This window comes from Telmatherina bonti (genome assembly GCF_933228915.1).
Source record: "Telmatherina bonti genome assembly, chromosome: 23".
NCBI classification, from domain to species: domain Eukaryota; kingdom Metazoa; phylum Chordata; class Actinopteri; order Atheriniformes; family Telmatherinidae; genus Telmatherina; species Telmatherina bonti.
In genome coordinates this window covers 16577773-16721951 of record NC_136632.1, presented here as the reverse complement: position 1 = coordinate 16721951, position 144179 = coordinate 16577773, and the positions used below count along the sequence as shown (strand labels likewise).

Sequence of the window (144179 nt, the reverse complement as noted above, 5' to 3'; positions counted from 1 at the left end):
ACAGAGATTGAAGTAAGCCGAGTTGCGTTTGTTGATGTAGATAAAAGTATCAGCCAGTTTGGTCTGTCTACTTATTTATTTGCTAATTTTTTTGTAAATGCAAGGAAGTTGACTATGGGGAGTGCTATGGCCTCGTAACAGGTGGTACAGTTTGCACATGATGACCAACAAAGCTGCTCTCCTTCTGTGTGTTGTTTATGGTTCACCACATTGTCACAAACACAAACCACCTCACATTTCCATAAAACCTCACAGAGTTAAAAACAAGCAAGTTTTAGATGTTTTGCGGCTCCAACACACCTGTATTAAATCTAATGGATCCAACAGCGTGTTGTTGAGTTTTACACAATGACCATTTTAATCAGTTTTATTGAAACAGAAACATGTAAAACCTGCAAGCCCCCAAAAGACTACAGTTGCTTATATATGGTATAGAGTAGGGGTATTCAGTTACAGTCCTCTTGGGCCACAGCCTGGCAGGTTTTCAATTTATTGCTGCTCCAACGCACCTGATTTGAAAGAATGAGTCATTTTGCAGAACTTCATTGGCTGTTAGTGCCATTACATATGAGTCAGGTGTGTTGGTGCAGGGATACATTGAAAACCTACAGGACTGCAGCTTTCAAGGACCAACTCTGAACACCCCTGGTATGGAGAGTTCAGAGCCCAGGCTACAAAACAAGGCCATCCCCTCCACCGCCGCGCTTGATTGTCGGTATGAATTGTTTGTTCTGACTTGCTCTGTTTGACAGCCAACAAACACGTCACTGAGCGTGGTGACCGAGCAATTCCCTTTTGTCTTCTCTGTACAAAGCACATTGTTCAAGAAGTTTTTGTTTGCCCAGATCACCTGCAACTTTGAAAACCTAGGCTAAATAATGTCACTGACCAAAGTCAGATTTTCCTCTTAGATTTTCAGATTATGTCAACATAACAACATAACCCTCTACAGCATGTTCACTGTGTTTGCTGCATCGTTATATCTGGTATTTAATGTCCGAACAATTTACAACTTAGTCAATATCTTCTCATACTTTCTCATATTTCTGTCAACTTTAAAAATGTTATATTGTTTTGTTTGTTCTTTGTTTGCTTGTTTTCTCTGAAATTTGTGGAATGTTGGCAACTGCACTGGTGACTAAATGAACAGTGACACTGGAGAATAATTGTTTATTATTTTTTTTATGGCTGCATATTTCAGAAGTGGGTTTTCTATCCCCTCCAAAGCATTATTAAAGATACCCATAGGTGCTCAGGTAGTTTCTGTATATCGACAGAAGAGAAACTTGACTATTCTCAATATCTATAGTTTTGTTTTTCGTTTGTTTACATCAGTTACAGCGAACTAAGTTTTCATGTGATATGCATAATAGTGCAGTTTGACGCACAGCAAATTAGGGAGTACCATTTCTCTGCCCTTAGGATACGGCAGTGAAGCAAAGACTACATCAAACCGGGTCAGAGGCCCAGTTTTTTAGTTAGAAAGTCCGTAGTTACTTTTCTTATTTGGAGGCAGCCACTACTGGTCAATTACATGACGAGGCTATTTTACCTGTCAAAACCGCAGATTTTATACTCAGAATAAACAGTTTAACTAAGTTGTAAAACTCTTATTTTTAAATTATACTGGTGATAATTAGTGGTTTATTATTTTTATTTTAAAATATAATATAAATAGTTTTTTTTGGTAAAGTCATTTTTACTTTTCTAAGGAGTTTTTTTTCACTCATATTTATCTTTCTGTCTGTCTTTTTGCAACTTGATGCAAAAGTTTATTTTCTTTTCTAAGAATGGGTTTTGGTTGAACTTATATTCCATAAAAATTTCGGAGTAATCTGGAAGGAATTGTGGATACAGGAAATTTTTAAGTATCCTTCTCAACTTGGGAGGAAATGAGCTCCTTGGCAGAGATTTTTGCTCTCTGACTGCTCTTCTAGTTTCTGGTTTAATTTGGTTCTTTTATTTTTTCTAGCATTTTTTAAAATGGTTCTGCTACCTTATCTAAGGAATTATAAGTGATGGCCCATGCCAGAGATGGAAAGAGAACATTTTGGCACTTGCATACACATTTCCTGATGGAGCAAACAGAATAGTACCTTTGGAAACCACAGGGACAGGTACAGCTGGTATGTGTCCCGTAAAAGGAAGAAAGAAGAAGTCACACTATATTTAAAGACTGTAAAGACAACCACCACCTACTGCACTGCCTGCTTTTACTTATCTTCTAAGAGTGTTCATTATCATGAGCTCCTCCACTCACGACCAGTTTGGTAGTGTCTGAAACGGACGTCCAAAATTGCAGGTGAACTCTGCAATCTGCCCTGCCGCCTGGCTGCCCTCCTTGAGCCCTCACGTTCTTGTTAAAAGGGAATTTTTTTCCTTTCCACTGCCGGCTCGTGCATGCTCGGGATGGGGATTGAATCGAAGTCATGATTCAATCCGTTGGTTTCTATTATAGGCTATATATGAATTAGCTTGAAATGATCTGTATGTAAAGTACCCTGTGACAACATTGTTGTAAAGTGGCGCTATACAAATAAAGCTGACTTGAAAATTGAATTGAATTAGTGAATGTTTGCTAACAGCAATGACAGAATAAGGGATGCATAAAAGTATGAGGTCATGACTGTTGAAATTAACATACCTTTCTACACACATAAAGGTAGCAGAAATGAGCATTGCGCTTCCTGTCATTTCTTGTCAGTCCATACCAATAAAGCAGGACATAGACAAGCATCATGTCTGAGGCATTAACCTAATATTGGTATGCACTTTCACTAAAACTAAGAGCCTCAAACGACCCCAGTTCTTGTTTGTGCAATTCCTTATGCAATACTAATTATACACATCTGACTAGCAACACGTGATTATGGGGAGAATTGGCATTGAATTTCCCCAATAAAGTCCTTTATTACGCAGACAGACAGGCTTTTCTTTGCTGTTTATTAGGTTTGTATGTTTCAGCTTGTGTCTTCTGGGGTGAACAGTTTGCAAAGAAGGAATAATAAGAGATGGTACTGTCACAGGAACCCATCTGATTTGGTGTTTGCTTGTACACAATGTAACACACACACCAGACACACACACAGAGGTGCAGACACACACGCCTGGGGACAGGGTAAGAAACTCGCCGTTTTTGTCTTCCACCCTGTGTAGTTTTAAGTGTGTTAGGCCATCAAAGCAGTGCCTTAGCCATTAATGGCTTTACAGCTTGTTAGTTAGTTTTGTGACTCAGGAGGAGGGTGTGTGTTTGTGCTTTTGTATGCTGAAGTATTGTTTGGAACATGAAGAATTACAAAAAAAATAATGTTTAGGAGTGTGGCACACAAACACTCAAAGACACACATGTGAAGATAGAGGACACATTGGCGTACACACATCTATAGAGGACAGTAATGCAATGTAATGTAATGTAATGAGTGTACACTGCCTCTTATCCACACATAAATAGTGAACTGGCATGTCGATAGTCATCTCCCTTTCTGTCTCTCTCTCTCTCTGGGAGTCCGGTGAGGCCTGGCCTAATTGAGCTGGCCTCAGGAAGCCCATCATTAGCCCTGCTGCTCTGGTCACACATGGCCACCAGATGTGAGTTTAGCCACTCTTTCACTCAGTCTTCCTCTTTCTGTCTCCATTTCTCTCAGTCTATCACTCTGTCACTCCTAAGGCTAATAAACTGGCTTTTGTCTTGGTACAGCCATTGTATGTTAAGCCTAACGCTGCATGTTATAAGAGAAGTCATTGGGGCCTGAATGTGCTTCTTTGTACTGACAATAGACAGAAATAGGAAGAAGAGGAGGGAGGGCGAGACGGATGGTGAGGGCTGAGGGGGTGCACTCTAGGGTGACTAGAGAGGTTCTCAATGAACTCTTTGGAATTTTTATGGCTTGTTTTTGCAGTTTCAGAATTCAGCATCATGGGGCTACCACGTCTTTGGAGAAATCTCCACATCTTTCACACATAAATTTGTAGACAATGCTCATGACTGTACAACTATATGAATGATGCAGTTTTTTTAAAAGAAAAAAAAACAAACTTATGGTTTGTTTAAATGAAGCTTTATTTAAAAAATGTTTATCTGAGATTTTCGGCCAAAAGCAAGAGCTAAACGATTAATAGTTATCAAATCAAAATCGCAATTTAAAGTCAAGAACATGGTTTCTTTTCATGTTACATGGTGCCTGAACTAGGTTTCAAACCTGCTGCATCCACCGCCTTCCGAATCCACTTGATTCAGCCATTTTTCATGTTGTCTCTCTATAAAATAAACACTTTAAGCAGAAAAAAAGTTTAGTTTTAAATGTGCTAAATCATTTAATTCAATAACGTACTGATATTTATGAAAACAACAAGGAATACTGGATCTTTTTTAAGCCATTATACGTGTCAGAAATCACAAATACAGTATATTTAACTTCTTTAGCTCTGTGTCTGTGATGGATGTAAAGTTCTCCACATAACACTAGTTTTTCAACTTTCTTTTTTTTTTTTCTACCATTTCTACCATTCTTGCAACACATGGCTTCACCTGGCTGAAGCAACATCATTTCTAACATGGAGTTTCTGCTGGTTGGAATGTCCTCCCCTGTGTGTGTGCATCAAGGCAGAACTTTGTCTTGTGCAGTACGATGCATGTAGAGAGAAACGAAGAATAAATGATAAATAACACGCCATCGTTTAGTTTGTCCTACAAGGACAAAGTTTAAACCTGTTCGAAAGGAAATGCAACCTACAGGCTTCAGTGTTTTGGCCACAGGTTGCATCTTGCAGTTGGGTAAATGAAACCTTTCATATCTCAACTGAGTTACAATATCTTGCAGTTTATATTTCAGTGTCATCCCATGAGGTAATTTTCTATCACGGGGAAAAGAATCTAATTCTGAATTAACTGAACAGTGAACAGAAGTTGGGAGAGAATCACAAACCAATCTGCAACTTCAGTCAGAATAGGAATTTGATTTTTTTCCCCCAAATCATTCAGGTCGAGTAAGAGTGTTAGATTCTAGACAGCTTCTACTTTACTTTCCCACTCCAAAGCCATGAACAAACTGTAATTGTGTGAATTACTACATTCACATTTAAAACAATCATGGATAGTATAACCTCGGCTCAATCTAAACCTGTCACATCATTGATTTTGGTGCTGAAGCTGCAGTTTTTAAATACAGTATTTTACAACCAACCTTTCTCAAAGGTTAAGTGGTTTTGGTGCCTAAATCTAGCCAGATTCAACAATTACACCTCCGAGATGATTTTTTTTTATTTATTTTTTTTTTTTATTGGACTTCATTGTACTTTGAGCTGGTTATATCACCCTCCAAAATCCTCCAACTTCCACATGTAGAGTAGCTGGATTTTTACAAAGCCCTTGTGCATGGTCCCAGAATCAACTGTAGAAAAATGGATACCTGGTTATCTGCTGTCTGACATGAAGATGACATCCATATTTAGTGGCAAAAGATAGCAGAAGGTGCTAACACTAATTAACATCAGACAAAAACAAACTCCCATGCAAAAAATATCAACTTCTCCTATGAAATAGTAAGTTTACAAATATATTTGATGACTGAATGCTAAGCTTCCCAAAACCTATCTCTTTGTATGCCTTCAAACCCAGATTGAGAGCACTAGAGGCCAACTCATTTACATGTAGTTGTTTTTTTTCTTTTTTTTTAAATAATTTTTTTTAGTCTGTTTTAATGTCTATGCCGGTAAGTTTTTACTGCCTCTTGGCCAGGAATCTCATTTCATTTCATTCATTCATTCATTCATTTTCCGAACCGCTTATTCCAATTCAGGGTCGCGGGGAAGCTGGAGCCTATCCCAGCTGGCTTTGGGCGACAGGCAGGGTACACCCTGGACAGCTCGCCAGTCCATCGCAGTTTTTAATCTCTTTTATTGAATTTAATAAAAGGACTTTCCTCGTTAAATAAAGGTTAAATAAATTTTTAAAAAAAACAACATAAATACAAAAGCTTTAGGTATTTGAGCAATAGCTCACGAACCGGCAAGATCTTGCTGTGGCTACATTCATTATCTATGTATACTGTGGTGCCAGCAATAGTGAACTACTTACACTTGTTTGTACATGTGTTTTTTTTTGTTTTTTTTTTAATGTAACATGGCTGTAGTTGTTATTGATCATTATACCCAGCATTTGGATTTCCACAGGACATATGAAGGTCTACCTCACCAACTTGGACAATCATTTGTAGAAACAAGTTTTTGTGCAGTAACAGGCTTCTCAAAGATGTTACTGCCAACCAGAAGCTCTCTGTTGTTTAAGATATCACAGCATGTTTACAATTGAAGCAGTAAAACCCACCTGCTTTTTTTTTTTTTTTTTTTTTAAAGAATTTACGGAGTTAGTGCCCCCCCCCCCCATCACTTTTTTTCCCATTTTGTAGACTTCTGAAAATGTTGTCATGTTTGTTTTTTTAATCGCTCATTCACTAGGAGGTGGTGTTTGTGTGTGTGCATGCAAGTGTGTGGGTTAAACAGTGGACGCATGGCAATACATGATACATTTTGACGGCTGCCCTCATTTGAGACAAATGTAATTATAACGCGTGGCTGAGTTTTTTCTTATTATTGAAAAGTTAAGTCACTAATCTGTGTAGTTGTTCCTCAGCTGAATTAATTCAATTATCTGGCAGCATGAGTAGATACCAAGGTTTGATGCTCATGTCTCTGTGCCTTTTCCTGGATGTGTTCAGTGGAATAATATGCATATGTGTGTGCATGTGTCTTTATATTAATGTGCAATAATGCTTGCATTCTTCTGACATACTACATAGTGCAAATATTTGTGTGTATTCCTGTGGGTGAAAATGTGTGAGAATAGGCGCCATGTTTTTCAACTCCCACCGGATCAAGGTCTCTTATAATCCACTGAGCCGACATAATTCCAAATCACTTACAATGGATTTGTCTCTGCTTTGTGTCGTCATTATTGTTCTCATTCGCATGATAAGCTGCTCCGTGATTCCATTAACATTCCCTCGTCGCCACCATGCTGTAGTCAACAACGGTTCAACTTTTATGCTGTGGAATGTTAACTTTTTAAGAAAATAATGTTGGTCTGACACTAGAAGAACAATTATAAAAGTGTCACTCCTCTCGTTCAGGGATCTCAAACTTAAGTCTTGAGGGCTGGTATCTGGAAGGTTTTTGTTGTTTCCCTGTTCCAACACACCTAATTCAAATGGAGCTTTTTGACAACTTATTCCTTGATTTTAGTCAGGTGTGTTTGAGCATAGAGTGGTCTTGTTGGAACACTTGTGCACATCATGCATTTGTACTTTAAATTTAGTAATGCATGATAATCAATCAAACAGAACAAAATAACAGTTGATATAGAGTAAAAGATGCTCTTGTTACAGTCATCTGAATTGTTCCTGCAGGCAAAGTTGGCACCCAGCATATGAACATATTCATATCTTGCAGTTGGAGACCAAAACAGGACTATTAAAGTGAAAATGAGGCACAGCTAAAAATTACCTTTAATGTTAACAGATGTGAAATTCTGTCCTATTAGATTAAAGTGGAACTATTATGTGCATTTCAGGCTAATTTATTTTTATTTCTGAGACCAGAAGGGCTGGGATTGATGGAGTTATTGTCACAAATCGCTTTATTTACTTCAGACCGACCCTCTCCGTAGGCTGTCAGATCAGCCTGTGGGCAAAACGAGTGGATTGAGACTCTTCCGCATTAAGCCCCGCCTCCCGCCACTGCTCTACATCGGGAGCGCGCACCGCACCTGCTTTTGCCGTCATTGTAACATCTCATAAACAGAAGGATTAGGCTAATATGAACTCAATAAAAAAACAAAATACAATGTCAACACATAGCATACAGCCCTACATGTTGGAACCTGAATCAGACCCTGAAAACAAAGTGGAAAACAGCAACCCACAGCAACGAATGCAGCAGGATGTCTCTCTTTGGTAAACTCACCAGCCATCGTTGGAAATAACTTTATCCCACGTTTTCCACCCGCCTGATGTATTTGTACATGCCCTTGTTAACCAGTAGAAAGTAACCAATCACCGAACCTTATCCCCCGGGACGTCACAAGGATTTCCAAGTAGACTTTCCAAGTAGAAAAAACTCTCAAAAACGACGCATTTTTCGTCGCCATGGAAACCGAACGGAGAGAGTGCTGGAACTCAAACTCAAACATGGGTTTAGGTGATAAAAAACAGTGCCGTTCACATGTCTGATGAGGATTCAACACTGTAACACTGTAGAAAGCTCAGAAAACTTGAAATACCATAATAGCACCCCTTTAACTTAACTCATTGGCTGCCAAAGATGTCTTCTAATATCTTTTTGCATGTTTTGTATATGCAAAGCCGGGTATGGCTGGGTATGCTCATCAAAACCATCAAGTTGTGTGTGTACTCCAACCCCCCCCCAACCCATCCACACCAAAATCCATTCTCTACATCTACAACATCCCACAGTCTGAAAGTCGAGCCAAAATGCTCAGAAACGCCGGCAGCACAGGGCTCCCTGGCAACTAATGAGTTAATAAAGTCAGAAAATAGTGTGATATTGGATTGCTATATTTTTTATCGTTTAGGTAGACACTTTATTCCACATTGTAATTTCAATGAACAACTGACTTTCATTACTGCCTACTAGTGGACAAGAGTGTTCTCTGTAAATGGATAAACTAAATACGTCTCATGTTCATCACATATTTAATTTAAATGCAATCTAATAAGAGATTGTTTTATAATTAATTTGGACACAGCCATATGCATATAATGGTTTGTTGCAGCAATAATACTCTGGTTTAGTCTAGACTGTCTTCATTAAAATATCCATCAAACAAATAACTAGATCCAGTCAGTAAATTTCCTAATATATCCTTCACTGGTGTACAGACAGCACTGAGCTGAGGTATCAGCTAGGCCAGGCATAGGTCATAAATAGTTATGTATCTTATATTTGCATTGTTTTAGGACCTGGTACCAATCAGATAATGTTATTTGTGTACATTTAGCTTTATGATGAGCCTTTTGTAAATTTTGCTTTGACACGTCAAATCTTGGAATGAAAAGAGCGAAAGCTGCTTCTTTTTATTATTGTACATGCAAATTATAAGTGAGGGTCATATCCAAATAATTAGCTTTTTTTTTTTCTAATTTAACTTTTGTTAATTTTGTCAAAATATTTTACCTCTAAAAAAAAAAAAAAAAGCCTGTCATCACTGCATTATTAGCAAATGCAGCAGAGTGAGCGGTGAAGTCTGCTAAACAACTCTCCTCCTTTATTGTGTACTGTTGTAAGTAAACGGTTAATTGTCACTCCGTCCCAGGATTTGTAGCTGCTCTCTGTTCATCTATAAGTCGGTATCTCTTTCTGTCAGGCATGCTAATGTGATTGATTCCCATTGGAAACAGGGCAGAAAACCCTCCACAGATAGGAAGACAATGCTTGCAGTGGCCCATAGATTTCTTCCTGGTGCTTTTAGAGGTGTGTTGCAGGCTGTATTGGAGTTCACAGGGTTCTCACAATCTGTTGTCTTGTATTGACAGTCTGCTCTTGGCTTGGCCGAGCAGTCTGTTTTTGTCAGAAGATGGCAAATTATACTGTTGGAGCTTATTGTTTGTGTGAGTGTGGCTCACTGAGCTTTTGGGCTTGTACATACAGATGGCATGGTTTGTACTGCTTACACTTTTACTTTTGGATTTTCTTGGTAAAAGGACAGACAAAATATAATTTGTCTTTTCTTTCTTTTTTCTATTTTCCTTTGTGTGTGTGTGTGTGTCTGAGTGGTGTCTATTTGTGTCAAAGGTTGTGTATTTATCTAATGTCAAGGTCTGAGACAATGCAACTCCAGTGTCAAGGTTGGCAGGGATGGTTGCTATGGTGACGTTGGCCAACAGATATGCGCTTTCTTTGACATCACTAGTGATGAGGAAAGGAGGCTTTTGGAGTCTGCAAAGCAAAGAAGCTTCTTTTTCTATTTTTTTCCCTTTTGCCTTGCAGTAGAGTGGTGGATATTGATTAAGAATCGAACCCATGTCACTCAGTAGTTACCTAATGCACTTTTCGACCCAAGCTAGAAAGAGATTAAAAAGCATGAAGATGGTGAAAAAAAGGATGACAGGCTAGTATATCACTGTTGAGAAAATTGAAGCAATGGAGTATGAGACAATAAGACAAAGACAAGTGGAGACTGAAAGAGGGAGCGCGTCTTTTCGGCTCAAAACATATAAGCCCACTGCTACCACATGCACAGACCTTCACCAACAAACAAACACAGATTCAGTATACACACATTAGTTGCTGTATACACAGTTAGTCGGTGTGAACTATACCTGCTCAGTCTGTCGTGCAGGAGGGAGAGTAGTTAAGTGAAACGTGTTGAGCCCTCTCAGGTAATTACATCTCCATGCTAATGTCTAATTAGCCAGCTCAGAGGGGACTCATCTGCACTGCAGTAATTAATGCACTCAATCCACAACTTACATGCACCCACACAATCAATGCAAATACACAACAGCGTTCATGTACGTCCCAGTCCTTCAACCCTCATTATTCAGCAGGTTGGCATGTATGTGTTTTGTGTGAAGGAAATCAATTAGGTCTTTACAGTAGTGGCTGTTCAGATTGTTTATGTGTGGTCTTTGCTATTAGGGTGGACTGAAAAAGAGACAAGTTCATACATATGTAATTACGCTGACAGACTATATTCCCTGCATTTAACAGTATGTGATTTGAATGAGAACTTACCTGGGACTAGAATACTTAGTTTGCCATTGCGGACTCAAATCATCATGTCAATACCCGGGAGTAAAGTGTGTATGAAGAGAAGCTGGTTGACATAAAATTAAATGAGGAAAGCCTCTAATTGTGGTTAATAAAACCTAATGGACAGTACTTCTGAACTCAGCCCCTCTGACTATACAAAGAAGTATGGATGTTTTAAGTTCCTGCAAACCACAAATACACTATCTGTTCATACAAAACTTTTTAAACATGAGACACAAAATTTCTTCATTAATCTGACAAAGAGACACCTGTTACTTATTCAGACATTGGTTAGTTTTTTTGTGAATGTTCCTCTACTTCATTCAGATGATCCTACAGTTTTGACACAGAGTTATTGAGCTCACAATTTCTCATTTATGAGGTGCTGTAGTAGTGATGGGAAAAAAAGTCATGCATATGACCCAGATGCTGAATGAATAGGTTGTAATTTTTGAATAATATGATCCTCCAAAAAGCAGATTACATGTTGTCTTAAGACTGTCTGATCATGAGTTAAAAATGTGACTGCAGGAATTCAGAACTGTGGATTGGTAAAAATTACATGTAAATGTTACTAAGTGCCACTTGATGCGGTTCCCATTGGTTTTTATTACAGAAGAGTCAGAGTGCTCAATAATGCATGACATCTTGTACAGTCATGGTCAGATTAACAGAAAGCAAATGGAAAGTTTGTGAAATCAAGTTGTAGAAGTCAGTTAATCTTTTCTTATCTGTAATCAAGTCTCTTAATGATCTTGACCAAAGCAAACAGTGGTGGAAAATTAAACTGAAATCGAAAACTGCATAAAGACAACATAAATCACCTTTGATTTTTAACAAACTGGACTTAAAATCAGACATCCATGACAAATATATGATCCTGTGACTTAGACATAAGACCTTGCGTCTGACTTATGGCTCTTTTCTACATTTATTAGAGTTTCAATTTTATCTTACGCCAGCAAATTATTTAATTTAAAATGCAAACATCATATAACTCAGTCATTAATGTATTATATTTACTCAGCATTTTCATGATTCATGTAGCATGTAGCTATGATTATGTGGTTGGTTTGGTTAGCGAGAAATATTGTTTTTTCCAGATGATTTTTTTTTTTTTAAACAACTGATCAGTAAAAGGTGATGTTGAGAGTTAATTGCTTGGGTTTTTTTTTAAAATATAAAATTCCACATAAACTTATTAGACATATATTAGAAATTTACTTATCGACCATTCCTTGAGGATTTTTTTTCTTTTAAAATAATTTTCTGAAATAAATTAGGAGAAAAAAAAGACACTTCTTTTTATTTTAACCAGAGAGTCCTTAATGAATTAGTGAGTTGGGGGGTGACACAAGCACCAGCTAATGTTTGAAAATTGAGCCAGTGCGAGGAGCTCCACAAAAACCATTTTAGCACCACGAGTCGCCAAGACTTACCCTGTGGTCTTATTAAGCCTTTTTGCACATGGCTGGGATAACTGGTTTGGCATAGCGATTAATGATGACCCTCATTTCACCCCATGTCACCCAGGAAACTGCTAAGATCGGCTGACGGGACCCTGCATTGTGTGTTTACACGTGTCTGTGCAGTACATGTGTGTATGGTAGTCTACTGACCTCAGGGTCTTACAGTAGTGATGAGAGGTAACTGCACTAATTCACTATCCTACTGTGAATGTCTGCAGTAATTAAGGCCAACTTATCAGACGGGTCATGCCTCTGTGTTTCCTCTTGTCCCCTCACTTATCACCTTTAAACATAAGCTTATAAAGAGACAGTGAGGGTGTTTGTACTTCCAAGCGTCCTTAATTGGATCTGAATACCTCTTTTATATGACCTTCCTTTCAGATACACATACTTACAAGGTCCCTAAAAAACTGCTAATTATTTCCTTAAAAACTAGTTTAATTAGCTGCTTTTTTCTGCCGTCTACTATATGTTCACTATAAGAATGTATTAATGTGTCGTATACTTGGCATGGCTGCAAATAAAAAAGCATGTAGGTGTGTGGACCTGTTGACGCACCCTACAGTGTGACTGAATCGTCTCTAGCTTCTTCCTCTGCAGTAGCATATCTCTATCAGACCACAACATGCAGAAATCTGCACGCTAATTATATCCATATAAATCAGCAGTCGTAATTATGCTAATTAGACTGCTAACTTCCTCTCAGAAGCCTACACAAACAAAGGCAGTGGTATCGGATGATGCAGCATGTTAACAAGCTTGTCAACTTATCTGACACAAGCTAATTACGCCAAGGGAGCCCTCTATGTTTTGGATATGGGGGAGGCAATGCATAGGAGTAACTGTTTTGAATGGTTGCAGCTTCTCCAGGCTGATACTAGCAGGTCTTTTAAGGGGATTATACTTTGGTTGTGTGGTGCATCTGCACCTGAAATGTTTAAATGAAAAAATACATAGGAGACGCAGGACATGATTTGAGTTGTGACATCGGCGCTTCATTTAACAAGTTCAAGTGCACTTTTTCTTGATGCCGGTCTGCTTGACTGTGGCTTCTAATTAAGTTTTAAAGAATTACATCTAAGCACGCAACACCATAAGTTAATCATACACACAGAAATATGAGAGATCTATTACACTGACATAAAATGTGCACCGTATGATTAAAAAAAAAAAAAAAAGGCCTCCTGGATTTTGAGATCAATTCAACCCCATTTGTGAAAACTTTTTACACAGCGTTTAAAAAAAGACGTGGTGGCCACTAGATTAATGTGATCCACATCATGGAGGACACATATTAGCAATGATCATAGATACGCGACTGCTGTTGCCTGCCAGGCTGGTACCTCTGGGTTTACCAGTCCACAGTGCAAATTATTCACCAGTGGAACAAATTTAGGACAGCTACCAGTCTTCCCAGGAATGGACATCCCAGTAAGTTTGCCTGAAAATCAGTCCATGCGATGATCAGCCATGCTGTAAAAGATCTACAGATCTCAGTCAGTGTGTTAAATGCTAAAGTTTATGACAGTACAATGAAAAAATAAAACTGAACAAGCACAGCATGACTTCCAGGAGAAAGCTGCTTCTCTTGAAAAATAAAATAGCAACATAAATTCACAGGATGTGAACAATGTCCTTTGGACATGGCTGCTGGACATAATGCAGAGCACCGCATGATCAACTTTGTATTAAACAATGATAATAATTATGCCTGTTATTTGAAAAGGCCTTTTTTAAGACCCCACCAATGACTCTTTAAATAATTTAAAGTATCACCATTATAAGTAAGGCTGTAGGGAATAGAACTAAATAGAAAAAACGCTACAAGAACAGTAAAGAACAATAACAGAACTGATGAATTGCATGTAAAATTTACAGTACGGTGGTTACAATGAATAGGCAGTGATGAACAGGTGAGTTTTGAGCCTGGAACATTGCACTGAACATCACATTCATTAAAATCTGTTTATGGATCCTGTCAGAATAAATGTGTGTTTAACTGCATTTGTCATCCTCAGCTGCACAATACAAGCTCCCATGATTGTTTGGTATTACAATACTAAACAGTCATGTTCCGATCAACTCGCAAAAACTCACAAATGCTCCCTCTCAGCCCTTCCTCCTGAATCTTAACCTTTGCCTCTCTGTCCGTCTGCCTGTCTGTCTGTCCTTCCATATGTATGTTGTCTCTCTGTCTTGTCGGCATGTTTGTCTGCCTATCTGCCTGTCAATATGTCAGTCTGGCTGTGTGTTTGTGTCTCAGACAGACTGTTTTAGAGCCACAAAACTGCTTGGATCACAGGCCAACAAAGAAGAGTGAGTCTAAAGACAGGTGAGATTTAAGCCAGAGGATACTTTAGATCTTGGCAAAGGTGACAGAATTTCAGGCACACATGTATACATTCATACAAATGTCTTTTTATCGTGACTTAGAAGAATATTACAGAAGGATGCTCGAGATCCACAAGACGGACAGACACAACTCAGGCAAACACATTTGACATATTATGTAAAACAGCAGATGGTGAACAAACACCATTCCTTCCATGTAGCTCCACAAAACATTCACAGCAAAGTCAATCTTAGTTATCAGTTGCTAAAAATGTTGCTCTGTGCATGACTACCACCTGCTGTCTACCTTAGTCTCCTCCCTCCACCACCCTCCCCTTTTCCCTGCCTCTGACTCCGACAGCCTCACGCAGTTCGCTTTACTTTTATGAAGTTATCTTTCTTCTGTTCATGCACCAAATATCTAATGTGATCCAACAGAACCAGATGGAGATAGCCGTATTCATGAAGACTTAAAAAAAAAAAAAAAAAGAGGGTGGGTGTGGGTGGGATAATGAAAGACTTTTCCAAGAGTTTTCAATGGTTCCCAGTCATGCTAGCAGACAGTATTGCCCTTCCTTAACTCGCTGGAGCTATTTCACCCAGTGTTTCATATTGCATGATTAGCTCCTGTCTTCTTTCCTCCTCTCCTCTCCCTCAATCTGTCTCTGTGTTCAGTATGCAGCGCTGAGAGGGCATCATTACTGAGCCCGTATTTGAGTCATTTTGATTTAAGCAGCCAGACAATGGCCTGTTGATTGAAGCAACCAGAAGGCAGACAATAGGGTTCTATGCCACATAATGCGCCACCATTTTTTCTGAGCTCCCCGCTTTCAGAAAAGGGCCCCGGCTCTCCATTGTGCCTCTCCCGGAGGGAAAAAAAATGGTGCTTGGGGAGGAGGAATATTTTCCCGTGGTATGTCATTATTTTGCAAATTTCTATTATCTCATCATGTTGTCTTCATTGTAATTGCAGCTAATTAGGAGGCTAGTTAGGAGCCTGGGCTTTGAGGCTGGCTCGGCTGCTGAAAGGAGCCCAACGATTATGGCCCCGACAAGAGAGGAAGCAGGAGAAAAGGGGAGATTAATGCTGTTACCCAGGAGACACTGGCTTCCATCTGCGGGGAACAATGCAGTTTTGTTTTCTCCGGGATCCTGCTCAGATCAACAGAATGGGCGAGCTCTGCTCTACTCTGCTTGGCGACAATGCCCAATTCTGTCAAACCCCCTCCCATCATCCTCTGGTCTCCTCACCTACCCCGCCCCCTCCACCCCTTCACCACCCTAGTCACTTTACCTTCCCTCCCTCCTCCTCTGTCCCTCCCAACCATCATCCTTGCCACCTTTCCTCCGTTCGGCAGGCCCTGACTAAAAAGCTTAGCGCCCTCAGCGAGCCAGCCAGCACCAGTGACTGAGAGCTCTCACACACCCCCAGTAACTGATGAAAGCAAAGTACTGTGTGGATAGAGTTCCCAGGTTGTGGGGGGTCGTGCCCTTGTCACATACAGAGCTGTAAGGTTTTACTCCCCAATCCCCACCGATCTCCAAAGTACTTAATGAAATAATATACTCTGTCCCTTTTGCTCTTTCTTCCTCCCTTCGTTCTCTCTCTCTCTCTCATCACACAGACCTGCCATCTCCCTCACCGAGCTGAGGCAGACCCCTTGTCTCAGAGCAGGGGCCCCACGGCCCCTAGACACTTTCTTTGCAAAGACAGGGAAGGAATACAATGGTGAGGGAGCCCAGTTTGGTACAGTACAAACACACAGAAGACAAGCTGGCTCGGAGAAATGAAAGGCCTTTGTCTGCCTTCGACGGGGGAAAAAGGACACAGAGAAAGAGGTAGAATGAGTACTTATAGAAGAAGGGGATGGAAAAAGGGAAGAAATAGCATCCTGGATCACATGACTGAGAGCATCGTGATTTTGAGCGAGAAAGGTTTGGAGCGGAGCATCTATCCATCTGGTCAATGTAAGAAAGCGGAGGAAACGGATAGAAAAAAACAGACCCGGAGAAGGAGAGATAGGGAGCGACACAGCAAGGGAGCAAACAGACAGAATGAGAGAAAGTATTGAGTAAGTGCCAGTGACATCTGCTCCCGTGGGCACAACAATAAAACTCTCTCTTGATCAGCCTCACACTATATATGCTCACACAATGCATCGGTCTAAAAGTCACAAATAAATGTGTGTGAGTGAAGAATGTTCCTATGTTCTTGAAGTGTGCCCACTGATCTGCTCAACATTCACCTACACAAAATCTAAATTAGCTCAGAACATAAAAATCCTTCTCATTTTCAGCTTCATGCTGAATCATTTTAAGTGTTTCTCAAGCTGAGGAAAGAAATACATTTGATTTAAGAAAACGGCATAATTCATGCATAAACAGAAAGTTTCAGTGTGTATTGTTCTTTGCAGAAGAACAGAACACATACAGTACAGATTTACTCTCTGATTAGTGCTTTAGATCCTTATTAACACCTTCAATACCATTCTACTTTGTAAACATGGAAGTAATTGTCTTCACTTTTGTTTTCATGCAAATTGCACTTTTTCTAATATGCGTAAACAGAGGAAAGTGTTGCGTGGTATTGAAAGAAACAGCCTACTTAAGCATCTTGTTTGTTACTAATTACTGTTGAAGTTGCCTTGTTGGTTTGACCCCATGTGAAATCCATAATGCCACAATAAATAGTAAATAGTAGTTGCATTTATACTCAAGAACAAGAAAACTGCTTGGCTCTGATATGTTGCCATGAAGATTGGCAAACATGCAAGATCTGAACATAGTAGCCACATATCCTGTGATTACAAGCCAATGAAATACCACTGGTACAATTAAACACTTTTGCTGTTGGATGTAAATTTTATATATATATATATATATATATATATATATATATATATATATATATATATATATATCTTCTCACATTTCTGAAAAGGTTTTGGCCCTTGCCTTTGCTTGGCCAAACGTTGACAGTTTATTCTTTTTCTCTTTTAACCGCTTTGGAAAAGTTGGACCTGAATAGCTGAAAAGTTAAATGCACCTGAATCTATCAAAAAGTGAGAGTAGGGGGCCCTTTAATCTGAGAACTAGAAATCCTAACTGATTCTGTAAGCGAGCAGACAAGGTAATCTGTGTTGTTTAGGGACCGCAACGCGCTCCTCCACCATTTATTTATGTGGGGGGGAAAGAAAAAAAAAAAAAAAGTCTCCCTGTTGCATTTAATGTGTAGTCAAAGTGGAGAGGGCAAAATGCTACTCTCTAATTTTGCATGTCATCTCTCTCCAAATCGCTTCAAACACAAGCCCATTGCCAAAGATTTTCTCCCTTATTCTCCATCCCTTGTTCCTTTTCCCTCCCCTTTTCTTTCGCGCTTTTGCCTGTTCCCCGTGTCGCCGTTGTCGCAGTCACTTCATGCCAGGAAATCACGGGCATCTAAACAGCAGCAAACAATGTCATAAAAAGGCTCTAGAGTTTTACTTTCAGATGTCTCTCCAATAGCAAACATCTGCTACGTGCCGAGCATCTGCGAGGCTCTCCCGTCTCAGAGAGCCGAGAGCGCTGATTGAACTGAAGACAGAAAACATCCTCATTATCGCGGGGAATGAGCGAGCCGGGCTCCCCGGCAGCCCCTTTAATGCATTCACTCACTTAACTGCAGCCCAGCGTCGTGGATACACGCATGCAGTTACATGCATGTACGCACACGTGTTGAGCACACACACACAAACATACACACATACTGCTTAAAGTGCCAAACACCACTGTGTCATAAACAATAGTATTAAACAGCCATTGTGTTGGTGCAGACTGAAAGTGTCTGCTCTACAGCCTGCCTGAACAGCACCCCACATCACTCATTCTTCTGCCTTAGAAGTGCCAAAAGTTTCCCACCTAAACATATTTTCACAGTTAACCTTTTCTCATATATAAAATGTTAATATCTAACAATAGCAAACAGCACATTGCAATTCTTTTTGCAATTTTCCTCCCTGTTTCTTTGTGTTTCTAATAAATTGCTGCCATTCAGTTTGCGCCGGACCCTCAAGTTGCCTATCGGATTCCAACTGTTCTTCATATACAGTCATTAAGCTGTCACATCATTAACAAAGAAAACTTTAAAAACAAGTGTTGAAGCGAATAAAAAAGATAGTTGTACGGTTTTATGCCCCCATCTGATCGAACAAAGGAACACCAAATTCAAAGACATGATAGTCATTTTTTTAATGCTCTCATAGAGGTCATGAGAACCAAAAGTTTTCTTCTTTTGATTTATGTGTTTTTTTTTCTTCTGATGAAGAGCTTTGATGGTAGGGCAGTGCACCATGTTAGGTAGTTCACGGCAATATTGTCCACATCTACTCTAAAGTACTGTGCAGCTGTCTTCATCCACCCTTCTTCTGTTTTTTTTTATTTTATTTTATTTTTTTTTAAAGAGTTTACTTTCAATGACTCAAACTTCATGGTAATATCTGAAGGTGGGCTCGATAGCTTTTGAAGCGTTCTGAGTGTCCTTCAGTCTTCTTCTGGGGACTATGCCAACTTTTGCACTTGTTTTCCATCCAGTCTTTGTTCCTATCCATGTTCAGGGGAAATTTACTTTTTAATTTTGCAAAGTAACTTAACTCCAAGTTGAGAATTATTCATTCAAATAAAAGGCACCAAACTAAAGGGCGAACCAGTGCTTTACATTAAGATTTCATCTATACGAAATAATTAGTCTTTTGGCATTTTGTTAATAGCAGCCTCCACATAGACAATTTTTTTTTCTTTTTGAATTAAAATAAAATAATAAATAAAATCAAGATAATACAATTCAATAGAAGTTTTGTTTCAGAAAGGTCATTCCATTAAGATATTAGCTAAAAACTTTGCAAATATCAGCATGCTGTGCAACATAGCTTAGCAAATTTGAAGAAAACTGCACAAGTGGAGGGTAAAATAGGTAGCAAACCTACAACTCTTACAGCTGAGCAGTCTCCAAAAGTAAAGTCCTGAAGGATTTTGAAAGAAAAAAATCCATAAAAGAAACTGTGCAAGAAGAGATGCATCTGGACCTTCAGGTGATGCATGTAGCGTATTGTTTATCAGAAATTATTTTTATGGAGGGGCAGTTGTAAAAGAGTCATTCTTAAGGATGGTGAACAGGGAAAATAGGCTGAAGTTTGACAAATAAGACGAGAACTAGGCTGAAAATTAGTGGCAAAAGCTCTTATGGAGTGATAGATATATGCTTCTGGCAGTATGGAGATCTCCACTATGTCTGTCATTTTGACAGACAAGTGTTACTGAGAGAGAGAAAGAGAGAGAGAGAGAGAGAGAGAGTACAGTAGACACAGCAATGACTTGCAGGATCATTAAAATAAAGTCAAAAACTGCCATGTCAAGGTTTTTAATGGCACAGAATTGTTGTTACCGTTATTAAATATATGATCTCGCTAATATTTATGTCTTAAAGTCCCAAATTAGGTCCCGTTTGAGTCATAAACTGAATTGTAACAAATAGACTAAATATGTATGTTTAAGGAAACATTAAATATGAGCCTCGTTGGTCGAGTCACATTTCATGTTGCTGTTGTTTCAATGAAAACACACTACTGTACTTCATCGTAAACAGAACATAAAACATATTTGTTTCTTTGAAGTAATGTCAGCATCTGAATATAACCCGAGCGATCAGTGGCAGCCAGGGAAATTTTGATTAGCATCAGGGGTGACCAGTCAAAAGTCCACTGAATGGCAAGCTTTGCAGTGAGCATTCTGGCTCTGCCTCAGGATTTTCTAAAACTCATCACCACATTTTATTGTCAGCCATCTGATCACCATTGGTCCATCACAGTGCAAAGCTTTACACCTGATCAGAGCCTTGGCTTTTCATCCACTGATGCAGTCACTGTTAGTCGTAACTGTGGCAACCATCACTTGTGTCAGACTTTTATGGCAACATTTCTTTGCCTGTCATTAGTATCAAGCACATATTTTTTTGTCCTTTGCTCAAAGCATTGTCTATTTGAACTCTGTGCTACTTTTCACCACAGACACTGTTCATCCACTTTTAACACGGGCGCATTTTTACATGCCTCACATTGAAATATTGTCTAATCAGGCTGTTATTCCTTCCACGGCTAAAATTTCAATGCTAAAACCGGATTTATGTTGTGCCACTTTAGATACAGACACCCCTTCCTGACCCACAGTAGGGTTAAACTTGTCAAAGAACTGGCAAGGAAGGATTTATAAAACAAGTCAGAGATGGGATTGGTTGACCTGGAGGTGTTTCAAACAGCCAGCTGAGTTAGACAGTGTGAAGCGATATCAGTTGGCTGGGGTCAGCAGGGGTGAGGCTGTTCACCAGGTTAATAGCTTCAGAATGAACTGAGGACACAGTAATAGAGTGATAACACCGCTGCAGTTGAGTAGAGAAGTGAAGGATGATAAAAAGAAAAGACTGAGGTGAGAAGAGGGCTGGATAAGGGGGAGGATTAAACGGGGAGAGAAAAGGCAAGGACAGCAGGGTGATGCTAGACTGGACGAAGATGCTGAGTGAGACCGTTGGTGGAGACAGTACTGTCAGAGATATGATGTACTGATAAGAAGGCTCGAAATGAACTGTTTCCATTACTGCCCAGTCTGGCTTGTAGAGTCTCAAAGAAACAAATCCAGATTGTAAGAGGAACTGAACACATTTAATTATATATCTTTCTGTCCTTTTCCTAAAAATGCTGAAGAACAATGTTTTATCATTTGCTCTTCTAGAAAGGAACAAAGTAACTTCACCAGTTACAAATCCATGGTTGTCTTTATGCACCAGATTTGTGAGTTTCCTACCACAGATCTCCCTTAATTTATGTTTGTTTTCATCTTCAAATGCTTTTTTTTTTTTTACAGTATCTCAATGAAAAACATCAGATACACTAAAGTACGAACACAGCCAATGCAAGGATAATTTGTCATGGAATAATGTTTACAGAAAACGAAGAAATTTGCTTTATTCATTATGATAGTTGGTCTGGCTCTTCTTAAAGGGGTGCTATTATGGTATTTCAAGTTTTCTGAGCTTTCTACAGTGTTACAGTGTTGAATCCTCATCAGACATGTGAACGGCACTGTTTTTTTTTATCACCTAAACGCATGTTTGAGTTTCAGTTTGAGTTCCAGCACTCTCTCCGTACGGTTTCAATGGCGACGAAAAACGTGTAGTTTTAGAGAGTTTTTTCTACTTGGAAATCCTTGTGACGTCCTGGCGGATAAGGTTCGGTGATTGCTTACCTTCTACTGGTTAACAAGGCCATGTACAAATACACCAGGCGGGTGGAAAACGTCGGATAAAGTTATTTCCAACGATGGCTGGTGAGTTTACCAAAGAGAGACATCCTGCTGCATTCGTTGCTGTGGGTTGCTGTTTTCCACTTTGTTTTCAGGGTCTGATTCAGGTTCCAACATGTAGGGCTGTATGCTATGTGTTGACATTGTATTTTGTTTTTTTATTGAGTTCATATTAGCCTAATCCTTCTGTTTATGAGATGTTACAATGACGGCGAAAGCAGGTGCGGTGCGCGCTCCCGATGTAGAGCAGTGGCGGGAGGCGGGGCTTAATGCGGAAGAGTCTCAATCCAAGCGATTTGTGACAATAACACCATCAATCCCAGCCCTTCTGGTCTCAGAAATAAAAATAAATTAGCCTGAAACGCACATAATAGTTCCACTTTAAGATTCATCTCTCTGAAAGAACTGACTCTCTGAGCTCCATAACAGTTCTTTGTTTGGTAGCACTCCAAACTTCCATTTGGTTTTACCTAATTTAGCTCTTTATGTTGCGCTTGTGTGTAGGTAAACATATTTTCTGGTTTCATAAAAACTTTCAGCATACTTGTTCCAATATCAGTAGTTTAACATTTTAAATAAACCTTTACATGAACAACTGCACATCAAACCACAGTTCAAAAATAATGACAGAAATCTGAAGTAATAATTATTGTACATCCATAAAGAATGTTATGTTTTTCTGAATATAGGTCAAACTCTGACTTAGATTTAATTGGGACTGATCTGGAAGGAACTGTAGACACAGGATTTTTAAAGGAGTCCAGACAGTATAGGTGGAAACGAGTTCTTTGGTGGAGGTCTGTGTTCTACGAGTGCTTTCCTAGTTTAATTTTTCACAGATATTCCTGGAATGAATTCAAATGTTGCTTTTTTAATTGTTCATATCAGCATTTTTTCGCACATGCTTGCATTTAAATCCAGCTGCCCAGTTCTGTTAAACTGGTAGATTTACGTAGCACAGAAGTCATAAGACATAGTATCTGCCCCCTCTTCTTTTACATAAAGACTGGCTGCATGGACTGCCCAACAAACTAAGGTCCCATCCAGTGTCTATTGAGCAGAAACAACCATGGAGACGGTTTTCAGTCAGCTCTTCTCGATAATTATAAAGGAGCTTTCCTAGTTCATCACTCACCAAAATGGCAACTATGTTTTCATTGATCCATGCCAGTTGTATGTTGTCATGTCCCAATGTCATTGAAATTGGGGTTTTAGGTTTGCATAATTGCATTTAAACTACCAAGATTTGTCGAACAGTGTCCTTTCAAAGACCAAAGTGAAGCAGAGATTACACTAAACAAGAAGTTATGACCTACTAGTGCTTGCTTTGAGATTAAAAACCATTGCATATGAACACAGAGGCTTCATGCTAACAATCAAACATGAACGTGAAAGGGTGATGTTATGCAGCCACACAACCTTTCAGCTATTGAATTTAAACTCATTTGTATATTTAAGTATGTCATAGTCAGACATGAGGCAGTCTGACTTCTAAATCTTGTCCAATTGGGCTCTCCAAAAGGACAATGATCTGAAACACACCTGTACGATAGAATGGCTGAAAAAGAATCAATGTGCTGCATTGACCCAGACCTCAGCCTGTTTGAAATGCCGTGGCTGGGCCTTAAGAGGAATGTTCATTGAAAAAAAAAAAAAAAGGTCTATAAATATCAATCAACTAAAGCAACAATGTAATGAAAAATGGACCAATATTCCTTCACAATGTTATGAGACTGATATCATACAGAAAACTGAAGTCGTTGCTGGCTCAGGTGGTTCTTCAACCGATTGGAGAAGGGGTATGCTTATTCTTTCACACACTGTTTCTGCATTTTGCCTTCATTTATTGTTCATATAATGGTGACATAGTGTAATATATCACAGTGGTGTTTCTCTGACAATGCATGAACCCAATTACAAAACCTGGCAAGGACTAGGTAAATTTTCCATGATGTTAGAATACAGTGAAGAAAAAAAAAAAAAAAAGGAAAAAAAACGTACAATTCAAAGAATGTACTTTACTTTGAGTTGGAGAAAATCTTGTTTTTTATTTAGTGACTAATTCAACAGATCCAAGCAGCCAGGCCTCCGTTTGAAAGAGATGGCACAAGGCTCACAGCCAAAATGTGGAAAATGTGTTCAAGCCAGGCCTTACTGTTTGGAGTTTGCATGTTATCTCTGTGTATGCGTAGGTTCTCTCTTAGTACTCCATGTTCCTCCCACTGTCCAAAAAACATGCATGTTCGGTTAACTGGTCACTCTGAATTGTCCCTTGGAGTGAGTGTGAGTATTAGTGGGTGGTTCTCTCTTTATGTTGGACTGCAATGGACCAGCAACCTGTCCAGGAGGTACCCTACCTCTCGCCTAGTAGTAGCTAAGATAAGCTCCCGTCCTTCAACCACTAAACATAAGCTATAATAAAATCAAATATAGCAGAACCTCGCTGTTGATCATTTTCAGAGACAAAATCAGTTTGGACACACAGACAGAGTTGCAGGTCAGAGACACAGCTGAAGTGCACAAATGTCCCAGATGCAACTTGCAAAAGTGGCTTGCCGATTGGAGCTGGAAAGGCCAACGATTTTTGAAATTACAATACTTTCATCTATGCTATTACACCGGTGTATCCAGAATTACAAGAAACAAATATTTAATTTGTTTAATGACATATATTTGAACTTAACAATCTTCATAACATCCTTGTTTTTGTTTCACATAACTTCTGAGACACATTTTATGTTGTAACAGAAAACTGTCACATTCGCTTTTCAGAAAAGTAGTTGTTTGCACTTCAATGCATAACACATAGTGTTTGTCCTCTCTTTTAAAAGTAGGTGCCTTTAAATATTTGGATTTTTCTTCCTCATTACAGTGCCAGATTGATGGCAGAATAACTTATGCAAACAACACAAACAGAGCAACAAGCAAATTAAGCTTCACCTTATTGAATTAAAGAGCAAAAAGATGCATTTCACATCAAGATGAGCCATTTTTAATGATAAATTCAAATGCATTTATGTAAATACTGTTCTATTTACATTACAAGTGAGGGGAGTGAGTCCCCCGGTGGATGCTTCATAATGTAAGGTGAAGACAGATGAGAATCAGAACCTCTGGATGGGTTAAATGATTAGATTCCTGCTCAAACACAACTGTGTATGCATATGTGTGTGTCCGTGTTCGTGGTCTAATGACTGTGCTGTCTGCAGAGAATGGAACACAGGAGGGAATTAGTCGTCATTGCATATCAAAGGCTTAGCCATAAGAGACGAGGGGTACGGTCCTACTAATGAGGGGGGGTATCAGTTATGTGTGCTGGTGTGTGTGGTATTTGGTTGGGTCACACATTATATCCATACTTAAACACACACCTTCAAGAGATGCATTCAGTATACACACCATTTTATCTTTTGTTTGATATTCTTACGGAAAAGGTACCAGTCACCAATAAAACAAGAAAAGGAAGGCTTGACATAATTCATAGAAACACGCATTATTTATGCATTTACCTCAAAGACATGAAGTCAAAGGCACACACTGCCTTGCCAGCCCCTCTGGCAGGCCTTGCATTGCCTCTCAGTGTGGCATGGCGTGGGCAGAGGTGCCAGCGAGATGCCAGGGCTTTGTGTGGCACGCTAGATCAACACCAGCCATCGCACATACACAGCACCCATCACGCCCGAGGACACAGGGCTCACACACCCACCTTCACCTTCATCCATACATAAATCCATATTCTGCTAACCCTTTGTGTTTATCTTTTCCCCTTTTATTCCTCGATATAGATTTGTGTGCATGTTGGCGGTGCCCTCTGTGCCATCTGCAGCAACCCCCCCCACACCCTTCCCACTCATCACAAGGGTGGGCTTAACCATCTGTGTGCCAGTGTGTTCCCACAGTGACAAAAGGGGGACTTGGTGGGGGTTGTAGAGGTGGCGTTGGGGTTGCCACAACAGACACACGTAGAGATATAAAAACAACACACCATGCTGTATGTTGAGATTAGATGAAGAATGAACATATGAGCGCACAACTACACAAGTTGTTGGTAATTTAGGCCAGTGTGAAAGCTGCCAGCTAAACTTAGGTAGAAGAGAAGAACAGGGCCGAAACTGCCTACCAGTGGCAGCCATTAAACTCATCTATTTCTTTGATATTAAAGTATATACTATGTGTTGTATAGCATATATTCCAAAGCTACACAACCGATAAATCCTTTATGGACACTAAACATTAATATTCAAATATATTTTAGATGTATTAACCCACAGTTAAGTATCTTCACGCTGCCTGGTTGCTACTTATAAGGTTGAGATGCAAAGTGCTTAGGATTTTGAGCTGCTTGTGAGGAAATGTTTCTGTTGTGATGCTGTAAAACGAGCAAGAATTCACGTTGGCAGCAGAACTAACTTAGCAACATGAGTCTCTGGAGGAGAAATGATCCTTCTCTGCTTTACACTAAACCAAAATCTGTTGATTATCATGACAAAATTTCATTCATATCCTCTGGCCTGTGGTTTGCAGATGAGCAGCGGAAAGCCAAAGTGGTAGTGTGTGCTCGGGAGTGGGGGTTTCTGGCTTCTGGCCGAACAGTCCACAAACCATTAACATCAAAAACCCTGCTTCAAATAACTCACCTTTACCAGATCACAGTACTACAAAGATCATTCAGAGCAAATTCTAATAATAATTTCAAAATATTTTTTCACACATAAATCATCTTCTCAAAGCCCAAAATGACTCTCACCTGAAAAATAGAGGAACAATGAGATAAACTCATCAGCTTTCATCATCAGGATCCCACCATGTCACATGTGGATGTCACCTTTAAACAGTGAAATTAAATCACCTCCAAAACTAGTTAACTCCTAAAACTAGCAATCGACTATGTTTGCTGTTCTAATTGCGGAGTCGTGCACATCTTCACCAAATACTACTGGATTCATCCAGTACATGTATGATGGTTCCAGAAATGTGTAATCTGGTTGGTATGTCTTGTCAACAATGGGATGTTAAACGTATATAGTAATTGTGTAAGCACTACATGCTGTATGATTACACGTGTTCAAAGTGCCATGACCACTCTGAAGGACCACCTACTCAACAGACATGTCTTCCACTAGTGGAAAATGGTGCATTTTTTCATGGTCTGTAGCCACGTGGGTGATCATATAAGCTGCTCATTTTGCATAAGCCTATTAGCAAATTGTGAACGGAACGTGAAAGAACTTTAAAGTGAGATGTGAACTGGAGATAATGTGTAACAGGTGTGTTCTGGTCATCTACTAAACTATGCAGATGTTGCTTTGCAAAACTGAAACCATAGAGATGAATGTACATGTGAGCTGACATAGTTAACCTAGAATCAGAGTTTTGGACAAACACTGAGATGTGGAAAAATTCTCTATTTCTAAGAAGCCTCAAGTTCTGATTGGGACTAATTATAAAATCAGTTATTTATAATGATTCAATAATAAGAATGAAAGGTTTTCTAGATGACATGGTTTTGTAAATACCTGTGGTATTGTTTCGGGGTCTGAGGCTGACATTATACACAGACACAGGTTGTATATTGCAAATAGCATCTATAAAAAGACTGAGCGATGTGATCTGGTCATAACATTAATTGGTTAAAAATCTGCATATGATTGTACTGAGGCTGCTGGGTGTAAGATTTTTGGGAAGCCCACAACTGGAGTGGCCATGGGCCAGTTGGCCAGCAGCCTCAAATCTCAAGCGGCATTGCTCTTGCTCTGTTTTCCGTTCTCAAATTTTTCAACTAGTTTAATTCATCTTTGCTCCCTTCTTTTTTCATGTCCCGTCTTACTTTGGCATCTTTTATGGCTTTTATGTCTTATCTCAACCCACCGTCCTCCCACCATCAAACAAAATGATATACCACAAACATTGGTGGTCTCCAGTGCACCAAAATACCACAACGCACAAAAAACAGGCACTATGTTGAGGCATTTTGTGTAAGTCCTCTTACTTTACCTGTGCTAATGTAAACTATAGACACACACTTTTACTATTTTGTTTTCTACTTTAAGTGGCAAACAGCCTTAATGTTTTAGGGGTTGGGGGGGGTGTAGACACACAAACACTTAAATGAAGCATCAGAGCTCACACCCAGTCTGTTTTGCGATGAGATTAGATTTATGTTTTCAGCTGTGACACAGAAAATGGAAGTGGATTATTGACTGAAAAAAATGACAGAATTAAATTAAAACTAGTAGGCGTTATTGTTAGGCAAGGAACATTGCAGGGCTTAAATATATAGGCTCAGCATCACCCTCAGGCAGTGGATAGCACAATCTCCTCTCCTCTTGTTTTCTCCAATGGACTTAAAGAGCACACTTACATACATATAAACAGCCTTCCAGGTCTACAAAGCCTGTGTAGAAAATCAGAAAAATCATTTCCTCTCCACTCTAAAATTTCCCTATACTCTCTCTCTCCCTCTTTCATTTTCTTTCCCAGTTCTTCTGTTTTCTGTCTTCCCCCTTCTTCCTTAGAGCAAGTACACAGGGGGCTGCCAGGCCGCATCAATCCAGGGCTGAGCTTCTGCCTTGACGTGCAGAAACACAAAGTGCAGAGATTTGGTGCATAAATATGTGCTTAAAAAAAGAAAAAAAAATGGCTGAAGCGAGTAAGGAGAAGGGAACGGTGCCAAATCCCCCCATTCAGCCTCAGACCCAAGGAGGCAACATCCTGACAGCTTTAAGGTGGGGGAGAAAGTGAGTGAGAGGCTTTGGTGGATACGAGATGAAGAGGTAGAGAGAGAACAGGAGCCCATAGGGATAAAAGCAAAGCTCATTGAGTTTAAACGTGATAATCTGCTGTATTTGTAAGTGTGCTTCTATTATTCTCCATCTCTGATATCATGAAAGCAGGAATCATCTTAAAGTTTAATCAGTTTAATCAGAAAATTGTGATCTGCTGTCAATGGGGTCATAAAGAAAAATACCTTATGTTTAATCACTATCATGATATCAAAAGTTAAGGTTAATTCGAAGGTTTTAAGGATAAGTGCTCATTAACAGGTTTTTTTTTTAAAAAAACAAAAAAAAATGTTTTTCCTCTTTGGAACTAGCAGGTGATCTTATCCTAGTTTTCTACCTTCACCTCAGCATCTCAGTCAAATGAAACATGATGTCCTGAGCATAAAGAAATTCTTCAATGATACACAATCTTGTTCTGAAACCTTTTCCCACAAAGTTTAGGCATGACAGGTCTGGTTCAGAAACTGCTACACTGGCCTGACATTCTGTGTTACTCAGCTGCTGTTTTATCTAACCATGTACTCTTTTGCTTGTTTTAAATGCATATCTAACAAAACACTGTAAGCAAAGTTAAGCCACAGTTCATCCTGCTTCGAAAGTCGAGACAGTTAGAAGGTTTTTTGTATTTCCGCTCAGGGTTTCTGTACATACAGCACATATGCAATGTTGACAGACCTTTCCTGCCTTGCCCCCTCAGTAAGCGTACTGTTGTTAATGCTGTTGCAAATGTTGTGCTGTAAACAAGCTATTTTCTTCACTCACAATGGCAGTGGGGGAAAGTAATTAATGATCTGTCCTCTTTGTGTGAATCTTAACTTATTCCTAATTAGCTCATCTCCTTGAAAACATCAAGTCAGTTAATTATGACTGAGGGAAAATAGACAGTTTCTGGTGTCATTTATGAGTGATCTTCAGCATTGAGAGAGCGAGTGGCTGTAGCAGACAATGCAAGTGAATGAAAGGGAGTCTGTGTCACAGCGGGATTAATGAAAAACTCACCTGGGAAGAGAAATAATAAGGAAATGATTCACAAAAAGAAGAGACATCTTGAATTCACACACACACAGAGACACACACACACACACACACACACACAATCAAACACAGATAGGTAAATAACAGTGTAAGTACACAGGTACACAGTTTCAAAGAGCACAACACAGCAGTTGTGGAGCTATCTGACAACAACACTCAAACAACTGATAATTTTCCTTGAAAACTTCTGTATTTTTAGATAAGAGCAAACAGCTTTCACGGGCATCAGTCTTGTTATGACACCAAGTCATGGACAATGTCTTAATCCGCTAAGCATGAAAAGTTCGCATTCATTGCAAACGCTGTAGGCATACACAATGGCAGCAGAAAAAAAAAAGTTTTTTTTTTTTTTTGCATGTTTGTTTTCCTTAAAGCCGCAGTGTGTGGAGCGCTAATTGAAGGCCAACAACTGAGGAGTTTTCTCTGGCGCCTTGCCATTTATGCATGTTACAACCACAACTGAAGCCACAGAGTCACAAATGTTTTGCACAAGTTGGGGTTTCCTGTCAGCTGATGACATACCAAACAATACATACTTCTGTTTCATCATTGATGCCAACAAGTTATAACCAAGCCCTGCATGTATTTGGTACGAAGCTACTGCTAATAGCTAATGTCATCGTGTAAAATTATGTGACTAGAGAGAGGATATCAACCCCCACCACCATTGACAAATCAGCTGAAATAAGTTATGAAACAAGAAAAAACACTCAGAAAAGACTGCTAAAAAAAAAAAGTGCACGGTCACCTGCTAGTATGACTTCTGTGAAGAGTAACAGCAACGTAAAGCGGTTGCAGTAGAACTTTTCCACAATAAATTCAATGCCTTGCCCAGGAAAGGCAACACATGTGTGATGAATAAATCTTGGATTTTGACATTTCAACATGCAATCTATTTACTTTTTTGTTCCTCATCTACACCATGTTTTTTTTTCCCTCAAACTTTTTAAAGATCTTTTGAGTTGCATAAAGCTTGGTATGCCCTATAGAAATCTAACCACTTCAGTGATTCCCACAAGTTTACAGCATTGAGGCGGGGTGATCAACACAAACACTTAAAGACCCTTTAAAATTGTGTTTCCTATGTTTCAACTCCTTACGCTTAGTTTCATACATGTAACTTACATTTCAGTTTCACAAACAGGATGTCCACCTTGGCTACCTTAAAACTAGATCGGCAGAGTTGCATATTCAACAAAACTTTGTAGCTGTAATAGGTGGCCATAACCATGACAGCAGAAAAATGACATAACTATGTAACCTAAACATCATCTGATAGCTACACTAATCTGTGAAGGCATGTCACAAAGTCATCCCCCTATACTTAATAGGGATACCTTGTTCTTCTGAATCTAGGAGTACGGGCAACCCTTTGTATAAATAAAAAATGAAGTGAAAAGTGCAGGACAAATCTTCATTTACACAGCAGATGACTTGCTACAAAAAACCATATGAGAAACTGCTGAACGGAGAAAATGACTTTTGACAAATCATTACCAGGTCATGGGGTGACTCTCTCTTACTGTCTGTTATGGGCTAATTTCAACCACATGATCAACGTGGGGAAAAAAAACAACAACATTATTTTAGCCAAAACCAGACAAGAGCAAAAACGTCTCTTTAGTTGAATAAAAGGCCTTCAGTGAAAAGCTTTTATGTTCTTTTGGAGAAGAATATACTATGAACATCTTTGCTAACTTCATTTCAAGGTGCCAAGACTCAAATTTGTTCCGAAAAGCTTTCTGCAGCCACTGATAAACTGCTTGCAATGACACAGGATGGATTTTCTGATGATCTTAAAAATCCTGAGAGTCCAGTTACCCTGCAAAGACAAGGCAACTGTTCTACCTCTGCCGATGGAACCGACTACTTTTTGATGGAACTGCACTTGGGCACACAGAATAATCCAAAACTAAAATAAAATGTAAACTTGTTAAGAGTGAGAGTTAGCTTCACATTAGTTCATTTCTAAGTTTTATTCGTAAGTTTTCCCTGTAACTCAGTGAAACAGTGGATCTATTGGGTACTTAACAGCACACTGACATCGTTGTACATTACTAAAATTGGCAGAGACAGCAGTTTGTTTGTCTGTCTTCTGCTTTCTACCTGTCCACCTGCCCATTTATCTGTTCAGTTTTCCAGCCCACTGATGGGATGGTTGGGATTGCGAAATAGACAGCCATAGATAAAGAGAGTGACTTTCTTGTAAGTGTGAATGAACACACACGTCCTCATCCATGTCACGTTATGTCAGTTTAAGTACCACAGCAGAGAAGGTGTGTGTGGATGACAGCGGCCTGAGCCCCTGCCTGTATTAAGACAGCCCTGGCAGTAAGAGATAGCGGCTCTATCTTAATGGCTTCTGCCGCCTGCCACTCAGCCTTCAGACAGAGCACTTCGCCTGCACGCATCCTTCCAAGATAAAGCCACTTCACAGAGGTTTGTGCCTCTCCATGCCTCCATCTCTTTCCTCTACTCCTTGGATGGAGGGGAGAAAGAAGAAAAGGTGCAAGAGGTACTGATACATGAGCTTACCCTTAAACTGAGACCAGCTCGGAAAGACAGGAGAGAGAGAAGAGTGTTCACACACTGCAAGTTGATTTCTTTGAAAGACTGTCCCATCATGTGGCCAACAAAACTGTATATCAGCTAAGCTATAGCAGGAATTTGAAGAGAACAGTGACACACTGGCATGGCAGGAAAACACTAAGTTAAATTTACTTGGTATAAACTCATTCTGTAACAAAATGCTTAACTTGTTTTGAGATAAGGCAGTTCAAAGAGATTTTCCAGGATCATAAAAATCACAGACATGCACAGATAAATGGAAAGCAACATTGTCCGTTTTGTGATTTATTCCTTGTTGCCACCATTAAGCCACTATCATCTTTCCTGATGAGCATGCATGGAAAATATTGCCGATATAATATGAATTAAATGAAAAATAATTTTTCCCTAAAGGAAACTGTTAAGTTGTAGTAAAATTGTAGATACTTATTCAAATGACAGACTAAATCTTGTTCTAGGAGGTGATGGCTGCAAGCAGGCATGATCTCCTGTACCTTTCTGTCTTGCAGCATACTCGAAGAAGCCTCTGACTGAACACACTATGATGTTTCCTCACTGTTGTGTGGGCAACCTTATGATATATCCACTATGTTCAGCAGTTTCAATAGCATTCCTCACTGCACAATTAGCTGCAGCAGCTCCAGTCATACCTTACACAGAACCAGCCTTTTTGATCAGTTTGTTCAGTTTTGTGGTTCTGATGCTGTTGCCCCGACAGCTGACTCCACCGTCTACAAAAATGTTCTATTTCCAGTCAACAAGGTACTTTATTTCTCTGCTGCGTCTTCTACAAGGATGTAAACAGTGCTTTGCTTCCTCTTCTTCCTCCTAAAATCCACAATCATCTTCTTTTATTTATGTTCAAAGTGATGTGATTGCTTCCAAATTGTCCCAAAAGATTGATTGACCTAAACCAACAATGAGTTCTCGTGCTTTCAACAAAGTATCACATGAATGTGGTATAACAGCCCTTTTTTTTCACCAAGATTTTTCATGTCAACCTATACTGACCAGCTGTTGGGCCTGGAAAGACCAGCTCTCTCCACTTGACCCATTTACCTGGTGACAACGGACAGAATTTGTCTTGAGAGCTCACATGAGCTCAAACTGGCAAAAAGCAGAACCAACTCAGATTACCATACCCAAAACTGACAGAAAAACACTTAACAATTTTATTCCGATATTTACATTTTCCTCATCTGCAGTTCAGCCAGACATCTCACTGTGAGTCATGCATTGAACAGGTTGTTAACACACAGCACAGGAGAATATAAAGGCCAGCTGGCAGGTTTATTCTCCTGTCATACCTCACATAAAAATACCTCCATCACAGATCGTTTCAAACCCTTGGCTTCCTCTAAGTTCTGTTAAAGTTAGCAGAAACCAATTTAAAGAACTATGACTATATGGGATGGCAAGTGGGATATCACAGTTTCAGCTTTTGACTTAGAAAAAGTAAAGAAAACCTCTTAGAAGTCACATTTCCTACTTGGAATATAAAGCCTTTAACAGAATACCGACAGCATTGTTTGATCATTTAAATAAAGTGAACTACATAACAGCTGATGAAAACTTGCTGTTAAGAGGAAATTAAAGAGCAAAAGCAAAAGATTTTTTACTTTTCACTTCAGAGGTACTGCAAATGCAGCATGATGTGAATTTGAAGTTGCTGGAGATAAAGATTGGAAGGCTTGAGCAATGAGTGTAATGATTTTTGAGTTGGCAGTAACATCAGACACCCCCTGAAGAACATAAAAAGAGGCTTGTTCATAACATATCCCCATTTAACAGTAAGTCTTCACAACTGTACTTGGATGTATTTTGGCTTTGTGTATTTTAAGTTTTAAGTAAAGTGTCTTTTCAGACTCAAGTCAACTTTTCCATCTGGCTTTCTTTCCACAGTTGTCTATGTTTCATTAATGTATTAATGCTGGCTCAGCTGAGCAAACGCAGCAGCCAAATTCACTCCATTCACTCAATTCAGAGCTATTTCAGTGGTAGCTCATCGTGTACATGTGACAAATAAACAACTTAAACACAGAGCATGAAAAAGCTCCACTTGTTAGAGCAGCAATTCCACATGGACTCATTTCTCCTATGAACTGTTTACGTAATCCAAGCAACAACAACGGTACTTTCAAAGAAGAAAAACTGTCAGAGTAAGAGAAAAAACAGCTCAAATAGGACACCTTGTAGAGATAGGTCCATTCAGAACACACTTTAGTGAATAGTGTGCTAAAAGGAAGTGTGGCAGTAAAATCTGCCTCGCTGCTGAGAGGTCATAACAGCAATCTGCCACGTGCTGCTCTTTAGTGCTAAACCAACAACAAATTTAGCTGATTTACTTGGAGCTATTTGGTCAATACAGATAAGAAGTGCTCTGACACACCATATCTGTAGATGAAGACCATGTGATACGGCAAGAATCCCCCAAAGAAAATATTGTCAGCTTGTCTTTTTAATTGTAGAATAAAGTGTACAAATCTACAGTTGTGATCAACTCAAATTTCATTAAAAAAGAGAAAAAAAAAAAGTTTAAGTGGTGGGGAAAAGATTTTTTATCTTCAATTTAAAATGTTGATCTGAAACCAGACATAGTCTAGCACACCCCACTCCATTAGTGTCTGACCTGTTGTGTGCATAAAAGGCACACTTCTTCCTGAATTAGCACTGGACATAAATTGTGGAACACAAATTATCCAATCAGCCAAAGTTCTTGGAATACTGAGCTTACTCATCAGTATAAATCACTCATTCAAAACAAAGCTGTCGAGCTTCTCCTTTCTGTAACGAACTCTTATGATTGACCATATGAGAAAAAAAAGACGACTGCTACTTCACAGCAACACAAAATAAAAACGTTGAAGAAGGGCTTCTATGCTCATTTTTCACCAATTTAAATGCAAACTATGTCATTTTTGCGATGAAATAGTGCTCTTGCATAGAAAACCCTCTTAGGTACATAACTGCTTATTTGCCACATTGTGTCCGGTGTCTGCATCTTTGAATTTGCATAATACAAAGCGGGAATGTTTGGGAAAATGTGTGTTATTAAGAGCGTGCTTCTTCCGGCTTTGAGATTGTTTACTGTTTGTCCGTCCCTGCGCTTGCTCGCCGTCATCCCCTCATGCACCACAGCTGGAAGAGTCCCAGAACAGGGGAGCTCCCATCAATGATTTCACTGTAATTCAATCTCCCTTGTATTGTGTGGGCATGCGTTCTTGTGTTTTTTCCACCCATGTCTATGACAGTTTTTTTTGCATTTCTGCAGACCCTTCTGTGTATTTATGTCCACATTCATAAAAGGAGCTTTGAGATACATTTTTCTTTAGTACTTCTCAAACAGAAATTACATTATGAACTTATGAAACACTTGTTCAGATTAGCTCAGGGGAAACATTACTGTTTCTTAGCAATACATCATTGTGCATGACGGCTTACAATTGGAAGGGCATTTACCCCAGAACATCTCTGTATCATGCTTATTCTCCTGTCCTTCCTTTGTGTGTAGATCTAACATGTACATATACTTTCCAATTCTATTTCTTGTTGCTGAAAGACCTCCTGTGACACCTGAGCTGATACTCATTCACAAAAGCTCCACAAGAAACTTTTCTGTGGACAGCACAAAGAAGGTTTCATTGTTGTGCAGTCGGACTATCCGCTCCATCGTCTGCATCTACCTTATTATTTAGTGAGAATTAATCACAGTTAAGTTCATGGCAAGTCAACTCTCCAAGATGCTATTAGCCATTACCATTGTGCAAATGGTAATTTCATAAACGTCTATTCAAAATATGAACACAAGCTGCATGCCCATTCTTCCAGCTGTCTTTAGACTGCAGGGGGAGCAGGGTAAGGGGTGTGTCCAGGTCAGTGCTGCTCTGTTATGTTGACCGATTGCTGTCGACTCAGCCGCATAATGGAGAAATTAAGTTTCTGTAATGCACAAATGAGGTTATCATTGGTTTTGCAGCTGTTTACGGGGTCAAGGAGAGATGCTGTGTTCAATCGGGGTTCAATTTAGTCGGGAATGCGATTAGATTTAGCCCTTCCAGTGTATTCTCTCCATTTGACCATGAATTAGATTAGGTAAATAGAAAACTAATGCCACTGATTGTTGTTGACGTTGAAATGTTCATATTACAGAGAGCAAAACGGGGGGAGTGGGCATTCATCTGTGCCTTGCACATGTATTTGTAAGACTGTAAATTTATTTATGTCTGTTATATAAATAAATATATTCTGTTTGTATATAAGCCCTTCATAGAGTTTTCTCAGTGAATGAGTGAAATGTGGTTTTTAGTAGATGTATGTGAAAGAGAACTTTTTTTTTTTTTTTTACTGTTACCACTAGTATGGAGTCATCTGTGAAAGCTGATTTACCATGAATAATGCAGTAACCTGTTGATTTCTTGACCATAATTTGTACAATTCTACCAAAGATTATAAACCTCAGTACATCCCTGCTATCTGTTAAATAGTTAGGTCAACTAGTCAAGTTGATGATTTTATCAGATGCCAGAAAATACTTCACTCATAAGAAAGAACTGGCACTGTCTGAGATTATTTTGTTTTCTGGCAGTGTGTTTTTCCCAGTCTTGGGAGCAATGGACAGCTTGATAAAATTTCTTGAATTTGGTAGAAAATCTTCTGTTGAACTCAAGAATGGACTGATTAGATTTTGTAGATCAAAAGTCATTGTGTTCCTACAGAACATATTTTTGGCCACAACTCAGGAATTCATACATTAATTATGACAAAAATTCAGACAATTGTCTAATAAAATTAAGCAAAAAGAGCACAGAGTGAACTATTTAAACCAGAGACTCTTTCTAAACATACAAACACACTCACACACACATGTAATCAATTATATATATGTATAAGAAAAAAAAAAAACTCTCTCATACCCACCCCTCCCATCTCCTAGGGTAGGGCGGGTGGCTGTTCGTCTCTCAAGCTCGGGTTCTCTACCAGAGTCCTGGGAGCTTGAGGGTCCTACTTAGTATCTTAGTTGTTCCTAGGACTGCGCTTTTCTGGATAGGAAGTCTGATGTTTCACCATGTATCTGTTGGAGCCACTTCTTCAGTATGGGGGACACGGCCCCAAGTGCGCCAATCACTATGGGTACAACTATTGCTTTCACCCTCCAGGCCTTCTCCAGTTCTTCCTTGAGGCCTTGGTACTTCTCCAGTTTCTCATGCTCCTTTTTCCTGATATTTCCATCATTGGGGATGGATACATCGATCACTACGGCTTTCCTCTGCTGCTTATCAATGATCACTATGTCCGGTTGGTTGGCCACCACCATTTTATCTGTCTGGATCTGGAAGTCCCAGAGGATCTCCCAGGGACTAGAGAGCATCAAGGCCACTATCCAAGATGAAACATCCAAGCTCCACGAAAACATCAGGAAGAGGGCACCAAGGGATGAAGCACTTAGTGAATGTCTCAGACAATGGAGTCTGGAGGAACACGAGATGAAGAACCATCATGGGAGGAAAAGGCTCTGCATGGGATGTACCACCGGCAGATCACAGAAGTGGCCGATATAAACAAGTCCTATCAATGGCTGGAGAGGGCTGGACTGAAGGACAGCACAGAGGCACTAATCATGGCAGCACAGGAGCAGGCCCTGAACACCAGAGCGATCAAGGCCCAAATCTACCATACCAGGCAGGATCCCAGATGCAGACTATGCAAAGGAGCCCCTGAAACAATCCAGCACCTCACAGCAGGATACTGGCAGGCAAAGAATACATGGAGCACCATCACCAAGTAGCTGGCATAGTGTACAGGAACATCTGTGCAGAATATGGACTGGAGACCCCCAAGTCCCAGTGGGAAACTCCCCCCAAGGTGGTGGAGAATGAGAGGGCTAAGATCCTCTGGGACTTCCAGATCCAGACAGATAAAATGGTGGTGGCCAACCAACTGGACATAGTGATCATGGATAAGCAGCAGAGGAAATCCGTAGTGATCGATGTATCCATACCTAATGATGGAAATATCAGGAAAAAGGAGCATGAGAAACTGGAGAAGTACCAAGGCCTCAAGGAAGAACTGGAGAAGGCCTGGAGGATGAAAGCAACAGTAGTACCCATAGTGATCAGAGCATTGGGGGCCGTGTCCCCCACACTGGAGAAGTGGCTCCAACAGATACCTGGTGAAATATCAGACATTTCCAACTAGAAAAGTGCAGTCCTAGGAACAGCTGAGATACGAAGTAGGACCCTCAAGCTCCCAGGACTCTGGTAGAGAACCCGAGCTTGAGAGATGAACAGCCACCCGCCCTACCCAAGGAGATGGGAGGGGTGGGTGAGAGAGGAGTTTTTATATATTGGATTAAATAATCTATTGTTGAAAATCTGTTGTGTTTCATTTTCTCACTTTCTTTCACTCACTTTGGCTTTTGTAATGTCAGCAAACCTTCAGCCTGAATATTAGAATTGAGCCCAGTCTTGGCAAACAACAACAACAAAAAAACATGTAATTGATGCATTTGTCTACATCTCAAATCAATTTCTCAAGATTTCATCTCAGAGAGCAATTTCATGACTCAGGGCTGCTGATTATGCTTGTAGAAGCCATGTGACAGGAAAGAAACTGTGACAAAATGTGTAATGGTATGTTCAGAAGAAACATGAATTTAACTGCATTAGGATTGTATATATAGTCAGTAAGAGGATGTGGATAGATGTTTTAAGTGAGAAGCCGTTTTAAGTAATCAAAGCATATGCACTGTAGTAATAATAATAATACTGCATTTACAATCTTACTAGTAAAAAGCTGTGCAAAATTGCAGGCTTTGAAACATAATGCTTTAAGCATTCATAAGAATAATTTTAATTTCTTTGGTCATTTTATTTTTAAATTTTATTTCCCATGTTTTAGTTGTGGAAGGATGGATGATATGGAGTGAGTTGGGGTTCAGATCCTTTATACAAGTAAGCAAATTAAAAGAGAAAAGATTTGTTTAGGATAAGTTTTTGTGAGACAAAATCATAGCTATTGATGAATTAATGTGTGCATTATTTAATATTATACCTGAAACTCATTGAGTTACTTACTAATTAAAAATTAAATTAGAGTTACACCAAAGTAGGATTCATAGCATGTGAGCAAATGTCAAAAACATCCACAAAGAAAAAAAAAAAAAAAAGAATTTAGCCTGGGCTCTGATTCCATTTGTGCAGATTAAGTGACACAATTGAAGTCCTGGAAGTAACTCCTAAATGGACTTTTTGGTCCAACAGATTTTTTTTTTTTCACCCAACGTTCGTGAGATATGTATTGAGCTTTCATTCACAGCCTCTAAGAAGCTTCCGATTTCACAAATGCACTGTGTGTGTTATTGTACTCGCATTGTAATAACAATGAAGCGTATGTGCATGGTGTGCATGTGGTTGTAAAGTAGGTGTCTGTCTACAGTAAGAAGAAAAAAAATTAAGACAGGACTCGTTTTCTTTCCTCCTTCCTCTGTGCGTGTGGCATCGTCTGAGTGTGTGAGCACGTGTGTTAAAGTATCACAGAAGTGGCAGTCTGTCAGCTCTGCTTTTCTCTGCCCTCTCCAGAACAATAGCTGGATTGGCCATATGTGTGACACATAGACCACACAACCTTAATAGTGAATGACAGCACTAAGGGCTGAAAGCAGAATGCACCGACACACACATCCCCGTATACTGTACACACACCTGAGGACACAATGGGCGTGGTGGATTGGTGAAGGTTTCAGTCAGGTTGCATATGCATGCTGTGCAAATGTGTCTGTGTGTATTTGTGCATCGATTCATTCATGCGTGTGAGCTTCAGCATATGTTCTGCTGAAAGTGTTCAGCTGTCTTCTTCCAACAAAACTGTTTTCTGTCGCTGAATCAAAAGTCTCCATCACAAAGCATCCAAAGACACAGGAAAAGACAGGAAATTAAAGTCAGTTTAGGCTTTTGTTCCCTCTCATTTGTTATATAAGGCAGTGGAGGAAAACTGTTAGATCTGGTAGATGAGCATCACTCTCAGATACCTTCAGTGCTCGTTGTCATTGTTTCATATGAATAAAACAGAACAGAACAGAAATGGCATTTGAACATTATGTTCAGACTAATGGCTACAAATCTCAGCATAACAACATTTAAACACTTTAGAAAACAAGTGACTGGTGTGAAGTGATAGAGATGGATTACTCAAATGTGCTGACATTAATGCTTTTGCAGTAATAAAATGACATTTATTTCAAGCAAGAAAACAAGAAGTCAGGTTCATTCGATTTAATATCTGGCAGGTGGCCAATGAGTAAGTGGGATTTCCCTTCACATAAACTTCAGAGTTAAATTGTAATGACCGCAAGTTAATAGCATGCAGAAGTCTATTATTATTGCTTAATGCATTATAAATGTCTTTTAGGACATTTTATTGGTCAAGTTGTACTCAACACAAAGAGCCATGATATAGGTGGTTAAATTACAAGATCGATAAAACTTCTATTTCACATCTTTAATGCCGTCTTTCAGTATCAGAGACTGAAAGTCAAAAAATAATTTAAGAAAAAACAAAAACTTTAAAAAGCTTCATGATCAACAGTTTTCGGAAACTATTGCAGAGAAAGCAGCACCCCTTGAAAGAATTATTAGTCTTTAACTTGAGACTACGTTATATTAATCTTGTTTCAAGGTTTGTTTCACATCCACTGTTCTGCTTCTTTATTCTGTTTGCATAGCCAATCATGTGAAAAGCATGATGTGTATCAAAGTCGAACACAAAACAGCTTCACTTTGCTAACATGGTGGAACCAAAGGGACAGTGAAAGAAGAAGGAACAACATAAGTTCACCAATTAAGCACGGGTGAATCCAAGGCATTGCAAAGGATAATGCAAACGCTTCGAAAATGCAGTCAGTGAAAGCGCTAAAACGCATGTTCATGCTGCTCGCTCCTCTGCAAACAAAAAGTTTAGTCAACCTGTACTGCAGCTCCTTCGATCCACATCTTGTCATTAACCTGACTGCAGCTGAACAGTGTTGAATACCCACCTCACTTTATCTTGTCAAGTCAAAACTAATATAATATATAACACAGCAGGTGTAAATATAATATAATATTATATATACATATATATATATATATATATATATATATATATATATATATATATATATATATATATATATATATATAGTTCATTTGGGATAGGCTTTAACTTTCAGCTCAGTAAAACTAATAGTAAACCAACAAAGAGCAGCACTCTCCAAACTTTCCTGGCCTGTATTTTCAGTGGGTCCAATCATGCTGTATATTGTGTCCTGTTTTTATTCCTTCTCTTCTTAGAAACACACTAAGTGCAATATACTTTTTGCTAGAAGCCTAAAAAAAGACAGAGATTTTCTTTTTTTTAAATTCGCCCATTCATCGATAGAGCGGTTTAAACAGCTATAGTGCAGCTGTCAGCATGAATTATCACAACATGACAGGTAGTAAGAGAACTTCAACCCCATGCATTATACTCACTTGATTTAGCATCCAATCTCCTGCAAATGGCAAATGTTGCACATGTACAGAGGCTCTTTCCATTACTATCTTGGGTGTGTCTGAATAAAGGAGAAAAGGAAGATTAATGGAAGAGTGTCCCATATCGGAAAGACAGAAAGTCATCTTTCAGACACTGTTGTGTTTGATAAAGCTAACAATCACATATCTGAGTCATATGCCAAACTACACAGTTCAACTTGTCCTCCAGTAAATCTTACATTTCTCATTAAATTGCCAATGCTGACTTTATATTGAAGAATAAAGAGTTAAACCAGATGTTAAACATTTGTTTGGATGTTATATTATCCTGCTCTCTCTCTGAGTTTGTCATTTGAATATACAGACCTTGAATTCAAACTGTGGGTTCAGGTTTCTTCATTAAAACTGGATGGTAACGCTCTAAAATCATATCTCAGTCAATTTATAATCATCATAACTAAATGCTAAACATGTTACTCCACTTCATGTTAAACACATTTCTAATGAGTTTTCAATATTAAAACATCTTTATTATCAATACACTGACTCATAAAAGCAAATAAACATCATTTACGAAAAGGTTTTTATTTCAAATGGAAGTATTATTGTTTGGATTTGATTTTACGCTGGTTGTGTTTCTGGTCTCTTAACACATCAGCAGCAGTGTAGTATGATGTTAGGCGTGCTGATGTTAGACTGACTGTGCTAAGTACGTAAACATTTCACTTTACAACCTGTTACAGTTAACAGAAATAAGACCTATTGTACGAGACACCACAAAACAACCCTTCACTGTCACGAATGGTGCTAGGATTTAACAATTTCTCTGGGTATGCGATCCTCCATTGTCACAATTAACAGTTTAGCCCAACTTCAGGCAGTTCACGTTGACAGCTGTGTTGTTATATAGTGTTCAGAGCTAACAGTGTAAGTTAGCTGTCACATTTCTGAGCATGTAATTACATGGCCTGATACAAATAGCTGAGAATGTCAGAGTGTTTTTACAAAAGATAATCTGCTTGCTGAATAATACTTGGATGCATACACTTGTGCTCACTGTGCAGTTTGAAAGAATGAGTGTTTTGACATGGGATAAAAGTTTTTGATCTTTCACTCGGCATAAAAAGAAATGTTCTGCCCTCAACAAACTGCTGTGTTTCTCTTGGATCTCTAAATAATTACTTTAAATTTCCATAAGCAATTTGTACAATTAAACGCCTCATTGTCTCTGTTTCAGAGCGTGGCTCTGCCATAGAGACTGGGATGAGCCGTGTGTTCTGAGCCATTTGGGCAAAAAACTACTGTCATTGCACAGAAACACAGACATACTGCAGTAATCTTAGCAGAGTTTTAAAAAGCACAAATGTGTCTTAAAAATAAGTCTGTCAAAAATCAAAAATAGACATTGAGTTTCAGTATACTGACAATTTACTGCTCTCCCCACCTTATTTCATTAATGTGTATGTAACAAAATGGTGAGTGTTGGTTTTTTTTTTGTGTTTGTTGATCTTGATTTAGTGGATATAATTAAATAGGAGACCGTGTCATATAGTTCATATAACACACATAGGAATTGTGTGGTAAAACACAATTCCTGGTGTGTTTTACCATCTGATAAAAATATGAGACCAGCTTTTTATTGTTTTTGTTTTTTTATTATCAATGTAGACATTCAGAAGTGAATTGATTTAAGCTGTTTATCTTGGTTTTGTTTTTTCAGTTTTATTTATTTATTTTTTTGCCAAATTTCAGCCGGACTAATGCGTTTATATTAATTCCAAGTCCAGTTGTGGTCTGACTACTAAAATGATTCAGGCATCATCATCTGCAGACTCATAATAATGTAAACGGGTTCACTCAGTGAGTGTGTGTCTGTATGATCTGTGACAGTGTGTGTAAAAACCAAGTTTGTGTGAGAAAGAGGGAGAGAAAAATGCAGAGATGGACTTGAGGAAGGGGGCAGCACTGCTGTGTATTTACACTGATGGACTGATGAGCCTTCTGGTCAAATAGCCCCTCCCCTTTGTATCTACACACACACTTTCTCTCTCTGTTGCTCGCGCACACACACACACACACACACACACACACAACACAGTCTTTGCTGCTGGCCCTTTAAGAGCTGAGCCTCGATCTCCCAGCTAACAGCAAGGGAGGGAGAAGAGGAGGGACGGAGGCAGAGAGAAAGACAGAGAGGGAGGGTGAGAGCCTGGAAGTGTGTGAGTAGAGCGAGAGGAACACACACACAGAAAGAGAGAGAGAGGGAATCAGCAGTGTGTGTGAGAGGTTGAAGGATCACTTCTATCCCGTCTTGTTTTGGGGAGACTAACCTTGTTCATCTGAGCATTGTGGGACTGTTTTATGTTGTTATTGTCGAGAGAGACGGATCCTTACTCCAGCATGCTCACTGAGCCTGAGCTACCTCAGGAGTGTAACAGGTACGTGACGCTTTCTCATACACACACAAACACACATTCACATGGAGATGACAGAGACAGATGGAAGCTGGCGAGAGGAGAGGACAACGAAGTCTAAAAGTATTACATGTGTTAAGAGAAGCCTAGGACTGGACATGCGTGTTGAGTAACTGTGAGACAGAGTCTAAAAGTGTGTGTACGTGTGTGTGTACGAGTGTGTGTGTGTGTGTGTGTGTGTGAGGGAAAGAGAGAGAGAGAGACTCAGAAATGGTAAGCAAGAGTTGATGATTGACTTATTTTCTTTCGGTAGAGATACTGTATGCAAAGCCAGGCCGTATCAGGCTATATAACTTTGAGCATGTTTGTGTGTGTTCCTGCATGTTTGTCCCAGCAGTGAAAGATGACCCCCCCCAACATAAGTCCTGAGTAAAAGTTGTGTTCAAGTCAATACTTCCATAAACATACTACATACAGAGCACTGGTGCATGTGTGTAAGAAAGAGAGGAAGAGAGAGCTTCGTGAGGTGTGTGATCATCTTCTCATCATCATGTTTTTGCTTCTTACCACAAACTTTATTTACTTCTGCTTCCTTATCAGCCTCTTATAAATATCCACTTCTCTAACAGTCTAATGCATGAAGGTGCAATCCATAGCTCAGAAATGCTTGACAAAACTTGGATCAAAAAGAACACGAATCTGAACTAAAACTGTTGACATCCTGCCGTTGACTACTTCTGCTTCCCCTCTTCTTATAAATTTATTTTAGGTTTATTTTCCCTCTTAATCCAAATTCAATACATGCAAAATCCTGTTAATCCTATTCTCAATCTGCACGGTGTTGCTGTTTTGTTTTTTTTTTCCCCCTCGCTTTATGCTAATGTTAATCTGACTGTGCTCCTCTGTTGTTTGTGCAGGCCTGCTTCATTTAGAGGTGTGAACCCTCTAACCTTGCACTGTCAACACAAGTGGCTTTCGCCTGTGGAATAATAGCTGTTTGATGCTAATGCTGTGAGAGACAGATTATGTTATAATACTCAACGTTTTAATTCAAACTCACACACACGCAGAAGCGCGCTTCTCTTTCCCCCTCGCCCGCTTGACTTTTATTGCATTAAAGTAGCTTTCTGTTTTTCCCAACGAAACTAATCTTTTGTTCCGAGATAAACTGGGGTCGGCAGGGCGGATTGTGGGGGATTTCGGGGGGGGGGGGGGGGGGGGGGGTGCTTGAATTAAGAACACATTTAGATGTGGCAAAAATGTGTTTTTAATAAACTGTTCAATCCAGCAAAGTGGTTGAGGAGAGCGAAGGGAAGATAACAACAGCTAGCAGGAATTAAAAAATTTAAAGGATTACACCAAAAAAGCAGAATGTATGGAGATAAATGCAGGGATTACAATGACTTAGGAGGAGAGCGCTTAAAACTCTTGCTTTCCAGTAATGCACTCCATCACTGACTGGCCGTGGTGTGTGAGAGTGTGTGAATGTTAAAAAGTGGATGATTGCATGAGAGGGGGTATCTTCCATTCACTTATGTGTGTTTCATGAGTGTGTGCCCACCGCCGGTCTTTCAGCGGAGTGGAGTGTGCATAAGTTGTCTCTCTCTCCTTGTGTGTGCGTGTGTGTGTGTGTGTGCGCGTATGCGCTCCAGCCCCAGTCGTTGCAATGAAGCTGTCGGTTCCTGCATCTCTGCAAGTGTCCGCTCGCCTCCTTCACCCCATGCTTCTACTTCTCGTCAAACTTCCTCCTCTTTTACTTTTCTGCACATCTTCCTCTTTTCTTCATCTAAAATTCAACAGGAATCGCTTTTTCATGAAAATAGCTGAAGGGGAGTTTTTGGAGGTTTTTCTTAAAGGGAATATTGTCTTTATAGGTGAGAGACTATTATTGCATATTTATTTATTTATTTTTAACTTCTTGTGGATCAAGACTTACTTTAAACATCCTTGAACATCTATTTGTATGAAGTTTTGCGTCTAATTTTTCTGTTGCCTTTTTGCTTTGACTAAACTTTAAAATTCTCTGATTTATACTTTTTTTTTTTTTCCGTTCTTTTCTAATTTCAATTTAATGCAGAGGTTTCTGGGGAGTGTACTGTGCATCAGAATTTCCAAGCACAGATGAAAATAGTCATAACAGATTGCCCTTTAGTAGAACGGCCTGATCTGTTTGGACAAAGCCGAGCCAAAATATACACTTAAAAAGAAATGAAAGCAAAACACTTAAAATATGGCAGAAAATCGTTTGAAGAAGCTGATGTTGCAGCGGCTATATGATGGCGAGATAAAGGCAAAGAAATGATGTGGTCAAACTGACACATTCCTCGCCAGCGGACAGAAAAGAAGCAAGTTTACATAAAAGTGTGAGTGTCAGAAATGAAGTGAAAGGGGGTCGGGGACATGAGCTGGGGTGAATGATGAGGAGGAAGAAAGCAGAGAGGAAGAGGTCTCTGTCAATGTGGTGTTAAGGTGGTGGTGGATTTTCACACCCCTCCATTTGTCCCCTTCATTTATAAGTGCGTGTGTGTGTGTGTGTGTGTGTGTTTAGGCGGTTGCAGAAGGGGGAAGACAGTCAACAGTGGACATGTCAACACTTTGAACAGTTTAGGAGGGACACACTAAGATGTGATCTGACAGTACTTGCGCTGCGCTCAGCAATGAGGACGGCATCGACTGCCTGAAGGATTTCTCTTGAATTTCATTGATACAAAAAGGCTCATTACTTGCAATTAGGATTATTCCTCAGAGGTGGAAGTACATTTGGTCATGATCTGTTTGGGGTTATTACATCTCTGGTTATTATTTGCCTTTTGGATTAACACCCTGCAAAAACAGATAATAACCACTTCATAAAATATGATGCATTGTTAGTTATTATTACATAGTATTAATGTGATTTATCGATATAGATAAACCTTCAATAGAAGAAAAGCCTTGTTATATATTAATTAATCAGTCGTAATAATCTGATCTTGTGGAAGTAAAGGACCACTTTGCTAAAGTGTTTTAATCTTTTAAACTTCTAATATTTTTTTGATAAACAAGTTTGTAACAGAGTGGTAGAGTCAAACTCCAACTGCATTTTCCCCATTTGTTTGTTAACTTTCCTGTTGAAATCACAGAGAAATAACCTCGTTTAAAAGCTTAATTCTTGTAGACAGTGATAACAACTTGTCTCCAATTTAAGTGAGCAGTGCCGCTTCCACTGCGAGTGTCACTGTGCTTCATTTAAAGGGGTGAGATTAAAGTGGTTTGTGTGTGTCTGAGGAAGGAAAGAATGTGTGTATCTGAAGGAAAAGGAGTGGAGTAATTGAGTAGAGGGTCCGTGCTCTGCAAACTAATGCGTTGTTCTGCCCTTCTCTTCCCCTGTGGCCCTGTCCCGGCCTCCCTCTCCTTTTTCTTCTCTCTCTGTCTCCTCACCCACCGCCACCGCCGCCACCACCTTGGACTGGAGGCCATTGTCTGAGCCATATTGTCTGTCCCCAGAGAGCCTTGATAACCGTGTCTCCATCCACAGAACGAGAGGGGGGTCAGAAAGAAAGAAAAAGCGCGACAGTCAGAAAAATACCAGAGGAGAATGCTAAAGTGTACCCACATCCTCCCCTCTTCCTCCCCTCTCTCCCCAACCCAGGTTTGATCAGCTGACCCTCTCCGACGGCCAGTGAAAAAAAACCTAGAGGGGATATTAAGCCGCATTTGTTTCTTATTGTTGTGGCTGTTTATGGATGGGGGAGGATGGGGAGGAGGGGTCGGGCATGAAAGAAAGTGAGAGTAACAAGATGCGCTTTAAAGTGTCAGAAGTGAGTGGAAAAGAGAAAGAAAGTGTGTATGTGCATACAGAGGTGTCCCTCCAGGCTAACGAGAGTCAGGTCATATGACATAGGGTCATAGGGTGGGGGTGAAAGGTCACCTGAAGGCATTCCACTGCTAGCAGAGAGCAGGAAGACCGCAGCAGCAGCAGCATGCATGCATCTCCACGCGCTCAAAATTCATTCTGAATCTAACTCCTCACACTTACACATTCCCGTTTCTCTTCTTTTTCTTTTTCCATTTCTTTATCCATCCATCAATCCAGCCAGCTTGTCTTACACTAATTCCACTATGTTGCGCTCTGTCCGTTTCTCTTTCATAAACACACACAAGGAGAAACACACACCCATTCACCATCCTTTCAATCTACAATAGGAGACAGTGTCAGGAGCTTGGAGCTCCCTCCCAAAACGCTACAATGAAACCTCTGTCCTTCCAGGTAGTGAGGGGGGGAGAAAGAGGGAAGACAGAGAGGTGGAGCGGCCAGAAGAAAAAAAAAAAAAGGAGGAGACCATTTGGGCTGGTGTGGTAGACTTTCAAAGTGAAGGGCAAAAAAGAAGGAGGCAAGCTGTGTGTGTGTGTGTGTATTTGGTGTCATTTATGCAAGATAGCGAGCTTGCATTTGTGCTTCGAAGTGAGTGTGTATTTGTGAGTGTGTGTTTTGCAAGGGCAAGCCAAGTCGCTGACAGTGAGACAAATTTTGTGACTCCTTTATGGATTGCTTAACAAATGCAGCTCAAACAGTGGCCTGGCACAACAATGGAAAAACGCTATCCCTGGCTCAATAAACATTATGCAGCGTCTCCCCCTCACAAAACACCAGGGGATCGGGGCCGCCATACACCGGATGCACTTTTCCACTCTGTCTGCCCCCCCCCACTCTGTCTTTCTGCCGCTCCTCTAAAGCGACACTCAAGATTTTCCCACGAGTTTTTTTATTTTTTTCTTTTTGCTTAGAATGAAGCAAACTTTCCCCACTTCTCTTCATCTTTTCTCCATCTTTTAATGCCAGTGATGGTCCTGTTGTCCAGTGACTCAAATTAGGACTTAATGAAGGGAAAAGAGAAAAGGTGAAAGCCTGATGGGGAAAGTCTAACGGAGCAATGGTGACTAAAGCTTTGAGTGGATGAATTGAGCAGACAGACGAGTCAGCCCATGGTTTTTTGCACTCTCTGTAACTACACACAAAACGCATGACTTTCTTCCTCAAGCGTGTGTGTGATTAATGGCGGTAACATTACGTTGTGTGTTATTGCCTTTTGTGGTAAAGCTGGACAGGAAACATGGTTTGGGCTGTAGGCCGACGATTTAGGGCACCTCACAGAGGACGCTTTGTGTTTGTGAGACTGAGTGTGTGTCTGCACTTTTGTTCGCATGTGTATGTAGGGTGTGTCTGTGTATGTTTGAACATATACAGGTTTGAGCTTTGCACCTTAACAGAGTGGTCAGAGAAAATCAAAAAGCCATTTCTTTAAAGCTTTTTAACTCAATTCTCACAAACAGAACTTGTACTTTTCAGTATTTTTTTTTTTTTTTTTTTTTTTTGTATATGTGTGTTTTGCCAATGGATTATTATCTTTTTGCTTTTCACACTCATGAAATATGTCAAACTGTTACTCTCAAAGTTTAACAACCGAAGTGCACGCACTTTAGGAAACTTAAAAGCCAAAGACAGGAAAAGGAAATATCATTAACCTCCTCTAGGTTCCCTCTTCTCTTAATCTTTAGCCACTCATCTCAGCTTTTCCTCTCCGTTACAGACCCACTCTTCCCACTGTTCAAAAGGACAATCTATAAATAGATATTAGGCAATATCCTTAGGAGTGTGCCCTAAGAAGAAGGGAGAGACAGAGGGAGAGAAGGGATGGATGGGGGGGGGGGGGGGGGGGGGGGGGGGGGACATTCTTACAAACAGCTGATTGTGTAAAGAAGGAACAGTGAGTAAGACAACACTGAGGGAGAGAAAGACAGGAAGAAGGAAACAGCAGTAGGACTGGTGATGCTAAAATAACTAACAGTGTTTGACAGAAGGATGGATGTAGAAGGAGACGGAGAACTTTTTTTTTTAAAGCTAAAAAAAAGGAAAAATAAAAGGAAATAAAGCAGTTGATAGTGCAACACAGGGGGAAACATTTGTTTAAATTCCTGCCTAAGGTGTCATGCGGATGTAAATGTTGTGGTCGGCTCCTCGGAGGCAAATCGCCCTGGGCGCCTTATCTAAAAGGCGCACTCTGCTCAACTATTTTGATATGCCCTTCCATTCCCTCAGAGAGCAATTTCAAAGATCCCTTGCATTTTCACGCAAATAGACCCACACCTGAGTGACAGGGAGGCAGTTCTTAGTACTCTTAAGGTGGAAGGAGGCGGGGAGACGACCCAAAAAAAAAAAAAGAAAAAAATCAACAGCGCATTTGTCTCCGTTCATTTTTGCACTTGTCGATTGGATTGATGGCATGGTATTTTAGCGGAGTGGTTAAAACAATGGACTTCAATTTAAGAAGAGCCTGTGTGTGAGAACACACACTCGCGTGTGCATATGCAGAAGCACAGACAGTGGAATTCTCCAGAGGGGGCTCCCACGCTCCCTGAAAGCTTGTTCTGAGTAGAGGAGTTAACAAGAGCAGTTAGCACCATGATTATGTTAGCAGCCAGACACACAAAGCAAAATAGTTGTACATGCATGCGCCTGTGTGTGTGTATGTGTGTGTGTGAGTGGGATTTCTGTGATAGCTGCTTGGTCTGCCCTTCACTTTTTTTATTGGAGCTCAAACAAATCTTAATCCCCATTTTGCTGAATTCATCTAAAAAGTGTTTTTCCAGACATCTTTTGCATGTGAGAGCACTCTCACTTGCATGCCCATAAGCTCGCTGCCTGCACTTAGCTGTGCTTGTGTGTGCGTAAGCTTGCAGCTGCTGTCTTGCCAACATGAAATGGGCGCGTTGATTACAGTAAGCGATGGCCAGGAGACAGTTAACCACCGCTGATGGCGATTACTCGGCCTGTTAATGGACGTCCGTCGCTGTCCGATTAGTGACTTAGCGGCGGTGGACATATGTGATATGAGAGGGACTTAGTTGAGGAGCCACTAATCATCAAAAAGCCAAGGGGGAAGTGGTGCTCTAATCTCAGCTTAGCACTCTTACCGTGTGCATGGTTGTGTGTGTGCTTGTGTGTGTGGTGGAAGTGTTTTTTGGGGAGTGGAAGAGACAGCAATTTCACCTCTTGTAATTTATTTGATTTGTGAATGAAATATATAGAATCAAATATTTCACTTTTTTGTCATTTATGTGTCATGTTGTAATGTGGGCTTGGTGGGAAACTTTAGAAATATTTGTCATTTTAAGAAAAACAACAAAAAAAACCCAGTAAATTATGCTAATCCTCACTAATCATCATTCACCATCATCATCTTTTTAAAAAAAAAAAAAATTCTTTCTTAAATCCCACATCACCTCGTGCTTTCAGACTGATTCTTCTAGGTCGCTACCAGCAGCAACAGCTCTGCCAAACTTTAAATGAAGTAGCCGGCGCAACCTGCACACCTGCTGTGCCCAATTGTGTAGTAATTCCACTTCAAAGGCAAATGAGGAGAGAGGGGGATTTTATAGCCGGAGAGGAGCTGTGAAAGGCCTCCCCATTCATAGACACCCACCTTTGAGGAAGTAGTAGTAGTAATGCTGGGAGAGAGGGGGGGGGTGGAAAGAGGGGTGGTAGAAAGATGAAGTGAATCGAGAAGAGGGCCGATACCCAGGAAAATTATATGAAATATTTCCCACATATGTGAAACAAGTCATCTGTCCCAGTTTGTGGATACACATGACGTCTGTTAATGTGTAACTCTTCCTGTCTATGGATTGCCAGTCCATGTCAGTGGCTGATACTGTAATTAAATGTTTGGACAATAAAATGATTAAAAAAAAAAAAAAAAAAAAAAACAAATGAAAAGTAAGAGACTGGAGAGAGGAAACTTAAAATTCTCCCCATTTCATTCCTATGTCCAGACAGAGGTGTATAGAGGATACAAAGGACAGTGTGTATGTGTCTGAAACAAAAGGCCTTAGTGTGAGAGAGTGAAAGGAGGTAAAGTAAACAGGTAGTGATGAAGACAGACCTGCAGTGTTCAGGCCTTGGCTCTGTGTGTGTGTGCGCGGCAAGTAGCTCAAAAGGCTTGCAGTTTGTACAGCTGGGCTTGTGTTGTGTGAAGCGGCACATAAGCAGCCACACACAAAGCTTTCTAAGTTCAGGATCATAAATGTTATCTCAAGCCAGTTTCAGTTTTCATATCATTCATTAGCGATAGCAGTTCTATCTCTTCGTATTTTGTCATGCAAACAATTCCAAAATTCACAGTTATGGCCTCTGTTTTTGCTGAGCAAGATAGAGCGTCCAGGAGAGACGGATAAAGAAATCAACTGCTCGTTCAAGTCTGCCTGTTGATGTGCGCTCGTGTTGTGCACTTCTCTGTACACGTCAATTATGAAATCAATTATTCCAAGGAAAGAGAAGCAAATCAATGAGCTTAAAAGTCCTTAGATTTAAACATTGTTGATGTAAAAGTCAAATTTTCTATTGACATATTGGTATTCCTCATCAGTGAACAGAACACCGCTATGCAAGCGTCAGAAGTTCAGTTTGTGTTGGTCCTAAAAATTTGGCATTTTGGAAATCAAAAGACAGCAATATGCAAGGAAGAATAATGACATTTGCAAATTAGTTTAAATTCTTAGACTAATCGTGAGATCAGTGAATATTGCAGGTAAAATCTTCCAGAAAAAATGAAAGCTAATTAAATTACATGACCACCGTAGTGATGTAGTTTATTCAATTTTGACTATAACCTTCCCTCGATGTGATAATGTCTCACACTGCGTGTCTTAGCTGCTTGCCTCATCGCCTCCCGTGAGCTGCACTCAATATTGTTTGCCTTTCCACTGTCATAAGGTAAATAAGCAATGAATTAGTGGCAGGGCTGCTCCTAGGAACAATGCCAGATGTACGGTCCTGAGGAAATCCAATAGAGTCAAGAGTGTAATCAGTTTACCAGAGACAAGCAGGGAGAGAAGGGAGGAATTTGAGAGAGAAGGGCTGGGGAGGAAGACACAGCCAATTAGAGGCAGTTGGGATATGATTGCAGGACAGAGATATCTGCAGATGAGTGAAAAACAGCTTGTTAAATCAAAGGGAAATAAAGAATTAGAGGAGTTTGAGAGGCCGACGCCTGTTGCTTACTTCTTGTTTTTCGCTGCTTTCCGTCACAAACAGCCCTCCCCTCTAGTTTTCACAGTCCCTCCATCCCTCCATCAACACCTCCCATCCCTCCATCCCTGTCATGTGTTGCCTCTGTGCAACTGAGCATTAGCAGCCTATTACCCAGGGTCATAGTCGCAGTGGCTTCAAGGCTGACAAGTGCATCTGAAAGCACTCAGGCGATGCTGAGAACCACATTAAATTCTATTATTGCCGCATAGTCGCTACGTCCCTATTCAGCTGAAGTACAGGGAGGCAAATTTACCTTGTGAGAGACGGAGTTCACCTAATAGATGTGGCTTTATATCCTTTCACTCTTTTCAAGGGAACAAAGCCACAGCGACAAATGTAAACAGCGGGACTGTCATGTTGCAAGCTATTTCCTCCAGTTCCTCCATTGTTCAGAGGTTTTCATAAATACATATTATTGTCACTGTACATGTTGCCCTCACTCTCTGTTTCATTTCTCTTTTTTTCCCTCTTTCTCAATCTGTTTTTCTCTGAAAGCCTATTGTCAAGATGTGGTCTTTTCCTCCACAATACCGGTGCAAGCGGGCTCCATTTGCAGTAATGGCCTCGTCTTTTGGAAACGTGAATGTTGAACGGCCCCCGCAGGAAACGTGCTGGAAGACCTGAGAGTGTGTTTGAAGGTCTGCTGGCAGGATGGGTGATCAGAAACCCACAGAAAGCAGACGTAGTGAAGGCTTGGTCAAGAGAAACTTAGTCAAATGAAAGAACCTGTGCATTCAACAGCAAAAGGCGTCTGTACCCGAAGCTGGATCAGCCCATCCAGGAGTTTTGGGGAGCTAGCTATAGTTTTATCCTCGGTTGCAAACATCATTTCACTCCAGTTGTCAGCCTCTTTATGAATATTGCTCACTCTTCTTCCTATTTTTCCTCCTCTCCTCTTTCTATCTCCTACTCTTTTTCCAGGATGTCTTCCAAGCGACCAGCCTCTCCATATGGGGGGACAGATGGAGAGGTAACCATGGCAACCAGCAGACAGCGAGTGGAAGATGAGGAAAGTGAGGGACTGGGTGGTGTCATCCACCTCCCCCTGGCCTCCTACTGCAGCAAGGTGTCCCCACGCTCACCCCTCAATCGCAACTTGGACAGCCCCCCCAGTACAGTAAGGACAGCTTTTGGATTTACATCGTCTCTCAAAGCGAACGCGCTCATCAGTGAGCAAAGCAGATTTTGGGCGCTGACTCATGGTTACACTGTGAAATAGGTGGAGACATTGCCGATGAGTTTTACTCAGACTTTGTGTTGCTGCAGCAGGTGTTGCTTCGGAAGCCGGTAGAACTGCTACTCGTCTTGGAAACATCTACATAAACTTCATTCATGCTAAACGCCAAGGCAGGATAAGCGTGTGAGAAATATACCATACAAATTACAGTGTATTCCTTTTGGTTTTCAGGCTACAGCCGACATCACCGACTCTTTGCCTTTAGCATTTCTGCCCATGAGGCTGCGGACAGCATAAACCCCGAGGGTGCACACCCCAGATCACATTACATAGATGACAGTCATTGACCTCCAGGCTTACAAAACAAAAGTCAGCACATTGAAAAGCTGTATTCCTTTGTTTTGTTGTGTTTAGAAAAACAGTTCAGCAAGCCAGTTATTCCAAGTCAGAGAAAATGTGAATGCATTTGCAGTATGGTGTGGATTTCTTCCACCTGTTTGGCTCGGGCTGTTATTTAACCTTCCTGTGTTGCACAATACTGCACAACTTTGTGCGCAGAATAAAAATAAACAAAAGAAAAACACACACATCTTCTTTGATTGACAAGTAGACACATTTCTGTAAAGAAAAATAAGATTTTCTCTCCACGAGGAGCACAGTTTGGTGCTGGAAGCTGAACTTTGGTTTTTTTTTTGGTTTTTATGTTTGGGGGGGGGGGGGGGGGGGTTGGGAGTCTAAGGCAGCTGTTTGGGTGTACACATGTTTTTACTTTTATGTGTGCGCGTCACCAGTCGTTGCCTTCAGCCAGCTTGATGCACCATTGCGTGACTGCAAAATGTGAGCCATTGGAGTGAGTCACTTTCTTGGGGAAGAAGTGTGACATTGGGTGCTGGTGCTGGATGTATGGCTTTGTGCTTGTGATCACATATGCATTAATTGCATCTTCTGTGTGATTCATGTCAGGTATTGATACTGGTGTTGACTGGCTTGCTTTTAATTGGCATGTACGTGCATTTTCAGATGACTCAATTGTCTTGCATGTGATTTATTACAAAGTCTACAGTTCATGTGACTTATAGTGTACCCTCAGTACATAAATACAGTCATATATGCTGTTTTTACTGTTACACATTATTTTCATGGTGTTTTGATTATTGATCTTGATAAAAAGTGATTATTAAGAATCTCGTCAATCTGTTGAATTATTTTTTTTTTTTAGCTTTTCAGGGGACTTTCATTATGTGTTTATGCCACAATGCTGTCTTACCAAACCCTCACCTTGATACACCTTGTTACAGCATTGCTCTGATAGCGACTGTTGACCTTTACCCCATACCAACAATAAATGCTCACATGCTGTAAAACAATGAAACAGTGCTTAGGCGCCGTAATGGAAAGCTAATTCTGTAATTAGCCAGCTGATTAGGTTGCAGGCCCCTCCCAGGGTGAACTCTGCTTGTGTGGCAGGTGCTGACTGTAAACCAAAGTCCTGGGACACTACACGCAGGGACACACATATAGACACACGCTGGGTTATCTGTTGCTGTTGAGGACAGTGATTAGATTATTTCTGGTTCATTTAGATTAAAAGTATAAACAACTTGGTTGATCGCCGTTCTCCCTCAGTGGTTGTGAGGAGAAAAATTATTCAAGACACATGCAACAGTTTTGTAATCCGTTCTTGGACAGAAGAGAAGAGACCATTTGTGAATATCTATGGGAAATTAGTGCGAGTGTGTGTGTGCCTCCTTGGCATGTTGTTAAATGTGTGTTATGGGTTGTTGTTTTTTTCTGAGGAAGTCAGGTTAAGTGTGCCAATCCCTTCATCGCTGACTGTCACTGGTTGGAGAGGGGGGAGAGATTTACAACAAGCTGGAGGTGTCAGGAGGGGGGGACCCAGAGGGATTAAGACGGGGTTCTCTGTCTCTCAGGGCAGTTGTCGGAAAGTGATAGGGGGAAGTAAATGGCTCATCGGCAACTGGTTGACTTGGAAGTCAGGCAGCAGGGGACCGCAAGAGTGGAGCTCGAGGGGGAGGGGGGGCAAGATTACAGCTTTATCTTGTCATAGCGAATTAGCACGCTGGTGGTGAAGCGCTCAGCTACATACTGACCTCTTCATTCCGTCCGCTTCGCCTGCCTGGTTGGGTTTGGTTCTGGCCGCTTTACCTGCCGAGCGCAGCTGCACAGACACACACACAAGCAAGCCATGTAAAGGCAGCGCTCATGCATAGTTGTAAAGCCTGAATGGTGACAGATTACTCACTTTACTGGTCTGTGCAGGAGAACAGCACTGGTCATAATGGTTTCCAGATTAATGTAGTTTATCTAAAAGGGTGTTTTATGAAAAGTGAGAAGTTTTTGCTGTGGAAATGGAACCCGACTGGTCCTGTTCTAATATGGGATAGGAAATATTTTAGTTGTAAATCAGTAAAGTCAAACCAATCAAATCAAGTTGCAATCTATAATAATAATAATAATAATAATAATAATAATAATAATAATGCCTTTGTAAATTTCCCTTGCTTCTTTTCTTTATAATTTTTAATGTTTGTTTGCACATCACGGCAAAAACTTTTCACTTCAAGCAGAAGCGAGCATCTTTTCTCAAATAAATATGCTAATGGACAAATACTAATTATTTCATTAACAGGCAAGAGTGATACAAAACTACAAAGATATTTCATCAAGCATTATTTCTCATTGATTTTCCTCCAAAAAATGCTCCCATTTCCCTGTTTTTCTATAATCTGAATGTGTGATTATGTGCGTGAGTCTTGAGACACGCTGGTCACACTTAATTTCTCATGCCAGTGAGGCACTAATGAATCAACACACGCTTGCCTGTCAACAGTGAAGGGGTTGTGGCAAAATACACTGGCATATATTTTAGCCAAACTGCGATTTAAAACACGGAAAATACAGCTGCATGTTGTCAGTTCAAGAGAGAGGTACGTGTAATTCTTGTAAATGAGGAAAACACACAAATAAAATGTTAAGTTGAGGACAAATTTGATGTTTCACTTAAATAACTTTTAACAATCTACTTATTTATTGTTTTAATTTGGGGTTCAGTTTGAATGTTGAGTCAAATTATTTTAAGACATGAAGAAAAGTGTGTGTTTATACTTGTATGTCCCAGCCTGAGGGTCCTTCAAGTCTGACAGTGTCTGTGTTTAGCCATGGCATGTAAAGGGATTTGCTCCGTGTGTGTGTGTGTGTGTGTGTGTGTGTGTGTGTGTGTGTGTGTGTGTGTGTGTGTTTGGCAGCATGTTGGAGGTTTGTTAAGTATATATCGTAGAGATTGGCAGCCCTGGCATAGACCTGTGTCTCACCCCCCTGCAGGGAGCGATCAGTGACATGCTCCTGGAGTGTTTGTGTGTGTACGTATTTTAGATGAGCAGCTGTTTCCAGCTCTTCCTACTTGCCACATTGTCCATGCCTTGATCCACAGCGACACGCCAAGCATTAAATACTGTTTTCACACATATACCTTCCACAGCCTGAGACGTGTCAGGCTGCAGCACAGAAAGAGGGAGGAAGGTACAGTTTCTTGTGTCGGGCTACAGCGAAGGAGGAAGAGAATCAAACATGAACAGCAGCATCTGTGCCGGCTGCAGAAAAAAAATAGCATTTAGGGTTTTTTTTTTTTTTTTTTTCCCCTTTCGGTTTTTTTTTTTTTTTTTGGCAAGAGTTTAGTGTTTTTAAACCAACCTACCCTCACAGATGTGCTTAAGAAGACAAAAGTTGTTTAATTCGGTTCCATTGCAGAGGCTGTAAAAGGATAAAGAGAGTGAGGCGCAATTTTTACTTTGTTCCAGTCATTTGGAAGAGAATTGACATCTGCAAACTAAAGGCAGAACCGCCCACACTGCCAGCCTGCCACATCCAGTGCATATAAATACATATATGCAGACACTCATACATTTCCACACACAAACACACCTACAGGCTATGTGCACTGACAGTGTCACACATATATGCGCAGAAATGTTAAAAACCTGCTCTCACACATGCGCTGAGAGGAGGGCATGAGCATATCCAGTGTTCATAATTTTCAGTTTGTTCTCATGAATAAATGCATGTTGATGAGAAAAGTTTTGCAACCTGTGTTACAGCAGGAGGAGAGGAATGTGTGAGTGACACCCATTTACATCAGAGAATATGGCTTGTGTCTTGTCTGTGTTTGATCCCTCTGTTTTGGACTCTGCAGTGCAAATCGCCAGCGAGGCGCGTGGATTATATGCTCGGCGGCTGATGGGAAAGAAACATAAGCCATTTAAGTTGCCTTCAGGATCAGGCTGTCAGAGTTCACACATAAATAATGCCATGGGCCCTAATATACCAGGTCTTTGAAGAAGCTCCCTGCTAATTCCCTTTGATTGGGAAATGACCTTCATTGTTGGACGCAACGAGATGACATCTCCCTGGCAGCTTTTCGACATAGCCAAAGAGATCCGACAACCCCTCAACCCTGGGCGCCGTTCCTCCTCTCCTCCTCCCGCTCTCCATCTCCGCTCCATATTCTCGTTCTGTTTGTTTTGTTTGCGCGACATCTTTCTCGAAAGAAAGAGTGCGGCTGTTTTAAGTAGGCGCTGGATTAGATAAATGGGATGTGACAGGTGTGACCGCTGCCTTCAAGATGCCTGCCTTCCCCTCGCCTGTTTTTTTTTTTAACCACATATCTCTCTCAGTCAACAAGCTCTCTTCTCATTTCCTCTAATAACACCTTTTCTTTCTTTTTCTATTGGGGAGGGGGTGCTTTCTTCAACTTTTACGTGCTCCTTTGCTCTTTGCCTGGTTACATTTACAGGAGCTAATGTCTCACATTCACAAAAAAAAAAAAAAAAGTAAATAAACTCATATGAAGTCTAAATTTTCCCTAATCTGGAGAACAAAAGAGTTAAGAGAGATAAAAAGCAAAAAAAGAGAGGCAGTAGCAGCCACTTGGTCAGGTGGTGAGTCGGGTTAAGGCTTTTATAGCTTTAAAGATCACAAGACACTTTCCCAGCACAGCACAGCCCTCAGCTGCGGCAAAAGGAGCTTCATCAGCTCTTCATAGACTCCATATACAACTTCTGCAGCCTCATCGTTGCTGCCACAATCTGTCAGTCTGTTACAATGCATGTGCAAGAAAGAGAAGGAAAGAAGCGGTCATTTTCAAGCTTTGCTTGTTATTCAGAATGTGGAAATGCAAAGAATTGAACAGAGAGGCAGTGAGGTGTTAAAAAAGCCAAGGGATGACAGTCTGACGTCTCTTCTTAAATGAAGTTCACCACTTAAAATTAAAGCAATTTCAGTACTGAAACCTTAAGTCTGGCTTTATTCTAAAGCTCTGTATTAGTCCCTCAAAAAATTAAAACAATCAAAAAAAGCTCTGGAGTTATTTGCAGTGTTAATTATCCTGTTGTCAACTGTGATCTCAGTATTAAATTCCACATATACAAGCAGTCTCTGCAAGTTAATGATTAGATCTCTACCTTAATACGCCATCATGCATTTCTCTTGGTCTCACACATAAATGCAAACAAAACAGCAAAGAGATGCTGTACTGTGTATGTGTGATGCTGTCCCAGGTGGCATGCCACATACTGTAGCAAGATTAGCGAAAGATTAACCCTGTGGACCATTGACCCTCATACCTGCAAAGAGCTAAGCTGACAGACTGGCTGGCAGGCTGATTGTTGCCGTAATCAAGCAGCACACTGTAACATACCTGAGTGTAAGTTCAAGAGTTAAAAATACTATGTCTATTTTTGAATTTGGAGCATGTAACACACGACCGATGCTATTGTTAACGAACATGGGTATGAGGACGACATCATGTTTGCAGCTGATGGTGTCTGCTGGGTGTCAGCGTTAATTGGCCTGAGTCAGCGTTAAGTCCATCATGCCAGCTGTAGAAACAAAGATTAAGATGCAAAAAGTTACTTACTGTACCTTTATTGGATTTGTTGTCCCTGCTATCAGCAGTTATCCAACTTGACTAAAGTTACTGAAGAAGGACATAGTTTTTGACAATGTGTGCAAAGTGTTGTTTTTCTAAATGTTTTTACCACTAATATCACCATTTCCAAACATCATTAAACTGAGAATGTTAAGGAATTAAAATTTATACGGAACAGCATTTTAATTAGTAATCATGACAGCTTGGAAAAACGACACAGGGCTTTACTTTAAGCTGCACTGTTTACATTTAGTTGCTGTCGCTCTGATTGTTGTTGTTGGGGTTTTTTTTTTTTATGGAAATGATTTGACACCTCTCCAGAGCTTTGTTCCTTCAAACAGAATGTATTATTAGTGATTTCTGCATTTCCTGGAGTTGCACCCTCAGCATTAATCATCATGAATCTTGAGACAAAAGTGAAAGGCAGCTCTGAAAGTTGGGCTTGGGATTCGGGACTGTAGCATTGGACATCCCTCAAAGGAAGCCATGGAAGTCTTTGTGATGAAGAGTTAGCGTGACACTTTAGAGCGGGTGGAGTTTCTTGCTGTTGTTTCATGTGCATGTTCTGTCAAGTACCTCCAAGTTAGTTAAATGCAGATTCCAGAGGATGCGAGGGAGACAGATGAAGTATGTCCTAACTTGAGACAACTGGCTGGGGATGAAAGGTTGCTGCATTGGGATATAAGAACACAAATAAAGGGTGCAAGTTGGAAAGAAGGATGGAGATGATAAGTGGGCTTCTGCCAGCTCCTCCCCAATTTCCTCTTCATTTTCTTCATCTGCAGTCAGTTTGTCTTCAAGTTCAGGTCATTTTAAAACTAATACATCAACTTTTTTTTTCTCCTCTTCAGGAACACAATGCCCCCAAGGGGAGCTCGCTGAGTCCTTACCCCCAGCACAACGCTACCTCGCCAGGCAAAGAGGAAGGTGGAGGTGGGGGGCGACTTTGCAGCGACGGGGGCTCGGCCACGGGTACCCTTGGCACCCCTGAGAGACGCAAGGGCAGCTTGGCTGATGTCGTGGACACACTGAAACAGCGCAAGATGGAGGAGCTGATCAAAAACGAGCCGGAAGGTCAGTGATGAAAGGCAACGCTTGTGCAGCCAGATGTGTAATCTGCAAGTCCTCACTATAATTCTGGCTGGGTGCCACACTTTTATTACATTCTGTTGTCCATTCTTTCTCCTGCTTGTTCCTTCTTCTGGTTTTCTCTGTGGTTCTGTCTCTCACTCTGTGGTTCAGCTGTGAACCCACACATATTCACACGAAAGGAGAGGCTTTGTTTTTTCCAGCATACAGACTGACAGCATCAGCTGCTTGGGTCTATTGTCCACCATGCCTTGCTTTGTTTTGTTTTGTTTTTTTTTACAACCTGACAAGTACCAAGTGTGTGTGTGTGTGCATTCATGTGCTCACGGGTGAGAAGTGTATTGAGTGCGTGAAAAGACTGCAAATACACTGTCTTCACTCTCCAAATGTTTCCTGACTTAAAATTTGAAGAACGCCAGCGCTTACATTTCCAACAGTTCAACAGTTATTGAGGGATTAATATCTTTCACTTATTTCCTAACCTTCATGATAATTCATTTTGAGCCCCTCGATAGATTTCTCTCACTGCTGAGGGGGCTAAACGGGAGTTTTGCCCGGGGCCTACGAAGGCTTGCTCCATTAGCCTGCACATTTATTATCACATGTAGCCTCAGGCAAACAGTTGGAGTCAAGCAAAGACAGAAAGTTAGCCAATGGCTAATGCTAATTTCTTTTGAACAGATAAATGGGGGCTTGAGTATCAATTACACACGTAGTACTTATGTAATGTGGATCTCATCAACAGGTGTTCCTCTTTAGGAAGATGGGATAGTATAAATAACAAGTCTCTTCAAAAAGCAGGGATATCTTTTGTGTGTTATGATGAGGAAGTGGTTGGAATTTACTCACGTCTTTAGACACTTAAAGCAGATATAAACTCTTTACAGATCAAAAAAGTGGAGCAGATGTCAAAATGAGGATGATCATTTTCAATTCTAAAATTGATTGGAACAGATTAGTTCTAAAGGCAAATTGAATAGCACTCAAATACACCAGAGCCTAACTTAGGATGCTTTGGCAGCAGCACAATGTCAGGATTCATTGAGAGGGAGCCGCTTTCCCAAAAAACAGTTAGAATCATAGGTCTGTGTGAAGCAGGTTTTACACATTCCTACAAAAGTGGTGAATTACAAGGGCTGAAGAAGTAGCTGATGACCAAAACAAAAACTTAAAAAGATCTGCATAAGTTCAGGAGATCTATTGCTCTAGACCAGTTGAAATCATATATTACTGGATTTGGGGAAAAAAGCAGTACAGTGTGTATTTGCATTAAAGTGTAGCTTCTTTGTGCATGTATTGTGTTTTGTAAGTACACAAACAGGTTTTCCATTCAAGCTGTGATGTGCTAACCTTATTCTCCAGACTTTTCTGTAAGGCTTTCAAAGCGGCCACGACGGCTGGTCAGCTCTTACCGTCTGGCTGTTTTTATCCCAGTCGATAGAGAGGCCTGTTGTGACACATTTAACCAAAAAAAAAAAAAAAAAAAAAAAAAAAGAAGAAAACTAGACTGTTTGTCGAGCTGAGCTGTAATTGAGGTGTGTTTTGGGTTGTTCACTGCTTTGCTGGACCTCATGAACTGGTTGCACAGGAAAAGAAAAAAAAAACAGCAATAGTGGATCTTTATAAGTCAGCATCGGCAAGGTGAGAAAAAGAAAGAGGGAGGAAGAAAGAGTAAGAAGGAAAAGACAGAAGGTAAAGGAAAGCAAAGCAAAGGAGAAAACAAGCATCTTGACAGACCCCATTAGCACAGTGCCATGGTGGTGCAGCATCTAAACCAGCCCAGACCATTATCTGCCCCATACTTAAATGAAACGCAGTAACAAAAGGCCCTCCAGACCAAACACATATGAAAAAAAAAAAAAACCCAGGCCAAGCAAAAGAGAAAGGAAGAAAGAAAAGAAAGTCGAAGCAGAAAAGGGAAAATGAGAAAAGATGAAGAGAGGCAAAGGGGAAATGAAGGGTTGGGTTTGAGGGGGGCGGGTGAGGACGACAAGGGGCGGTATTGAACGCGAGATAGAAATCCCTTTTCTGTGCCCAGCTAGCTATTGTTTGGCTGTGTGGCTCACAAAGGCCATTAGCAGCAAACAGCAGGTTGGGATGAAAATTTAATGAAGGCTTTAATCATTATGAAAGGCCTGGAATATTACTGCTCTCTCTGTCTTTCTCTCTCTCTCTCTCTCTCTCTCTCTCTCTCTCTCTCTCTCTCTCACACACACACACACACACATCGCTTCCAGCTGGATCAATGACACACATGCACATACACATTCATAGTGTCTGAACATTAACACCAGGAGGGATGCGAACAAGGGGACAAAGACACAAAATGGGTCAGAAAACGATAAACATCTTGAAACAGAAAGAGAGGCTTGGCTTATCGAAGGCAGGCCTTGAGCTAGACACCACACATGCTAAGGAAGTCACACACTGAGTTTGAAAGATTTAGTCTGTGGCTAGTGTTGCTCTACTTATGCTAGATGAATGGCAATGGTAGATACTGGGTCAGTGTGTGTGTGTGTGTGTGTGTGTGTGTGTTGTTAAAGCCTTTGGGAGCACATATACTTGTGTATTTGCATATGCATTTGTGATGGAACATGTGTGCAGATGTTGTTGTACATTACGAAAAGAAATGCGTTTGGTTCCATTTATGTAATGCGTAGGTGTGTGTGTGTGTTGGCCTCTAATAAATGACTAGCAATCCTGTTCCCCATGGCCTGGCCCAACCAGGCTCCACTGCTCTCCTGCTCTCTCCATTCATCTTCTGTCTTACTCAACCGGCCACCTGCTACCCGGGAGATACACACTCATGCTCAAGCACCTTAGTACATATACGTGCACACACACACACACACACACACACACACTTTCACATGCAGTCTTTAATAAATTCTTCAGAAGCAACAGAGAGAAGATAGGAATGCCATGACACTACCTGCGTCCAATTGTCTGGATACGAGGCCGCCGGGTGGCAGGGTGGCTCGTGCTGGAGTGCATGAGTGTGTGATTACAAGAATAATGAGAGCAAGTACAGGGCATTGCAGGAGCCAAGGGGTCGAGAGGAGAGTTGGTGCTAAAACCCAAGGGAAATGGCAACACAAGCACACACACCTGGTCAGGTCCCTTGGAAATGCCATTTAACCTCTTGTGGCCCTGTGGCACCGAGCATGGCCTGGTAATAATCTGTTTGCCCAGCAGTGGAACAAAAAGGGCACCTGAGAAATGCATCAGATGAATAGTCTGATAGTTGTGGGAAAAAAAAAGGAGAAGAAAAGATGAGTGAAATTAAAAGGAGGAAAAACATCACTAAATGGGGCACAGATGTTCCTCTCGGCCCCTGGAGTGGTGCCTCCACTGCCCTGGACTTTCACCAGGCACTCAGCCTCATTCCTCCTCTCCTCATCTCACTGCATGGCGGCGTTGACTGTAAGTGGCTCACACATTAAGTGCCAGCTGAGCTCTATCTCTGGGCCCGTCTGTTGACCCTCTGCTACCCAGCTACAGCTACCCGTCACTGAAGCTCTGTGGCCTCTGGGACTTTTTATGTTTTCTTCCTTTTAGTAATGTCTCAGCTGGAACCTGGGGTAAACAAAGGTTTTCAACTAGAAATGTGTGTTTTAGTGAAACTACTGGGCATACCTTGATTGGAATAAACCATTCATAGAGTGCATTTGGCTTAAATACCACAACAAGGCACTGTTTAGTTCACAAAGCATCACTTGTCATTACCTATGGCTCTGGAAATGACCAGATTTGAGGAAATAAATCTTCTTCTGATTTTGTATAGTATTTTGGATTCTCAACATGACTTTTTCCTTCCTGTAGACAACTATGGGGCGTTAAATGGAACAAAGTTCACACTTTGAATCAAGCATTCAGCAAATACCTTGTCCAAATATTTGTAATGCATCTTCCCCTTCAGATTCTCCTGCCTCACCTGACCATTAGCATGGAAAGGCTAACCATTTAACCAACGCAACTGTCTCCAGCTCAGGTTGCCATCATGCTGAACTTCGCTGCCCATTTAACTTGTTTACTTCTTGTTGTTTGCTCAATGTACAACCAAATTTTGATTATGAATTATTATTGTTCTTGAAGGAGCTAAGTCTTAACAAAGCTACTGAGATTGCTTGGCCCAAGAGTTTGGTTCGACGCGCTGCTTTGCCGTAATAGACTTCCACTTAGATCACTTAATTTCCGATTCAAAAATCTTTATTCCATTCGCAAATAATCTTGTGGCATACAAACGTCTACTTGCGCCATGCAAGAACCCTTTGCCCTTCCGAGCCAAAAATCTGCCAAACTAGTGATGCGTTCCCTCTATATGTGTCACCTGCCCAGGTAACAATACAGCGCCGTCTAACAAAAACAATGAGGGACACAGTCAAATAAATTGCTTCCTATAATTGTACATAAGACTCTAGTTACCAAATAACTCTGCACAAAAATATGGTACAGTGCTGTTAGTTCCAATTAACAGTATATTGTCTTTCAATGTGCAGCTCCCAGATCAGGCCTATTGCACTATGGGATACTTTACTGTCTTTTTGTCAGACACATGTGCAAGAAGCAAGGAACAGTCATACCTCTATAAGAGTCAAAGTTATAGGTATGCAGCCATTCCAGCAACCAAAGTTGTGTTTTGTGGCCAAGTATACTTGCCGCTTCCAAGTTGCTCAAAGGCACTGGTTTCCATACTGAATATGCCAACTCAGTGATGGATGTCACACAACACACACTCACGAACACATGCTCACACATGTATGCCACAGCACTTCATCTATTTTCAAGGAACGGAGGGAACCCAAGACTTGCTTTTAGAGAGCACTGAGGCATTTTATAGGACAGCACTTAGGCAAGGCCATTGTGCCACACAAGCACACAGCGACCGGAGCTTGCTCACGCCTCCTTACACTCCAATGGGTGACAATGGGAAGGGCGGATACATTCTGCCAAGAAGAAGGGGAGAGGAATGAAAGGGAAAGAAAGCAAGCCAGAGAAGTGGACGGATTGAGGCAGTCTCTCGTTCATCCATCAGTCCACGCAAACCCCCCTTACCTCCCCTCCTCCTCTTTACTTTGCTTAATCCTCCCTCTTCTTCTGTTATCCTGCTATCTGGGGGGTTTCTGTCAAATGCATACACACATCCACACATACTATAAACATCAACAATAGCATATACAGCCACTGCATGTCATCACTTAGATGTTTCAGGCAGAGATCCCCAAGGGAAATTGGAGGACCGCAACACACACAAGTGCATTTGTACAAATACACACCGCAGCAGGTTCACAGCTCAAGCGTGGGAGCGGGCACATCTTTGTGACTTCCACCTTTTGTTGGTAATTAGTTAGTTGTATAAATTAACACAATCATTGCATGACAAGATTATTCTTCTGTAAAAATAAGTGAAGAAAGAGTCATTCATTTTCTTCCAATTTTTTTCTTCTTTTTTTTTTTTAAAAGAAAAAGAAAATGTCCGACTAAATGTACAGTCAACATTAACTAAAAGAAGTTTGAGACTAACATGTGTGCATGTGTCAGGTTTTATGTATTTCATGACTTGATCAAAATGAATAAATAAATACACAAAAAACAGGAAACCTTTAACTTAAGGTAAATTAGTCTCCAGCAGTCTTTGCTTAGAAAGATTAAAATAATCAAAATTTAAAAAGCACTCTCTTGATGAAATGATACCATGAAGCGGGCAAAAACAGTCCTTCCTTCCTTCATAATTAAGAAAACTAGTTCCTTTAATAGCCATTCTTCCCAGTTATCTGCTTGTCATTATGTCAGTTAACTTCACAGGGTTTGTTATAGACGCAGGGATCATTATGGACATGGCTCACAATTCAAATTTAGTCAGTTCTGATTTTTTTTTTCATTCCCTCTCCTTTGTGGCTGGAGAAAGAGGCAACATCATGGGGCGAACCTGAGGCCTATTGTGGGGCAGGCCATTGTTGGTTTGATGAAAGGCGCATTCAAGTCACTTTTCTTATTGAATTGTTTTGTGTATGCTTTTCAGCATTGCATTCTCTCTCCAGCCTCACACAAGACAATCGGTGGGGATGAAACTCCTTTCTACCATTCTTCCCTGTCCAGATGAGTGATATTAAGGAGATGAATAGTGTGTGTGTGTGTGTGTGTGTGTGTGTGTGTGTGTGTGTCTGTGTGTGTGTGTGTTTTTTGGGGGGGAAAGCAGTGCCTCAGCTTTTGTCCAATACATGAGCATAAAGGAGCTTAGATAGAAGAGAGAGGGTCTTCTGGTTTTTCTGAAGATGTGTGTGTTTGTGTGTGTCAGTGTGTGTTATTGGCCCCCCTGGCATGGTATTAAGTTCAGTACAAAAGCTGGAGGTTCATGAATCAGTGCTTCCATAGCTGTTGTGACCTAGTCAGTTATACTGTGCTACAGTACTCCGTGTGCATGTGTGATACCTGACGATGAGGCAGCTTTTGCATTAAGAGTATGTGTTCACTATATAAATATTGTCGTGCTTCTATGTGTGTATTGATGTGCATCATACTAAGTAAAAAGCTTTCCTGTCCCCAACTGCTAAATATTAGACAGGCCCTGATGTTTTGGCATCCAGTCACTCACTTCCATTCAGCATCATCTCCCATGACCAAATCACTGGAATCCATGTTTTATCTCTTTAACTTCTCATACTCTCTTCATTTACACACTCAGTAATTGTTTTTTTCTTTCTTTTCTGTTATTTTTCTTTGTAGGTCTTTTCCCACATCCCCATGGAGAATCAGAGGAATGTTTTTATGCTGCAAAATGCCCACGAGATTGATGAATTCTGTGCAAAGTGCTTAGACTTTCATTTGTCCCTCAATTACTCGATCAAAAGGATATAGAATGTGACACAAATTCTGAAAACTTTCACAGAGGCACTTAAGCAACAAAACATTCTGAGAAACATTGTGGAAGGCAATTGCTTTTAAGAGTTAAAGCAGTTTTCAAAAGGCCAGATGACTGCACCCTCAAATACTTTCACTTAGTGAGAAGAGTGATCAAATCAGCCTGCAACTATCTTTTATTCATTAGACACAGCAGCAGTTACTTTGTGAGTAGATGAATGTCGCATTTTGTAATGGAATGATTGACTTTTCATCTTGACACTGTGCCATAGCTAAACAGTAAAAGGTAATGCTTTGCTGCAAGGTTTCTAGATGTCTTTGTTGACATGCAAATTTTACAGTGACTGCATCTACGAGGGTGTTTTTCAGTTAACTCTCAATATGACTAGATTATTCTGAGGTTACTCAAATATGTGCAGGCTTGGGTGTTATATATGTAAACAATATGACAAAATGAGTTTTTATTATCCTGTATGTGACTTCTTGAAAGGGGAAAAATACTTTAGCTACCTTAAAAAGCTAACATAAGATTATTATAATTCACAACCAATTACATTGATTTATTTTCACTCTGTTTGCCTTTTCAAAATCTAATCATTTGCACGATCTGCTGAACTCATTCCTACTCAAAGAACCATTAGACTTCTGACTAAAAAAGTATCCCAATTAAATGTATTTAATAGAAAACTGCATAGTTCTATTTTGGACCTTTAAAAGTCACTAATGTCACAAAGAGTACTGTGCAAAACTTCTGTCCCTGACAACCAGGTTTCCTTTTAATATCTCTAAGTGGTTTTGACCGATGATTCGCCAAGCTCTACTAAGTTTTTCTTTTGACACTGATTTTATGTTCACTCACTTTTAATTTTGGTATTTTACCTGACCATTTTTAGAGCAATGGGGTTTATGTTTAATTTTTAGCTGAATATGTCTCGCATCTCAGCAAAGTGTGTTGTGTTGTTTAAAATTTGTGCGGAAACTGCAGATGACCTGTGTCTGAAAGCGATGGCCTTTAAAAATAGGAAAAAAAAATCCAGTGAGGACTGGACAGGATGCAAATCTGGACTTTTAGTTGATCCATCTACTGTTCACTCAAGCCTCTTCAGAAATGGTCATCTTGCAAGGGCAGCTCTCAAGAAGCCATTTTAAAAGAAAAGGAACAGGGAGAAAAGGCTGAGGTATTGCAAATACTGTAGTACAAGAACTAAACTGGAAGTCAGTAGCAACAGACTTAATGGAGTGATAAATCCAGAGCTCAGACCTGAATGTTATTGAACCACTAAGAAAATAAAAGGCAGAAACATCCCAAGGAGAACTTTAGAAAGTCCTTTAAAAACTGAAAGATTATTTAAGCTTCTCTAAAGAAATACAAAATAACAAGGAAAGGAAAAGCAAGAAAGCCTGTGTAAGAGGTTTTTAAATGTGTCAAAGATCGCAGACAGAGATAAAAGCGTCTGCTTAATGACTGTAGAATAAAATAGAACAGAACATACTAAATGTTCTAAGAAAAAATGAACTATAAACCGTCTGTGAACTTACATACAATAATTACATATAGACCACAATGACCCGTGGTGGTTAGCCCTGATATCTGACAGCAAGAAGGTTCCTGGTTTGGGTCTTAAGTGGAGGTAGGTGTCTGAACTTGGCCTTTCCTTGTGGAGTTTGCGCGTTCTCCCTGTGAATATGTAGGTTCTCCATCCAGATATCCCATCTTCTGCCTACAGTTCTAGCCTGACTGGTTGCCTATCCTATCACTCTGTGTTTACCTTGTGCCTAAATTTTTTAGACAGTGTATAAAGAAATTTGGGTAACTCAAGACTTGCAGAGTACTGTATATTTATATTCACATTTGTTCTATAAATCAGTATGGAGAGATAAGTAACCAACACAAAACCAGATGCAAAGATACATAAAGTTTATTCAGGTCAGCACTTAACTGATACATACACCACTAAGATGAAGAGATTTTCTGCATCATTTAATTGACTTTATTATGAGCCATAGATGTATTTAACTGTGATCTATTATTGGAATATCAGTTCCGACCTTAAATTTGTTATATGTTATGAATATAAAATTCGACTCCAATTTCCCGTTTCTAATCCATGAAGGTTTGTGAGCAACGTAGCTAAATCTGTTTAGTGCTGTTTTGACGTGTATCATTGCAAAGCTCTTCTTGAGCGTACAGTAGATCCACAGCGTGCATACTGTGCAGTCTGAGAACTTAAATAATCCAGACAGTAGGTCGTCAACCAGGCTATACTTTAACAAGGAAGCGAACCCCACATTAACCAGTGAAAGACAGCAACCCACCCTACTGGTGAAAGATCTTTTCAGCCAACCAGAGAGCTGGTCAATCATCTGCTCTGTCAGCCAGTCAGTGTGTCAGTCTTTGAAGCCACAGGGTCTCAGTTAATTAACCCCTGGCTGGCTGGTCAAAGGGCGGGTCCGGCAGATGAAGTGGTGGTGTCTATGTTGTCAGCCTCAGGGGTCACGACCAGAGCCCACTGTGTGACCCGGCCTTATTTGAGCCAGATGTTGGGAGACAAGCATCTCTAACGCTCATCTCTACTCCAACCTCCTCCTCCTCCTCCTCCTCCTTTCTGCCCCCCCTGCATTCTTGTCCTCTGCTAGTGCTTGGCCAGCAGTGCAGTCATCACTAGCCACTCATGTTTGATGCTCCACTTGACAGATTGCTACTTTACATTTTTTCTTCATTTTCCCAGCTATTCTTCCCCCCCCCCCCCAAAAAAAAAAAAACCTCTACCCATCCTTTCACCTCTCCTTCTCCCTTCCTTCCAGTTTCACTCCTCCTTCCTCACTTGGCCAACAGTCTCTTTCCGCTTCGCTCAAGGGAGAGAGCAGAGTGTGTGTTGCCTGGCAGCATGCCCACTCCCATCGTCTTCTCCCCATCCTCTTTTCCTCCGTCTCTCATCATTTCCTTCTCTCTCTTTCTCACCATCTCATCCCATGCTTTCCATCCTTGGAGTCTCTTCTTCCTCTCTGCCACCTTCCCCTGATCTTTCACCTTGCCTCTCCCTTTGTTTCCCATCACTCCCTCCGCCTGCCTCGAATAACACCCCCTCCATTTCTTTCACTCCCTACCTCCATTCATACCTCGCTCCCCCTCCTCCCCTCACTTGTCTCCTCCTCAGCTGGGCTCTGGAGCAATGAACAGGTGTTGTCTCCTTTTGATTTGGGTGCGTTCAGATTAATGCTGTCAGTTCAGCTGTTAAAACAACTGCCACTGCCAGATGCCAGTCAGTTTAGGGCTGGAGTTGTCACCTACACACAAACTCACACATGCACACACACACACACACACACACACATTTAAACATCCAAAAATAGTCAGATGTAAGCATCCAGAATGGTGTGCATACATCCACGAGCACATGGCCTCTGCGCTCCCAGTAACACTGACAAGCAAATCAGCTGTTGTACTTCAGGCTTGTCAGGAACCCAGGTGTACGTTGCTGCAGTGTTTCCAAACTAACAGTCAGCACATGTAAAAGTCAGTGTGTATCTGACAGGATACTACAGACATCAATGCTCTGTCAAGACTCAGTCAGTTCTGTTTTTTTTAAGACAAGATTAACCAGCTTCATGAAATTAATCATATCTCACTAAGACAAATGCCAGAGTTCCTCCAGTTTGTGCCATCTGTAACACCTGAAGTGAAAAGACTCCACTTAACTAATTTTATGTTATCAAACTGGATAAAATTGCTTGTCATTCAGGGTTTAGAATTGGAACGATGAGAACAAATTTATTCACTATAGTAACTATTTTGGTCATTTGTAAAAGCATAGTGGACACTAGTGTTTATGGACTCCAGAATGAGGTTCTAAGTCTTGCTAAATCAACTCAATTAAATTGGATTTTTTTTGTCTGAATTTTCTTTTAGATACACAAATTTCAGCTAAATTGCACATTTTAGGCAAGGCAAAGACAAGTTTATGTGTACAACACCTTTCATGTACAAGACAATTCAAAGTGCTTTACATAAAACATTAAAAGCATCACAGATGGAGTAAAAAAAAAAATAAAAAAAAATAAAAAAAAAAGCATAAAAGACAACACAAATGGCAAAATCACAATAAAACCATGAATTAAAAAGTGTTTTTTTTCTATTTTAGTTATGAGGGTGTTAACCTTTAGAACTGTTTAACTCATGCATCCAAAAAAAAAAAAGAAAAAACGTACAAACACCTGACAGTAATCGTACTGAAATGTTTTGAAAGAGACCAGCAACCTACATTATGAAGCAGGTTTAGTGGCTTAGTGAGGTAACTACAAGTTCAACCCTGGATTTACAGGATCACAAAACTGGACTAGTTCTAACCCACATCTACCACATTGGCTGCTAATACCTCACCTAGCAGGTGAGGTTTTCAGATAGGAGATTAATCCACCTTAAAGAATCTCCTCCTGGAGAAGCAGATTTCTCCATCAGGTATCTCAACAGAAGTGAAAACTTCTGTAACCTGAAACTAAGACTTGTTACTCAAAAGCTTCTTCATAATGACTCTTAAAGATGCTTTTTTTTAATGAAACTCCCATATGTGTGTGTGTATATATATATATATATATATATATATATATATAAAAAGACCCTTTAGTCTTTATTTAGTGTAAAATCTTTTTAAAACAGCCAGTGCCGTATCTAACAAAGGAACATTTCCTCACATGATGGTATAATACACCTGCAGCACATTCAGTCAATAAAACACATATAAATCATCAGATCGTCTAGCACTCTAATGACATAACCACAGTATTGATCAGCTTGTTGAGACATTCAGGTACTTTTCCACTTTTCCTTGTCAGCGTTCAATATTTCTTTGAATGCAGAGGCTGTGCTCCTTTTCAGCTTGTAAGAATTAAAGGGAAAGACTGGGCTTTGATTAGAACTCCATGATTTTTATATGAAAACTTGCGTAATAGTTATGGATACCTGTGAAGACAAAGATACTACATAAGCAGCATCAGAGTACCGCTTAGTCAGAGCTCCACAGTTAGGATTAGTGAATCCAGATAACTTTGACATTTTAAACATGGCCATGGATGAAAACATCAACTTAATCAGAAAAACATGTTTGCTGACCTTACTTTCCCAAAATAATAATGATTTCTACCCCTCCACTTCTCATTTTCTCTCTACCTTCCTCTCACTGCTTCATTCTCCTCCTCAAATTATTCATGTAACAATATGTCGGAGTCTACAACCACACAAATATCTGTATGATTTTTATAATCTCCTGCTTAATTTTAAAGACCCACCATAAAACTTGGTGTCCTAAACATTTCAATGTGTGTGTATTTCTGTTTGGCATCACTCTCCTTATAACTTCTTTCCCAGACAGTGTTTAAACTAAGAATGCAAAGTGTGTTGTGAGTAAAATGATGATTAAGTATGAATTTCTCTGATCAGTGGTGTGTAAGTAGTGTGTAACAGCGCTATTTAAGGCTCTTTCAGATGTGGGTAAAATCTGGAGGCGTCCTGTCTGTGTGTGTCAGATGGTGGGTAGTGGGCTTTGGAGTGGTCATGCTGGTGTCTCAACTAATTTCATAGGCACACATTCCCAAATGGGAAGTTTTGAGAAACATCCTACTGTCCATCTTTTTATTCTGGCAGATCTGATTGAATCTATTTTTATCTACCTCCTTCTTCTTATTTGTCACTATTCCTCTCCGTGCAACACTCTTTTTCCTCCCTCCTCCAAACTGAACTCATGGTTTTCAAACTTCCCACTCCGCAGTGTTTCAATGCTAGTTCAGGAGTCCATACACACTTATACACTATTTGCTTGTTTGTTAGGTTGTGTTGGTTCATCTGACAAATTCTGGCACCCAAAATACACACGCCCTACACACTTTTTAAGACTGAACCCACTGTATGCCACCCTACCTCTCAGCTCCACCACCATAACAGTTTACTGCACCACATATTCCCTGGTTCACTGCAAATCATGCCCTCAACGTCCATTTTGTTGGTTTGTTAAATTAAGCCAACTAGGTTATTTCCAAGGTTATCATGTAGGCTCCAGTCACCACTGAGCCAAATCTTGTTACAACAATTAGCCCACTCAAAAGAGTCATGGGTGTCTTGTCGGAGAGATGATGGGGGGTGGAATGAGGAATTAGCCAATTTATACACTCAAATATGTGTTTGTGTGTATTTATGTATATACAGACACACATACATATATAGTTGTTTTTTTTTTTTATTAGCTTTTTAAGGGCCATACATGATTTCTTAGGGAATCTCACTCTTGACTTGATCCATTCCTGAGGAGCGTGTATCCATATTTATCTAAAGTTGTTGATTTGTGAGATAGGAGTAAAATAATTTAATAACAGAAGCAGAGACACGCAGAAGATTTCAGTCTGTGAAATAAAATGTGATGACTACTGTAGCACCAGAACAGAAAGTTCTTAGTGTCCAAGGTAGTCTTCTGGTTTGCCATAAAAAACAAATCAATATTTTTTTAAACTATTGTGTAGATTTAGAAACTTATGTCATTAAATAAAAACAGCTTTTTCTTCAATTTAACTTAAAAACAGTAAATCAGATTTTCTCAACTCTATTTTACAATAAATCCAGTGTTTTGCTAAAACACACAACTTTAACATTACATGTGCAGCTTTTCTCATGATCACTGGAGCTGGTATATTCTTCATGATGCCATTTTGTCAATAGATGTCACTACATACTATCAACTGGACCTTTAAAATTGGCTCCAAACCAAAGATGAGACACTTCCAGTGACAACAATGTGAAATCAACAAATGAAAACCTGTTAAAAAAAAAAAAAAAAAAAAAAAAAAAGAAGTTACCTAATTCATCATTCAATTTTAATTTTATTATAGCCAACAGAGCCTCTTGCTCAACTTTAGGCCAGCTAAAGCCTGAATTTTCGTTTGCAACTTTTCCCTTTTTTGGTCTATCTAAAATAAAACAAACAAGCTTTGAAAAAAAGATTACTTTCATCAGGTCTGATATTGTCATTTAATTTGTCCGTGTCCCACTCTTCCAGTTTGTAAGCCACAGATGGCGAAGTGATCTTAATGTGGCCTAACCAGAAGCATCACCCGATATTGACAAGGCAGATCTCATCAACCACTCAAACTTTTTTTTTTTCCCCCCCTTCGCCTAAAAGCAGAGAAATCTTGCCAGGAAAACTTGGGAGTAGGAAAAGATTTACAAGAAGGGACATTGACGTGAGTGAATAATTGGAGCACAGTGACTCGTAAGGCTCCACCATGCCAGGCGCACAAACATGCACACATAAATACAAACACACACATTAGTCAGCAGAGCATTCCAGTGCTGTTTGGACTGTTGTTGCCATTGGTCTAATGGCTCTCACATGTCTGTCCTCCTGTCTTTGAGCAGCAAACAGGACAATGTGGGCTATTCTCAAGATTTTACAACACACTCTGTCCTATCAGTGCACAGAAAGAAAGTCCAGAGTCAAATAGAGAGAAGTGGGAAATTAAAACTTCAACAGACACATAAATAGGGCAAAGTGTGTTCATGCATGTTTGTTTGCACTTGTCAACAGTATTCACTTTAACTGAAATAGGCGGGCCCCGCCTCTGCTGTCCAGCAAAGCAGGCGTCCAGCAAGGCAAAAGCACTCTGCAGCTAAGTCAGCTGTCAATCAAATGGCCAAGACAGGGCCAAAACTATGACAGCATCTGAAATAACAGTCTTTACCCATCAGTCTCACATGCTTACATCGACATGTGCATGAGCACACACACACATGCAGAGGGAGTACACCTCAGCACAGTTTGAATAGGCTTCCAACATGTAAAACAGCATTAGTGTGTCAGGAGTGCCTTGCTGCTCTGTCCATCTCCCTGTCATAGCAATGACAGGGAGATGAAAAATAAAAAAAAATGTCATGACTTGCAAGAGAAAATGCTTCTGTGTGTGTGCGCGCGCACGTCTGCACTGTCACTAGTGTAGTTAATGTGTGGGTCTATTCCCCTTCTCTGCACAGCAGGCCCAATACACAATGTGTTCTTTTGTTGTCACGTTAAAGTGATGCAATAAAGCGGTGCAGTGACAAGGACGGCCCGAGGGCTGCTACAGTGACAGAACCATTGAGTCTATGCGTGTGCATGTGGGTGTGTGTTGAGAGGAGACAAGAGCGCTGAAGAGGGGTTATTGCCACGAGACAGATTGCAAGTGTCATTTTCCATTATAGCAGCCTGAGCCTGTTGTGTACGACACACACAAACACTTACACACCGGTACACATGCCTTGGCCCACTTTAACAGGATGCTTTTGACAAGGAGAGATGTGCGTGCCATTAAAAAAAAAAAAAGTTCCGGCCTTCGACTTGTTAACTCTCCCTTTGCATCGTCTCCAGGTTGACGAGGCAGACTATTTTAAATGAATTTATTCAGCTTATCTGATTGGCTCCAACATAGGTCATTGATATGAATCAGAATTTTCCATGAAACGTAAGATTTCAGAAGTCGACAAATTGCATTTGGATTTGCAAATAAGTAAATTGTTGCTGAAAACTTAATTTTAGTGATTTTCATGGTTTGGTTCGAAAGATTACATCATGACCTGTCTTTGACCTTTTAGGCACATGAGAAGGTCTCAAAAAAGGAAATCACAACAACCTATATATAATAGGGAGCTATTCTTAACTTTATGAGAGGTTCATTAGGAGAAGACGCAGGGTTCTCACCTGATGGTAGCAACAGGGCAGAATATATTTGGCAAAGCTGCTTTTCAAAGGATCCTGCCAGCTTGACCTATTATTGCATGTGAACCTCTTATCTATTCAAAAGTCTCTTGTGAGACTCTGTTTGTTAACCAGGCAATTAGCAGGCAGTATTTGGTAGTTATCACGATCACAGCTGACACTTCAGCCTGTAAAGTATGAGGCAGTAAAATGAAAATGGGATCCGTTTTCAGTCCCATAGCTTGTCCCTAATAAGGTGCTGTGGCGGTGGCTATCAAGGGCCGAGCAGAATTAGTCCACAGCGGATTCAAATGTCTAGATGCTATCAAACACCATTTAATGATAATGGAGGTCACAGAGGCAATTGGGAAAATGGTGTGTTTGTGTGTGACTGTGTGCGTGAAAGGAACATTTCTCTGTCTCCCGCAAGAAGTATCAAGATAGCATCGCTAATTTCACTAGCCAGCACACACACACACACACCCACACACACACACACACCCACACACACACACATAAAAAGCAGTATGGAAAAGAGAAGGGGAAAAAAAAAGCAAACAACACACAAGTGAAATGAAACAACAAGGAAAGTTTTTCTGCGACTTTCTCGAATGTCGCTCCAGATTTTGCCCTTCATCGTTCTTTCACAATGTCGCGCCCTCTCCGCTGCTATTTCTGACTGCCAGTGTGTGGATCTGGCTCGCTGAGATTTCATGCCAGTGTAAAAATTGGCTGAGGGTTTGGTTCAAATCAAATTGGACATAAGCACCCACAACACCATCTGTTAGGGAAAGGCAGTGGAGTGAAGGGCAGAACTCTGTATTCAGATAAATGGATTTTCAATTTAATAAATTGTTGACTGACACCCTTGTAAATTTTTGCTTTCTGTGTTGCAGCCTATTCTTAGAGTGTCAGATTTCATGGAAACATGTTGCATACATCCGTACAATCCCTAATATGAGAATGAAAAAAAACAAATATCCCTCTACATCTGTTGTTTTGTGATAGTTAAATTTCTTCTTTTTACGTTTTTACAGCACAGTTGCTTTATATTAACATGATTATGAAGCAGGGGAGCAGGCAGTTTTAATCAGCTAAAATAACCGTCTCCCCAGGTACACTTGGGGTGTTTTGGCATGTAATTTTGTGTGTGACTGTTTGCAGTTTTCTTGTCTAACAGGTGTGTCGCCCCCAAACATGTTTAGAGACACGACTGTGATTGTCATAGCACTTTCAGAGGGGACCATATGTCCCCCGTCTCGTCACCCAAAAACCTAACTTACTTTACAAGGTGAATAACAGCCTCACAGCTCTCAGAGGTTGATGTTGCCCGGTGTATGAGCATGTGCCAAATTCTTTCATTTTGTGTGTCTGCTGGTGCCTCTCCCCCCTCCCCCAGCCTGCCGAGTGGTCTGGGTGTTTATTAATAACTAAAGTTGGAGCGGCTTCTGAATGAAAAGTCACAGTGGACACTGAGACCAATCAGGGACTGAGTGTGCACACACACACTCGCGCATTCTCCGTCTCTTCCTGTCGCTCTTGCTGCAGACTTCTGCTTCAGTGGGAGACAGGGAGCACTAGGAGGGGGTTAGAAAGTAAGGACGAGGAGGAGGAAGAGGAGGAGGAGGAGGAGAGGGATTTTAATGTTTACTCAGAGGCCCGGCCACCGCGGCAACTGTTGCCAAGCGCCGTTCTCCCCAACAACAAGCCAGTAATTGGTACTTTTAACAGCTAACCTTGCGGAGGTGGTGGTGCGAGGTGGGTTTGGACAAAAAGCTTTTTGATACATCTCCCTCTATCTCTCCTGTATCAGACCACCAGATCCCCCTTTTTTTTTCCTGCCCGTAATCCTGGCACAGCCTCACTTTAGAACGATTGGACCATCTTTATAAGGAATCAATAAAAATGTGTCCAGACACATGGCCCAGCTCAACCAGACATGAATTGATCATCAAAATATCAACATCATCATTTGGTAATGGAGAGCTGGCACAGTTGGTGCGAAGGGAACAGCTAGACTGAAACGAAGCATCAAGAGGGTGTAAATAAATTAGTTGTATTCCACATTCGGATTCTCCAATGTGTCTTTGAACACATCCACACTGTAGACGATTCAGTCTGATTAAGTTTCATCATTTTACTTTCCACATTTAACTTATAATGGAAGCTTCCTTCTTTTTGTCTTTGATACTTCGACTGGAAAAACACAAACAAAGTCGTCATGATGACAAGAACATAACTACTACTGCAGTTACTGGACAACTGAACAACTAAAGTGATAAAAGTTTGATTCTGTTTATAGGATCAAAATACACTAATGTGATGTTATTTGTTTTCTTTTTATATTAAATGTCAAGAATCATCAGGAAATTGACTTTTTTTTGTTAAAACGGACTTCTCTGATTAGGGCCTTAAGTTGAGAAGATAAGTCATTTAGATCTGTTATGTTTCTCTGGTTTTGGCTTTAATTCAGTTATGATAACCTTGTTAAGGTGTTTATATGACCGCTGTGTACCTAAATGTGGTTACAGTAATTTTTTTGATTGTATGTGAACATACTCAGTTGGTCATGGCCAGGAGCGAATGTGTATATTTTTTTTACTACATCAGTCATTTCAGCTCCTTGTCGTCTCTGTTGCTCTGTCCAGTCTCAATACTTCAGCATTCAGGACGGTCGTCATAGAAAAACTCCACTAGTTCTCTTATAATTGCTTATTCAATAGTGACCCCAGCTCAGTTTGGGAGGAGGAGAATCAAGAAGGAAGGGAGGGGGGAGTAGCTTGAACCTCCCCATCGCTGCCAAAGCTCAAGTCAATGTGAAGCCTGTTTTGGGGGATATAAGGAGCAGCCACGGGTCCCAAGCCAGGGCCTTTTCCTGTGGGCCCTCCCCCTCCCCCTTCTACTCCTTCACCCTCACCCTCCTCCAAGCCCGGCTGGGCCTGGCGCTGGCACAGAGGTCCCTTTGTTGTGTACCCGAGGGCCCGGGCTCTCCTTCTCTCTTACTTTCTTTTCCTCCCCTTTCTTTCCACACCCCACTCCCAACCTCCCCCCTTCCCTTTTCCTCTAAAGGTCTCCAGTCTTCACAAATATGAGATAATAGGAAAAATAGAACTGGCTGCTTGTGGTGAGTCAGGGCAAAACGTCTGAGTGAAAAATAGAAAGTGAGTGAGAGAAGGGAGAAGGACGGTATCGTTTGTGAGGTCTGTCAGAGCGAGCTGGACGGAGGCTAAGTCTCCTCCCATCTCTCTCCGTTCCCTTCTCTCTTTCTCTCTCCAGCAGCTTCTGAACCAAAAGCTCACTGTGGATCCAAAGGCTGGATGGGGTCTTGCTGTAACGCACACACCGTTTCTCTCTCCCTCTCTCGGCAGGTGGACGGGGTTGTTTTGGCTCGGCTGCAGGGCAGCAGCTTGACTCCGTTTGAGCCAATGAACCAAAATAATAGTCAACGATTCCAGAGTCATTGTCAGTGTTTTCCCCCCTGTGCCGTTCCCAGAATCTTCCTCAGCCGTGCAGGATCTAAATCAGAACGTCACCCTCGGATGACTTTGTGCGCTTACACATGGAAATACAAAAAAGCAGCAGGATTCAGTCAAAACAAGGAGGGAGGGTTTTCAAAACTGCTTAATCCTGTCTGATCAGTTGGAGGGCCAAAAGATGCCAAATATGAATTTCAGGAAATGCAGAAAGAAAAATGATGCACCAGACATCTAGAGTTTTGATATTTTATTCAGTGTAAACATCACACAGCTTTACCAAAGAGTTGGAACAAGTTGAAACAGAATACAAATATGAAATGTTTTCTTCTTTTTTTTTTTTTTTTAAATACAGATTTTTTTTTTGCCATTAAGATGAAAGAAAGGCTTGATCTGGATTGGAAGGGGTCGCTCTGTGCACTCTTTTCCATTTCCCTCCCGCTTCATGTTTTAGTTCAGTGGATTGGCGTCCTCCCTCACCTCCCTCCTCCCATATGCAGCTCACACCCCTGCGTGGGCACCAAACTTCACATGCTTACCTCACACACCACTAACATCCACCCATACTTGGGACACACACACAAAAACATACATACACATTGTCCTCTTGTACGTCAGAAGAACAAGGAGTACCTTCTGTGAATTTCATGGAAAGTGTTGTGGTGTCCTCCTTTATTAAGTGATTTTTGGCCTTAATTGGCAGTAGCAGACGCTTGCTGTGTTTTCTAAACCTACTGCGGGACTTGAAATGGGAATCAGGTGCTTTTCCATCTGCTAAGATGAAGGTTATAAATCCTTGACTGTAAGTGAGGTGAAAAGAGGCTTTCAAGAAGTGATTTGCGACAGACAACTTGTTATTGTTGTACTGGAGTGTCAGGAATTGGGCAAAAGAAGCGCACCTGGAAGCTTTTGCAATGAAATGCAAGTAGATGTGATCGGGAGCTAATACATGAAAGTTTTCAGGATGTCACTATCAACTGATGAGTTACTGGTTTCTGTGTGTGGGTTTATATGCATGTGCTGCTGACCTCTGGTTTTGTAGGATGCATGTGTTTGCAGTTAATCGCGAATGTCAGTGGGGCTTCATTTGTCGAAGTGTTCAGCACATCAATCACCATCTAGCTAGAAGATATTCACCGTGCCAGCCCCACTCTTCTTCTCTGTCCTCTCCTCTCAGCTCCTCCTGCTCGTTTCCTCCCATTTTGCCATCCGCCACACAATGAAAGAGGCTCTTGGCTTTTATTAATAGTTAAAGTGGCCCTAGCCTGTCACTGGGGACAATGGCTGCAGCCCTGTTAATAAATAAAAATAATAACTAGGAGATGGAGACTGAGAGGGAGTGCAATGGAAAGAGAACAGGCGACACTGCCATTTGTTGTTCCCTCTCACTTGTCAAAGCTCTTTGGCTTAAAAGCCTCTGTCATTGTTGAGGGAGAGGGGGCTGGTGGGGAGGTGAGGAGGTGGGGGGAGATGAGAGTGAGAGACAGAGAAAAAGAGGGAGTGCCAGGGGCTAATAGCACCTGTTGGGGTGATGGTGAGACAGCTGTCATGGATTGGAAACACAGGAGCACACTCTTATATTCTTTCACCCCTCCTGTTTTTGCTTAACACTTTCTATCCCAGTTGTGCTCCTTCTCCTCATCCTACCTTCATCGATCTGCTAACTGATTCCCTCAAAGCAACCATGGCTCCTTCCTGAAAATACTGAGGTGCATAAAGCACAGACCAGGGCCAAGGACAGACGCACAAGAAACAGAAAATGTGAAAGGTGACCTGGTTCAAGTTAGGCATTGATCCTTGCTTGTTTTTCAGTGTATCTTTGGAGGTGTAGCCATTGTAATCAACAGGGCGTGAATGCTTTCACATTAAAGCCTTCAGGACCTGACTCAGGCCTCAGGGGCGTTGGAGCAGCACACACACACACACACACAAACCTGAAGTGCAACGCTTGTGTGTATTAGCCAAACTAAAGGTGTGTGACCCAAGGCATAATTTGAAATCTTAAAAAAATGCCTCGGCTGTTTTCTGTGCTCCTCTCTTCAGACTTAGAGAGGAAAAAAAAAATTGTCGTGCAAATGATTAATGCTGGAAGAGGAATTTGCTGTTAAAATCTTCTTTAGTGGAGACAAACTTCATCTCAGCCAAACCTCCCTCCCACACTTGCATGCTTGTGTAAGTATATATATGTGACAAACCAGTTGGATTCCTATTTCCTTATGGAAGAATAATAATCTGCCATCGTTCTGCTGCTGTAAGCAGATAAAACACGAGTTGGTTGAAGAATGTTTAATGTATTAATGTAAAAGTAAGATTACTGGTGTTTGGTAATCTACGTTTATGTGTTTGAGTTGACAGTCGGTTTGGAAATGCAAAGGCATTTTTCCTGGGCAAGTCTTTCATCTCAACTATGCCTCCTTTTAGTTTATGTCAGTAACCATGATAAGTACAATGGACCGATGCCAGCCTGTGTATTTAATATTATTCAGTTAAAGTACTAAAACTAAAATGTACTGCATGGGAGATCCAAGAACTAACATCTGAGTATCTACAGAAAAATGTTGTTAAAATATAACAGGAAGTGTGTGCGTTTAGTCATGCAGTGTTAAACATCATCATTCCATCATCAATAGTGACACAGTGTGGAAGTAATGCTGGATATGATCTAACTTATAACTTCACAAATCTTTTTTCTTCTCTTCTACCTTGGGTGACAGATCAGACCATTTAAAATACACTGGAAGTTTAGCGAGGGACTAAAGTCACTATTTAATTTGCTTTTTTTTTTTTTTTTTAAATAAAATATCAGAAGCCAAATAGTGGTATTTTTAAATGTAGCAAAAGCACAATATTTTCCTGTAAAACTATGGCAGAACTTGAAGTCTAGGAATCCTGAAACAAAAGAAGTGCACTACAATGGTAACTTGGTTACTTTCCAGCACTGTGTTAGAACTCAACATACGTGTGTTTCTACAAGTTCATATATGTGAACACGTGGGATTAAATCTCCCCATGCGTCTGCTCTCCTGTGTGACGTTTCCTCTCACCCCACTGTGTGTGTGTGTGTGTGTTTGAGTGTGCACACATCTGTGTGCAAGTGTGACCACAGTTAGGACTGTAATTAGTGATTCTGAGTGTGTGCGTGTGTGTGTGTGTGTGTGTGTGTGTGTGTGTGTGTGTGTGTGTGTTGGGGACTGTGTGAAGTGTGTGTTGAAAACAAAGCACTAGCTGATAATGTGTCCATTGTGGCGGGTGCATTAAGGCCCTCTTTGTCTCAGGGCCCACAGGGCTAATGATTCTCTAGCAGCAGGTGAGAGGGGAAAAAGCCTCTCTGTCTGTCTCTCTCCATCCTCCACTTGTCTCTCTCCTCATCTTGCATCGCCTCTCTCGCTCTTTCCCTTTTGCTCGCTTGTTTTTGTTTTTCAGATTTGCTCTCTTTTCGATTATCAGCTTCTCTCCTTCCGCCTCTCTCCCTCCCTCTCCTGCTGATGCGGCCATTAGGCTGAGCTGCCGCTGCCTTTATTACAGCAAATGGACTTTAAATGAGCTTTATTGTCATGTTGGCCAGCCAACTGAATCCCTCTCTCTCCCTCTCCTCTGCACCCCTCCTTCCCCTCCTCCTCCCCTTAACAGAGACCCCAAGCATTGAGAGGCTGTTGTCAAAGGACTGGAAGGATAAACTTTTGGCCATGGGCTCAGGGCACATCGGAGAAATTAAAGGTACGGCACAACTAAATAGCAACAAATTTAAATCTTTAAATACTTTATTAACCTTCTTAACTCAATATCCAAAAAGAAGTGACGCATTCATCTGAAAAAAAAAAAAAAAAAAAAATATTTCAACATCTTAAAGATGTTTACTTGATATCAGTTCAATTTGTTAAGCACAAAATAAGCCATTTTCTAAGAATAAATCCCATATTTCCTCACGGACAATCTTCTTTTTAACTCCGATTTGTGCCCCTGAAGTATGTGGAACAACAATTAATCTCTGATCAGTGATGAGTAAAGACACTTGTCTTAATTATTCCTTATATTCCTGTGCTAAGCACTGTTGTTGCAGCACTATGAATGAAGCACAAGCAATCTCCACTTAAACTCCAAAAAAACCCGTCTAGTTGCTCTCATCCTTCTCAGTCTTTTTAAACATCGCCAAACAAATGCTTGCTGAAACAGTAAGTTGGGCTTAATTGTATGAAAGAGACCTGCTTTTCACGTCCGCACTTATTCATAGCGATTAGTTGTAGAAAATTTGCAAAGACAAAACTTTTTTGTGGAAATGCTTCCATTTCAGAGTTGTCTTCATGTCGTCTCTGAACACTCAACGATATATATTTTACGTTTTTGTTACAAATGAGGCATGCACAAATGCATCTAGTGTGCAAGTGCCATTTTAGTGGGCAGTCACTTGTATGAAAGTCGGGTACAAAAAAGTTCCATAGTTTCTATTTTGTCAAACTTTATCTGCATTAAAGGTGAACTGAATTATATGGCTGGTAATGTGAACATAAGTTGTTGTCAGCTTGAGGCCCATGTGCTGTATCTTGAAACATTCATGATAAATATGACAGGTAAATTACAATAAATTGGGGGTCGTGTTTGCCTAGTCATTAGAGAGGAGGGCTTTTGTCTGGAAGACTCAGGTTTAAGTCCCCATTATGCCAACAGAGGTGAGCCTCTGTGGACGTTTGAGGTAAGGCCCTTACCCCACATTCTGCTCCCCAAGTGATGCAACATGACAGTTCACTAAGAAATCGGTTGGTGGGTAAAATGCAGAGAGAAAAGAGAGGATTAATTATGGAAAAAAAAAAACAAAAACAAATTAATTGTAAAAATCCACAAGACAAAATTTCTCAACAGGTGTCAAAGCTGACTGATTCGTACGACTACAACGAAACCTTTTCTAAGGTTCAATAACTTCCAAAAGTGCTCGTTGATCACTGGCTGTTGTTAACATACTGATAGCTTTGATTAGGTGGAGGTAAAATTGTCAGGTTTTTCTCCCATTTTCAAACCTTGCTGAGTTAATGTCCTGCAGATTTCTTTAGTATCTCTCATTCATAGTAAGCAGTCCAATGCTGTTCACTATGATTTACTATGACTTTGACATTTCAATATTAGTCAAGAGTTTAAGAGGTTAAAGAGGACCTTAAGTAAACTGACTGGGAGAGCTGATGGCAAATTAACTAAGCCGCACACTTCTTCCAGTGTATTTGACCAACATGTCAAAAGTTAATGACATCTCTGCAAGTCCAACAGCTTCGTGTTAATCTCAGTTTTATTCGCTCATTCTGCTCTATCAATATCGGCCCTTCTTAGCATCAGAGTGTCAGACAGACAGGGTAGAACTGAGGGCAGGAAGTTACAGAAATGGCAACTACAGCACAGTCATGAGAATATATGTACATGTAGCACAATAGACAACCAGAAAGCAAGGAGAAAAAGATGAAAGAAGCTGAGAAAGGTAGAGGAAAAGCAGCTGTTTTTTCCCCCCTGTGACTCCAGGGCAAAGCCGTTGTTCTCTTCCAATAATTGAGCTCCATTAGGAAGCAAAGCAATATGTAATCAAAGAGTCTGGTGAATCGGCATGGCCATCGAGAGGAGAGCTCCATTGATCAAACCCCCTTTTCCCAGCTCCCTACCGCGCTGACATTTCTGCGGAAGGGCGTCCTGCTTGGCGCGCCACACACCAACAGCTGGGGAGCAATATATGTGTGCAAGTTCATGCCTGTTGAGCGCATGTGTGTTTCTTCGTGCTTACATAACAATGTGTGTCTGTTAGTGAATATGCAGGAAGTGTGCAGCAGCTTGCTTCAATAGCATCAGTGTGTAGGTGTTTGTGCACACTGTTCTCACACTGTCAGCGCATCCCTCAATGTTTTTTTTCCCCCCATCGAATTCCATTGAAGAGCTTTTTGCAGGAAACAAAGTGCTTCTGAGTCACCGCCGCCTGCTCCGTTGGGCTTATTGAGAAGAACATTGGTAAAAGGCCCCATGTGGTTCACATAGCAAAGCACATACACTCACAATTATGGAAGTGTAGTACGAGAATAAATATACCCATAGTATAGTGTCATTAAGATCAAATTTAATGTCCAGTAGACAGTAAAGGGGACAAGAAAACTCATTTTTACATCCTGTGTGACCTTTTCTTGTGTACTGCATGATAATCAGCTAGATTTATAATGTTTACACAAGGGGACTGTTTAAATCCAGTAACAATTTTTAAACTTTAAACTGAAAAATAATCTAAAATGCCATTCATGAAATGTTTGGTATATCTTTTTTTCTTCATGATACAATTTTATTTTGAATGGAGTTGTGTAAACAACAGCTCAGGTCACATATTTTTTATTTTTTTTATTCTCCAGTACAGGCATACACACTAGTAGGTCTTTACGTAAAGTTTAAATGTTTCCTAAAATTTCCAACTGCGTGTAACTAAAGTCTTCTTAAAAATAAGAAAAAAAACATTCCAACTAGCACATGCAAAACATAGCAATTATATTCTGATTCAGGCCAGAATAGAAATATCTATATTCTATTTATTTGTTTTCTACTTCACGTAATTAATTACACACAAATACAGCTTAATTCTCCATAATTCTTCTCTGTATTCACATATTTTTCAGTTTCTTTAAACATACGATGAAATAAGGTTGTATTTGTGAGTGAAGAGTAAGCTGAGGCCTTCCCCTGACTTCCCTATCAAAAGGCATTTCAACACTTATCCTCTGATAAAATCCAGATTTTAAAACCACCGCATCATCCAACAAGACTAATGTCCACATAACTTGAACACAGCATCTGTGCTGTGATTTCGGCTATTTTAACATGTACAATGATCACCGACAGAGAACGCTGGAAGTGACAGAACATCTTGAATGTTTTCTCAAACAGTCCACAGCCTTGTAATGCAGCACAAGGACAACGCTGCACATGTTCAAGTAGCTCACAGGCGCTGCTGCCACCGATGGAGCAGATTGATCATAGACAGAGATGTACTTTCCGCATGAAAGACCAGTACTGGACATGTTTGTTCTGAAATTTGCCGCTATTTAAGGGGAGCATAAAAAGGAGGCTAAATTCAGCAGTAAAATCATCAAGGTGGGAAAAGTAAAGGGCATGATGGTATTGATTTGCAATCCGCGTGCAGTGCCAGTGGTGATAATGTAACTAATCATTACAGAGGCGAGCAACTCTGCTGCTTTAAAAAAAAGTTGATTCTGAAGTGAAACAATTGACAATTCCCTTCCTGAACAAGTTAGAGCATTATGAAGATCATATAATCATAGTAGGTGAAAGAAGTAAAGCAAAAGTTCTTTTCTGTGGCTACAAATTATGCAGCCAAACAAATCATGCTGAGTTACAGAAAGAACCAAGTTACTACAAACCATGCAAGTAGGAAGTACTTCAATTTTTAATTCTGTTAGCTTAATAAAGACTTGACTAGGTTAACTAATTAGCGTATTTGCTGCAATTGCGTTTTCGTGACTGTGAATAAACTTCTTTACATTCAACCTACATTCCACGCTGCTTGTCTGCCGAATCTTCTCTCCTTCCGTTCACTTTCAAATGTTCCCTCAATATCTTTCATCCTTTTCCCTGGTCCTTTTTTTCTCTCTTTCCTTAGCCATCTCACACCCCCCCCCCCCCCCCCTTCCCTGCCAAGGAGGAGTTATCAGTGCAGCGCAGGTCATTAATTAGCTGTATGAACACAGTGACAAGTATTACATTGTTACAAATTGGTTAATTACGTTGTACGTGAGTGTGTGTGTGTTTGTATAAGCAAGAGAAAAAAGAAAAAAAAAAAGAAGGAAAAAGTTTGCCTTGGTTGTAGGGTGTGCAGGTGAGCACAAGCCACTGTAATCTGCCTAAGGAGGAATGTGTGTAAAGCAGTGGAGGAAACCAGTTATCGATCCACCTGCCTGCCTCGCAGCAGCTGAGGAAACAAGCAGACACAGGCTGATTTATGGGGCGACCGCAGAAATTCTGAAAGTCAGAATGAAAGGAGAAAATAGGTGCAAGACAGGGCACCTCATGAGTGTCCAAATCACACTTCTGTTAGCAATTTTTCCTTCCAACAGAAAGTCCAGTTAGCTGATGAAAGACCCATAGAGAGGGTTGAAGTGGAGGGGCAGAATAAAGAGGTATTCGTTTTATCACCTGAAAGTACCACATGCACGCGTTTAGGCCAAAAGCCTCTACTTATACTGTGTTTGCATTTGTGCATGTGTGGGGATCTGTGTGAGGGGAGGTTAAACCCAACAAAAAGCTCCACAAAAAAGGACTCCTTTGATCCATCATTTCACCTTTGCAAACCCCCTCTTGGCCTTCTTTTTGCCCCTTTCCTTCAACCCCCCCCTCACTCCTCATTTGAACAGTCTAACGTTTTTAACACAAGGCTCTTTCTTGTCTTGGTCAGCTTTGGCTATACAGACACACACACACACACACACACACACACACACACACACACACACACACACACAGGGGAGCACACACACTTGCTCTGGTTTTACAAAGGTGGGTCTGTGAGTTAGGACAGCGGCATGTTTATTTTTCCAGCGGCCAGTGCTCCCGACAGTTGCCTTTATTGTTCATTGTTGGCGGATGGATGGAGTGCGGGGGGAAGTTAAGGAGGAGGAGGCATGGGGGTGCCGATGGGCGGGTGAGTGCTACCAACAGGGAGGACAAATGGATGGGTTCTCACCTTCCCAAGCGGTCAAAGGACAGGTCAGCAGCCGTGGCTTCTAGCCTTTGCTCACCCCTTATCTCTTTTTTTTTTTCATTGAGTTTTTGTTTCTCTTTCTTTTCTCCCCACTTTCCCTCTCTTCCTCCATATTTTCTCCCTTTCTCTTCCTCATCTGGTTTGACTGGCGCAGGAATGTGGCCCTGTTGAAGGTAGCAGCTGAGGAACAATGGGGGATTGTGCTATTCCACACACACACACACACACATTCAACAAAGGCATGTAGGCAAACATCAGTACATATGACCAGACATGAGCGCACACACTCGTGCTGATTGGGCCTCACTGTGCCTCCCTCTAACTACATCCTGTTGAATGATTTAGGCCTTGTGTGGAAGTGTGTATATGTGTGTGTGCGTGTGTGTGTGTAATGGAGCTGGTATGTCAGGATCTAAGAAGTCAAAGGTCAGGCCATGCTAAATGTGAGCAGGAGGTTGGCTGACTGCAGAGTAAACACAGACCAGACACACTCTCCTCCTCTCTTTTGCCCCCCCCAAACCCCCACACTCTTTCTAACAAGCAAAATCACCAAAAATACAGCTTGATAGCTTCAGATCAGTCTCCAACTGTCCTCATAATTCAGTGCAAAATCAAATACATTCTGATTTTACTTCCAGTTTTTGTGAGAAATGTAAATTTCCAAACCTGGCTGAGGATTGGTTTTGTTTGTGAAATGTATGAATCTGGCTCGCGTTTCACATTTGCTTTTCTGCTGCTCTCTGCCACAATTTGCCTGTTTACAAATATTTCCTCAGCGAGATTTATTTTCCTTATTTCAATAAGGCAATAGAGGCAATGATGGATGGGACTTGATTAATTGATATTGGCCCTCTTGGCCATGGGGGACAAGTCAACATCTGGTTTTACAGCTACGCAGCACACAAACGCACTTCATCCAAGCGCATCTTCCGCCAACAAGACCCCTCCTATCGTTCAAAGCCTCTAACCAGTCGTATATTAAGCCAACCACCAAGCAAAGGATGGCTTTGCTCAGCTTTATTGTTGGTTTCTCTCCCTCATGCCTGCGACCTTTGACTTTACCCCCACAATGCTTCCTGGCCAGCTGCATTCACATCATTTTAGAGTGCATCATTTCTATAAAGCTCGGGTTGAAGTGAGATTTCAAATTTAACTTAAAATTTATGTAAATATCAGAAGTGCAATATTTAAGCTCAAGTGCAAGTCCATTTCTAGCATTCAAAGCAGGCAACAGAGGTTGACATTTTTTTTTTTTTTTTCCTTTTGTAGGGAAGCAGTCTCATAATGTAACCTTGCGTCTTGCTCTCTTCTTCAAAGTGTTACCATGTCACCTTTGACCTTTGTCCCCCCTCACTCTTTTTTTTTTTTTTTTTTTTGCCTTTTAGGTACCCCAGACAGCCTGGCGGAAAAAGAGCGCCAGCTCATGGGCATGATTGGCCAGTTGAGCAGCCTGAGGGAGCAGCTCCTGGCGGCCCACGAGGAGCAGAAGAAGCTGGCTGCCTCGCAGATGGAGAAGCAGAGGCAGCAGATGGAGCTGGCCAAGCAGCAGCAGGACCAGGTAAAGGAGCACACTGCATGTGAAGGGCCTCATTTGGAGACTGCTGTTCACACATATTCCTATTCTGGCAAAATACCATTTCGAAAAGTCATTTAGATCAGATTTACAGCTAAAAATATGTAAGAAAAATGTTCACAATTGCGTATATCACTTAAGGATTAGCACTTGTCAATAGTTATGGAAGATTTGTGTAATTTTAATCACTGTTATAAATTTAAAACAATCTACACACGTGTCACAAATATGAAAATTTATTAAGCTAGGTCAGTATAAATCAACTAAAGCACACAATTTATGACAGAATCTGACATTATTTACCTTTTCTGTTATGCCATTGTGCAGATACATAAACGAAATAAATAAAAAGAAACACAAAAAAACACTGGAAATGGATACTAGAAAAGAAAGAACCAGTGGATTCTACCCATAATGCAAATCAATTTATCTAAGGATGCAGATCTTCCTTTTCTTGACTTTTGCATATATTTTTATTTTGCACTTGGATATGTTCACCCAGGATGTGAGCACATTGAGCTCCTTGTCATAAATAGCCCCACTATTTTAGTTTAGTTCTTATGTTTGTCATAAGAGATGTGCTTGAAAAGCAACAAATCCATTTTTTTTGTCTTTTGCACCCTATTTTTTTACACACACAAACAAATCTAATCAAGTGTTCAGGCAGCGGATTGAACACAAAGACGCCACACAGGAATCAGCTGAGGGTATGTTGTGATGGAGGGGATGTAGCCAGGCATACACACACTTACTCTTACACACACACACACACACACACACACACACACACTCCAAGCTCCCAGGCGAGAGTCTGCCAGGTATTTGCATAGAGAAGGGTTTCCCTTTTTTGTTGTGCTTTTTAGCTTCTGGGGAGCAATGGTTTACAAAGACACACACAGAATTATAGCTGTAAGGATAAATTACCTATAACAAACACAATACATGACAGTGCCCTCAGCTGCATCCCACAGCAGTGCGCAGAGAATGTGTGTGACAGAGAGAGAATGTGCCATTTGTGAATACTGGAGTCTTCGCAAAAGTTACATTTTCGTCATGTACAGTTGTCCTCATATGTATTCATACCCATCTGTTAAAGAAAGACAAAAACAGCTAAATAAACTGAATTTGACTGAATTTTTTATTTTTTTTTTAAATGAAAATCATTACATTATTTTCTAATTCTGGTTCAATAGATTGGAAAAAAAAAAATAAAAGCAAGCAAATACGATACAATAATATATGTTACATCACTCAAACTAATTTTTTGTTGAACAATCCTTTCATGTTTCCATCATGGTCAGGTGTTTTCTGTCCCTCTCAGTCAGACCTCTGCATCTGTTGACAGATATTTTATCCCACTGTTCATCAGAAAAGTGCTCCAAGTTGTCCAGGACAGATTTGTCTGTTGTTGTTTTTTGTTTTTTTTCTTTGACTCAAATCAGTGAAGAAAAAAACAAACAGTGTCTTATTTATCACTAAATGATAATTTAGCAAATTTGTAGTTATTGCTTAATTTTTAATCTCCAGTTATTTGAATAACTTTTGTAAATTCAAGCTTTTCTTTAATAAAAGGGTATGAATACATTTAAGCATGACTGGAAGTGGAGTTATTTCAGACTGAATTAGATTAAATGAGTCCAAGATAAAAGTTTAACGTAAAAACTGTACTTTCCATCCCAAAAGAAAAATCAAAGACACTTTTTTTATCCTGTAAAATCGGTCCAGTAAATGTGTCAGTGTAATGCTGCTGAGTCCAGATGAGGCAAGCTCTTTAATATTTCATAGCAGGGCATCGACCCTCTGTCGTGCAACTGGGGCTGCAGAGACCTGCAGATGTGTCGCATCTCCCACAGGTCCTGCATACACACCACAACTGCACGCACACGAGTACTGTATATACAATCTAAAAATGTGTTGCTCTGTCCTCAGATTGCCCGGCAACAGCAGCAGCTTCTGCAGCAGCAACATAAAATCAACCTCCTGCAGCAGCAAATCCAGGTGAGGCCTGCTTGTACTTGTGTGTCCAAGGGAGTGCATGTATGTCTTGTTGGGCTTGTACCCGGCCCACAAAGGCAGCTTTGTAAATGTGATTGGTGGAGCTTTTTCTTAGCACTTTCATCAGCGTCCAGGGTTTGAATCAACGCAGACTCCTAATAGCAGTCCCTACTCCCCAACACACAGACACACACACGCACACAAATAGTGTACACGACTTGTGTAATCACAATCGGTCAGTCAGCTTTCATGAATTAGATGGAATATTTTGACAAAAATAAATGTTTTAAGCCTTTACTATAAAAAGTCAAAGTTTGCACATCATGCTGTTGTTTTACACTCTTTTTTTTATTATTTGTCTGTTATGAATTTGGTGAGTAAATTCATCAAAATATACAAAAAGTCAACTTGGTTATAAGAAATGTGGACACACATCCAAGGCAAGCAGTATTGATATGGGGTCCAACTTCACTCGACTTGAAACAATCAGTTAGTTAAAATCTGAGTGAGCTCATAAAAGAGAAATTTGTCTTCTGCTTTATCTACTTCAAAATCACAAGCACCTGCACAATAGTGAGCAAAAGTCTTGAAACCAGAAAAGTGGGGCTGATGCTGCAAACATTAATCGAAGTATGTAAAACAAAGACAAGGTTTGTACAATTGGAAAACAGTTAAAGAATTGCTCAAGACCACTTTGAAAGATTAGAAGTAATATTGACTCCTTGGGGCACAAAATATGTAAAAATATAGGATTGTTCCCCACTTTTGCACAATACAATAGACTGAGCATCTAAAGAAGCCAGACATGTGATACACACAGGTGTACGTTGGATATCACATTAGTGACTAGAGCAAATACATTTGGCACATTCAGCTTTTTTGTATCCTCTCTTTAGAAGTGGATGCATTATTTTTCATTATTGTCATCTGACATCCAGGTGGAACTTCCTTAACCAGCAAATCACCAGAAATGCAAACTTAATTTAATTTTAATTTTTTTTTCGGTACATCTTTGTTATGATTAAATCTCCTCATGAGGAATGTAAAAGTGAACTTTAAATAGACTAAAAAGTAAAATGGAATTGCAAAGTAATTCAACTAAACAAACTCCCTTTGAATGTGAATCTTTGTCTCAAAGCTTGAGAAAATGGGTGGTTATGTATGTGACATGTAAAAATGGAGGTATTGTACTTTTGAGTGCTACACTGAAGCCTCTATTTTGGTCCAGGTGGCTTGGAACGAATAGCCCAGGCCTTTGTAAAGGCAGATGACACTGAATTTTAAGCTGAGAAAGCCGGGCTTTGTACCATAAAGAGATACCCTGTCCAAGAAAGAACACACACACACACAGACACATTCTCCTTCCCCCAAGAGTTTAACTATACACAGTTTGCGTGATAAGAGACCTTGTGATAGCTTGTGTGTTTGTCAGTGTTCGTCCATGATTCTGGGCAAAGCAGCTGTGTTTATTTGCTTTGTGCAAGTTAAATTCTGCATTGTTCATGTTTTGTCCCTTTGACAAAAAAAAGACAAGGGCGTGCATGTTTGTTTCTTAGGGTTTCTCTGTGCCTTCTTGATGCGTTCGTTTCTTCACATGTGTGTGTATGAGTGCGGGTTTGCTGCAGCTGTGTGTGTTAAGCTATAAACACGTCCGCTCATGATTCACTCCCTCACGACCCCGCCGAGACAAAGCTCTCTTTTCCCATGACTTTGCAACCTTTTCCCAAACAAGCGTCTCTCCATTGAACAGTCCCAACAATAGTTTCTCACAAGCAGGGGCAGCTGTAGGCAGCCTCGTTAAGGGAGGGATGCAATCAACTGGGATTCATCACAGGAGCTCAAAACACACACACTTTACCATGTATATATAGTGCACATCAGAATACACATGCATGCTGACATACAAAATATACAGCTTCATTCACTCGTGCGCAAGTATCGCGAGCAGACACAAAGTGCGCTGTACACTCGCCTGGTGATCAAACACACACTCATCATCAAAGACTTGGTCGAGAAATACACTGCTTAATCATTCATGAAGAGATTGTCCGCACAATCCCACAATACAATGGCCTGCCAGAGCGAGGGCACCAGGTTCAGTGTGTTGGGGTGCGTGTGTGTGTGAGTGTGTGTGTTTTTTTGTGTCTGTATGATAAGCCCCTTGTGATTGCATTTCCCCCTAACGAGGCTGAGTTCAGCTGTCCCTCCATGTGCATGTACGCGCGTGTGTGTGTGTGTGTGTGTGTGTGTGTGTGTGTGTGTGCGCACGTCTCGTCCTTGGCTTTGTTAGGCTCAAACCCCCAAAGGCCTGTGAAGAATGCTTTCAACCGTCCACTTGGAAGAGGTGATGAAATTAAACGAATAATCAAGCTCATGAAAAAGAGAGAAGAGTGACACACATCCTTCATGAAAAGAGGACAAATTATTTATTGTCCCCGTATTCGGTTTCCGATTTTTTCTCATTCTGAGACGCAAATCAAGCCAGCAATGTTAGAGCCCACTCTTCAGGCCAACGGCACTTGCTAATCGTGCTGTGCACCAAAGTTCATTTAAAGACACGGGCAAAACACACATGCACAAGTTAATGACACACAGTATGAACAGCACACACAGATGTTTAGAAGTCGCAGACTTGTTGTAATCCTGCTCATGGTCTACCTGAGATGATCCATGGTGAAACTTTCTTGTTTCACTTTTCTAAATCTTCCAACTCTGTCTAAACCACTTGATCTAATTTTTTTTTACATCCTGAATTTAAATTTGACCTTTATCATCACGAAACTTCAGTCTAACCTGAAACTTAAATGTTGACCTTAAAATACCCTAAAACCCCAAAACGCCTTATATAAGATCAAATCTTTGACTTTTACTTGACTAAACTCATCCATGTGGGTATAAGGATAAATTACCTTGAGTTTACAAATCCTCACACATAACAAAGGGTATAACTTACTCTCACTAGAATTTCTCAACAAGAACATGTGTGGACATAAGCACACACACACTTAGACATACATACATACATACATACACACACACACACACCACATACATATATATATATACATACATATATATATATATATATATATATATATATATATACATACATATATATATATATATAGACATATACATACACACACACACACATTTATATAGATCTATCTTCACACATAAAAACACCCCCCCTGCCAGGGGCCTTCTTGTTAGGCTTGAAGGTGTGTGCACATTTTCACCAAGTTGCCTTTACTTTCCCTCTTGTCTTGTCTCATTCTAATTAAACGACTTGTCTCTGAGGCTCCCCCCGGTGTTGCCGGGGACCACTGTTGCTACCGCGCAGGAAAGCACGACAGGGATGAAAGGAGCTCACCTACCGAGAGGCTCGGGGCTTACCTTGAGAGCAAGCACACATGTTCAGCGAACAGCAACGACACACATACACACAATGTGTATTGAAACAGACGGATGAGGGAATGCAAGTGTGTTCGGCCTAATGAATCAGAACTCACTCAACCAAAACACAAGCACACACTCAAATGTGTGTGTGTACCCCTGTGGCTCCACCTCTGTGTGCTGTCTTTCATCTCATCAAGAATCACTCACGCTATAGGTCAGAGCCAGAAAAGCAGAGAAGACAAAATGCAAGAAAAACATCAGGAAAGCCACTTGATGCTTTGACTAGTTTAAGAGAGACCAGAACCAGCAGTAACAGTGGCTAATAAGCACGCTATTAAGGCTACAATTCAATGGCTGCGCTAACACACACTTGGTCAAGTCCCATTCAAAGCATTTTTTTATATTATTTAGTTTATGTTATCAGGGGACTATGTGAAAAACACACACCTTCAGGGTCCTTTACTTAGGTGCACCTAGTCCACTTGTTTAATGACTTACATTTCACATTGACTGCAATAAAATTTCCTCACAGTACTGAGTACTGAACCACCTTTACTTTGTGTAAATATTACCAGGAAAACACATAAGATAAAAACAAATATAGTATGTCAGGCAAAAGGAGTACAGTTCCAATCAGTTTGATTGTCAGTATTTGGTAAGGCAACCTCGCCAGATCAACTTTCTTGCAATTTCTAAGCAATCTTTAGGATTAGTTCTCCACTCTTCTTGAAGAACTTTCCAAAACCCCTATTTGGATGTTGCCACATTTTGTTCCGTTCTTAGAAAAGTACCCACAACCATGAAAAAATACAAACAGAACTAAATGTGAACAAACTGTGTCTTTGAAACAGACTACTGGTTAAAAAAAAAAAAAAAAAAAAAAAAAAAAAGAAAGAAACTTAAAGATACTATTAAAATGTACTCTAAATTTCAAAGTTACGTACACCACACTTAATATTGCTTCAGGTAATCCTTAGGTCTTTTTTCGGCTTGAAGGACACATATGTCAGTGTTAAATATCTTTGACAGCAAACAAACAAAAAGGCATTTTGTTGAAAAGAAAAACTACTTCAAAAGAAAAATTTTAAAGCATATACACACAAACACACCTTCAGAAAGCCCTAAGAACTATCAGTTAAGACCACTTGACGAATCTGTTTTCTGGTGAAAAAATATCGTTAAACAGGAGGGATGATTTGACACTTTGCACAGTTCTGTCTGTATGAACTGTGGACACACATCCATGTGCACATATTAACCTCAAGCAACCAGCAAGCCTCTTTGAGACCTACTTGCATGGCTTAACACACATACCTGTGTGAGCATCCTAGCCATTACAGTGACACCGTCACCTGAACCCTGCCCCTACATCCACAGCAGACTGGGCTAACAGCCGCTGTCTACAGAAAGTTAATGGAGTAATATTAAATGCCAGCCATATCTGTGCTTCCCTTTCTCTCTCTCTCTGCCCAAATTAATTATTGGTTCTATTGCTTGCACGTCCCCTCTTCAGCAAAAGGTCATCCAGGTCTTGCATTAATTGCCATAGCATATGGTCGCTAACAGATTTTAGCTGTGGGACTCGCACTTTAGCGGGAGCTATTTTTCGCGCGCTCACATGCAAGCCATATTGTGCGGTGCTGGCAGCTATTGTTCGACGCATTAACTTCATAGAGCTAATTACTCCCCAATAATAACTTTACCTTGGAGTTTTTAGCGTGCCGCGTGCCAACCAACCTGTTTCGCACCCCATATGTTAATTAGCGGCCACATCTTCATTATGCCACAGCAACGCTTTAAGTTCAAGCTGTGTTGCCTGGCGCGTGACGAACGCAGCCTCAATTCACTGCCAATTATCCAACTCTTGCTCCCCTCTTCGTCTCCCTCTCTTCTTCATTCTGGTCTGTCTGTTGTTTCTTTCCTGAGAAGTCGCCTCACGAAGGTGAATCGTCAACTTCTTTCCCTCTGTCCTTTTCCACCCAGCGAAATCGCTCAACACAGTCTCACACTTCTTCATACATGTATGTGACTTTTCTCTCTTCCTGCTGCTCTGAGTATCTTTCTTTGTTTTCCGTTCAGTTATCACTGATTAAAGGAATTTTTCAGATGAGTTCTAGTTTTGTTTGCCGCAGGTTTGTCTTTTGGACATGGAGGAGCAGTTTGCAGATAAAAAGCCGAGGCTCTTATTCTCCATGTCAGCAGACTACAGCAGCAGCAGTGTGATGCTTTGTCTGTGTGTATTGTAGGTTTTCATGTTCGCTTTGGGCCTGATGAGAAAGAGAGGCTGAGGAGTGCATTATTCCCCAAAGCTCTCGCTGTTTCAGATGTGTTCTTCCTTTATGTGGGATCTGGAGATTGTCTGATAGATCTGGTCTCACTCTTACTTTCCATCTCTCTGTTCCTCTCTCACTTTTCTTTTCCTTTTGTCAGTTCATCTCTTTGTCTCTTGGTTTCTATTCTCTAATTTCGTATGGAGCTCTCCAGCTTTTTTTTTATTTTTTTTTACTTAGTTTCAAAGTTTACATTATGATCACAAGGCTAACACAGAAAGCTCCAGACTTCCTTTAAGGTAGTGCATTATTGTATATTCATCATGAGGAGAAAAATCAGATGAAGTCATTTTGTAGATGTAAAGGAATGTAAATAAAAAGGAATGCACAGATGAGGAAAATCCTGCTTCACATCCACACCAAACACACAGCATGGTGAGCCGTAGTTTCTCCACATTATATTTAAATTGCTCTGACTTGTGCTTTGTCCTGTGTGAATGGGTTACTTTCAGGAAGACATGTGTCCATGTGAGCATTCAAGGCGAAAGGTGCTGCTCATCAGTTCAGCAGCTGTTGCCCACATTTAAACTCACTTACTTTAATAGCAACATATGGGAGGGGACAATTCTCTATCAGCATTTTACGTTGCATGTTTATTTTCGTGTTCTTTTGTCTGTTTTTCTGCAGTCTGATCATTTTCTCCCATTGTGGAAAACTTATTGTATGCAATTGTTGTATAGGATGATTAATAGGGGTGGGGAAATTGAATCGAAAAATCGGAAATGTTTTTTTTCTTCACAATTTTAAAATAGATTTTTTTGTTAAAAAAAAAAAAAAAACTTTTTTTTTTCCAAATAAATAAAATGAATCCACTATAAAATGTTGGTCATTTTCATTGGTTTTATTGATCTTTTTACTTGTCTTCTTGGGCATTATAGCAGCAGAATGATGATCTGGCTACTGTGTTGTTTTTTCATAACTAAAATTGAGAAAAATTACTGGCAAAAAGAAGTTTTATAAAATAAATTTAAAAAAAATGTTTTTAATTACAATAATTCATCAATATTGAAGAATTTTGAGAATCGCAATTTAAATCGAATCGGCACCCAAAAAAATCGGAATTGAATCGGGACAAAAGCATATTGTCACAGCCCTACTGATTAATGTCTGCCCATTATCTGTCGGCTTTTTGTTATGAGATCAAAAGAGAAAAAAAAAAAAAAAAGAGGGCAAGGAGATGATTTGGATGTCATTACAGGTTTTCTATGATAATTTTATTAGCAAAGACAGAAACAAAGCTATGTACAGACAGTCATTCAGCGTATCCATGCACGGAGTGTTTGTATTTCGGCTACCTAAACTTATCTTCCCCCGCGCCTCTCCTCCCTCCGGTACATTACAGTACTGCTAGCCAGCTCTACTCCAGCATATGTCCAATTAGGCCTGAAAGGCAAAGCAGAACTGTTCTGTCTGTGATTCGTCCCCGTGGGGGTCCTGTCCGAGCACTGCGCTGGAACGCCTCCCCCCTCTGATCGAGCGGCCCAGGCGGCACAACGGTTTATAGTTAACAAAAATAGTGGACTAATTATTGTTTTCGGTTTAAGAGAGGGAGGAGGGGGTGACACAGAGCGCTGCTCCCCTGTGCTGTGATAGTTTGATTACAGTGCTGCCGGCTGCCGCATGCCAACACATAGGAGCAGGAGGAGGCGCGCACACGCGCGCACACACACACACACACACACACACACACACACACACACACTCAGGTATTTACAGTACGCTGTAAAAGCGATGTTAGTACTGAGCGACACCGTCTCAAGCAATAACCACTTAAAGTGCAGAGATATTAGCTGATTGTACTGTGGCACCACCACCACCATCCTTGTGATTGTGCAGCCATTTCCATCATTCCAGATCAATTTCCCACATCAGACAGCTTTTACCTGCCCATTATCCTATTCAGCCATTACATCTCTGGCCTGCTGGCAAAATAAAAAATGACAGGAGAGAGAGAGTTGAGCTGCAAAGAGGGAACAAATTGCTTTGCCTCAAGGAAAGTATAGGTGAGCCACCTGAAGGCCCAAACGGAGCAATAACAGCAGCATTCTGCTAACACAACACGTTATGTTTCGTGCTTTTGTCTTTTTAACAAACTTCATATGGAAATAAAACGGATAAATAAAGAAAAGTAATATGTTAGATAAGTGGTTACACTGCAGGACTCATTTCATTGCAGTACTGTGTAGGCGAGCATTGTTGTATTGCTGCCATCCACCAAGATTTAAAGACAAAACTGACCGCCAATAAAAGCTTCTCTTTCAATTAAATACTTAAAGATGGGATGACGTGTGACAAAGGCTGCTGGGTTCATTAGATAATGCTTGACTTTTGGGATGACAAACAATTTTCCAGAACTCAGCTTGGGCTCCATCGTTGTTTACATAATTGCCATTTCCACATCTTACCACCTCTTATCTGCTCTAGATGAGGTCTCTTCTCCTCTTCCTCCTCCTCCTTTCACCTTTCTCCACTCACTCCTTCACTTCCTCTCTTTACCCGAACTGTCAGTCAGGCCGTCACATGCAAGTCTTCGTGTGTTGTATTTGGCAGAACACAGTTTAGTGCAACCATCTGTCTCCTACTTCTCTCTCTCACTCCCTCTCCTGTCGTCCCTGCCAAAGTCACCCATTGGAGGAGCTTTTTTCTTCTTTCTCTTCGCTGCGTCTCCTTTTTAAATCCTGGAAACCTTATAAAGTCGTATGGCTCTCAGCCGACAGGCATACAGAGAGGCTTGCGTCCGCTTGTTTTTGTGTTAACGTGTGTTTTGGTTAGAGGAAGGTTTGGTGCTGGGAGCAGGTACGCAGCATTACTGTCCAAATAGAAAAGGAAAAGACCAGCTGTTGCTGGAGTTTACTGTACTGTCCTTCTGAGGCACCTTTTCTGTTTGAAAAGACAAGATGTTTCGGAGTTTTGTGTGACTATGGATTAAACACCAGGTGGCCGGTCTATTTGCTGGATCTAAGAACTTTTTAAGAACTAAAACACTGAACTATACAAATTTGAAAGACTTTTGAGGATCGAGACCCTGCTTTATGGTGCATATTAGATCATAAAACAACACAGTATTTTCGATCATTGGGACCATTTCTGTACCATAAGTCCAGAAATTTTGACCAACCACTGGCCCTCATGAGTAACATCATTTAATTTTTTATCATGCTTTTACCAAAAAAGACTTAGATTAACAGATACTAATGTTTGTCCTTTTTTGTTCTCCTGAACATCCTTTTTTTCCCCCTGCTTCCACCCTCCCCCCTCGTTCTCTCCTCCTTTATCAGCAGGTCCAGGGCCAACTCCCCCCACTGATGATTCCTGTCTTTCCTCCTGATCAGCGGACTCTGGCGGCAGCCGCAGCCCAGCAAGGCTTCCTGATGCCTCCTGGCTTCAACTACAAGCCTGGCTGCAGTGAGTGGCATCCACACACACACACACACACACACACACACACACACACACACACACACACACACACACTGTTGAAAAAAGGTGCAACTTTCAGAGTGCATGCAGCTTTAGCTTACAGTGTTTCATATTATCATCCAAGAAAGGTAGAGGCCGAACGTTTTCCCACGTAGGGAGTCTGGTTGTTTCCCAAAAGGCTCGCTTGCCCCTACAACAACATCTCCCTCTTAATAGAAAAACCAGTCCAAATACAGCCTTCCTGTTTACACTCTCAATCTCTCTCCCTCTTTCACTCAGTCCTTTTGGCTCCTTCCTTTTGTCTTGTCTATTTTTTGATGTATAAAAGCAACAAAATGAAGGCGTTGAGCAAGTTTTATTTTTTTATTTATTTATTTTTTTGGCCATCTAGCTCCGGCTGTGTGGCAATGTGTTGTTTACCATGATAGAGAAAGACAGAGACGGAGAGAAAGAGAGCTTGGTGCTTGCCAGGGGATGCTGGGAATAAATGCACAGTGGGGGGGGGGGGGGGGGGGGGGGGGGGGGTTAGCAAAACGGGGGGGGGGGATTTTGTGACCTGCCCCAGGTTCTCCTCGCATTAACACAGGATGCCAGAATGCGTTTCCAAATCAACCCACTCACACCCCAACACACGCGCACATCCAGACATAGTTGCTGTGTGATATCTCAAACACACACATTCACACAAAACAACAATTTCAAAACTTATATGTTCGCGTGCATGAGAACACAGGCTCGTGCACACTCAGTCCCCCCCACCCCACTTTGAGTTTCACAGCTTCCCAAACAAGTCCATTCCATTTTAATTAGTGCCATCTTCACCCACACCCACGTAAATACCCTGTCAAGCAGTGGGCTTGTCTTTTCGCTGCCTCAGCCAACTCCAACCGGACTGGCACACTGTAGCAGGCCGAGCCGCCCCTGAGAAAACTCTCTGGCAACTTTCAAAGTCGTTGTGAGTCGTTGCAGTTTGGTGCTGCAGCTCTAAATAGGACATGTGTAGCATTGTGCTCTGACATATTCTCACGGCACTTCATTGAAGATATGAATAGATTTTATCTGCCCAGCATGGGCTTCTGTGCACTCAGTGGCGCTTGTTTGAACTGATTTTATTTAATAAAGATTTTTAAACTTAAAAACGAAACAATGCAGGAATTCACAACAATTTGTAATATCTCATTTTATTTCTAAAATGTAACAAGTGTTAAATGAGGAAATCATCTGATGTGATGCTGCATCCCTCACATAACATCTTATTCTGATATACTTGCTCTACAAAAACGATCATTTTATGGTTCTGTTGCATTAAATGTTATTCATAGATGAGATGAAAGTGAATAAAGCCTTTCAATTTGATGAGGTTGGGTGTCAAAATATGTTCTGCTGCTTCTAAAACTCAAAATGCCAAATTTATAAAACAGGGTCTCTTTTAATAAAACTCATCAGGCTTTTTTTTTTTTCATACATCAAAAAACTCTGCTCAGAGCCAGGTGAGACGTTAAGCTCCTATTTTTGCAGCTTTCAATGTGCTCCTTGTGACAAGCAAACATAACATTTTTTTTTTTTTTTTTTTTTACATTCTATTACAGAGTGTGCCTTCAGGATTCTTTTAAATGTAAAGCTGTGTTGAAAACCACACAAAAGGTGCACTGACTGTGTTGCCTTGACTTTTTTTCTTCTTATACATACACACATTTTATTTATATATATATATATATATATATATATATATATATATATTTTTTATTTTTTTTTTTTTATTTTTTTTTTTTTTCTGACTTGCCTCAATTCATCTCCCTCTTTAGTCCGTTTGTCAGGCAGAAATCTCAGTCTTTGTCCCCCGGCCAAGAGCAACATGTTTGCTTTTCTCTGTCCCTCTCCCTTTTGTTATAGCGACCCCCAGGAGGAGCATAAATATCCACTGGGCTCATGTTTTTCTAGGGAGCAAGGAGAAAAGACCAATCTCCTAGAATACACAGTCCTGAAATAATTCTTCAGTCTCCTGCCGTCCCTCTTCAATGGAGAAAAGAATGTCTCAGCTTTGCTAACAGTTTTTTTTTTTTTTTTTTTTTTTTAAAGCCAAGTTATATGGGAAAATATGTTAGAAGAAATGTCTGGCTTATGCCAAGCTTGTGTGCATGTACACAAAGTTACACAAGCACATGAACACAATGAAGGTTTGAGTACAGCCTAGAGGCTGACCAATGTGCTGAAGGTTCAGGTCAGAAGCACAAGTGCAAGCACTGAGAACATTCCTAAGTTTGTTCCATGAAGACAAAAGTTTCCTGGATTAAACACCAGTTTGAGTCTGACCTCCTCTGTATGTTTCACTGTGGTTTGTGGACATGCTTAAATACAAATTAAAGCCATCAACCAACAAGTTTATATAATAAAACCATAATAAACACAATATCCTCCTCTTTTTCCTCATTTCTGACCTTTTTCTTCCCCCTCCTTTCTCTCCATGAGTAATTACAGCACAGCCTATCTGCACTAATAACCCAAACTGTTTCTTCACTTCCGTCAATCTTTCTGGTAAAAGAAGGAGACAGTGTGTGTGTTAAGAGGAGGTGAATTTTAACTTTGGAAGAGTAAAAGATGACAACAAAAAGAAAGCAAGCCAAGAAGAAAGAGATGAGCACCTGAAGTGACGTTCTTCCTACAAAGCAGGAGAACAGACAGTTGAAAGGGGAGGGAGGGGTGGCAATCGGCAGTCGCAGCTCTTAATTACGGCGCTGGGGCCAGCTTTATCAGAATCCCCTCACCTCGCTGCTCTTTGTCAGGGGGTATTAAGAAGGAGGACACACAATCAGGCTTTTCATTAGGGCCCCACTGGCAGCACTCACAAAGGACAGCTTTAACAGCTGCAGAAAGGGACTCAGGTGGTAGCGTTGGGAGGTGGGGGTGATACAAGAGGGAGCCACGAATGAAGGTAGGATAGGAGGGAGGACAAAAACAAGAGGATGAAGGAAAAAAGAGGGAGACACAGACAAAAGAGAGACAAAGTCTTTTAGAGAAAAAAAACGGAAGATAGGGATGCTGGCAAAGCAAGTGGAAGAACAGGACATGGAGAGTAAGATACACCTGGTGGGAAAACCAACCTGTGGATTTCTGTAATAAAAACACTGATGTAATTCTCTGTTTGCTTCAGGTGACCCCTACCCCCTCCAGCTCATCCCCACAACAATGGCAGCTGCTGCCGCTGCCACACCTGGTCTGGGACCCCTACAGCTGCAGGTAAGACTTGTAGTTTTCTACAATAGATGAGGATGCAAAAATGAGGATGCAAAAATCCAAACACAAGAAACAGAAATCTTCAAACGTACGATGAAAATATTTCCAATTTTTACTTGTTACTTTGGTGCTGGCCTTTGGGAACAAATATCCCAATGGCAGGGTACTGTAGACATTGGTGTGATCCTTTCAAAACGTGATCTTCACGATCAGAATTTAGAAATCAGAGCTGACAAACACCTCGTCGTTACCAAATCGTCACACACTACCACCTGGTCAAGAGCCCTTCATGTCAGTTTCCAGCACATGAAGGCCTCCTTTTTGCTTTGTGATACACGGGGAGCTGCTCTCCAGCTACATGTTTGCCGGTATTCTTCAGCAGTGCAAATTGATGGACCAGCTGGACTAATAGTAAACAGTAATTGGAAAAACTCATGCTTTAGTAGTGACTTCTCCATAATGGAATGCATAAAGAAGAAATTGGAGGGTAGAAAGATAGAAATCCTGTTGTTAAACAACTGTCTTGTGTCCATGTCTCCATTTTACCTTATTTTACTAACATTTTATCCTGATTCTTTGCATATATCCTGATATTGCATATTCTTTGCATATAAAGTTAGGAAAACATTGCAGATGAGGTTAAGTTACAAAATTAGGAGTGAGGACATGTTGGATTTACTAAAAGCAATGTGGCACTATCAGGAAGCACCAGGTGACTAATTGATGGGTCCATCAATGACAACTTCATGCCATTCCAGCGGAAGCACCATTCCATATCCACGTTGACCTAGACCACAATCCTACAGGTTTTCCATGTATCCCTGTCCCAATACACCTGACTTACACTAATCATTCATTGTGCAGAACTTCATTGCCTGTTGGATCCATTTAATGGAAGCCAGGTGTGGTGGAACACAAACATTGAAAACTTACAGGACACCAACCCTTGAGAACCGACTTCAATTTAGATCCCTTTTTATTTTGCCCACTGTTATCTCATGTCTACAGGACAAGCAGAGCAGAAATGACTGCATATGCAGAGTAAGGTTGATAGTCCTGGTTGATCTTCCACTTAGTCCCATATGCAAAAATACACATAAGACACTATAAACTGCACACATCCACTCAGATCCACACAAGCTTCAGGAGGCCCCTCTTTCCAGGGTTAAGAACTTGAGCAGGCATTCCCTCAGTGGCCTGTCTGAAACACATTAAGCTCCAGCATTGGGCTTGTCACCTCTGCTTCCCTGACATGTAATTATAAAGTTTAACACACACAGATGTCTGAGTAAAACAGCTGTTTTCATGTACATTAACACATCTTTCTGCTAACTGCTAACACACAAAGAGAATGATGGAAATATATAGGTTAAAGGTTAGACAGAGTGTGTGTGTAATACATTTGCACCTGTCAGCCAAACAAGCCGTCCCATATGCTAGAAAGTACAAGGTGAACAGAAAATCTGTGTAACTCTATCATGGAGAACGAATACTGCTGTCGTCACTGACTTCATTATTACTCACATGTCTGTATTAGTGTGTTTAGCCACAGAATAATGTTGTCTGTTATCAGCACTTCAATCTAGCCGTCCATATGTTCCCTGCATTCAGATTCACTCATAATATCCAGTTCAACAGCTTTGTCCACCTTCCAATTGGATTTTTTTTTCTTTATCAGCAGGATGGGATGAAATAAACACAAGTGCAAAAAAACATCTCACCAGTAGATTTCTCTCAACAATCGTCACACAAACACACTCACACACTCACACAAACACAGTTGCCTGTTGAGATTAAGGCTTTGTTGGAGGGAAACGGATTTGCCCAAGCTAACACAAGTACAGATGTCTCAATGTGGATGGATTTCCTTTGGGATTGTCTCCGCGCCCTCATTTGATAAGGAGGTGTTTCTGTCACCGAAGCGAGACTTGACAGCTTAGGCCTCAGGTCACCGCAGCAACACAGTGCTTTTTGCAGAGGAAGCAAGCGAGCCCGCTCAGCTGATGTACAGACACATGACATTTTTCTTTTTTTTTTTTCAGATACAAAGAACAATAATATGCTACTGTATAGGAAACAGAATACAAAACACATTCTAAGTCAAATGTAGTGCCTTCGTATGAGGACTTTGCAATTGCAATCATTTCTGTGTCATTTTTGAACATTTCACATGAATGTTTTGTATTCTCATTTTTAACATGCCAGATAGACACAGATCGAATATGAATGCGGTTTAATTATAGGGCATACATATAGCAACACCCTCAGACACCCACTGAGACCATATAAGATCTAAAACTGTAAAAGGCACCCTGCTGGCTCCCACAAAGGGCTACTAACTGTTTGAATTTTCAGTAATACATAATTAACCTTTAAGTAAGGAAGAAAAAAAGGATAATGAGCCAACAAGTGCTCCTAAAGAGCATATGTAAAAGCTTAAAAGCATTTTTTTTATTTTCATTTCTGCCTAAACAACATATTCATATTCCATTTGTTCCATTCTAAATAAAAGTAAATACAAGCAACATAAAAATGAATAACTGATGTCACTTCATAATTTCTTGGCCTCTTCTTACAGCTTTAATTATAATTGTGAAAATATGAACCAAATATATGACATTGTTTTTTTAATTGTAAATTTATAGTATCAAAGTCAACCTAATATTACTCTTATTACAACATTATACCTTTTATTTATATTATATATATTTAGATAGAGCTAGAGAGCCATATAGATATTGAGATCGAGAGATATAGATTTAGAGATATAGGTATAGATATAGAGAAATGGGTATAGAGATAAAGAGATATAGAGAGCTTTAGAGATACAGACAGACAATTGAGGAATTTCACCTACATCACTGTGGAAGGGCAACTCGCATGACTGTGTTCTTGGTTACAGCTTCAGTCCTGTATAAATGGGCATGTGAAATTATTACAGATATGGAATCTAAAACTCAGTGCCAAAACTCACAATGCGTTTTGCAGACTGCAATCCGTGGCCTGCAATTTGGACAAAAAATAAAAAAAATAAAAAAGCGCTTTCTTCAATTCTTGGTTTTTTGACCTCTTTTGATGACTTAAGTAGAATACATGGAATGAAATAAATGGAGGGGGACTACTCAAAAGTACAGCTTAAAGTGCAGTTCCCAGAAAAAAAGTATTAATCTCAATGATTTAAAGCTTTATCATCTTCTTTTCTAACACTCTCCATAGAAATATGCAGAGTAATTCTTCTAGTCAATGCAAGCTTAACATGGAATCCTCTACAGAAGGTTTTCAAGGCAATGGAGGCTTTGCAGTGTGCAAGGTTGGCATTTAGCGTCTTAATCTGAGGGATGAGTGTGACATTGTGCATAAGAGCATGTTAATCTGGCTCCCTATTGACCCTTGATATCATTGATACAGTATCATCCACATCATACAAATGCACTTAACAGGACAAACAGTGGTTTGAAAAATGAAAAGAAAAATCCACTTATCCAGGAAAGAGAGGCAGATTGGTGAAAATGATGAAAAAGCAGAACTACTGGAGGATAAACAGAAAGAGAGATGGGTGGAGATGGATGTAAGTGGAGGAGAAAAGTGTGGATGTATGAAGGGAGAGAAAAAAGTGTGCGCACAAGGCATAAAGAGGGTCAATAGCACGGGTCAGGCATCATATGGAGAGGCAGATGTTGGAACATATTGTCCTGGATTACCGCACTGTACACCGGAGACATAGATGGACGAACAACGGACAGGCAGTTAGAGGGAGGAGGGAAATAGACTGAAGAACAGATGAGAGAAGGCAAAAAAAAAAAAAATTAAAAAGAAATCAATGGAGCAGCTCGTTTCTTCACAAAACCTTATCTGGGACAGAGGAAGATAACAGCTCACCAGTCTTCCCAGCTGGGAGGATTGATTCAGAGTCTGCATTTCCCCCTCTGTCTGAAAGGTCTCGGAAATTTGTGTGATTGCAGGAATCAGTGAGCATCAGCGAGCAATTCTGCACCACAAACATGTTTGTCACTTAGTATTTCTCATCCAAATACTGATGAAATCCATTACAAAGTTTAGAAAGCCTTGTTGATTTATTAGCTTTTCTCATGAAGCAATTCAGCAAAAATCAAGTCAAATTCTTTCAGGGTTTTATTTTTGCTTTTTTTCAACACTATGTCAAGAAAGCCCAGAGAAAAACAATCCCAATACTTCACGTTGAGAAAAGAAATGATCACATCTGTGTTAATTTCACCGTACAATCAGACATTTAAGATACTTAACGAAGAACGATTTAAACGTAGAAAAAAAAAACACAATCGCAGACAGGAAAGTGCTTTTGTTAGATGAATATGACTCAAAATCATTTTTTCCTTTAAACAAACATCCCAAACTTGATAAACAAAGAACAATCTGTTATAATCCATACCACAGTACTTGTGGTCATGTAAACAATAGCATCCAGAAGCCCCTCTAACTCGGACCACAAAGATCAGGAGAGTTTGTAATCTGACTAAAGCTGCAGATTATTGACTGAGAGTCTTTCACACACACAGATCCCCGTGGACTAAGATGATAAGAGAAACAGCAAAACAAGAGAATGGACACAGCTTATTGTGTGCTAGGACGCACGCACCCACACACACGCATTCAGAGTCAATAGTACTCATACCAAACAGTCACCCCAATGTCCTCAGTCACAGAACACCAATAGTCTTACATCACCTTTTCACCTCCCATCAGTGGAGTGCAAGCAGCACACACACACACACACACACACACACACACACACACAAACAAGGTGGAATGTCATGTGACAAGCACACCGACCACTAGACGTGTTCACGTGCACTTTCACCACATGCAGATGTTGCTGGCTTCAATTTAGAGGATTAGGAAGTGAGGAGTAGGTCTTAATGGATGCCCCCCCCCACACACACACACACACACACACAGCTCAGTGGTATGCCTGGCTAGTGAGTGACATTTCAAATTCCTTAGTCTCATCCAGAAACCACAATTTTGCCCCTCCCCGCATTCATTGTGTGACTGTGTGTGTGTTCGCTCCTCCAGTCACCCCAGGGGGCTTTGCGCTGTCACTTCCTGTTTGTTGACATGCATGTCGTTGTGGCGACGCTCTGGGCACGCTCCACAGTGCTGCTGCCCTCTGTACCACGAGTGCGTATGTGTGAGCAAGTTTGTGTGTGTCACTGCTCGCTGGCCCATTGAGCCGGCTTTGAGTGACGGGAGCTGGCCTTGTAATGGAACTCAATTCAGTCCGCAAATAAAGAGGCCTTTGAACCACTGGTCCGAATATGGCAGGACATACACACACAAGCAAGAATGCACACACACCGCCTGTGGTCCACTCACTTGGGGTGTGGGGGGGGGAGGAGGGGAAGGGGCGTTCATGCTCAGCTGCACCCCCCCGCCCCCCCACCCGACCTCACCCTCCACCCCTCCTTCCACCTCCTTTCCAGGATTTACGGTGCAGCTAATTGAAGAGAAACGAGCAGGAAGAGCTGGTGCGTTGCGCTGCATTTGTGTAAATCACAACTGACCCCCAGCTGGTCTTCAGAGCGACAGCAGCACTTTCACATCACACAGATAGCTCTCATTCCTCGCCTTGCTGCCGATAAAGACCGACTGTCTCAGGCTTTTCACATGATAAAACACGAAGGTGCAAGATGCAAGTAAGAGTCAGATAAGAAAAGAAGAAGAGGAGTACAAATATGTGAAACTTTTTTTGTTTTTCCTTCATCAACTCAGTTTCACTGGAGTATTTCTTAAGTGTTGAGTCTGATCATGTTTACCAGGGATAAAGTAACCTTGTTCTGTGTTTTGACTCTTTACCAAAGAAAGCAACTCGCTTTCTTAGAATGACAGGTATTTGTAAGGTGAAATTAAAATTGGGGGAATCAATAAAAGCAGTGGAAAACGATGGAGAACTGCAATAGAAAACATGCTTTTACATTGCAGTTGCTTTATTGAAGTGAATATTACTGTTGCCACATGTGACTGACAGTCAGACGGAGGCTCTTTCCAAAAGTATGCCTTTGTGCGAGTGTGTGCTGCCAGTTTAGTCTTGTTTGTACAAAAAAAAAAAGAGACTAATGTCTTTATTTAAGATAGCAGAAGAGAGCAGGAGGTAACGTGGCTGTCAAGACAGATAGAGAGAGGTACAAACAGACAGAGGGAGAGATGGAGCGAAAACAGCAGTGACAGCATCTCTTTCTTGTCCATTTGCATAAACCAGCCTTTGTTTGACGCCGATGGCCAGCAGCCAAGCACCAACAGAAGGACGGAAGTTAAACTAAAAAAAAAGGGAAAAAAAAAAAAAAACAACTACCTCTTCCAGAAAATGAGTTCACCAGAAATAAATAACAATTATAACTTATTAAAAAACACACACACACACACACACATACATCAGTTACTTCTCACAAAAACCTCTCCGTTGCTCTTTAGAGGAAAATAACAATTCAGAAATGCACAAGACAGCGCCTTGGAGATTCGTATTAGCTGACATGAAAGTAATTGAGCTTTTCAGGATAATTTCGAGGAGGAAAGAGGCCTTTATGAATACTGAAGCTCCTTCCAAGTTGTGAATATTATGCTGTCTGTTGCTGAGGATATACTGGCCAGAGACTGTTTTGCATGTTACACTGGTATTGCATAAATATTCCAGAAACTGTTCACACCATAGCAGCTTGCACCATAATGCTTTAATTTAATTGGAAATTAATTAAATACATAAGAGTCGGGAAAACAGTTTTTGTTCCCCACAGCGGTTGTTGAATTAATTTATCTTTATTTGGACCTATTTTATAGCATTTGTGTGCTTTGTTGGCCTGTTATCGCTGCACAGAAAACACTACAGATCCACCAGACACTTCTGGCATCTCCCATCTGGCATGTAGCTTCACAAATTTCTCCCGCTTTCCTCCTCCATCATCACTTTTCTTTTTCACCTTGAGCAAAAGCCGGGCTCTCCGGCGTGACCTCGATAGCTGGAATGTTTGCCTTTCTCCCACGATGCACCTGGAGGGGACATGGCCATCTCTAGGCCTGTCAGAGAGGCTGTTAGCGCTTCTCCCATGGGGTGAGGAGGGGGGCTGACAGTAGAGATGTCCCTCTCTATCTCCCTCTGTCACACAAACAGAGACCAGGCCACTAATGGCCTCTTCTTCCAGAGCTTTTTAGCTAGCTTTTCCTTTTTTTTGTGCGCTCTCAAGTATTCATTTATTCATGTTATCCTTTTCTTCTTTGTTTTTTTCCTTCCTTTTCTTTTACCCTCACTCATCTCCTTTTCTTGCTGTCCCCATCTCCCCCACTCTGACCCAACTCTTCCCTGTCTATTGCTCCACCTGTCTCTCTGACCTCGCAGCAGTTGTACGCGGCTCAGCTAGCAGCCATGCAGGTTTCCCCGGGGGCCAAGCAGCACGGGGGCAGTCTTCCACCTCAAGCAAACCTGGGCACACACTCCCCACCAACCAACACACACTCACAGAGCGATAAAGGTCGTAGTTCCACGCCTCCTAACAAAACCAAGGTAAGGACAGATGTCAAAGATCTGTGTTTGTGCATGTTTTTATGTTCAAACTCAAAAAGGCTGACTAACAAGGCTGCTGGATCAGTTTTTTCTTTTTCAAATTTCCTATTTAGAATTAATTTAAGACCCTATGACTAAGTCAGATTTCTCAATACATTTCTTAGATATAATTTTCTCCTTTCATCAGACTGGTGATGTCAGTTTGTTTCTACAGAAAGTAAATCACAAGATTCTTCCAGAATTACAGGAAATCACTATTTTATTGGCTGAAAGTCAAACAATCACCACGTACAAAATAACCTTTGAATTTTGACCAACAATCCAGCAGGACTGTGTTGTTCTTGCTGTGCACACATTGTTCTTCCACCTCATAACTGAGTGTCCTGAGCAGTGATCTGCTCACAGAAACACCCCCCTTTTGTCAAACTTGGTGCCTGACAAAACTTGAAATCTCCTCATGTCTGCAAATCAAACAACTTTATCACAAAACTCCAGCTGGTGTCTGGTAGCCACCGATTTGAGGATGTGTCGGTGTTTTTGTGTATTTCTCACCTGGCTGCCCGATGGAGGTGATGAGATGAAGCTTTGTGTCCATCCAAGTGGAATTCTATGAATATCTGGTTTGCTGTTGGGTGTCCAAACACCTCCCCCACCCACACACACAAACCCATCCCCCCGCCATTCTGTTCATCATGTATCGGTGCCCACATGTATGTCATGAGAGACATCTGCATCTGGTACCAGTATTGTTCAAGAGTAGGATGTTTGTCTTTTTATACATCAAAGTCTGAAATGTTCTCTTTACTTTCCTTCCATTTCTTCTCTTTTGCTTCTTGTAACTTCTTCTACTCTTACTCTTATTTTGGTGTTATCAACCACACATGCGTGCACTCACCCTGTCGGGCTAAAGCTTATACAGGAGTTGACCCCAGAGCTTGCACTCCTGCTACTTTGCCAGTCTGCCCTTCCCAACATCTCCATCTCACACACACACACACACATACACACACACACACACACACACACACACATCTTATTACCATATATATGGAGTTGAGCTGAAAGGCAAGCCTGTGGTCGGGGGAGAGAGGGGAGTCTCGTAATGGTCTCCCTAGTCCAGCAGGAGTGAGTGACTGGGTAGTGGACCGATGTGGACCCCGACGGTCTCCACTGAGCTGAAATGGCAGACTGACCACAGAGCTGTTGACGAACATAAGTACTCAACAGAGTTTCAAAGATATTTGTCTTTCCTTTCCTTTTTTTCCATTTAAACTGACCATTGAAGCTCCCCACCCACCTCTGTCCTCCTCCAGCCACCTCTCCCATTCCTTCCTCTGATCCTCTTGGGCCAAGTAACATGTATATTTCAGTGGTGTGCTCCCCATGTGGGCTCCATCTCAGGTCTCCAGTCATTTAGAGAACCAGTGCCTGGCTCGGCTCACAGCTGTTTGGACTCAGGCACACACCTCTTAAGTGCTTTACCCTCGGGTGAGACACATACACGCACACACGCACACATACAGGTGTGGAACAAGACACCAGTGTGCACATATGTGCATCCTTTCTCAAATCACTGCAGACTACAGCTTTCTTACATGCAAGAGTGCCTCCTCAGATGTCGGCAGGCATGCATACACACTCACACAATAGACCCAAATCAGGCACTGTATGAATTCCTTTTGCTGACATGTAGTCCCATACACACTGCCACCAAACATACATTCAGCCAAATGCTGTAAAGTTTACTTTAATCGCTTAATAATAAAGTGCCGTAGCTGTCTTACAAAAATGTCTAAACATCACTTAATTAATTGCTACATAGATGGCATTAAAGTCAACTGATTTATTATGTTGGAATAAGTTGTTTAGTAATAACTTAATGACTTAAAAAAGGTTGAACATTTTCCTCTCATATTAGACATTTGGAGCATTTATGACCTACGATTTCAGTGGCTAGAGCTGCAGAAATATTGTTTAAAAACAGTAATGACAACATGCATTCGTACCATTGTGTGCCATTCGTAGACACATTCACAGGAAACAGAGTCCTGTAACATGCCAATTGATTAACATGTGACTATTATTTGAATTTTAATCAACATTTTTGGTCTTCAACAGTTTTATCCCACGTCTTGTTTCAGAAGCCCTAAAAGTTCCAAAAAACAGTTGTCTGGTCAAAATAACTAGATGGATTGGTTGGTTATATCCTTAACAACCCATGAGAACATCTTTTAAACTACCGCGGTTACCCCCCTGCAGGAAGCAGGAGGTAAATCTAACTATTATATTTCCACATTAAGGAACATTTCATCGTCAAGTGTCAGAAAGTCCCTTAAAGAAGAAGATTGAGGGACATCTTCTCACCCAGACAATAATTTTAATCAAACAACAACAGTAATGCGTCAGAAAACTAACAAAACAAGATTTGTATTGAATTTATAAGAACTGAGGCAACAAACTTATTTTCTCACAAAAAAATAAAAATGATATTCACTTAGTCAAGTTTACCTACATGCCACCTTGGAGTAAAATAATGAATAGTTAAAGGTTTACTTATTTGTTTCGATCAGGAACATTTAGGAGTGACATCTCTGGAAAAGCTTCACAATTCAGAAGCTACAGGACAGTAAATAATATTTCACTTCTGTTTTAGTGTGATGGATAGTGTCAAGGCAATAGTCTTGTTCCAATTAAGGAAAAGTAAAACAGGCAAAAAAAACAATCAATCATTGCTTTTCTGTCCAAATACAAATTAGCTGAGCATGTGCTGTGCATTGCACATAAGACATGGTGTCATATCTGCCTGCTCTGTGTCATGTGCTGTCTAATAGAAATTGATATGACGATATAATTAATATCTGAATAGTCACTTCTAGCTGAAAGGAAAAGAAGAGAGAAAGAGACGCATTTAAGCTTCTTGATGTGTCCACTGTCACCAACACAGTGCACCTGCACACAAACACGGACCTGACAAGGATAAACGATGGCACACACTTGTCCTTCTAATTGAACCGTCAGCGCCCATGATAAGATGCAGAACCCTGATGTCGCTTGCACATGTCGGCATCCACAGAAGTGAAATGCAGCCCACACACACACACACACACACACACACACGCGCATCATCTCTCCCCTTCTGCTTCCTCTCCATCACTCTGTGTCCCTCTGGCTCTTGCTGTCACTCTGCATGTTTTCTGTCTCAAAGCTGGAGACTGTTTCATCAGCCAAGAAAGACACAAAAGCAATTGTATTAATTAAAGATTCCAAGCCTTTCACAGGCTTTAGACTCCTCTCTCTCACATACACGCATATACACACTCATGAAATTTAGAGCTTGTTGAACAATATCTTGCAGTGACACACACACACACACACACACAAATAAGTCAGTCCAAGCATCTCAGCTCGACTGTCTCAACTAATTCCTTCACACTGGCATAAAGCAGGTTGGCCACCTTCCCACCACAGGATTTGGCTTGGCGCGAAGAGGAAACTCCCCCATCCACTGTACAAGAGGCAGAGCGATTATCTATTTGTAATAAATATTCAAAGGCGTTCGCAGCCAAAGCCCACCATAATATGGGTCAGGATTGAGAAGATCTTGCTCAGTTTTCTCCTTTCTCTCCTCTTCTTCTCCGGCCCATTGTCTCACTGAAGGCATCTTTGGGGGTCCTTCATCTATTTAGAAAGACCCCCCTAATGAAGGACAATCCGGTTAGGCCTCATCAAATGTGCACATACATACACACACACACAAAAACATCTGATCGCTCACACATACACACATGCATGGGCACGTACACATGTAAGGGCTTAATTGGAAGGGCTTAATTGAGTTGTGAGGGGCTCATAAGGCTTAGTGCGACTCAAGGAGTGGGAATCGGGGAAAGTCAGCCTTAATGAGTGACTATACCACACACACACACACACACATCCCAGCACACAAATACTTTGTTTGAATCCTTCTGTATGTTGGTTTCCACACCGCCTAAGCAGCAATTAGACTAATGACCAGAAAATAAAGACAAATAATGTCTCTATCATCTTGTTAGGTTTAAATTTCACAAAAGAAACATAAAAAGTATAGTTGAGTAAAACTTTGAGTGTTGCAGGTATAAGAGATACTCGCAGATTCATCTTGGATTTTTTTAAACCTGCATTTTGAGACCATTGTGTTTATAAATGCCACTTGCTTCATGTTGAGTTCGGCTTTTAATTGTGGAGTTTTAATTACACAGAGTGGTTTGTGTACATCTGCTCCCCCTGTGATTTAATTCCTCCCTTCCGATCACATGACCAGTAGATTCCCTCTGATTGGATTAGGTCATCAGCAGGGGTGATGTTGCCATGGTAGTTAACATAATAATGTGTGGTGGTCCACATGCTGATCCACTCCTAGGCTGGTGTGAGTTGTGTTGAGGTTATCACTGTGGGAAAACCAATGCAAGGACATAAATATGTGCTTGAGAAGTTTTACTGACAAAGTGGCTGTCGGTCTGTGAATGTGGAATGTAGAAGGTGTTGCCTTGCAGTTTTCTCCATTCAGTGTTCTCGAGGGTCACCTGTTTCCAATGGCTCGAGCAAACTGAAGTGACAGACTGTCCTCCGCTCTTCACGTCATTTCATACATAGCGACATTGAAGCATCTTTAGACTCAAAAAGACCTAAAAACGCTATGAAAAGGGGGTTTCTTTGTAAAGGAGAGGGGAAGGCATCCACTATAGTTTTTTTTATTGTTTTTTGCAAATTATTTTGAAGTGTGCTCGGTTGCTGCTCAGTTCAATGGCCTTGCTTGAGGCATGATGAGGAGCAGCATTACTGCATGTTTACAGGAGCCTGCATGAGGACTGTGCACGTGCATTTGCATGAACTGTCTCAGCCCTGTTTAAAGGCTGATTTTGCCATGACAGGAGGTCAGTTTATTTTGCATGTAAATGTCAGAGGTTTACAGAAAAAAAAAAGTGCTGAGAATTTTTCCATATGTTGCCAATTGTGAACTTATCTGTTGTTTAAAAAAGTTGTTTGAAAAAAGGCCAGTGGCATGCACCCTGTCACTTTATCATCCCGCCAGGCTTGCCTCAGATTGCTGTGCATGGGCTCCCATTTAATTAGCACGTGGTTTTGGTCAGGGAGGTAACGAGGGTGTCCCCCTCGGCCTCCCGCTTCCAAATTCCTACGGTGGTCACAGCAGGCGAAACTGTGCTGTTTTGGTTTTTGCAGGACAGTGAGGGTGCACAGCCACTGAACCTGTCGGCCAAGCCTAAGGCATCCGAGAGCAAGTCACCCAACTCCCCCCCAACTTCCCCACAGGTCCCTGCTGCTGCTGCTGCCACCAAGCTTGGCCCTGCCGGCTCCATGAAGCACAGTGCCGCTCCCTCCAGCATTGGTGTACCACCGTCCAGAGTCAGCTCCATCGGTAAGTAGATTTAAATTACCATCACACAAGCAAGTAAAAGAAAACCAACAATCAATCTAAAGTTTTATACCTCTGAGTTCAGAATGTGAAACACGAATGCAGACATTCAGCCGATCTTATAAAAAGGATCAAAGCAGGACATCTTTAGGGCTTAGAAGAAATGGTGAACAATGAATGCAACACTGCAATGCTTACAGATCCCAATATAACTTCAAATGACATCCTAACATACCTAAGAATTTCATTAAACTACATTATATTTATGACAAATGCAGATTGTGGGAAAAACGGCAAAAATCAAATAAAATCCATACAAAATAAATTATTTTAAACGTCAACACAAACACATAAATGGAAATATGATATATATATGTACATAGATTTAAAGTGTATGAGCATGGAAGCAGTCCAAGATTTCAATACACTTTTAAGGTTAGTGTTTGCAAATTGCTCTCATTATGACAATGACCATCTTTAAGGAAAACAGTAATAGCTCTGTTGGTAGTAACGATGACAAGAACAGTGTTTTCCTCACAGCGGTACCATTGTTGCCAGTGCCATAATCATACCCAGCCATATGTACACATGCATAAAATATGACATAAATGAATCACTATTTTGTACTCTTAATCCATTTTTCACGCAACACTGATAGTTCAAATATTACACATATGTAACAGGCTATAATTAGTGTGTTTGTGTTTTTCCTCCATGCCGCTATTTGCCCGCAGGCGGCTTCATTGTTATGTGTTTATTAGTGACTGAAAGAGACAGAGACATAGGAGTGAGGGGAAGGAGGGAATGGGGAGAGAGATGAGGATTAGCAGGTTTTTTTGGTTTCTTTTTGGGAGCAGTGAAGCGGGGGAAAAATAAAGAGAGGAGTGCATGACAGACAGGAGGTATCACCAATGAGATTAGACAAGCCTCTTACATGAGCCAGGACAGCGCAAACACCCAGCACTGACGGCACACACACGAGCTCATACACACGAACAAACACAATCCCACCTCCTCTTCCTCATATGCAATAGGCAGTTAGTCATTTTTGTTCTGACTTCCTGGCTAATCTCACTGTTTTTCAACAAATCGGGGGATTTAATATCAGATTAGTGGATTTTCAGTCCCAGATGTTTTTTGTTCAGAAAAATGGATTACAGTGTTTAAAGTTTGTGTGTGATCTCTGCTGAATTGTGTGTGTGAGATCCCAGATATGTTGTAGCTTATGCTCCCATCTGTTGCCACTGAGTTTTAGACGGTCAGACTCACTTGGTATTACAGCTTGTAGGATTCCTGTGACAAGTTTGAATTGATTGGAAAAGGAAAGAATAAAAATTAAATGGAGTTCAGAGGTGGTTGTTTTGATTTGAAAGTGAGTCTTTGTGTTGTCTGTTACGGGGAACGTCTTTAATGTGATCTGGATTAAAAACAAATGGAAAAACTCAACTCGACAGTGCATAGCAAGTCTTAAGTCTTAAAAACCTGAAATAAACCTAATATGTCATGAATTAAGCTTTTTCAGTACCCCAATACTATAGTATAGAATACAGGAACGAAATAATATAGTACTAAATGGCCGTTTAAAATATTAGTTAATACAAAGATACTGAGAGATATTTGACTAACATGGTATAGTTTTATGTTTAACATCACTAAATGGTGCAAAAGTAATTAAAAAAGACTAAAAAAATCAACTAAATGTAGCTGCTTACATTTACAAGTACAGCTAGTAATAAGTCAGGTAATGATAACTAAGTAATAATGCAGCTCTGAAAGACAGCAGCACAGAAAAGGTGTCCTTGCCTCAGCTTTGTTTTTTTTTTTAAATCCAGTATGAGTAATGCGTGAGCTTCAGCACTATTGTTCTATTAGGTTAATTTAAAAACATTCCCGAAAAATTGCATAGATTTTCACCTTTCCACCTGCAGCCGTGTTTTGTCTACCTTGTGCCTGACCCATGCCCTGTGCTCCAAGACCAAACTGAACACCTGTCAGTGCCTGTACCTTCCACAGTCACACATTTGTCTTCACCCATGTCATACTTGCCTCTGACCTCTCTACATTTGTTGGTCAAAACTGCAATGTTTCCCTATTCAGAAAAAAAAAAAAAAAAAAAAAACAACCAAAAGAAAACAATCTTAGATGAGTAGAGCACCCCTCATTCTATCTGGGTCACATTCACTTGTCTGGATGACTGAAATTGCTCTCAATTCAAGCCACACACACACAACTGTATGTGAGGATTTCTACGTGTCTCCTCCCTCTTTTATGACTGCAGATTAGAACTGACTGCCACCCGATTCTATCACACCCCCTCTCCTCTGTTCTTCCTCTCAAACACCACCCCCCTAACCTTTTTTTTTTTTGGCTCTTCTCACATCCAGATTTTCCAGTTATGACTTCTGAAAGAGTTCACGGCTCTGTCATTATCAATCTGAAGCTGGTAATCTGGCCTGAGATGGCATTAGCAGTGCGGATTAGGGCAGATAAAGGCCTCATAAACCAGCAACAGCTCTTTGTTAAGATCTAACCCGACTGATAGAGAGGGGCGATAGTGGTGCAAACAGCCTCACACATGCACACACGGTCAGAGCAGATGCCTCGTCGACAACAAAGCTGCAGAAAATAATACGAATAATAGGCGATAAGGAGGAGTGTGGAGATGAGATCTTGGCTTGGGCAATTGGGGAAATTAGCACCACTTTTTAGCTGCAATAAGTATGTTCCAGTCAGCTTTCTATAATGTAGGACTGTTACAGCCTTTTTAAATGTTCATGTTAGGGAAGTTTCAGGTAAAAGGCAGGTGGGGTGGAGCTAAAGGCAAGCTATGACTTACAAACCAAGTGGTCAGTGGATCCAAGTGTGAGTCTGAGAGATGAAGACAGACAAAGATGCCCCCATATCAAGTGAATGTTAATGCCTTTACCACATGATTCAGAAGAATCATAAAAACCTCCTGTCAACTTCCTAAAAGTAAACACAGTTTAATAGTGAAAAATACTGTTCTGATTTTTTCAATAGTGAAAATAATCTCTGGCATGTCTTTGTCTGCGATTCCACAGATTTGTTATCATCGCTTTCTTCAACAGCCTATTTAAACGACCATGAGGCAGTGACCAAGGCCTTCGCTGAGGCCCGGCAAATGAAGGAGCAGCTGAAGAGAGAGCAGCAGGTCCTCGACGCCAAGGTGGCTGCCGTCACCAACCTCAGCCTTAACAATGGACGATCAGACAAGGTAAAGACTGTATACATCTTCTGTAAAACAAGCTTTGATACTTTACAGTGATAAAGTAAACATTAGGGCTGCACAATAAATCAGATTTTGATCATGATTGCAATTTGGTCTGCCACATTTAAATAAACCTGATCGTCAACGATATTTACATCCAAAATGCGAGCTCTGCTGCATGCGTCTCTGATCACTCAGGTTCTCAACCAGTAGTCTTCCAACCACCAGGGGGCGAACATGTGGTAAAGGCTTCATTAAGCTGCCTAAATACCAAGCGCTTTTACCAGCAGCCAGTTAAGTATCATTGGAGTGGTTGGACATTTGAGGTGGGCGTGGTTAACACATAAAAGCATGAAGCGGTAAGATGCCGATTCTGCATTTTTCCTGTTGCAGGTAAAACGGATTGCTTTGATTAAACAGCTGATCACGACGGTAAAAAATATGAACATTAAATGCGGCATTAAAATACACAGACCCAACTGCGTGCACAACCTGTCCTGGTGCAGACGAAGTTGCTCGTTAAATATGAAATAAGCAGCTTCATTGCACATAAAGCAGACATCGCCGCCCACATTGATCTCTCCCGGCTTCAGACGAAGCTTCTCGTAACAAGCTTTAGACTGATGAGAGCAGGTCATGTTGAGAATGGAAAATACACCTGCATCAAAACACTGGATAAGAAATATGAGATCCCTTCCTGTAATTATTTCTCCAAAGGGGCAATACACGCGCTGTATGAAAATTGTCGAGGGAATATAGAGGGAGATTTATATATTATATTATATATATATATATATATATATATATATATATATATATATATATATATATATATACATACATATATATATGTAAAGTTGCCAGGTAAGTTGATGTTTTTTCCAGACACAATGAATGATCGTAATTAAAAATCGTGATTACAATATTGATCAAAATAATTGTGATGAATATTTTGGTTTTAATCGTGCAACCCTAATAACCATAGTAACTCATTACAAAATGTGACAGCTGCCCTAAAGGTTTATTTAAGTGTGTATTCATTATTTTAAGGAGGTTAACAACAAATGTCATTTCCTGCGTATTAAAATGAGTAACCTCCAGCTGTTAACATGCAGCAGAGCATTTGTCACTAGCAACCACAGGATGTTCTTTTTCATTGAACATTATGGTCACAACTTGTGCTATGGCCTTATAAACCCATGTGAAACCTTTCATTTGATAAAACAGGAGGCTAAATTTTACTAAAATCATTGCATTTATGCGAATTCCTTAGGTCTATATTAGCACCATAAAGGCTGCATTTCTTTAAGATGACAATACCTGCAGAAATACACTCAGAGGATATTTACAAATACATTCCTAAGATCTTTTCAATGCTGCCTCTGGTATGATTTTTTTATGACAAATGATTCCCAGTCAGTCATGCCAAAAGCATATAGAGCCCCACACAAATGAATACAAATTAATGTCTTTTATCTCAGCCTCTAAATTCTGAAAACTAAATACATAAATCCACCCAAGTCTCCAAAGTCATCACAAGCTGTACCGTCTCATTGTCTGTGTGTAATAATTTGTCTTGCCACATGCCATCCTTGCCGCACCATGTAGGAGGTAAATCGGTGCACAATGCGCTCACTGAAATGTGTTAAGGCTAAACAGGGCCAGATAAGGTAAAACCTGAGGCATCTCAAAGGTAATGAGTGTGTCTGTAAGGCAAACTGCAGGTCTGTGTGTGTTTGTGTGTGAGTGGGTGTGCACATGTACGTGTGTGGCAGGGCAGAGCGTCAAAGAGACGGTAATGTGAACTGACGGCGCCGGCTCCTCAGCAGCATGGCTAAATTGTGGTTATTTGTTAAACACATTTGGAGTGAACTCATGCAAAAACCCTTTTTTCCCCATGTATGTATATACACACACACACATATACATATATACATATATACACGTATATATATATATATATACACATATATATATATATATATATATATATATACACATATATATATATATATATATATACACACATTATATATATATATATATACACACATTATATATATATATATATACACACATTATATATATATATATATATATATATATATATATATATATAAATATAAATACATACACACACACACACGTAATTTACCATACTTTTGATATTTTGTTAAATCCATGCCATAAGAATTTAGCGATGATTCATATAAACAAAAATTTAAAAGCAGTTTGACTTAACAAAACCTTGGTAAATTATTCTATTTTTCATACTTTGATATTTTTCTGAAAAGCACTACAGGCAGCTGTAACACCCAACATAACTAACAAAGAGAAAAGGTTTTTTGTTTTTTTTTTTTGTTTTTTTTTTTTTATTTGAAATCTAAAATGCCAAAGTCTGTAGATTCCTTTTTAAAAGTGGACAAAACATGCAGGTCTTTCTCATCTACTGAAGCCCCCTGCTCTCCCTCTGCCTCCCGTCTCCATGGCCCCTTGGCTTTGTGTTGCGCTAGTGTGAAGCCAGCAAGCTCCCTACATTCAGATACAACAGTGTCATCTCTGACACACTCGGAGGATTAGTTTTGTCACTACTCTGTGTCTTGGCTGCAGTGTCAGCCATTCAATCCACTTTTCTCATGTACTGTACCGGAGCTTAATGTCAGACTAGGCTGTCATCCTTCTGTCTTCCTGTTCATCTCTGCCTCACACAGACTCCACATAAAGCCATTTCAAACTGCAAACCTAATCTGAGAATCTGTAGCGGAGCGAAGCGTGAGGGGTGTTTTGTGATATATTTATTTTAAGAAGAACTGAGTGAAACATTCATTTGTTTGAAATGACTAAAATTGTTAAAATATTTTGGATTTATATAGAAAATGTGAAAATAACTTCAACCCTTTGAAAGGTAATATTCACTTATTTAAAAATGGAAATAAAACATTTCAAATGGTTAGCAAGGAAAACATTTAGCTGCACATCTCTGTGTTTTATTCTCTCTCTTCTTTTACTGTCTATTTATTGCAATCTGGGAGGGAAAAATCATCTCTAACAATTAAACTCTATTGGACTAAAAACAGAGAAAATGTATTTCATTATCATTCTGTCCTTCTTCCATCCAGCCAGCTGGCTCACCAGGGTCACATGTAAATGGAGAGGAACACTTTTTGGAAGCTTGTTTTAGAAGACGACTGTGTTTTGGGTAGCGCTCCTAATCGTATAATTAAACTGTAAAATGCTGGCACCGGTGCACCACGGTGCACATATGCGTGCGCGTGCGCGTGTGCGTTCGTCCGCAGTCAAGTTCCAGCGCAGAGTGTGCCGGCTGCTTGCATTAAGCATGTAAATGCTCAGTAAATCAGCCTTTTATTGGTTGTAATAAATACCCAGGGGGCCGTGCGCCGTGGCCTCGCTCTCATCCGCGCTGCACTCTCTCGTGCTCTCCCTCTCTAATGCGTCGACCCTCGGGGGCCTCTGCAAGAGAGAGGCGAGCCTCCGCACTCCACTCCCGCAGGTGGCTTCCAGAAGTTGGTACACACAATCACACACTCGCGTACGCACATTTATTATGTACTATACTCACATATCAGTAAACATTCAAATCGGATGAAATGTAATCGCCAGTCTTTTACATAAAAAAAACAAAAAACAAACACACAGATGTGTGTTGAAGCACACAGCCATTATTTCCACAGCTCCCTGTTGACTGAAATCCCAACTCCGCTTTTTTTCTGCTGTTTTCACATCCAATCAAAGAATTTCACCAAGATGATTTCATGTTGTTTGCAGAATAAGTGTTGGCCTTTCGACCTGTGTCATGGTTCTCACAAATTGATCTTTTTCAGATATTAAACATTACTTACAATAAAGCCTTAAAAAGTCAATAAATACATTACAAATCAGCTGAGATATGAAGGAAAATGATTCAAATTCACTCCAGCTTTGTGGTTCCATTCATTCATTGATGTATCCCTGAACGTGACCCAAGTCTCTGACGGCTGCGACTGTGAACTGTTTGTGTTGTTCAGGACAAAGCTGCCTTGGAGAGTTTGAGTCAGCAGCTCAAGCAGCAGGCAGAGGACAAGTTCAGCCACGCCATGCTGGACTTCACCATGAGCGGGGACTCAGACGGTAGGGACGCACACACACACACACACACACACACAAAATGGCACCAAAAGTGGGCTGTTTTTTTTTTGTTTTTTTTTTTGTTTTTAAAAAAGAAAGGTGTCCAAATGACTTAACTGCACCTAAGAATGTCCTCCATGCGAACTTTTACAGCAAGATATTGTAGTAAAAATGTGCCTTCAACCTCTTCATGGTTTACAGAATTTAGCATCAGTGTGTCTCCTCCTCTTTTCCCTCTTCAGGCTCCCCCAGCGTGTCAGACTCCAGAATATTTCGGGAGTCTCGGGGTCGGAGCAGCACCGAGCCACACATCAAACGGCCGATGAACGCTTTCATGGTTTGGGCCAAGGACGAGAGGCGAAAGATTCTGCAGGCCTTCCCAGACATGCACAACTCCAACATCAGCAAAATTCTGGGTAAAATATCATTTGAAGCACCGGTGCATCTGCTACGCCCCTCATCATCTCACCCACCACAACATTTTCTCCACACTGTATTCTCCTTTTTCCTCACACAAACAACACACAGGAACAGTTATTTCCTTCGGAGGGGTGGCATTGTGTAAGCAAGCGTTAATGAATGGCTGGGGAGAGCACAGCTCTGACAATGATGATATAATTCATTATGCATTAAACAAGCAGAGCGAGGCCGCCTGACATTTCCCCCAGACCACCGGGACCGGCCCTGATATTTTAAAGAGCTCCTAAGCGTTTTATAACACAGAGAAAATCTGGTTTTAATAAGCCTCCTCTCGCTCGATTGCTAACAGATCGCAGAACACAGAGAAAGACAGAGGGAGAAAACAGCTGAGCGCTGACAGCTTTTACCCATTAAACATACAGTAGTCAATGCAAATTCAGACCAGATATGAAACACGCACACTAAGGGAAAGACATGCTGAAGATTACACCCACACACACATGCAGGGAAGTGATAGTACAGATCTGTGAGCAGAAACTGAGCTGAGAGATGACAGCAGGTTAAGTGAAGTCCTCATTAGTTGAGATGAGTACCTGTTGTCCCAGCAGCACTCCTCATTAACCCTCTTTTGCATTCTCTTCTGGATGGCACTCCCAGCAAGACACAGTTTTTGTTCATCACTTAGTGAAACCGTTCTGCATGTCAGTGTATATGCTGTATAACATTAATTTACTCAACTGGATTTTTTTTTTCCTTTTTAAAATGATCTAAAATTTGATCTGCTGCCATTTGTAGAAAAAAAAAGAAAAACACTAAAAAAATTTCCAGCACATTAGCAACACTGATCACAATCAGCACTAATTGTCTACTTTCTTCTTTCATTTCTAGGCTCGCGCTGGAAAGCCATGACCAACCTGGAAAAGCAGCCCTACTACGAAGAGCAGGCTCGCCTTAGTAAGCAGCACCTAGAGAAATATCCAGACTACAAGTACAAACCTCGGCCCAAACGTACCTGTCTTGTGGATGGCAAGAAGTTGCGCATTGGCGAGTACAAAGCCATCATGAGGTCCCGCAGACAGGAAATGAGACAATACTTCAGTGTGGGGTGAGCAAACAGTCCATGGACACATTGTAAGGGACTCTACAGATAGATAAATGAAGATGTTAAACATTTCCAATAAATAAATAAATAAATAAAAAAATAAATAAAAAAAAAATCATACAAACAACCTGAGATTTTTCCTATTTAAATCATCAATTTAACGTATATGGCAACTCCTTTATTTAAAAAAGTTTCTTCATATGTGTAAGTTATCTTTTAAACTTCCCTTCATTTATTCCTAATTGATTCTGTCCTAAAAGAATTTTTCACAACTTTGTGTGTTACTTAGAGTAAAAAATCTTTTTGAAGTTCTTTTAATTAGACATTTATAATGAGTCAACTATGCTGGTTCCCAGCCTGACTCCAACAAAGGGTCACACTACAGGTCATTCAGAGATTTTTACTATAAAAATAAAAAAAATTTAAAAAAAAAATAAAAGAACAAAAACGTTTTGGTTTTTTGGGGGATAGAATTGATCAGAATATTTTATTTCCAACCTTTCATATATTGACGTCTTTGTCCTTTTGTACATACAGGCAGCAAGGTCAGCTGCCCTTGTCTTCTGCAGGCGTTGTCTACCCAGGTGCCCTGTCCATGCCAGGGATGCCCTCCCCCCAGATGCCCTCAGAGCATTCAAGTATGTCCAGCAGCCCTGAGCCCAACACCAACCACCACCAGAACCCCCACATGTCTGGCCTGAAGGGAGACGAGCCACGAATCAAAGAGGAGGAGCTCCGGCTAGACGACAGCAACGGCGATGCGTATGACGATTTTGACTATGAGGATGAAGAGGCAGACTACGCCAGCGATAATGAGAACCATATCACCCAATAGGACGGTGCCACAGTCACCCGCCTATAAACCAGTTTCCCCTGGTTAATCTTACAAAATCCCAACCCCACCAATCAGGAAGAAAACTCCCTCTTTTGCCAATCACCTCAAATCTCACAGAACCCCGCCTCGCATTCCCACCCCTCCTGACTTACAGGGACTCTTAACAGAGCCAAAGCCCCTCCCACCGGAGTCCTGACAGCTGCATCTGATCAGTCAACAGAAGCACAGGATCTGTCACCCACACTGACTGTTACACCGACTCAAGTCTGGGAGGGAAAAATCAAGCAAGCCAGTTCTGAGGCACGCCGAGGAATATTCACGTACTACTGCAAGAGTTTGAGCGTGTTACCGCGAGTGATGAGAAACGGGAAAAGAAAAATCCTTCTCAGAAAGCAACTTTTTAGTCCTGTTTGTAGAAAAGGAGACATTTTAAAATGAACCTAACAGTGGACCTGTCGCAGGCTAACAGATGACACTTTAAGGTGGTGGACCTGTTTATTATCAGAGACACTTTCTAAAAAAAAAAAAAAAACAGCTTTTTTTTTGTTCTTTGGTTCTATAATATTCTCACTCAGGTACACGGTGCCAATAAGTGGCTTGTGAATGTGATTTGTTGTTTTTGTGCTAAAAGTTTGAATAATAATAGAAGAAAAAAAAAAAAGAGACTTTTCTTTTCCTCCTTTTGTTGTAAAGCACCTGAAAGACATCAGATGTTTATTTTTAACAAAAGATATCTTTTTCTTCAGCGTCGCAGTGTGCTGTCAGTGCTCCCCCCCTGTTCTCTCTGCATTTTTTTTTTTTAAACCCCCAGCCGGGACTGCCCACCTCATCATGGGCCACTCCACCTTGACTGAATTTTTAGGGAGGGAAAAAAGGGGTGTTTCTCTGGCATCACAGAGCAGAAACAAAAGCACTGTGTTGTGAGACAATCCACAAGTTTTCTTCTCGCTCCGTCCCTCTTATCTCAATCTCCTCCAGGGCAAAACGTCGGGACAACTTCGCTCGGAAACGGCGTGAGTGTGTGTCATCGCGTGTTCTCGTTTACTGGATGTTTGCACTTGTTTTTTTTTGGTTTTTTTTCTAAGTGCAGTACAAGAAGCTGAAAAATAAACGCTCTGGCTGCTGTGAACACACACACACACACACACACACACACACACACACACACGCACGCACGTGGCTGTTGTTTTGTCTTAATTGTTTTCCTGCTCCCTCGAATCAACGTTGTCCTGCTGTAAACCAGTGGGTGGAGCCGGGTGAAGTCAGCCAGTCAGTGTTTCTGTTTGTATTTGAATACCGTATTTTATTATTTCTCTTCAAACTGCCTCTAGTCTAATAATATTATTAACAATAATTATAAGAATGGTCAGCAATTCCTAAGTTTAGTAAGTTATGTACAGTTTAATTTATTTTTCTCCTCTTCATTGGGTTTTTATGACCATATGAAACTATGACAGTCATTGAAACATTATTCTATTTAGCTGGTAGATTTTTAGATCTAAACAAGAGTTGTCATTTTACCTTGTTTCATTTTATTTTTTATTTGTTTGTTTTGTATTAATCCTCTGGACGGTGGGCGGGTGGAGTTAGGACAGTGACCTCGATGCCAGCCCTCCTCCGAGCTGAAGAATCTGTTTATTTTTCCCTTAAGTCCAAACCCATTTCTAAGAAGCACTCAGACTCTGTCAGAGAAAAAGAAGAACATGACTTTTTTTTATTGTTATTCTAATTTTATTTGTAATGATTATTACCATGTATAATGTGAAGGTTTCCTCTTTTTGTTTTTTCTTGTCATTTATTTGGAAATCAGTTGGATCGCTTTTAGACAGTTTTCTGTGAACAAAGAGACCCGTCCCCGTTTACTAGTTTGGCCGCCTCACTGGGACACAGTGGAGCATCTTTGGCTCGGATCCACACACATAGCTACATGCACAAACATAGTCTCACACACGCACACGCACGCACGCACGCACGCACACACACACACACACACATTTAAAATGAAGAGATTATGACAACCAAACAAATCCTATGCTGTCCTTCTGTTTAAAATCCTGTAAATATGCTTTGTGATCACAGTGAGTTTCATTTTTAATCATAGGAAAGCAGTGTTTACCGTGATCCACCAAAGGTGTTCCACTGCGTATGTGTATGTGTGTGTGTGTAAGAGAGGCTGCGTGTGTGTTTGTGTGGCGGTTCAACCGTATCTTTAACTTCTCATCAGGAGTCCTTTACTTTGTTTTAGCTCCACACGATGTTACAGGAAACATGACTGAATTCTTCAGGAGAGACGTCGCATAGCGATCCCCACAATCTTTTCATGCTATAGACGTTCCCTACATGCTACATAAAAAGCTTCTGGGTTTTAATTGTGCTGTAAAGTTACCCCTGCTATCATGACATTGTTGAATCTGATGCTGGAGGGAAGCAACTGTCTGGTTTTTATGATATCAGGAAGGCATGTGGGGCATTAATATATCAATCATCCCTGCTGGCAAGGTCTGTCCCCACATCAAGACAATGAAAGTTATATTATTTAAGACAATCAAAGTCATGAGTGGAGCTTAAAACAAAGTAAGAATTATTACAAGTAAACGAAAAATATCTTACCATCTCAACTTGAAAAATCAAGAAAGATAATTATGTAAATATAACATAGAGTTATAGATTTATATTTTGTTCATAACACAGTGTAATATAAGTTGTATATTTCTTTTTTTCTCTCCCTACTGTCTCTTTTCTTGATGTTATCCATGCCACAGAAAAGCAGGAGTCGCCGCACTCTCACAAAAAAAAAATATAGAAAAATATCAAAGAAATACAGAAAAACAGGGAAAAAAAAAGCCGTGGGCTGCCACCACCATCTGTTCTAAGTTCACTTTTTTTCAGTATTACTGCCAGAAAGGCTCTAATAAAGACAGCAATGTGTTCAGTAAAAGTTGTGCTGGTCCTGGTCACTTCTTTCCTCACACCACATCTTCACAGTTCACACGATAACCTCCAAATGTTCAGCCAGCACACACATCCACAGAAGGGGAAATAAACAAGGATGCACACAACTGTATAAACGTGACGTTTTCCCACCAGCAAAAACTACTTAAGACATCGCCACGGTGGCTGAGCAATTCAGTCATCTCCATAACAACATGTTAATTATGCTAAGTCTACCTTCTTGCCCCTCCAATCAGAGGGCCAGCTGCGAGGCGTGGAGAAGAATCACGGCCCGTTAGGAACCCGATAACCTAATTAAGTACAACAAGGGACATGGGGGGAGAAAGGGGAGGGGGGGCGGGGGGTGTATGAGTGGTGAATTTGTGTGCAAGAGCTCAAATTTGTCACAATATAAAAAATAAAAAACACACTTTCTACCTGAGCCTGTCAGAGCGTAGGATGACAGCAGCCTGGACTGCCGTCTGTTTTAAAAGCAAATCTTTAATTGATGCTTGCTTATGGATTTTCAGGATGTTCATGCCTCCACTTGAAGGGTTAAAAACACAAAACCCCACTCAGTGTGCCCATTAAAATGCTGTCCCCCATCTGTGTCCATATGTTCCACAATCAACCCCCACCGCCAGGTCCAACACTCTGAACATTAAAACAGTTAAATGCACTCCGAGATGATTTTAGGTGCTTTGCTAATTACCATAACTTTGCTCACACACATGCACAAAAAACCTTTTGATGCAATATAGAGGCAGGGTAGGGCAGATTTGCAACTTCTATGATAAGTGGAAGACTTAGTTGTTCTCTGGGCATTGTAAATTTTTCAGAGGCAGCCTGGAGGAAAAAACCTGAGAAAAGGTTTATGTGTGAATAGCTGAGGAGCAGAAAGGGGATTCAGATTATTCTTTTTCCTTTATTGTCAGCAGTACACGACATGCTGGAGGAAGCAAACAGTGGCTAGACTGATTAAATCACACACACACACACACCCTAAGGTGGACTGTAGGAGTTAGCTCAGCTTAAACCACATTTATCCACAGGCTATTTCCATCACAATAGTTCAGACCAAAGAAGGAAAACTATCACAATGGGGAACATATTTACATGTCAATGCAACTTTTTCTGCTTGTGCAAACCCAGTAGCCTACAGATCAGCCATTTCTCCCCTGTATCTGCGCGCACATGCACCTGTTTTGATTGTGTGACTGAGTGCGGTCCTCTGCTTGCACTGGCTTGATGAAACATGCAGTTTTCAACCGTGGGTGTTTGAAAATTGAGTGAAAACGATGTCACATTAATGATTTAAAGTCGGTAATAGGATGTGCTGTGACGCTGAGCCGCCAGCTAAACTGAGTTTAAGGCTCCGGCGTTAATGTATTCATGAGGAGGAGGATTATACAGAGACAAGAGCAGCTAGAGAGCTGAGTGCAGCACAGCAGGCAAGGCCAACAGGCCTGCTAGATATTATATATAACTACATTTAGACGGCACAAGTACACATTTCACAATGCAGGACTGCAAACAAAGAAAACTGCAGAGAATTAAATTAAATATGTCACGTGAGCCATGAAACCAGCATTGTATTTAAGTAGTAAATATTTATCTAGTATCTCTTATTTACAATGCTTTGGGTATGAGATAATGATAAAGCTACTTTAAAAGACTGAATGCAAAATAAAATCTGAACAGCACATGCAGCGTGATTACAAAGTGCTTTTAATTCTTTTCTTTTCTTTTTTTTTTTTTAAAATGTGTTGAGTTGAAAATTCCCCCTGCCACGAAAAAGGAGAAATCTGCAGGTTCTCCATGCTGAAAACACTGTGTCCTCCAGCTGATTCTGCAAGAAATCGTAGCTCCAAAACCATTTCCAAGATATTAATTCTCCCCTTAAACTCCAGATATTGTTACAAATGTTTATCTGCTAGCACTGTTTTTCTTTCATCTTTGATTCAGGCAGCCTTGCTAATCCCCGGTCTAACATACTAATGTATACACAAACTGCAGCATCACTCAAACTCAAAAGGCAATCATGAAAGTATCAAAACTGATTTCAGCAAGTGTTTAAGCTTTTTTTTTCCCCCAAAAAAATATTTCAGTCATTTCTTGTTTTCAGTGATGCTTTAAAAACTGTTTGTGGCCATTAATATGAGGTGACTGATGCATTAAGACTCCATAAAATAATCCCACAGCAAAGAGTGGCTGCACTCAAAGCATAAAAATGAAGCAACATGCTGAGATGCACATTAAAGTACAGATATACAAACATATGGTTTGCTGAAGATACTTTGTAATCATGATGGCAAATGGATACCAAGTTACTTTATTTTCTGCACAGATTAATGTTCTCCAATGTAGAACATATCACATAACAGCTCCACTCACTATTTGTGACTTCAGAACAACTTTGCAGAATTATATTCAGTGTCAACAAGTTGCTACAGCAGACCCGCCTGGAAATTTCCAGAAACCTTGCGGCTAATGTCATCACACAGACGTGACCTCCATCCACCTCTCTCAGTGAATAAACTATCCGGCGTGGCATGAGGCAAGCAAAAACAAAAGCAGCATCAGCGTTTGAGCGACGGCCCTAATGTGACAGATCAGAGCGGTGGTGTTTGAGGGACAGACGTGGTACGCAGCAGAACAGCGAGACCTGCGGGCTGATCCCTGATCAGCGCTGGGAAACTGGCTTGTCGCCCCGGACACGTCACCGCTCCGGTCTTTCGCTCGCTGGCTCCAATAGCAGCAGCTGGCTTACTTTCACCCCTCTCCTCCTTTCTGCCTCCATCAACATGTATGAATAAATTATTTAAATTTTTCTTCATGTATCTCCATGTTTTTGCTATAATTATTTGTTGTTTGTGTCTCCCTCAATGAATTGAGCTCACTTCTCCGTTCATTCATAAGACTTTTTGGCTGTTCAGACACAGTTCTACGCTCTGGTTTCTTCATCTTTAATCTCAATGATCTGAGACGGTAACAAACTAAAATATATATTTGCGTTTTGTACAGCGACATTGTGAAAGTGACATTTTGATAATGCACGACGACGGAAATGATCAAATGTTAACATGTAGGTGGGCCACATAACTTTTCACAAGTCAACTAGAAAACATGATGCTTCTCACCGAGACAAACATCCAACCGAGAAAGAGATAAAGAAGCCTGTGGGCGCTTTGACGTCACTCCATGAAATATATATTTTTCAGGAAAGAAAAAAAGAACCCTGTAAAACTGTTATTTTCTCTCCCCATCAACACCCTAATGCACACATGCAAATATTATGCTAATGGTATGTTAATTGGTAGAGTAGCTGCAAAGCAGCCCTGCTGTTCAAATGACTGGTGAGAAAATAGGTGGGGTCAGTTGCAAGCTGTAAAAGCAGCTCCAATACAAATAAACAGAACCCTCAGGGATTAACAGAACAAGGGCCAGTGATAAACGGATGAGAAGAGAGACAGGGAATACAACAGGCTGCAAGTGATGGGGAAGGGGGAATCCGCTCAGTGGTATGGAAATACTAAGAAACATAGAGGACAAGGGTGGAAAGAGTGGAGAGAGGTAAGAAGGATTTATGGAGTAGACGCAGGGATTTCGAGGGGGCATGGTGAGGGTATAAGAATAAGGACAAAAGTGAAACAAATATGTAAAAAAAAGGGGCTGAGGGAGACTTGAAAGACGACTGGTTAACGGAGGTTGTCAATGACAGGATAGAAGGAAAAGATGAGGAAAAAAAATGGACAGAAGATTTAAATATTAAGTCACTATGAAGTAAATAATACAAATTAAAGCTGAGATGTTGTAAAGAGCTCAGAAGGTGCTCTGGTTTGTGGCTCAGACAAAGAATATGATTGAGAAAAGAATATTAAAAAAAAAAAAAAAAAAGACCATGAGTTGGCCCCTGCTGGGCAACACCTTTTATTAAACATCTTTAGTGTCCTAATATGGACGCTTTGCTCCACTGGCACATTTGATAAGGAATGAATCCAGACTGAAACTAATTGATTTTGATACAGAAAGAAGGAAGCAAGTGCAACATAATAATTCCAGAGATGGATTGACCTGTTAAATAAAGTAAAAAAAAAAAAATCCCTTCACTGTTCCACAAGGCATGCCTTTTATGGATGCGAGCGTGGAAATGTTATCACAGTTACTTGGCCTCTTTGTTTGTCTCTTATAATATGATGACACAAGTGTGTCAGTGTGCATACATTATGTGTTCAGCTGGCGACACTGTACACACAGGTGGGATTAATTAACAGTGATGCTCTTGACTCCCTGCAAAACACAGTAAAATGCTTCAACATTTAATATACAGCTTCATCATGTAAATGCTTTCATTTATGCAGCGCTTTCCGGCCTTCTCATCCACACATTGCTGTAGACGAGGCAGATTAAACATGCAAATATGGTCAAATTTAAATCTATTTATGTATAAGTTAGAACACAAAGGTATAAAGAAATAAAAATGCTTATTTAGTTTCTGTTATGAAGACATTAAGTTTTTTTTTTTTTTGCAATTTCACAACATGTAACTGGAATATTGAACGTATTGAAACCATTACTCAGTAAATAAAGCCCTGTAGTTTTCTTCTCAGCTTCACAGCTCCAGGCCTCAAGGGCCTCTGGTTTTCTCCTGTGTGTAGAGTAATGCACAACAGCTCCTGGCATGGACACGATTTGGAAACTGTCAGTGTTTTGTCTAAGCCAAACAGCCACAAGATACTAACCCCCCCCCCACCCCACCTCCAGGCCGTAATGGCAGCCAGTTTCTTAGACAGCCTGCCGCTAACCCCTTCAGGCCAGGAAACTGTCATCCTGCCATAAGCCAAAGAGCCCAGGGCCGTTGATTTTCCCTGTCCTGTCTCTAAGATGGCTCTGTTAGCGTCTTGCTTAGGCCTGGGAGAAAAGGAAAGAAACATAGGAGGAGAGCAAACAGAGGAGGAGGAGTGTGTGCTCAACTTTGCCTTTTTAATTTGATCGCCTCATCACTTTTCTTTGCTCCAAGATTAAAAAGGCCACTTATTCGTCCCCTGACTGCCCCGGTACATGTGCTCTCAGCAGTGCCGATGCTGTAAGCCATGCAGCAGACAGGCATGTGTCCTGACAGCTGACTTTGAATCCGTTCAGATCAAGTGGATTTTGTTTACTCCATATATTTTCTATGTTATAAAGAGGTCAAATAAGGATACGTAAAGAAGAAAAAAACATGTCCTCAAGTTTCTTGCCATGTATTCAAGATTTCTCCCCCTGTTTTCTGTCCCTTCTCATTGCATCCACATATTACCAGTTGGCTCTGTCCCCTTGCCTATGGGCCCTGTGCAAACTTGTAAAGACCCCTCCCCTGCAGTTGAGACAAATCCAGGACAATCCAGCCACAGGATGGATGAGAGAGGTGGCGGGGGGGGGGGGGGGGGGGGGGGGGGGGGGGGGCATGAAAGAAGAGACAGGAAGAGACTTGACAGCAAAGGGATTTAAAGTTTCGACTTTGGACAGCTGTTTTATCATGAGGGTCAGAGGGATTTCCAGGATGGAGGTGTCCTAATGGCTTTGCGTTAATATGAATATGTAGATGACCCATTAACGCCGCCCCTCACTTCCTCAGTTTCACCATAATGGCCCTGGCTCTGGCCGATAGTCTGCATGTAGCGGATATAGCATGGATTTATTCTGATGTTCTCAGGGATTACACCCTCAGTGAGCTGTGTATTATGAGTAGATTTAGAGCCATAACTCCTGAAGATAAGGGGGGATTGGGGCGATTGTTTAAACGGCTTGTGTTAGCCATCATCATGAGGCTGGTAGTATGTGTGGACGGGTGTGTGTGTGTGTGTGTGTGTGTGTGTGTGCGTGTGTGTGTGTGTGTGTGCATGTGTGCATGTGTGTGTGTGTGCGTTAGCAAGTATGTATGAGGGAAAGCGAAAGATTCAGGACAATAAAATGTTCAGAGCAATGATGTTCATTGAAATTCCAATCCAATGTATTCACAATATAAAACACTGTTCTGAAATGCTTTAAATGAATTCAAATGAATGCTTTATGTCACTGAAATGCTCTCTGGATAATGAAAAGCTTTTGGGTGCATTAATGAAAAGGGAAATTCCAACGATTATGCACAATCATTGCAATTTATTTTCACATCATCAGTTTCCTTCAACTATTTTATAAGAGAAAAATTATTACAAAATTATACACAGTACAATGAAAAGCAATTTATTAGTCTGTTAGATGAAAAATTGTTTGACGGATTCATTCTTTCAGGCTGAATCTGTGGAATGCATTTCGGATAACTGTGTAACCATAAAGCCACATGAAAATTTGGAACCCAATCTCACCAAACAAATCCACTCGGACCTTCAAGTGATAAATGTTTTTCTCTCAACAAATTCTCTGACACACAACTAAAGCAACAGTGTGCAGGCAGACAGTACAGCAAACCCAAAGCAAGACATCCAGACATAAATCTGAAGTTTTGACATGCTGCTGCTCAACAGATGTGTGAGTTTTGGTATTGTGGTGGGAGCACACTGTGGCTACGCAGCCCTGTGGTGAGGCTCTTTACAAGGCCCCTGGGACAAGTGAGAGACCACACTGACCACAAAACACAGCTCTATAAATATTGTCAGACAGTCCAATACACACAGCCGAGGTCCGGATCATATGCTAGGATAAGTTCCCTGAAAATGATTAAGACCCAGACTGATACAGCAGAGATTATTATTCTGGCATTACACTGTGGCGCTGATATTAAAAAGACTTTAAAGACGAACATTCCAACTGCATTGCATCTGGTTTTATGTTGCTTGTCAAATCAAGTTACAATCATCAGTGAGAAACTGTTATTAATACCAGAAAGGATCATCCGAAAAACAGAAGGCAAATGGCCCCTTCTGGGTCATTTTTGAAGAAAACAAGTATCAGCATACTATGAGCTTATTAAAATGTGTTAAAAAAAAATTACATTTAATTCTAAAAGTCTAAAGTTTGCCATAATGCATACATTTGTTATGTATTGGAAATTTTGTTTCATAACTTTTTTATTAAGTCCTCAAAGTTTGTACGGTAATTTCTGCACAATACTATCAACACACACACGCACACACACACACAACGTTACACATGCAAATAACAGAAGAATGCCAGCAAAATGCTCAACAAAACCCCTTTTGATGACAGTTCAAACCACAAGCGCTTAAATATAGAAATGTTGAAACAAGCCAACAGTTTTACATGGGTTAAGGCAAGTGCTTTCTGAACCATAAAATTATTCTTCCAAAACTTGAACTTATCCAAAACAGTAAATAAAACTGGAGGTAACCAACACCAGAACACATTGAATTAACTTGTAGGGTATCCAGACAAGAAACAAACTCAGGAGATAGTTGTGTAAAATCTAATAAAAGTCTTCAGTCAGATATGGACAGAATATCTCAAATTAAAAATGATAACTGCTGCATTTTTAAGATTTTCATGGACTGTTGTGAGACTTTGTGCTTTTCTTTATAGTTTTTTTTTTTTTATTTTTTTAAAGTGTGTCTGGTGCTCTGAAGTTACTTCCCAGAATACCTCCAGTAACCAGAGGACAGGCACTTGGATGCCATTACACTATATCCTACAGACTGTATTTATAATAATCACAACTCTCACATTAGTTTACTGCGAAATACGATTCCAACAATCTTGATTGGCAGGTTATGCATAATCACCAATTTGTCCACAGCATGTTGCAGTCGTTTTTTTATAAACTTTGTAAGATATACAACAGCCAGCAGTGTATTTTAAAAAAAAAAAAAAAAGCTGTACCCTTTTTTTTGGTTGCCCTGACCTCATCTTCATCTAAAATATTAATGTACACTCAGGTGTTGTGATCCCGTCCAGCTGGGCCAAGCTGGGCCTGGATAAAACCCACATCTACTGCAGCCTCATCAGACATGGGACAGAATGCTAGTTAAAGATTTTTCTCACTGTAGAGATGCGTATTACAGATGCTACTGGGTTATTCAATCTTTGTAAAAGTACTTAAAATCTTAGTGAAAGTACTTACTTATCCCCTTGTTCTGGTTTGAATAGTCAGAGTTTCCACTAGAAACATGGTTTGTGCAACTTCCAGACATTAATCTCCAGATATTTTTTTATATCCAGCAATATAGTGACACATTTATTTACAATTCAGAAACAAGCACAACGTCTACTTATACATAAGTTTATACGTGTGGTTAACAACCTTATGGCACAGCGGGGCAACAAAAGCTCCAGAGATGAGCATAATGAATGTCAGCGTGCCAATAAAACGAGTCAGAAACAAAGCTTTAATGTCTAAACGTAGCAATGTTGCTTTGAATTAGCAACGATCCAGAGATAACATCCACTGAAATTATTGTTCATAACACTAACTAAAGTACTAAAAGCAGTATCAAATGAACATGGAAATTTAATTTGATGGGTTTGACATGGGTTATTTTAAACATAAAGATAAAATACATGCAAAAGCTTAAGGAAAACAAATATATTGATGGTAATAAAATATATATTGTAAAATATTTTAACAGAAAACAAATGTAAGGTTTGAAATTGAATACATGCCATTAAGTTTGCATTATATGTGATAAATAAAGTTAAGTAGATCACCCAATGCAGTTTAAATCAAGTTAACATAAAAACAACAAAACAACCAACTGCAGGAAAACCCTCCCAGTGAATTATTTAACTACTTCTCTTCTGACACAGATTGTCCAAGCCAAACTACATTAAACATTAAACTCCATTAAACTGCATTTCCAACAAAGCCCACAGCTCATGGAAAACTAAGTATTAAATGCACTTCTACCTGAGTAAAACATAATTATAGTACAGTAACAGGCCTAATCAGGGGGATATTTTCATTTTCCCCACCCTTGCCAATCAATCTGTCTACAAATGAAGCAGTGAGCTTTTCCCTTCAGCATTGTGCCAAGCTGTCAATTTACAGACAGAAGTACGTTGTTCCAAAAGATAAACATTACTGTGCGAGAGGACGCGTGCTCGTAGAAGTGTTTGTTGCCAGATCTGCAGCCTACATTCAGACAGCGACAGACTGACATTATGTAGCCGTGTCACACAGAGAGAGGGAGAGAAGAGATGGGAGAAAACGAACATCTCTGCTTGTTATTCAGCTTATGGATTATGTTCTGTGTAAATGACATCCCTTCAGCTGTGCAAAACAACTTTAAAGCCCTATTTTATTTATTTATTTATTTTTTATCATGAAACATATTTCATCAAAGTTCTTAAAACATGGCTGTCACAATGAACATGCTCAGAGGTCATGCAGAAAATGAGCTGGACGTGGACCAATGAGGAAGAAGTCGACAAATCCTGTCCAGCCAGAGGTCAGAGATGAATTTAACGCTGGTGATATTGAAGAGGAAAAAGTTGACAGACGGAAAATATGATTGTCTGGTCAAATTTTGTTTTTGTTTGAAAAATGGTATGCTTTAAACTTTTTCTTTTCCCCTCTCTCTCTCCGGTTCACATACTCACTGAAAAGCCCCAGACGGGTGTAATTGGTGTGCAAGGATTGTTGCCACAAATAACTGTAATTACCAGAAATGACTCGTTGCATGAAAACAGTCACGCGTGTCATTTTGTGTTTGAATGCGGCGGTCAGATGTCGGTGGAACTTTGAGTAACAACACTCTGCAACTCGTTTTTAATACATTAAAGCTCATTGTTTTCAGTTGTTGCCGCCGTTCAAGCTGAACTCTTCACACTCTGGCATGAAATGAACTTCTGAGTGTTTTTAATATCATGAAGCTTGGTTGAAAAGAGGGGTCAGCAGCCCCCTTTGCTAATGATAATGCAGAACACAGACAAGTGCATAGAACACAAAACAGCAAGTGTGCACGCACAGCGTACCCACAAACAAAAACCTGCTCATCGTTTCAGTTGTGCCCTTTGAAGTCCTCAAATGTGAAGCATTTACAATCTAATTATGTGCATTTCTCTCTCTCTCTCTCTCTCTCTCTCTCTCTCTCTCTCTCTCTCTCTCTCTCTCTCTCTCTCTCTCTCTCTCTCTCTCTCTCTCTCTCTCTCTCTCTCTCTCTCTCTCTCTCTCTCTCTCTCTCTCTCTCTCTATGAGGGGAGTGAATAAATTCATCAGGAAAGTGCAAAAAAAAAAAAAAAACCACGAAGATGAGATCACACAGAGAGAGGCAAACACAAGGATGGAGGATCTGAGGAAGAGGAGAACACAGATGCATGTTGACAGTTGCTATTCCTGCCACTCTTTGGGTCATTAAGAAAGGCATCGCCTCGGTGGTCTTACCCTGCTCTGGAAAGCTGATCTTCAAGCTGCAGGGGAGTTTGAACCAGGACCAAGACTCATCACCCAGGCCGCCCCATTCAACAGACCCCCACTGGGATGGAGGGCAAGCTAGACTACCCCTTCAAGCTCCATTTAGATGACTAGAAGTGATTTGTCAGTGTCTTAATTTGAGTATTTGGATTAATGTGCAAATAAAAAAAGCAACTCCAGGCTGCAGGGCCTCTCTAACCGTATCTGCCTTCTTGTTAAATAAATCCCAAACTGTCTTTTCACCAAGAGCCATTTAAAAAAATAAATAAAAGGAAAGACAAACTCTCACTCAGAGGGAACAAATTAGTAAAAGGCAATCTGGGGAACAAGCTGTAAGTGTGTGTGTGTGTGTGTGTGTGTGTGTGTGTGTGTGTGTGTGTGTGTGTGTGTATATATTTGGACAACTGCTACTGTGTGCACTTCTGTTTGTGTGTCACTGCTCAAACAGTTCGAAGTGATACAGTTTCATTTGCCACGGTATGAGTGTGTCATTATAACAAGAACATAATCTATAGGAGGGTGCAAGGTGTGTGTCTCTGTGTGTCTCTGTGTGTGTGGGCGGGCGACGGTTTGTGCCTCGAGTTTTTTTTTTTTTTTTTTTTTAAATGTGAATGCTAAGAGGAAAAAGAAAACCCACTTAAAGAGTACATTTGTGTATCAGGGAAGATCACATGCATCGGATGTGTCCCCGTTTCTGCACATTTCCTCCCCGTTTCCACCCTCAACAAATCTCAGCGGTGGCAGCAACGGCGGCGGTGACATTTGGGAGCAATTTTGAAGTGCGCCCGCAAAGGTTGTCAAGGGATTAATCTCATCTCACGCTGGGGCGCAGAAAAAAACAGCTTCCTCCAAGAATTAAACACAATTTACCCATCAAGACAAGTCTTTCAGGATGGGAGACAAGCATAAATAATATCTCCTCGGTCCAGATTCGCTAATTTACAAGCTTAGCATCTCCAAATGTTATTAGCAGGAATGACGAGGTTACCAGAAGGCGCTGTAGGGAATGATTTGTTATCCGGGCAAGCAGCAGCTGCAGCAAAGAAGAGCGTGCCGGAGTGCTCGGATAGAAAGAGACACATACCTGACACCCACTGCCTGCCTCACCCCTCCTCCCCCTCCACTGCTACTACGACACTCGGGACTACACACACCTCAGGCTGGCAGATAGTGAACTTGGCATCTCTAAGGCTAATGTTCTTTTCCACTCCTCTCATTCTTGTGTGCTTTCAGTCTCCCCCTTTCTGCCTCTCTCTCTCTCTCTCTCTCTTATGGCTGCTTATTTCCTCTGTATTCCCTCAGTTTCTCCCCCTCTCTCCCAATCTATTGCTCTTTCTCTCCCACTTGCTCTTGAGGCTGGAAACATCAAATAGAACATTTGGGCAACCGTTGTCATCTTGGCAGGAGTTGAAGTAGCAAAAGAAGAAAAAAAGAAAAAAAAAAGGGAAGTTAGTTTTTTAGACATTCAGCAGCTCTAAACATATCAGTCAAAGAAAGTACAGACGTCTCTGTGCCTCATCCAAAAATGTGTTTGTCTCCTCTAAAGATCTATATCAGCATCTTTGCTCGGTCACCGTCAATCATAAGCTGCCTTGTGAGTTTCCTGGCCAGGTCTAGCACAATTTTTCCTCATTAACTTTGAAAATAACCACCTGAATTTGGATGTTGCACCTAGTCTAAGCTGACAAGGAGCAAACTCTCAATCTGACGTCGCTGCCGTTGTGCAAGATGGATCATTTGGTGTGTGCCTTTGTGCATGCACATACGTGTGCATGTTGGGGTGTGTGCGTGTGTTTAAGGCAGAGTATTTTGATCTGTGTTGGCTGTTTATCTTGCTGAAACAGGAGTCTCCCATCACTCCAGACCCTTTCTGATCCTGACAGATGAGTTCAACCCCAGCCTGCAGCCTCAGAGGGGAAGAGAGGAGAGAGGAAAGGAAAGTAGGGAGGAGGGGTACAAGAAAGAAACCGATGGATATAGGAAAACTGAAATAGTAAAGAAAGGAACACAAGAAAGGTAGAGAAAAAGAGGAAGACCGAAAAGGAGAAGAGTGGAAGAGAAAAGAGAGGGTGCTTAGCTTCACCTGCCAGTCTGTGTTAGGGAGGATGAGCCAGAGTTCCCTGCTTCTGGAAGCTTAGTGTCAAAGGTGGGACTGCAGGGCTCTTTCTGACGTGTGCGTGTGGGGTGTGTGCGGGGGAGTGTGTCTATGTGGGGGGCATTTGTCTTTGTGCCCAGTAGGGGTTCCCCCACACATTCACGCATCACTTTTCCCTCTTGCTATCACTCAGAAGTTGGAGTGTGTGTGTGAGTGTGTGTGTGTGTGTGTGCGCAACATGGCAGGCTCAGACAAGCAAAACAGAACCATGATTGCTGCCAGATTAATGGAACTTCCACTGTCATGAGCAAAAAAGTGAACCCTCTTTCAGATCTAAGGTTTTACGTGTCAAGACTTTTAAAGACTGTACTTTGTAGGTTTAAAAAAAAAAAAAAACACAGGCAAATACAACCTAAGAGGGACAACACATCAACTTACACAGTCTCCTTGTGAAAAAAAAATAAGCCAAAATGCACATGTTGGTATGTGGAGATGATAAGTAGACCTTTTCTGCTTCCACATGAATTAAGATTGCAATAAGTCAATTAGTAGCCAAGCGCTGCCAATCAAATGCACTTGTACAAAAGCAGAAGTTTGGTCAGTTTGCAGGTGTGGTTACACAATGCAGAGGATAAACTACTTCAGCACAAACAAAGCTGAACTGAAACCACAAAATCAAACAGGGTGTGCATTCTTTTCAGATGATTCAAGAAAATGAGCTGGTCATGTGTTTTTTTTTTTTTTTTTTAAGTTTTACTTTTGATACATTTTAAAATAATTATCCAAGCTCATGCAAGTTGCAGAGTTTACCACCTTGCAAGAGGTCTGTAAAAAATTCCCCAATACGGAAAAATATAGAAAGAGGGAAGGCATTACAGGGTATGAATGTTTTCCAAAAAAAAGAGAGGAAAAAATTCTAATTATTTCATTTTCACATTTTGCACA

The 144179-nt window shown here is 40.7% G+C and overlaps 1 protein-coding gene across 2 annotated transcripts; it reads left to right on the top strand.

The window, feature by feature from the left end:
* Positions 1–44056: 44056 nt before the first annotated feature.
* On the top strand, positions 44057–128150 carry sox5 (SRY-box transcription factor 5). 2 transcript variants are annotated; one of them, XM_079262951.1, is made up of 15 exons: positions 44057–44225; positions 54193–54388; positions 61244–61466; positions 84160–84246; positions 90643–90815; positions 92760–92828; positions 101836–101959; positions 105126–105211; positions 112575–112739; positions 117960–118155; positions 121215–121387; positions 125407–125509; positions 125749–125922; positions 126815–127031; positions 127566–128150. In XM_079262951.1, the coding sequence occupies exons 1-15, from the start codon at positions 44149–44151 to the stop codon at positions 127861–127863; spliced, it is 2361 nt and encodes a 786-aa protein (XP_079119077.1). In that variant the 5' UTR covers positions 44057–44148; the 3' UTR covers positions 127864–128150. The 2 variants fall into 2 exon arrangements, with proteins under 2 accessions (XP_079119077.1, XP_079119076.1); XM_079262950.1 differs by having other exon boundaries at positions 101833–101959.
* Positions 128151–144179: the final 16029 nt, after the last annotated feature.

Excerpts from the sequence above, each read along its gene's own strand:
- sox5 (XM_079262950.1), top strand. The coding sequence starts at position 44,149 with ATGTTGTTATTGTCGAGAGAGACGGATCCTTACTCCAGCATGCTCACT. Across the intron at positions 84,247-90,642 it reads GCACATCGGAGAAATTAAAG|GTACCCCAGACAGCCTGGCG; the intron begins GTACGGCACAAC and ends TTTGCCTTTTAG. Across the intron at positions 121,388-125,406 it reads ACAATGGACGATCAGACAAG|GACAAAGCTGCCTTGGAGAG; the intron begins GTAAAGACTGTA and ends TGTGTTGTTCAG.